This window comes from Uloborus diversus, chromosome 7, assembly GCF_026930045.1.
Source record: "Uloborus diversus isolate 005 chromosome 7, Udiv.v.3.1, whole genome shotgun sequence".
NCBI classification, from domain to species: Eukaryota; Metazoa; Arthropoda; class Arachnida; order Araneae; family Uloboridae; genus Uloborus; species Uloborus diversus.
The window spans coordinates 148,858,637-149,002,815 of record NC_072737.1 but is presented as its reverse complement, the minus strand read 5'-3'; the positions used below and the strand labels follow the sequence as shown (position 1 = coordinate 149,002,815).

General features: G+C 33.1%; 3 protein-coding genes and 1 long non-coding RNA gene across 4 annotated transcripts in view; 1 reads left to right on the top strand and 3 right to left on the bottom strand.

Annotated features, from left to right (window-relative positions):
* LOC129226496 (uncharacterized transmembrane protein DDB_G0289901-like) overlaps positions 1–1,122 on the top strand; it is a 19,448-nt gene extending 18,326 nt beyond the window's left edge. Inside the window, exon 2 of the mRNA XM_054861107.1 lies at positions 1–1,122. This exon is cut by the window's left edge and continues 1,285 nt beyond it. Within this exon, the coding sequence (XP_054717082.1) occupies positions 1–236 (236 nt within the window). The 3' untranslated portion in view covers positions 237–1,122.
* Positions 1,123–13,416: 12,294 nt separating this feature from the next.
* Positions 13,417–30,516, bottom strand: LOC129226143 (uncharacterized). Its single transcript, XM_054860743.1, has 3 exons — positions 30,369–30,516; positions 22,387–22,577; positions 13,417–14,233 (listed from the first exon to the last, which is right to left on the bottom strand). The coding sequence occupies exons 1-3, from the start codon at positions 30,474–30,476 to the stop codon at positions 13,492–13,494; spliced, it is 1,041 nt and encodes a 346-aa protein (XP_054716718.1). The 5' UTR covers positions 30,477–30,516; the 3' UTR covers positions 13,417–13,491.
* Positions 30,517–32,856: 2,340 nt separating this feature from the next.
* Positions 32,857–38,112, bottom strand: LOC129226304 (uncharacterized). Its single transcript, XR_008580778.1, has 3 exons — positions 38,094–38,112; positions 36,501–36,567; positions 32,857–32,983 (listed from the first exon to the last, which is right to left on the bottom strand). It is a non-coding gene; the product is annotated as an uncharacterized LOC129226304 (long non-coding RNA).
* A 23,505-nt stretch (positions 38,113–61,617) lies between these two features.
* On the bottom strand, positions 61,618–121,941 carry LOC129225967 (uncharacterized). Its single transcript, XM_054860536.1, has 16 exons — positions 121,922–121,941; positions 115,231–115,323; positions 106,331–106,594; positions 96,751–96,988; positions 92,012–92,172; positions 90,758–90,893; positions 86,930–88,237; positions 84,291–84,705; positions 82,810–82,932; positions 80,790–80,896; positions 78,638–78,704; positions 77,165–77,246; positions 76,256–76,445; positions 73,523–73,663; positions 66,030–66,142; positions 61,618–62,202 (listed from the first exon to the last, which is right to left on the bottom strand). The coding sequence occupies exons 1-16, from the start codon at positions 121,930–121,932 to the stop codon at positions 62,133–62,135; spliced, it is 3,519 nt and encodes a 1,172-aa protein (XP_054716511.1). The 5' UTR covers positions 121,933–121,941; the 3' UTR covers positions 61,618–62,132.
* Between the last annotated feature and the right edge of the window lie 22,238 nt (positions 121,942–144,179).

Here is a 144,179-nt window from a genome sequence, read left to right as displayed (position 1 = left end):
AAAGAAATACCGATTCCTATCAACAAAAATCAGCTTCAGAACCCATCAACAGTTTCAATGTTGATTCTACAAGAAACAGTCAAGCTGAACCCTCGTATTCCGTATCATTCCAACCAGCTCAAGGAAAATCTTTTGGCTCATCTTTCGAAAATTCGGGATTCCAGCCTGTTTCTTTCTCATCTGAAGATGGATTCAAAAGTGGAAACGTTCCTGGGTTCCAAGAAAAGAGCTCATAAATGCGACCAAATAGATATAGTTTGAAAGAATTGTCCTAAAAGCAAAGTTAATTGCTTTGTAATCTCAAAAACTTTGAAGATAGGCAAGGAAACTTGTCTGGATGGACAGAAATGGCAGGGATAAGTGCTGAACTTCTGAAAATGAAGAAGACGCACAAAAACTTAAACTAGTGTTACCTTGCATTTTTATAAGAACATCGTTTTGCTTAGTAATTTCTCATCTGTCAGCTGGACTGACAGTTTTATGTTTTGATCATTGAAACTACATGAGATTTTCTATGAAATCGAAATGTTATATTTCTCATTTAAAATCAACACTTAATATATTATCATCAACTAATTCATTTTCAGGGAACACTATTTTGAGTAGATTCACAAACCGAACAAACCCTAACCAGATAGCCATCAATTTGGTACAAATTTTTCAACATTTTGAAAAGAAATTTCGCTGTAAATAACAAACTAATCGAATAAAAACAAAATTGTTTAATAAAATGGTAATCATGAAGCCCCTGATAGTTTTTAGCAAAACAAATTTTAAAAATCAGAAAATTCTGCAGAATGTTACTAATGTTAAAGTTATATGTTTTCGTTTTCAACCTATTTCCAGAATAAAATTTACATAATGCCTAAGTTACCTAAAGAATATTTTCTTTTAAAATTTCTTATCGATTATTGTGATTTTGTTTATTCGCGCCGAACTTCAGGAAATAAGTAAAAAAAAAATTATTATTTCTGACAGTTCAGATTTCAGCCAAACTAAGTTGCTTTTTTATGAAAGCATGTCTTTAATCGTGCTGAAATAATGCTGTTTTTAGTTAATTTAATACTTAATTTTAAACATCTTAGTACTTTGTGAACAAAGATTTATTTATTTATTATTATGTGTCTATGAATTTCGTTGTTTGTGTACCTTTATTTAATGTTTAATAAAAGTATGTTGTAATTTTAAAGTGTTACTTTTGCTAAAAACGAGAATTTGCGCGTTTTTTTTTTTTTTTTTTTGATCTAATCAGACATCTGCCTTGCCCGTGCCAAATGGGGTTGTTTCCTTCAGTCAAAAGTACTACTTTTAGTCACTGATATTGATAGAATAAGCAATATATATATATATATATATATATATATATATATATATATATATATATGTATATATATATATATATATTTATATATAAGTAAATGATAATAACATGGGGGCAGGATTTTTTTTATTATTATTATTTTTTTAATAGTAATTTTTATTTTAATTTTTCTTTACGTCCGATTTTGGAAATAAGGCGTGGTCTTTACGACGTCAAAAGTGACGAACTTTAGCGCGCTACTCCATTGGCGCCCTGAATGTTTACGCATTGTTAAGAAAAAGATTGCGATATTAATAGCAATCATAATGAGAATTTTGAATGAAGGCTTTTCTGAAGCAAACATGAAATTCATTAGTACTATTGAGCTATAATATTTTTATCTTTCTTTATCTAATGCCAAAATATTGCGCTCTGCTCTGATGGCATCAGTGATTGGCATTTCATCACTTATAATGTCATGAGCAAAGCGTAAAAAATAAAATTGAATCTGCGCACCGATTGAAATATTTTTCTTTAACTACTAAACATTGCGAATTATTTAAAAAAAAAATGGTTAAAACCTATATTTTTAAGCATTCTCTTTTAGAAAAAAAATAGTTTTAAAATTTCGGAAACAACTTGATTTGCAATGTTTTACCTCTTTGGCTTAATTGTAAAATAAACTTTTCTGGGTCAAACGTTCAAAAAGGACAATTTAAGTCTTCCTGTAGGTTTTCGAAAATCCCAAGAAAATGACACCACAAACAAAGAAAAGTGGGGTTCAAGTCATGAAGAGAATTTTTTATCATTATCTAGCTTTCAATCATAACTTTGAGCGTTGAAACATGCATATTTTTTCTTATTGGGAAAGTTTGGTTTAAAATGAGTACAAGCGCACAGTATATGTATGTTTCAACATTCAAATTTATGATTGAAAGCTAGGTAATGATAAAACATTCTCTACATGATTGAGTCGCACATTTCTTCGTTTGTGGTGTCATTTTCTTGCAATTTCTGAAAACTACAGGAATACTTAAATTGTCCTTTCTGACCCAGAAAAGTTTTTTTGTCCTTTTGAGTGAACTCAGGGGCAGGGGTGTAATCTATGTTATGATGGTGCATCTTGTATGAGATGCCCGTATAGTGTGGAGACTGCGCAATTTTTACACGTAAAATCCATGTCATTTTACATAAATTTAATGCTCATGATTAATGTTTCTAGTAAGTGTTCATTAATTACCGGTACTGGAAATACATTTTAGCAACTCGATACATATGTATTATATGCTTTCATAGAAACGTTTTGTAAAGATATGCTATTTTTGAAAAACTTCCCACATCAAAAGTTACTTTCACATCAACAACAAATATATTTTGGGGCTCTTAACTTGACAATCTCAGTGTGACACAAATGGTATTCAAGAATTAAACCTATAAAAACTCCCTGGAAGAATTACTGGAAAGCGACCTTCTCAATGATAGAAAATATAATGTTATTTTAATATATGTGACTTTGTTTGAATTTTTGTTTATTTTATTTCCTGTGGAGCGTTTTCTGAACAATGCTACACTGAATCATAAAAATTTCAATCTCAATTATTGGATTGACAATTGACACTCTTAGTAATTTTTGCACTAATGCATACTTGAACCAAGTGTGGAACTTTGTGTGATAAAACTTTCTATAACAATTTTTACTGTATGACAATGTAGAAGAGGTGACAAAACCCACATGAAGTTGTAGTCAAAATATTGAATTAATATTTTGAATAAAATAATCAACTCAGTTTTTCAAGAAATTGAGGCAGGATTTGATGAGATACATTTCTTTTCGGTCTTATGTAGGTTAGTCTGTTGGTTATAGAAACCGAAGAAGAAAATATTACACTAGTACACTAGCGCAACCAGAAATTCCTTCAGGAGGGGGTTTTTTGATCAAAAATACCTTCTGGAGAGTTTTTTTTTTTTTTTTTTTTGATGAAAAATATCTTTTGAAGGGTATTTTTTGATGAAAATCACCTTCTGAAGCGGAGCTTTTGATCAAAACAGCCCCTTCATATGCGTAAACTACTACATTAGGATTTGCGTTTACGTTAAAACCAATGGCTCTAGGGGTGTTTCCACCCCCCCCCCCCTTCGCTGTGCCACTGCACTTATAAGAAAAATTCAGAGCATGAGGGAAGAGGAATTGTTTTGTGAATTACGACTATACTTTTCGATGACGCAAAATAAATACTAGCCCAATTTAGAAAGCTTTCTTGATTATTTTAAAAAGAGATATCTGAAGGAAGTGTGTTTTTTAACATAACTTTCTTGCTTCCATTGTTTTTTGTCTCTTTCAATCTGGTCAGTCATTTTAAAAATGACTTGTGTCTCAGGAGGTTACAGAAATACTTTCCGCAATGTGGCAAGCGAGACCTTCATCTTTAGCTATACTGGAAAAAAAGCAAAACACTGGATATTGAATAAATATAGTTACAAAATTTTCTGTTCTTCCTGACCCCAAGAATAGCAGACTAAAAACTACTATCGAGATATTTTGTGAGTACAAAATAAATTTAAAGCTCTAGTCGCAAAAAAATTTATAGTTCTTAACAAACCTAATTATTCTTAACATTAAAACCATTTTATTATTCCTTCCTGTTAACCAATATTTAATTTATACCATACTGAGAAAATTCATGTTCAAGAAGCTCGACCCCCCAAACGAAATGCTGAAATGCCGCCCTTGCTCAGGGGTGATTGTGAGTTCATGAAAAAATACCTGAAAGTTTCAAAGCGAGAACGGGGGGGGGGGGGGGGGGGGGTAATCTTTGGCCCCTATTACTTAAGTGCATCTTTGCCATAGTTTTAAATAGTTCTGAGTCAAAATATTGCTTGCACATTTAATTAAATTTTTAATGGATTACAAAGTTACTTTTGAACTGGTGTTATACAAATTATCTTGATATTTGACCATCTTAAGGGATAGTTGTCCATCTTAAGGCTCTTTCAGGTATATTTGATGAGTATTATATAATTTAAAATAAATTGCGGAGGTAGGGAGATAAAAGCATAACGAAAAAAGAACATAATTCCGGTATTTTCAGACATGAAAATACCGGAAATACGTCCGAAAATACCGGAAATTCGGTAAAATACCTGACCACAATCACCCCTGGCAGTGCGCTATTAAAAGTGCTTAGGTTTTTTTTTATTATTGATATTTTATTCTGTTCTTTTATTCTTTTTAGTGTAAATGTATTTCAGAAATAGAATTCTGTTACCATCATGAAACCTCCACTTTTCCTATAAATGCTTCGTACTAAAAGGAAAAAAAAAACCTATATACGTGTCTAAAACTTTAAGCAGTTGGCACTAAAAATTAATCCTTGTTCATCTCTAGGATTTATTTGTTGGGTAATTTAATTAAAACCATTTAAGTATTAAAGGTTTCCTAAACGACATTTTCTTCTTTTTTTCTGACGATGATTTTTAAATGTTCCACTGGATGTTTTTTTGAGCAATCATATTGCTTATTCCCCCCCCCCCCGCCTCCCCTGCAGTACCACCGTCGACCTGCCCCTCCCGATGCTACTCCTCTAGCGAAAACCGTCTCCAGGTTGCGTTCATATCCTACACACGCACACACACACACCAAGGGCGTATATAAGGGAGGAGCTGAAGGGTCCCGGGCCCCCTCCAAAATCTGGATTTTTTTTTTTTTTTTTGCGAAAGGTAGTTATTTTTGGTTTTAGTTGCTCACAAAGAATTTCCAAACTTTTAGCTACAAAAAAAAAAGAAAGAAAAAGAAAAGAATAAATAATTATGATATTGATAGTAAAAATTATAAAAAGTTAGATCAGAGATTTCCAAACTGGTTGCCGCAGGAGGAGGTGAAGGGTGCCGCGAAGGGACTATAGGATGCTGTGAGAAAATTCTAATTCTTCAAAGGGTGCCGCGCGAATCATTAAAATTTGGGAACCTTGCGTTAACTGGGCTCGTACTAATAATCCAAGAGCCCAGGGCCTCCATACCTAAGTTATTTTCTAAGTAACAAAATGTGTAGGACAGATTAGAGTTAGCATGTACTTTCAACGTACGCGAATTTCAGGTACGGAGTACTGAATGTACGCAAAAACATTGATAACTTTAGTTATTTTCGGAGTGCTGATTTTTCACGCGCTCGTACTCACAGCGACGTTTGTGTCACACGAACTGTGTCTGGCGGGATGTTTGGCCCATACGATTGGTTTGGCTGCTTAAAAAATGTTTTGGAATAGTTCCCTGAGTATCATAATATAAAAATTGAGACTTAGAAAATAACTTACTTTAGCACTGTTTTTGCGTACATTCAGTACCCAGTACCTGCAAATTGGCCCGCGGACCAAGTTAATGAACACGCGTATGTTGAAAGTACACGCTAACTCTATTCTGTCCTACACATTTTGTTACTTAGAAAATAACTTAGGTCTGGTCAGGTCTGGAGGCATTGGGCTCTCCGTCATCTATAAGCAATGGTGTTCAAAAGGGGTCAGGGGATCTGTACCCCTTACTCAAGAAAAGAACATGTCTTCGGAAAGCGAGGTTATTTCAAAAAAAAAAAAAAAAAAAAAGCAAATCATTTTGGGAAAAAGACCTAATTCCTTCCAAAAAGATATTTTTAAATTTTATTTTTTAAAACAGATGCAGCTTATTGCTTAGCAAATTAAGTTCCCTCCCCCCTCTTTTTTTTTTCCTTCCTAGTCTGAAAAGAAGGGTCTTCAAAATAATTCTCTCCTTAACTCGCGTCCCATGCAAGACATTTAAAATAATTTTCAGTTGTTCGGTTGGAGTAATGATAGAAATTGACGTCGTAAAGACGCATTTATTTAGGCGTTTTTCAGACATCAATTTCAAAACATTTCCGGGGGAGGGTCCCCGAATCAACACCCTTTCACTAAGGTTACTACAAAAAATGGTCTGAAATTGTGCCTTTAAGACTTCAATTTTGAAAAGCTTCGGAGAAAAATATCTGAAACCTCTCCTTTCGTCTAAACGTCTCCAAAGATGACCTGAAATTGCGTTTTACCTTTTAGAGGAGGATTCTTGAATTCTTCCTTAATAAAGATGCCTAATGTTAGGGGAAAAGTCTGAATTGCTTTTGAAAAGAACCTGAAAAAAAAAAAAAAAAAAATTTTAAAGTTACTATTTATCTGGTTATTTCGTCCAATACCTCATATTTCTTTCACCCCCCCCCCCTCGCCCCCATTTTTTTCTTTTTCCTAGTCGGTCTAAAAATAGGAAAGTCTTCAAAATGCTACACTTTGCAAGACCCCTCCATCTACTAAAACCATTAAAGAGCTTATCAAACCTCGTTTTCAGGGCTTCAGTGTCAAAAAATTTTCATGGGATAATACCAAACGCTTTGCCTTCTGAAAGCATCGAAAGTCGTTTAAGATTGCTTTCATGGAGCTTCAATTTTGAAAAATGGCCGAACCCCTACAACGTTACCAAATATGATCCACAGTCGCGGTTTTAAGACTTCTATTACGAAATAATTTCGGACGGAGTGTCCGACTGCTCCCGTATGATATCTGAAAGCGAAAAAAACTAGTTTCGAAAAATTTAAGGTGGAGAGCGTTTAAATCCCTCCATCCAGTATGACTGAATATCTCTTTAAAACTTCGTTTTTAAAACTTAAATTTCAAAATAGTTTTTGGGGAGAGTCCCAGAACCGCCCTGCCCGTAACATCAATGAAATTATTCCGAGACTGCGTTTTTAGAACTTCAATTTCGAAAAGTTGAGCGGATGGGTCGTGGATTTCGCTCTATTAAAAAAAAAAAAAAATCAATCGAAGGCAACTTCAAAAAGCCCCATTCCTTTCATTACACTAACGCCAAAAAATATAGCCTATAATAGCGTTTTAAAGATTTCAATTTCTAAACATTTTCGTAGTAGGCCGACACCCCGACTTTTTCCTCTCCGTACCATTACCAAAAACCGTCTAAAACTGCTTTCTTAGGACTATAATTCCACCACCCCCTCCCACCGCAAGCGAGAATTTTTCAAGAGTGCCCTCCTAACACTATTTTTTGATTGCGCCAATATGAAGTCCTTGCTCACCTCGATCAAGGCACTGTTGCTCCCTCACTTCAAAAAAAATTGAAATTACAAAACAAGTGCGGGGGGGGGGGGGGGAGCTAATCTTGGTTATATGGGTCCCCTCCAAAATAAAAACATATATACGCCACTGACACACACACACTCATGCCTGTACATACACACACATACTCGCGATTGCGAAAAACGTAATTTGAATTCCAGAAGTCAAAATTCAAATTAAATTTTAATTTTCTTAAAAATGTTTTATTTTATTTTATTTATTTTTTCTTTCTGTTAGACGGATGGATTATGATAGCGTGCTTGCTACACGAGTTTGGCAATAAACAATAGAGTTGCGGAACTATTTTTACATTTGAAAAATATTACTTGATGTCCTTTTTTTTTTTTTCTTTTGTTTATTTGGCGAAATATTTTAAATTGCAGTAAAAACGACTTCACTCGTTAAATAGAGTTTTAAAGCAACTGTAAATCTAATTTAATTAATGATTTTACGAAAAGAAACTTAACTAGGTTTTTTTTTCAAAAGTGTGTACGAATTTTATACAAAGAAAAATGATCATTTCACATCAGAGGGGGAGGGGGCGTTAATTTTTTTTATTCAACGGACTTCCATTAATTTTTTAGCACAGGCATCGCTGTGCGGGTACTGCTAGTATATAATAAGTAACTCTTTGCTTCCTGTATTATTACTATTTTAAATTATTGTTTGCATAAAAACCTTTTTTTTTTTCTACTTAAAACTCAAGTTTTTGTCTTTACCACAGTTGACATAGCCGGCTGTTTAAATTCTGTATAAGTTGTTCCTTTGTCAGCATCGTATCAGTACAGGGAAAACAACCTATGTTAGCTATGCGAGGGATTCTCAAACTTTTTCAATTCGGGCACTCTTTGAAGAATTAGAATTCTCTCACGGCGTCCTAACAAGGACGGATACAAGGGAGGGGCCGTGGGGGCGATCGCCTCCTCCTTGAGCCGAAGGAGAGGAAATTTCTTCTGGTATATTTAAGGTATTAAAGTTCCAACAACGCAATTTTACATAATCTTCGATGGCGGGAGGAGAAAGGGAGCTCTTTCCGGAAATTTAAGTCTCGAAAACGAAATCGTAGTCCATCTCTTATTACTCTAGTCTAGGGATAGGGACTGGAACTTTCTACAGGATTTTTTCAAAATTGAAGTTCACAACCTCAATTTTAGACGATCTTAGATGATATTAGAGGTAGGTTCGAGGGCTCTCAGTGAATATTTTTCGACAGAAACACAACTATGGGGCACCTTTGATTACGTAAGAGTAAACGATGGGATTTAGTACTTCTCCGAAAATTTTTAGAAAGTGAAACTTCAAAGAGTAAAAAGTAAACAATAATCGCCCCCACTTTGAAAATTTTCTGGATCCGTCCTTGCATCCTAGCCTATCTCTGTTATATTATAGGTGTTGATACTATGGGCATTTCGCGGCACCCTTAGCCTCTGCCTGCGGCACACACTTCGGGAATCCCTGAAATATACAATATACTAGGGTGATCACAAGCAAAAAAAAAAAAGTACAAAACTATGTTAAAGCTGGTTTTGAGAGCATATGATAATGGCAATTGATGTAACAGTGTATCTCTTAAAAATGAGCCCGAACGTGTATCTCTTAAAAATGAGCCCGAACTCATGTCTAGAAGAGATGCGGTCTAGGGACGTTCCATCGGTTAGTTTCCGACGCTGAAATTCTATAAACGCAATTTTAGACGATCTTCGATTGTTATATGATATAGAGGGAAAAGGGCTAGGAGGTACTTCAGGTTGAAATCCTAAAAACGAAATTGTAAGTCATTTTTAATGAATTTAGGAGAAAGAATGAAGTTTGGAACTTTCTACCGGGAAAGAGTTGGAGTTCTAAAATTTTAATTTTGGACGTTCTTTGATGATCTTATAGGGTCAAGGACCTTCCTTCAAAATGTTTTGGATATTTGAGTCTTTTAAACGTGATTGTTGATCTTTTTTGGTATCATTAACCATGCATAATATCCACATCCTAGAGCTTTTCCTTGATTGGCTACCATACTGGCGTGACGTCCACCGATTAACCGGAAATTTGCAACGCTGGGACGAAGAGAAGCATGAAGCAAGAAAAATAACTGTCGAGTTTTGTTAAGGGAAGGAGGTAAGTGAAAATATGTTCATATCTCTTAGCTACTCTTTAAGCTTAGAGGTAAAATAAAATGCGAGGTGAAATAAAATATTTTTTCAAATCAAGCAGTTTGAACAAACACTTTATACATGAAACAAGATATAAAAGGCCTTATAAGGATTTTTGGTTAAACTAATTTGCATGTAATCTATGCTCCGATGTTTTGTATTTATAGTTTTTTAAAGTTACAGTCAAGTGCTCGTATGACTAAGGTGACTAGATTTTCTCCCCCCCCCCCCCGGCGAAGCGGGACCCTTAAAAATTTATGCAACAACATGCTTACTGTTAAAAAAATAAAACATTTTTTTTCTTTTTTTGACAGTTAGTTGCAAAAATAAACTGTAGAACAGATTAAAAAGAATAATATCCTCAGATTTCAATAGTCTTACACATAATATAATTATCAAATCACTATCTATAGTTAAACCTAACCTGAGAACTTCGACTCTTTGTATTTTCTAATTCCGTCTCTCAGACCTGGGTTGTCCAATGAAAAGTTTTGAAAACTTTTCATTGGACAACCCCCCCCCCCCCCCTACGTTCCTTCTGTGGTGCCCACTTCCCTGCCAAATTTGGTCGAGATCCGACATAAACTGGATTTGTATCAGTAGCGGCGATTGGGGGGGGGGGACGGCCCCACATGTTTTATGGTTAATTTTTTATTTTATTTTCTAATTTAATAACCAAAACTAGAAATTTTATTAAAAAATCAGAAGTGGCAAAATTTTCAGATCATGCATCATAATTATTTATTTTACTTTGTATATCTGTTCACGAAACATTATTTAGCACAAGCAATAACTTTTAGTTCATGTATTCATTGTTTAGATATTAGTAAATCAATTGTTTTACTAAAGCAAGCCGTACTTGCTTAATGAAATTATTACAAAGTGTTTGTGAAATCTCAAAATACTTTGGGATACATAATATAAGTCTAATTCATGTATAAATGCTTCTTCGGGGAGAGTTATTGTATACATAATTCATCAAAATTTTAAGAAAAATGAGTTATGTTAGATTTGCATTAATTGCCACTGATATGCTCTCAAAACCAGCCTTAGCAAAATTTTGTACTTTTTTTCCCTGCCGCTAAAAACCCTTTGACTTTTTTTTCCTGCCCCACCCCCTTTTTTTTTCAGTCCTAATCGTCGCCTATGATTTGTATAGAGAACCAGGGCTGCGGAGTTGGAAGAAAAATTGCCGACTCCGACTCCTGGATTTTGAAACCCGTCCGACTCCGGCTTTTTAAATATTTATTTATTTATTTTCCCAAATCCCCCTTCCTCATGGGAAGGGGGGGGGAACCCCTAAACAGAGATTGAAATATTAATTCCTTTTTATGAAATTTTCGCGTTGTATTTTATTGTAAACCTAAAGAGGGAAAAGATTATTGAATAAAACTAATTTTGTAAACGTAAAATGAATTTGAAGGGTTCCACATACAGTAGGACCCCAATTTAACGAATTCATTGGGACCCCAACTTTTATGCATTAAATCGGGGTTATTTGTGATATCGGGGGGGTACTTAAAAAATTAATAAAATATTGCACTTACCTTACTGAAAGCCTTAATAAGCAACTGCACAAAAAAAAAAAAAAATCCGTAATTAGAGAGTGTACACTTTTTATTCAGCATTCCCCTCGACTTATTACACACTAGTTAATTTGAAATGTTAAAGTACTGAGTAATGTATGTCTGACAATTTCCTTGACACTTGACTCAAAATAGTGCTCTTTCGACTTTGTGGAGAGAAGAAAATACTGTGTCATTTACAGCCTGCTGCATGGGAGATGTTTTTACAGTTTCCAGGCCATGTAAAGCATTAAAAAAAAGAAATTTGAATGGGAGTTTAATTAGCGTTTTCTGCATAACATTCGCTATTCATTGACTGCCCCTTGCCTATTAAATATTGCTGATTCCAAGATAAGTCTTTTTTTTTTTTTTTTAGCTGCAGACAAGATTGATATATCATTTGGAAAACAATCCAATATTTTTAACTCAAATTACCGAAAAAAAAATCCGGCTGTTTAAATAATTTATTAATTCGGGATTTATTATTTGGTAAATAGGGGTTTTGGCCTTCATTTTACTTGGAGAAAAAGAAAAATTCCTTAAATCGCGAAATTCGTTAAATAGAGGTTTGTTAAATCAGGGTCCGACTGTATATTTATTTTACTAATGCCAAAGCTGCTGAATTTTCTCATTATACAAAACATTTAATTACAAAATTTCAGTTAACTAATGAAAAAATGTAGATTGGATAACCTCTAAAGAAGATTCAGATGTGACAGTGACAGAATAAAAGTTACTGATGATCAAGACATCATTAATGATGTCTTAAATGAATATGACATCATATCTAATGAAAAAAACTGAATTGGAGAATGAGAAGAGTATGACTGCAAGAAAAATACTACTTTCATTTTCTTCAAAGACAAAGCTGTCACAGCAAGAAATGACTGCACCAAACTTGTAAATATAAATTGATCAGTAGTAATGAATAAATGATATAGAAATAATAATTACACACACAATATAATTCAATAATTTTATGTACAAAAATGTAAATTCAGATAACAGTTTTTCATTAACTTTCTTCATTCTCATTTTCAATTTTAAAGTAATTTGAAATTTCTTAGAAAAATATTCCAAGTAAGAATACAAAAATGGGTCAATTCACATGCAAATCCCTTTGCTGTGCTTCACAAAATTCTGTTCTGTATGAGTAACCACTTCACAAAATTCATACCCTGAAATTAATCCTTTCACAGTTTCATAAAAAAAAGGGGGTTTTCATCTCTTTTAATCAATTTATCTGAAAGCAAAACATCAGTAAAATACCTCCAGCTTTCGAGTCATTCCCAGTGAAATACTGTAGGCCAAAGAGATTTCAGGTTAGATTTTTGATAGCCAAACAGCGATATGACAGGAATTTTTGTTTCACAAAAAATATTTAAAAGAAAAATGCCTCGAATATTAGTTTTTTCCACAAAAAGGAAAAAAATTCCACAAAAACAATTTTTCACAAAATGACCAAGAAAAAAAGAAAATCATGGTTGTTGTAATGTATATATTGTTTTTCTTTTAAATCCTTTTTTTTAAAGTAGCTAATAAGAAGAAAAATGAGTAAAGCAGCTGTTTGCTTAGGTAATTCAATAAACTAATTAATAAAGATTTGAAGTAAATTACTAATTCTAATATACATACAGTAAAACCTGTCTACAACAATACTGTTGAGACTTAAAAAAAATATTGATATAGATAGGTTATTGTTATAGACAGTTTAGTTTATTTATGCTGACATTTTGCTGGGACCAAGGAAAATATTGTTATAGACAAGCTTATTGTTATAGACAGTATTGTTATAGACAGGTTTCACTGTAAAAGCATAGTGTAATAATCAATAAACAATTATTCAAATATTACATATTGTTTTAAATAACTCTTATATTTTTTAAATTTTACATGATACTTTAAGTATATCATACTGTGATATTCTGTGGTTTTTCAGAGCACATACATATAATAGTCGAATATCCAATATAATAGTCAGTATCCATTTTTGGTTATGTTGTTTAGGCTTGCCAGACATCCTGGTTTGACTGGAACAGTCCTGGTTTTCAGACAAAATCCCAAAGTCCCGGCCGGTTTACTTCATCAGTTTAAATATTAAGCACACAAGTATTCAAATCTAGCGACTATTGATGGGGGACTAATGATGGGAGTTAAAAATCTTGTAAATTGTGGACTGCTTTTTCTTTTTGTTTAGGGAGGGACCCAAATGTTGTATAGCGGTGGTCTGAAGATTTTTTTTTTTGCTCCACGCACTCGACCTGGGCATAGTCTTCCTTTTGCCTGGTAGGGCCATAATTTTCTACGACCTATTGCCGTTGGTTGTACACTACTCATGGTTTTATGGCTCCTTCTAACTAAACTTTGTGCAGCTTTGATTGTGATTGCAGTCCAGAATATATTCCAAAAGTATGCATTGCAGATAGGAGCCCACTTTCAGTTTTTGCGAATGTCTTTGCATTTGAAATCATTTTTTTAACAGCTGGAACAAAGGCAAATAGGTTTTCACGGATCCCTGCCTTCATTCTATTCAATAAGTCATTGAAGTCGTCTTCCTCTGTTTCAGTTAAATGTGGGGTGGTAGCTATGTCGATACTTTGTATGGCTGAACTGTCAGATAGAAAAATATTTTCTTCGCTTATACTATCTTCGATGACAGGAACATCACAGGAATCCTCTACCTGATGAGAAGGGGCTTTTCCACTGGATTCTGCACTGTAAATGTTCAATTGATTTTCTAAAAACTTGAACGTTTTTTCATCAGTAAAATTCCCATACTCCTGATGAAATTCCCTTTCAAAGAGTCTGTGAACCGCTTTGTATGTTGGTACGTAGAAATTGTCAACTGCCTTTTCATAATATTCATCCCCATGTTCTAGAAGCAAATTTGTTTTCAGAACATGTAATGCTTCTGCTGGTTCATAGCCCATTCTAAATAATTCGCACAATTTGAATTTAGTTTCCTCTGATAAGTCTCTGTATTTAAGTTCTTCTGCACTTCCTACAGTGTGATTGTGGTCATCTCTAATTGTAATTAAGGTTGGCCACTCTTTAATTAGAGTATTATCCTTCTTGGCGCTAGTAGACTTTTCGACATATCTAAAATAAAAAAAAAAGATTGATGATGAATAATGTAAATATCAAATTTTGATAATATAGTGTAGGGAATTATGAATTCTCCCCATTGGTTATAAAAACCTGATACTTTTGATTTAAGACCAGGTATTTGAATTAACTAGAAGTAATGGAATCATAATTTCATTTTAACATTAGTAAATGAGTCATTCATCAAATAATGTCTTCTGTCACACGCCTTTTACATAAAAAACTTTAAGGAACAATTCATTTAACAATGTTTTTGGATTTCTACTTAAACCTGCCAACAATTTTTGGATAGTAATTTTTATTATTTTAATCTCCCCCCCCCTCCTCCTCCTCCTGTGCACATCCTTGAGTTCAAGAGCTTCCTCCTCATATCCTAGGTTGAACCTTAAGGTTAATCATTCATCCCAAAAAGTTTATAAATTTTTATTTATTTATTTTTTTTTTTTTAATTTCAAGTGTCAATGTTTCTAATTCTCCCAGATTCCAATTTAAAAAGAAAATAGCTTCGTAACAAATGTATTTCTGTCTTTAAAAAGTATGTCATTTTCTTAGATACGTATTTCCCTTCAAATAACTATAAATTCCATTTTGGAAAAGAAAGAAAATAATAAAAATTTAAAAAAGCTTTGAAAAAAGGTGCTGTAACTGAAAAATTATTATTATTAGCTTAAGAGAGTATGGCTTCAGTCAGTGCCGGATTTGGAAGTGTGGAGGCCCTTAATCAGGGTTCGAAAAGATCATCATATTTTCGAAAATATCCGATACTTTGATATATATCGGAATATTTTGATATATATGTATGTATCTGATATTTTTAACCCGTGAAAGTTAGGATATTTTGTAAAAATTTTATTGTGGGCAGAGCCGGATTTGGAAGTGTGGAGGCCCCGGGGGCAACGAAGGAGTGAAGGCCCCTAATCAAGGTTCGAAAAGATAATCGTATTTTCTAACATATCCAATAGCTTGATATATATCCGAATATTTTGATATATATGCATATATCGGATATTTTTAACCCGTGAAAGTTAAAATAATTTGTAAAAATTTTATTGTGGGGGCCCTTTTGTTGTGGAGGCCCTGGGGCAGTAGCCCCACGTGCCCTCCCCTAAATCCGGCCCTGATTGTGGGGGCCAAATCCGGCCCTGCCTCCAGTGGGGGCTCATTGCAAATTTTATCGGAGTCATGTCAGGTCCGTTCGAGGGAATTGCTTTTTTTCAACCGCCGAACCTCTTGAATAGACTATAAATCCACCCCTGTATCCTTAAACAATGACGGATGGGTGGGAAACGTTTACCTTATTCCTCAACAGAAGCCCTCATTATGATACTTCAGTCAAGTGAAAACATTCAAATATCTATTCATTTCAAGGACATGATAACCAGGGGTGCACCCCCTAAATGTTGTGAATCCCCCAAAAAGTGACCCCTCAAGGTGGGTACCCCTGTGATAAATTTTATCAACAACGTGAAGAATTGAATTTGTATTAAATCTGAATGTTTCTTAATTCAATAGCACTTTTCTTACAATTAATTTTAATCTTAACTGAGTTGTTTTTCGAATTTTTGGCAATTTATACATTCACTTGCATGAAAGTTACTTCCCTTTCCTTTATGTCTACTCCCCTTCATTATTACGTAATTTTATGATAAAGATTTTAACTGTGTTAAACTGTGTAACCCTCATTCATTCCTTTCTGCAGGGTGCATTGGAGAATACACAAATAAATTTTTTTTATTTAAAAATACAAACTATTCAACATGTTTTGTTTTTGCTTAAAATTGCAAGAAAAAAACAGGACCAAAGTTTGTAGTCAAAAAATCAACCTTTTTTTTTCCCTTTTTTGTCAAAGCTGAAAAGTATTTCTCAATTACTTTTTATTCCGATTCATCTCATTTCACCGTACTAGCAGGGCTGCCATCAAGTTATGGTCTTAAAAATAGTCGTTTTAGTAGCTTCTTAAATGAAAAATAGTCTGCAAAATAGTCATCAAACAAGGAAAATAGTATCTAAAATAGCCTCCTATTATTATTTAAAATAGTATTAATATTAAACTATGCCACATATACTTTAACGAATAAACATATCTCAGCAGCATGATATATGAGCGGGATCTCCTGGGCATGCGGAGATCTCTCCAGTTACACACAAAGTGTTTGCGACTTTCATACCAATCTTATTTCAATACCAAGAATGAAAGTTAGGCATATATTAGAGATATTCATGAAGTAATGAAAACATTACAGACGGTAATTACTTTTTTGAAATGTCTCAAAACATAATAATTTGAAAAACAAAACTTATTTTTGTTCTTTCAAGTACCAATTAGCCACCAGGGGCGGATCTAGAGGGGGGCCATGGGGGCCATGGCCCCTCCCAAAGCCTTGTGTTTGTATGAATTTTTTTAAGGAAAAAAAAGAAAAAAAATATTATGAGAATATATATAACAAAATTTAACACATGTATTTTACTGAAAAAGAAGTATAGATCTTAATTGGGAGATAAAATATATTCCTATCCTCAAATCAAAACTTTTATTTCCAAAATTTTTCTTCATCTTTTACATCCTTTCTTGATTCTAACTACAGATACTTGGACCATCTCTAAATGCTTCTGTTCTCAGAGTTTACCTATTGTTCACAAGACCAAAGAGAGCCTAAATTTTCGTTTTTATGGCTTTAATTTCGAAACTAGGAGGAGAACCCCTTTTCCCATGCCCTTTCACAAATGCCTTGATATGAAGCAAAAAATTGCATTTTAAGTCATTTATTTGGCAAAAATGTCAATGGAAACTATCTTATCCAGCCTTTATCAGTTAACTTGCTTAAAAGCAACTTCAGGGGTCGATCCAGGTTTTATTTTTTGGGTCCCCATTTTGTGAAAAGGCAAAATATTTTTGTGAAATTTCGTTATTTTTGTGAAAAAGCAAAATATATTTGTGAATTTTCTTTATGTTTGTAAAAGAGACCTTCTCGTGATTTTTTTCTTGGAAAAGATTATATTAAAGCATTTTTAGCTGTCGTATCGTTATAGAAAAGTTATAGAAAAGCCCTAGACAGGTTTCAGGGGTGATTGCAAGTTCTTGAAGAATACCTGAAAGCTCTCAAGAGAAAATGCGCTGGGGGGAGGGGGGAAAAGTAAGACCCTTAACATTTTATTCGTAATTTGACACATACATTACATTTATTGTTTTTTTACAAATATACATATGCAAGGCACACTTTCTTAAGGTGAAAGTCTCACAACAGATTTCCTGTTTGCCCCTGTCAAATACTTTAAGAGCAATAAAAATTGCACATGCTGCTGAACGTAATGATAACTCCTAATAAATACAATATGAACAGACTCAAAGATATCACATATTTCTTAACACAGAAGTGAAATACTCATTAACGATTCCATGTATGTGTTTGAAAAACTTAAAAGTAATTAAAACCCAAAATAATATTGCACCAACATTTAGCGTTTAATTTTTTGACTTTTGATGTTCTTGCAGAGTAGGTATTTCGTTTAAAATTTTGCAATTTAATGATGTTAATAAATATATAAGAAATTTTATTTGTTTGCCTCTTAACAAGGTACAGTAAACATCAAAAATGCGAAAAATTCGTTTACCATGGCGGATGTAAGGAAATCAAGATCTTAAAAAGAAATAAAAATATAAAAACAGCCTGAAAAATAATTTTATTTTAATTAAAGTTATTTTAGAATTGGATTTTGAAACTTAACACAAATTAATACTAAATATATATTGCGTAATCAAAGTAAAATTTAGGATTTTCCTGAAAACAAGCTACCAATCACAATCGTCCCTCTCCCGTCCCCCCTCTGACGCTCTCAAGCAAAAACACCTCATGCAGCAAGCAAAAAGATAAGATGGGGGAAGGTGGAAGAGGCTCCCGCGTAGATGCGTACACATTTGCGGTTAAAAAATATTGTGAAAAGGCTATAAATTTTTGTGAAGGGGTTGCTTTTACGACGCGGAATTTTGTGAATGGGGCCGCTTTTGCCATGCGGAATTTTGTGAAGGGGCCGCAAAGCGGCCCCAATTTGGCGCTGGATCGACCCCTGAACTTAAATGATTTTTTTTGGGACTTTAATTACAAACGAGTTTTGATAGGACCCCCTTTCTCCCTATTTTATATCGTGATGATAGTTTTAAAAGGAGGATATAGAAGAGCTCACGAATCTTCCATCCCTTTCTAAAATATGTATAAATATAGTTAAAAATCGAATTTTTGGAGCCTCAAAGGCAAAATATTTCCCGGAAGGAAGGATTCTAAGCACCTTCACACTTCCTTTAATGTAAGCAAACATTACCTAAAGGTGTATTTTTAGGCTGGACAGCTGAAGAGCTAGAAGAGATTCCCTCCTCTTCTAACTTCTCAATGTATAATAACAGAATATTTTGGTTTCTAAGCTTTATTTTCAAAAAGTATTTTGGGGCCAGCGCCCGAAATCTGACCTTTCTCCGTACATCATCAAAAACAGACAAAATGCGTTTTTAGTTTCCTAATTTTCAAAAATTGCTCGGAAATTTAAATTTTGAAACTTTTTTGAGGGAGATTCCTAAATCCACCTCCTCACCTAATGTTTCGATACCCCGAAAATTAAGTTTTTAAAACTTCATTTTAGTAAAATTTCTGGGGAGTTATCAGGGCCCAATTTTCCTAATAGACAGAGTAGGCAGTTGCCTAGGGCGGCAAAATTGCTATTAGAATACACATTTTTTGAATGTAAATTTCTTGAAAGTAAAATATTAGCATTCTTTCATTTTCCACAGAGACAATTTTTTCTTGTAATTTATTAATGATTACTTTCACACATCTTATGAAAGTCAAATGTTTTTCAATCATGGTATTTGCCGAATCGTCAGCAAAATTTGCCAACTAAAAATGTTTTTGGGAGATCACTGTGATCATTTCATCAGGGCGCCTCAGAATGTGAAACGCCATCATTTCTTCATAAGTTTGACAGTTTGAATCTGGGGAACACTTTTTTACGTTTTTTTGAAATAAGGATATTTTTCTTCTTTAGGGGGGGGGGGCGGCAGATTTCAAATTTGCCTAGAGGCGGCATGGAGCTAAATTCGGCCCTGGGGAGTTTGTTCAAAAATTTCGGATGGCCCCTCCCAAAACAATCGGCTGGATCCGCCACTGTTAGCCACTTTCTGTCTTATATAAAGTAACTTTTCATCCCTAATACTTTGTATACCCAAAAAACAAAGCAAAATTTTTGCTAATTTTCACTATTATGATATGATGGATAACCCAAAAGTCTGTTAAGAAACCATCAGCTGTCTGCCATATCGCACCATGGAAAGGAAAGTGACACAGCTCAAAAAAATTGCATTCGAGAAAATCGAGGTTTTGCGCATTAGTAGTTTTAAGCAATTGAGTCTCCAATATTACAATGAATGCAAAAGAATTAAAATTTGATGTTAACTGGTCATTTTTTGTTGTTTATACTTAGAGTTTAAAACCCAGTGGCATAAAGTTTTGTAGCTGTCTGAGACAGAACTTCATTATCTGTCTGCAAAATTTTGAGCATAGTTAAAATAAAAATAATATTAACGAGTCTTTTTTTAAATAATTATTTTTGAAATAAGGCAGGAGATGCCTCCCCCCCAAACTGAGACCAAAATCTTTCTCTAATTACCTCTCCCTAAAAGTTTCATCAATGGTGCGATCTGATGAATTTCCATCCAGTCTATCCAGGATTTTTCACAAGGTCCATTTCATTTGTGAAAAAACAAATAATTTTGCATTGGGGGGGGGGGGGGGATTGTAAAACGAAATTTCAAAGTGGGTGTTTTTATGACATTTTTTCATTTTTCCGTTAATAATGTTAGTTTCCGTTTCATAATTGAAACAAAAAAATAAAATTCAAGCAGTGGTTCAGCATTTAACTCTTGGAAACTCTTAAAAATCTCAGAATTTCGTTTGAAACTTCTAAATTTCGTGATTTCAATAAAAATAAAAGGAGAATTTATATGTTTACCTCTTAACAAAACGTACTAAACATCAAAAATTCGAAGCATTCGGCTTTCAAATTGGATGCAAAGACATCGCAATTCTCAAAACGAAGGCTCCAAAAGTATAACAAGAAGTTCCGTCTAGAACTATACGAGCCTACTTTCCCGTATACCCATACTACTTTCTAGTACCTGATCAATATTCCCAAAAATAGCTAAAATCGCAAATTGTTTCAAACATATTTTTGCTAATTTCTAGGCATAAAGTATTCCTCACACATCTAAAAAAAAAAGATGCATAAAAAAAAAGCAGCACCTTTTAAACAAAGCAGCTAATACACTTTTTTCCCTTTAAAAAAAATTCTTTAAGAGCTTTCAAAACAAAAAAATAATAATTAAAATTAATAAGCTTATTAAAAAATAAATACATCATATAAAAAAAAAATCGTTTCTTTTTCCCCTGTTGCCAAAAATAATTTTTTAAATGAATTAATGCATTTACCAAAATAAATAAAAACAATAAAATGTCAACTTAAAGAAATACTTTTCATTGTCAAAAAAAAAAAAATCGTCTGTGCACATTGTTATGTAGAAACAAAGAACTTCGAGTTTATTCGCCGAAAACTGAATACCTAAATTATAACTTTAGCGTGAAAATAAAAACAAATCATATCAACAATAATTATTTCACAGTGAAAACCATAGCTGCGGAGTCGGAGTCAATCTCATTTTGGGATAAAGGAGTCGGAGACGAATATCCGAGAATCGGAGTTGGTCATTTGTCCTCCGTGTATAAATTTTTCCCAAAGCTACGAAGTCGGGGAGTCGGAGTCCGATTAATTGTCGGACACAGGAGTCGGAGTCAGGTGCATCTAATTTTCAGAGTCGGAGTCGAGTTTGGCGTCAAGAGCTATTTCCAACAAAATTTGTTTGAAATAAATCCACCTTCAACTACGGTTACGGAATCTACATTGACTTTCATTTTCCCCCATAGGCGCTAATGTTAAGTTTTTTGGAACTGTTCAAAATTGAACAAAAAATAGTTCAAATCAAAAAGTGAAATATGGGAATGAGGTGTCCTTGCCGAGGTCTTTCGAACAAAACAAAGTTTGTTCAAATTGGACTATTCATTCAAAAGTTATTGGGGGGGGGGGGGACAGACAGACAGACATTTTTCCCCATCTCAATACCCTACTTTCCAATGTTTAATTTTTCGATATTTATTTAATTATTTTATTTATTTTTGATTTTTTTTTTTGTTTTTCGCGACATTTTTAAGATGCATTAAGCCTTCTTTCAAGCTATTTTCTTCTTTTTCTGACTTTTACTGGGAAAGTAGGCTAAAAAGGGCTCGTAAAAGAATGAATTTTTTAAAAATTATTTTAGAATTGCATTTTAGAAGCCAATGATAAATTGATCATTAATATCTATCGACACAATTGCAGCAAAACTAAAATTAAACCATCTATTCAGTATTTAAGTTTTTGACTCATAAACAAAAACAGAATTTCGTTTTAAAATTTTGAAATGATGGTTTTAATAGACTTTTCATTTATTTGTTTCCATATAAAGCGAAGTTAGGTTGAAAAAAAGAATAAAATTTCGATTCTCATATCGGATGCAATCAGATTGCATTTTTCAAAATGAAAGCACTAAAAATATAAAAACGGTAAATAAAAAAGTTTATTAAAACAAAATAATTTTAGAATTATCATTTGATAAGTCAGCATGATGAATTTTATTAATATCACTGACATATTCACCAAACATTCAGAATCGTGAAAAATAAGGTGGGTGGGGATGAGTAAAGGTTTAACACCTGACACTAAATAGCGATAATTTAAAAGCTGGTAACCCCATTTGAAGCGGATGACATTTTAATGCTGCGCTGAAAAATGTTTCTTTTTTTTTAAGCCATTAGCAGGAAGAAAAATTTGCAAAAACTGCATTTTTAGAGAACTTTATAACAACACCACTGCTAACGATATAATAAAACAAACAAGTAAAATTTTTCATTTGTGTGTCAATGTGTCATTTAACCTGATTAAAACTTATTTCACAACAAACTGTTATGCTGTTTTTGTAAAAAATTTCATAAATACATTCAGCCGTTAACCATGGAAAGTTTTTTGAATCAATTTTATTGTTGAAAAGTATTTCAATATTTGTTACCTACCTCTCTACCTTGATTTGCAATTTTATTGGGCAATTTGTGTTCTTCGACTTCCTTGTTCCTTTTGATCTTGTATCAGTGCAATGAACACATTTATAATCTTCTTTGAATAAATTGTTTTTCCCACTTTTGGGATAAGTCTTTGCTTTGCGCCACGTGGTTTTGCTCTGGTAACTGTAGGACTTAAGCCAAACCTGGAAGAAGTAAAAACAAACAATAAACACAATGACTTGAAATACCCAGTTCAAGTTCTACAATAAATTGTTGAATTGCCCCTAACCGTTCATCATCTCCTTCACCCTTCCTTCCCTACCTTTTTGACCCTAGGTGAAAAGATTGGCTGTCAATGGTCCACTATCAGCTTACTCAATAACTGTCACATGTTAGCATAGAAAATCCTTTGCTTTAAACTTCGTTGTCCATTAGATAGTGAAATGGTTAAAAGCTATTTTTAGGAATGCACCAACCTGAAATGTATGCATGGATCATTTTTTACAGTTATAATCATTGAAGAATAAGAATTTTTATATTTTCTCTTTCATTTGCATGGGGTCTCTCCTAAAATAAATTCCTGACCATGTAATTAATGGGCGAGAAGTTTTAGAAAATGCTAGTGATTGGCCAAAAACAAAAAAAAAAAAAAAAACACTGAAAGGTTTTTTTTTTTTTTTTTTTTTTTTTTTTGCAGGTTTTAAATGGAGGCATTCTGCTAATGAGCAGGCAATGCTTTTGTTTTATTAATTTTTCAACTTTTAAGAAGCAAACATGGTTTGAAAGAATATTAGTTTTTTTTATTGCCCGATTACTAACTAGGAAATGCTTCCTCCAGTTTGTATTTATTATTGCTTGTTTAAGTGACTTACTAGCTTTTTATGGGACACACATACGAAAACTTAGGCTAACCTTTTTTACAACTTCTCTGAAATTGAGTAGTAATTTCTAATACTTCTTATTTTCTTTTGTTTACTTTTCTTTCTTTCACTTATTATTTCGTTAACATTGAACAATATAAACGCTGCTGATTAAAAACCTTCTTTTTTTTTTTCTTTTTCTTTTTTTTTTTACTAGTGTAACTGTGGTCTTTGGTGGAATTCCATTATTTTTCTGCTTATAACTCGTGGAATTCCCCAATTAGAAGAAAAACCGACTCGTATGAAAAATCAATATTTATTAGAAAATACTACTAAATATTAAACATTGATCAGAAAAAAGAAAATGCACCGAATAATGCATATATTTTTTATTTCTGAGTCATGTAACTGTAAAAGTAGCTAACAGAAGGAAAATGAGTAAAACAGTTACTGCTAAATTAACCCCTTTAACCCATATAGCACAGTCACATCTCGGCAACGTAGCAAATACGTCGCACTGCGACGTCTGTAACGTCTCGGGCACGTCACGGCACATTCCAGAAACATCCCAGAGATGTTCTGGCAACGTGGAATTGTCCGACTTCAGTTACGTCGCAATGCGATGTGTATGGTTCGTCGCATTGCGACAGCCCAGAGACGTTCTGGAGACGTGGAATTGTCCAACTTCAGTTACGTCGCAATGCGACATGTATGGGTTGTCGCAATGTGACAGCCCAGAGACATTCTGGAGACGTGGAATTGTCCAACTTCAGTTACGTCACAATGCGACATGCATGGGTTGTCGCAGTGTGATGTTTTCATCCCAATGCGACAGCCCAGAGATGTTCTGGACACGTGGAATTGTCCAACTTCAGTTACATGCACATTCATTGGGCTTGTGATATTGCTGAGGAAATGTGACAGCTCGCAGCTAAAAATTTCTGAAATCTTTTCTTATTTATTGGGAAAAAACAAAAATTTTGTATTTTTCATCAAGTAACATTCACATTAATTCTAAATGTTTGCTAAAATTGCTAACCATTCAAACAAAATATTTAAATTCTCACATAACACAAACAATTTGTACAAGTTAGTACACACTAACTTAAGAAGTACAAAAGAAAAAAAAAACTCAGATTAGTTATTGCCAGGGGCGTGCAAAGGGGGGACACCTGTTGACAAAATATTTTTTAAACTAGGGATGAAAATAGGGATAAACAACATAAAGGGTAACGGGAAAGACATTTGTGATGGGGCCCCAAAATTTTTGTGCATGCCCCTGGTTGTTGAATACGAATAGTGATTGTTCAATTTAAAAAGTAGGAGCATTCCACGGTATTTTTGACATTTATGTAGAGTCCGTAACGTGACCTTTTTTGCCATAACTTTTTTATTTTCTGTTTGATTAGCATATTATTTTATTTTGATATTTTCCTACCAACACACCAGCTCAAATTAAAATAATTTGCAAATCAAACTGAAAATTAAAAAGTTATGGCAAAAAAAGGTCATGTTACAGACTCTACATAATGTCAAAAATACCTTGGAATGTCCCAGAAAATAATATAGCAAGAGAGTATTGTCGCCTCAGAGTAACAGTAAGAAATCTAATCCCAGGAATAATACTAAGATATCCTACTGTTGCTCTGAGGTGACGATATATATATTTTAGTAGCATTTAGACCCAATAATAAAATATTAATGCAAAAATATTGTTAAATTCCCAATATTCACGGTTGATACAAAATCTCGGTTAAAACGAATATTTTCTTAGTTAAGTTGGTTTGAAACAATCATGGAACCAAGCAAAAAATTTGGATTATGGACGTGTTCTTTATAGGAGAAAATTGGATAATGCACATGTATTCTGGGACTATCTTGTGTTCTGCCCTCCCAAAAATTTATGTTTCAGGCCAGTGCTCACTTTAGCGAGTGTTCAGATAGGGTCCACTATATATAATCAGTGGTGCCCCCCTAGGGTATACTCCATATAGTGCAACATATATCCTATACCCTCAAGCTTCAAAAATTTTCATAATATGCATATGATCGCATACACATATTGTGCATAATTGATTACTGGGAGTATACTCTCAGAAAAAATGATAGGACCATCACTGTACATAATTAAATTGAAAATCTTATGCACAATAGGTGCATTCAAATGAAAGTTTAGGCTAAAACAAACAAAAATTTTTGACCCCTCCTCTGAAAACTTTTGCTGATGAACGCCATTTTTTTCTCGAAATTATACATCATTTTGTACGACTAAAAAGTCAACCATACGTTAAATATTTTTGTATGGAGCATTAAGCCCTTATACCTGTTGTATGTGGACATTTCTCGGAACTTTCTATGTGTCAATGCGGATTATCACTTGTTCCTCCACTGTTTAGCATCCTTCTTTTCAAAAAATGGAAAATCTTAATAACTAACAGATACGTTCATACCGTAATAATGAATAGTAGTAATTCATTTTTTTAAGACAACACTCATTTGTTTTTTTCACTATTTCACTTATTTATGCAACTGTTATAAATAACAGCTAATCGAACAAATTGTGGAGTTTCTGGCATTTCACATTTACTAAGTTCAACTGTACAGTAAACTCCCGATTATATGAGGAGTTAAGAGGCACAAGTGTAGTGGATATCAAAAATTGCGGCCAAACCGCTAAAAGGCTATAGAGAGGGACTACCAAAGGTAAAAAATATTCTTGCTGACAAACATGGCTTTATTGATACATAGTATTTTGTTTTGTGAAAATATATGCAGCACAATAAAAATGTTTTTGTATTTTTGCACAACAGAACTGAACATCAATATATAACAAGGGCATGCAGGATGAAGAAAATATAAAAAATAACCAAATCAATAACTAATAAAACATAAACAACTATGAGTTTAAATCTGCAATTTTTCGAGAAGAAAACAGCCATTGGCTTAAGCTTCTTGCTGCGAAAATACATGTTCTTGATTGTTGAATGACTCGCGGATAATCAGGAGTTTACTGTATATAATTAGAAGGAAATATTACTATTAGTTCACAAAACTCATCTTCAATATCAAGGTAATTGGAAATAATTTCTACTTTTTTAGATTGCACAGGGTGGGTCAGTTTACAAGGTTTGTCAACATAGATAGATAATATAGATGCACGCTTGCATGGGTACATTTTGATGCTGTGCAGATACATTTGCTGCTGATATATACATCAGGGTTCATACTCATTTTTAAAAGTGAAAATTAAGGACTCTCAAAAAAATTTTAAGTTCTCATCGGAAATGATTATATAACTTAAGGTACACCATTTCAACGTTTTACAGGGTGTGTAGGGTGGGGGGAAGGTAGGAGTACTTGCTACATAAGCATATGATAAAAGCAAGCATATTACACTAAGTAATGCCTGTTAAATTTTGTACGTCAATCCTCTCTCCTAAGCACCCATTTGATTTTTCGTCCTTTGTTAGATTACAAGCATCTGCAATTGAAAAATTTAGTTTCCAAACTAAATCAAAGGCACTAACATAGGATTTTATTTTTTTTAAATGATCAAATAAAATTTATTTTATTTATTTTTTTGTTTACTCAAATGAATATCATTTAGCAATTACTTGAGTTATTGAAGACGCTTTTAAGTTTTTGCCGGTTTTTACCAGTTTCTGCCAATGGCATGGCAAAAACTGGTTTCTGCCAGCAGAAAGCCTACCCTGTGTGTAGTAGAGCATTTTTCTGTGCATTGTTTCAAAATCTTGAAAGTATATGCATATTTTATTTAAAATCACAACAAATAAGAAAGGTAGACTATGAATAAAATAAGTCTTATAAATGAGCAAAATGTTTATTAAGTACAGTAAATATTAAACATGAAATTAATTCAAAGCTACCTATTTTGAGCAATAATTTTACTATTTTGAATCTTTAATTTGAAAAGTTAATGCCGTTCACAATAGACAAATTGGGGAAACCTCAACTATGTTTTAAAAATATGGTTTAAATTCTTTATTTTTCTGAATGAAAATAACTTTTTGGATTACGTAATCTTGCGTGAGCCTGATTATTTTTAAAGTTATGTACAATTTTGTGCAATTATTAGGACTTCACACATCTTATATACTGTCAGTCATTACACTGAAATTATCTCGAGTAACTTGAAGATTTTTTAAAACTATATTTGACACAATCATATAAGCTTTTTTTAAACAGAGATACATGAAAATAAGAGAATTTTAAAGATATTGGGGTTTATTTTAAATTTAATATCTGCAAGTCAGCATGACTTGGTAGAGGATCTAGCAATAGATGGAATCACAGCACAATACAGAGGTATACATCAATACTATTCATACTTACTTAGTCTGCATTCAAGACATTTATAATGAATGCTTTATCATTCTAAGTTTATTGTACCAACTATAGTTAGTTAACTGCTGACAAAAGGAATGGGACTGCTTAAGAAGACAGAAAAAGATACAACGGCAGAGAGAGTAAGAAAATACACTACTACCCTCTTTCGCTATCCATTTCTGAATTGAATTGTATTGCGCAGAAAAGTTAATATTTAATGTGTGCTTAAATACTGAAGACTAAGCAAATACACATTGTAGAGTAATTGTTTTCATCCTACGTTATGCAAATAAAGTAATGAATATAAAATTTAACATAACTCATTCTATTCACACATAATTCTATTAGCTAACTTTTTTTATGGATCGAAGACGATCCATCACCTACTAAAACTCAAAATTTTAAAATCAAATGTTTGATGAGAAGCTTAACCGCTTAAGTTTAAAATAAACCAGCACACGTGTGACAACATTAAAACACAAGGCATAGAAAACAATAATATCCTTCCATAACAAAGCTATAAATTCGGATTTTTTAAGTATTATTAAAAAAAATTTTTTGCACTCAATAAGAGAATAGTACAATTAGTTTACGAACTTTCTCGTTTAATCAGTAATCATAGCGGAGAACCATAGAAAAACAAACACATTGGAATCAATCAGTTAAAAAATTTACAGTCACAGTTAATCAGCACTCGCTAGCAATGTTCTTCATTTTGCGCATGCGTGTACTAGTTCCGAGAGAGGGGGAAACGTCTCAAGCATGTCGCATCAAGATGTTGCAGTTACGTTTGCTTGTAACATCGCAGCGACGTACTGTTAATAGCGCAGTGTGATGTGACGTGAATGGGACATTGCGACGTCGCTGGAACATCGCTCAGACGAAGTGTGCTATATGGGAGAACGTCGCAAAACTCAGTCCCTTGAATCAAGGCAAAAACAAATGCAACATGTTAGAGATGAAAATCGAATTAATAGACTCTTTATTTTGGCGCTTATTGCACGGGTTTATTTTGATAAGGACTACAATCTGAGTGTCTTGCCTTCCTTACGCATAATAAATTTTTTATTACAGTACAGAATACATATAAAGAACACATGAAAGAATTCAAATCAGAAAGAGGGGAAAGTACATCCGGAGCGAGAGTGTCTATATTCACCGCCTCAAGTGGGAGAAGCAATCGCTCAGACCACTTGGCCATTGAAGTCCCAATTAGTAGACTTAGTAAACAAAAAAAGTTTAGGCAGTGAAAACTACCTGCATTTGTCACACGCAGATAGCGTGCGACACAGTGTGTAACACCCAACGTGCGCCGATCCCGAACTGACAAAATATGACAACTGGTTGTTGATATGGTGAATTTTGATTACTGTCACATTTTAAGTGACACTTCCAAGGTTAACACAAATCGATTGACTTAAGAATTACCAAAATTGGTCAAGGCGTTTAGCCCCTAGAACGCCACATAGGAAGACATACATACATACACATACATAAACACATTACCCTCCTTTGCGTCGCGCACACGCAGTCGGGTAAAAAGAGATTTAAAATTCTTACAATACAAATCTAAATAGAGTAAGAGAAGAAAAATGTGCCTTTTAGTTCTCCTTTGTTTTGTTTTGTTAATCAATCAGTGAAAAAATTTGGATGTAACCAAAGAAAAATTTGCAAATTCTTAATTTAATTCCATTAAACATACATATATTTTTCATACAATTTAAAATAAATACTGCATGTTCTCTCAACCTATGTTTTTTTCCATTCAAATTTTACTACATAGTAAGCTTAGAAACAATTGAGTCCCCTATGTTACTTTGTTGACTCCAGTGTTACCAAGATCATGGTAACACAGGGGACTAGTAACATAGGGGACAAAATTATATTAAAAATTCCCTTTATATTAATGTGCTCATAGAAACAATGCAAAAATATATGTTTTTTTTTTTTTTGTGAAACTCAACCCTAAAATTTTAACACAGATTAAAATAATTAAACATTTATAGAATTTAATAGTAACACAGGGGACACATCAAAAAGACACCTACGTCAAAAGTTCTGTTTTCTTAACCTAGAATTCTTCAAAATAGCACAGGTGAAAAAAATGGCTACTTTACATTAATAATAACTTGTAGAAGTGCATAGCTATTGTTGACAATATTTAAGCAACAAATTCTTCTAATAATAATTAAAGAATAAGGAGGCAGTAACACAGGACACAAATATAAGGGAACACAAGATTTTCTTCCATAAAATAAAAATAAAATTGAAATTTTATTTTAAAAACTTGTTAGTATAATATGATGTTTACAAAGAGTTGAAAAGAAAAATAAATATATTTTTTAAAAAATTACTTTTCATTGGACGCAATTTCAATAACCCCATTTAAAAAGTAAAAAATGTACTTTTTGTAAAATTTTAGTAATGTATCAAAGAAAATTAGGTCTGACCTATCACTTTTAATGTTTACTATTAACTTTGGAGAAAAAATTGGGAAAAGATTATAACTTAAAAGTCTCGGACACCAAATGTTGCATTAATTTTGGAATGACTATTATAACAAACGTGAGAAAACCCTAAAAGTCCATGATTTGAAAATTTTGGTTCCAAAAGTACATTTTTACTATAGCATTAAATATAAAAAGCCCACAACAAAATTATTTGTGTTTGAAGATTTCAAATTTTGTTATGAGTCTATGATTGCAAACAGTTCAGTTTTTTTTTTTTTTTTAAATATAATTATTCGTAAAAAGTAAGTTAGGAATTAATAAAAATACGCATACATACCTTTGCTGAAATCTCATCAACTATCTCTTTTACACGAAATTCTTGACAATTTCCTGAAGTTCCAACACTCAAATAATTATAATCAGGGGGAAAATTGCAAAAATCCATGACTGATGGAATAGAAACCGAGACTGAATTGAGATTCTTCTATTTGAAATAGAAAAGTAGTTCTTGCTTTCCTTTCGACGCCTAGGCGCAATACTCAGATGAGAGCCTGAATGACAGAGTCTCTACTCTCGAATACGCATATTTATTCCAGATATTGTTGGACCCATGTTTTCCACTCCAGAAAAGGGAGGAGTTAGTTTCTTCCATTGGATCCTGATTGTAAATAAGGAGGGGTCTTTCCCTTGATTCAATGATAGCCTGGTTTATTTTATCCTATTAATCCTGTTGATGACTTCAAGCAACAGAAAAGAGCTTTGGAATCAGGGTGTTGAAGTGCCATTTGTTAAAGAGTATACAAGAAAATCTACAGATTTTCTAGTATACTCTTTAACAAATGGCACTTCAACACCCTGATTCCAAAGCTCTTTTCTGTTGCTTGGGTTCATTCACCCCTAAATTGTCGCAGCCTGCACATTAATGACGTAAAAGGTGCTAGTTCCTGTGTACTATTAATTAGAAAGACTTGAAGCCATTTTAAAAGAAGAACAATCATCGGTGGGGTCCTTACCATAGCAAAGAACGGGGGGTGGGGACCCCACTCAGCATAATGTCGACGCCCAGGTGTCAATGGGACGTCATCTGCTGACGATAGAGTCGTCCCGGCAACGTCACTCCCCGGCGTCCTAAGTCTGCCCTCATGTCCGGGTTCAATAACGGTCTGTAGACGTCCCCAGAAGGGCACCGTCTGACGTCCGGGAGACGGACGGCGACTAAAGCATTGGTTTCCTAGAAGCGAACACGCTTAGCGTCGGCGTCGTTCCTCGACGAGGCGAAAACTTGATTCTTCTGCTCATGCGCGCCCGAGCCAATTCGGCGTTCTGAGTGGTCACGTCGGAATCCACTTGACTTTGATTTCAGCGTTACGTCGATGAGCGACGTCGAAGATCGGCGATTCGCTTCTAGGAAACCAAGGCTTAATAAGGGACGACGCAGAGACGTCCCAGGAACGCCTTTGGGCGGACTAACCCACATTAAAGCGACGGTCTCACGGCGTCCTAGGGGCGTCGGGTGACCGTTTATAGTGCTTTATATTGTGTAAAGTAAGCTTTATTTGACTATTTTATTTTTTAATTCAATTTATTATTTTTTTTAATTCAGTTTACTTCATTTTGTAGCTCATTTAGTTACGAAAATTTTTATTATTACAATTTTTTTTTTCTCTTAAAAATTCATCAGGTTTGCAGCCCCAATGTTATTTGACAAAATGAAGCAAACTAATTTAAAAAAATATAAATTAAATTAAAAAATAAAAAAGCCAATTAAAGCAATTTTAGTTCAGTATATTTATCATCACTATAAAATACATATATAGAAAAACTTTTTTTTTTTTTTTTTTTTTTTTTTTTTCAGATCAATTTTACCCTCAGATAATTAAAAAAGTTGTCATTCATTCTTTTGGTGAATTGTATTCTATTATTTTTTCCAAGCTCTTTGGAGAATGGAGAGTCCAACAATCTTTTCCTAAAGCAGCTTTAAAAAACATAAAAATACAGTTTAGGCATATTGCATTCCTCGAATGAAAATTATTATCATTTTATGTACCTTCTTACTTGTCTATTTATTTTTATGACTTTCCATTTTTAAAAAAAAAAAATTAATATAAGAATTTATTATAGCTATTATAAGAATTTAAAATGCAAAATTTTAGTTCGCTGTGATAAAACTTTAAAGAGGTAGCCCTTTTATTAAACATATAATTGGAGATTTTCAAGTTTTAAGCAACAGCTTTGAATTTTCTTATAGCAAGTGGCTTGAAGAAATCCTCTTAGTAATGCAATTTAAAACTACTTGAACTAGCTGTTAATAAAATATCTTGCCTACAATGTAGCAGCCCCTGCACTGCTTATACATTTTCACATGTATTTTATTTATTCCTTTTAATAACTGTCTAAAACCTGAATATACATAGTACAACTTATAGCCCAGTACATAATATTAAGATTGCAGGCAAATTTTGTTTCCAATTGAAAAACAATTCAAAATTCTTATTCGCGATATAAAAAGTTGTCTAAATGAACATGTACATTTAAACAAGTTATTCTCAATTTATTCCCTGCATGTAAGCAATCAATATTAAACTGAAATACAGTTCCCCCAAGTTGATAAAACTAGTACACAATTGGTTCTTATCAATGCACAACGAAATTCTAACTGAAAATAATTAAATACATTAAGCCAGGACTTAGTTTTGCAAAAGAAAAAAAGAAGTACAAAGTAGCACACCATTCTTATATAATTTACCTGAATTTCATTTAATGGATTCCATGAAGTTTGATACAAAGAGCAGTACTAAAATAATACAATGAAACACATTTATTGACAAATTTTATACAATAGATTTCTTTAATTATTGGCTATTTCTCTTATCAGCTAGTCTGTTGAATGCTTCAGCCAGGATTTCATTTTCCCTTGGTCATCTGCTACCTTCATGTTTTTTCCAATACCATCTGAAAAAGAATTAATGAAGAGAATAAATAAGAATATTTTCAAAAACCACAAAAAAGGACAGCACAATATTAATGGCTTGGGGGGGGGGAGGAAGAGAAAGAAAAACATTACTTGCTCAATGCAGGAAAAACTCATGTGATTTTATAAGCTATTGTACTAAGAAAATTCCTATTCCTGGTTTGTCAAAATATTGTCCTATTCCTTTAGTCCCCACTGTAAAATGAGTAATCAAAAGATTCATCCCCCTTCTCACAGGGGCGGATCCAGAAATTGTTGTAAAGGGAGTCATGTTTCAATGGCGAACGTTGTACCACCTACGTAAAAAAGTATCAGTTAAGTCCATCCCCCAAGGATGATGGCGTACCCCCTCACATGCTACAAGGTCCCCTCCCTAACCCAATGAGATCAAAATCATTTCAATTATGTCCTACCAACCCCCTATTCTTTTCAATGTCGCAACCTGCACCATAGATCATATTTTTTCAAATTTTCATCATATAAGTAATATTTCTTTTGGCAGATAGGCTGGTCACGCTACCACAAGCTTTGAATATATGGCATTAAATTTATAAAATATTGGAAAAGCATAGACACACATATGTGGTTTGAGGTGGAAGAGTGCTCTGAAAAAAAGTTGAACTCATTAGTCATGATTGTTATTTTGAAAATGAACAATTAGAAAACTCAAAATAGCAATAACCCCAGTAAACGAACCCAGTCACTCCTTTGAATTATGAGGCCCTGAGAAGAAATACCTTACAGAACGGGGACAAACACACATATGTTAATATTCATTCCATGTACTACTTTTCACATCGAAAAAAATGAAGCAATAATAATCACAACAAATTACTGTCACAGGGGACCCTCTCCTGAATCCGCCCTTGCTCCCCCCCCCCCCCCACGCCATTAACATTGCAAAAACCTAACAGGCACCATCATCAATGTTAAACTCAAAATCAAATCAAGAATGTCTTCCAGTTTAAAGCAAAGGCAATACTTACTACTACAGGGGGGGAGGGAGAACAACACTTAGAAATTTCTAGTTTAATAACCACTTCTTTAGAAATAAATCCGCACCAAAAATTTTCAAAACTACTTCTTCAAAAGATGTTTTTATACACTTTTCTTGTTGAAAACATTTCTATTACTATTTTATTTTTAATTTTTTTTATTTATTTTGCAATTTCATTTGAAAAATGAAATTATTATTATTGAATAAGAATGTAAATAAGGTGTTTTATTTGCAGTATTTATTTTTATTGCATTTATTGTAAACATTTCTACAGAACAATGCACCATTTTCCTTTGAATTTTGAATACCAAACAAAAATACCAAAATTCTTTAAATTTGAAAGTACCAAACTCACTTACACATTTTATAAATATCATAAAATAGAAATTTTAGAAGTATTACTCCATATGTGCTTCAGTGGTGTAGCGAAGGGGGAGAGGGGCTGAAAACAACCCTCAGAAGCATTGGTTTTAATGAAAATGCAAATTATAACACAGTAGTTTATGCATATGAAATGCTGTTTTGATGAAAAAAAAAACCCTTCAGAGGATATTTTTGATCAAAAATACCCTCCAGAAGGTATTTCTGGCTGCGCTAGTCATGTGCTTAGATGAGTAAAGAGTAAATACATCTATCCTTTTGAGTGATTAGAAAACTTAGATCAGATTTTTTTTTTCTTTCATTGAAAGAAATACATTGTATTTTTATTTTTCATGTTAATGTTCTTTAAGTATCTATTGTAACAAAAAGCAACATAACACAAAATATGAAATCAAACTTCATTGATCATATTGAATTTGCACAAGAAATATGTTTGGTAAAACCCTCCTCGAAACAAAAGTCTGGGTACAGCCCTGGCACATAGTGTACAACACGCAAATGATTTCTTATTTAAAAGATGATTTTTATGGTCACAAAAAAATATATATATATACATAAAAATAAGCAATCGAAGTCGGATGAAATGTCAATGTCTAAATAAAAAATAATCCATAAATGACCAATAATAAATAAATAACATTTACACAAATAAATGCAAAATTAAGTTACGAATATTGTAGTGGGGAAAAAAGAAAAAACAATCACTAGTTCAAAAAATTAGTTATTGGAGGGGGGAGGCGAGTGGGCGGTTAGGGGATTTGACGACTTTTTGCAGGGAAGTAACAATCTCAACACATGGCGATTGAAGAAATTGGTAAAAAAAAAAAAGAAGGCGAAAAAAGTAGTACAGAAAGCAAGTACAACTCAACAACACTCTGTTCAATCAAACATATACAACTTGAAAATAGTAATTGGTGTAAACTGTAGAAAAATTCTTTAATGCAGGGAAGGGAGTCCTGACGGAATGGGAATGGTATTATTGAAACTGAAACAAACTACATCTTTGAATGCTTTTTTTTGGGGGGGGGGGGGGCTAGCTTAGGAGGCGATGCACCATTTCCCTCAAGGGATGGTCACCCCTTGAACATTCACTCAGTTTTATATAATAACTGTTTTCTGAGTGTAAGCTATTCAGAGTGAATGATATGGAAAAGCCTATATAAAGGGACTGGGACTCGGAATAAACGTTCTTCAATATTTGAGAGTGTCGGCTAAAGGAGGTTTTAACACAGATTTTGTTTTGTCATGCATTCTTGTCAGTTTGTTCACCAAACCCCAGCCCTCTCATACTTTCCAACTAAGTCAACAGACTTTTGTCAGCCCTGCATTTAGGCCTGAGAACCCCCCTCCCCCAACAGTAAGATCTCTTGTAATTCCTTAGAATTTATTCATTGAAACCAAGCTTAACACAGACATGAGCATGCACTTGATTGACAACATAGTTGCTTTTGTGAGAGCATTAATTCAAAGTCATGGAAAAATAACAGTAGCAGATTTGCTACACTCACAATTATGTGCTATTAAATATTTTAAAAAAATACAGTATAACCCCGATTAAATAATCGTCAAAGAACTGGAGAAAGTTTTCGTTAAATAAGGATATCTTCAAATCAAGAAGCTTATACATTCAGTGCAGTTAAATTCGGACCAGTGAAATGTATCGCTAAATTCAGGAAATCGTTAAATCGGGTATCGTTAAAATCAAAGTTACACTGTATTTAAAATGATTTTTAAATATTCATTTTGGAACATTTTATACAGATACTTATGACTACAAAACAGCTCTAAACCGAACTATAGGAAACTTAAAAAATAATAAAACAATCAAAGGACTCAATTAAAAATTCAGTTGCATGAAAAAGGAGAGATATGGGGGAGGGGGGAGCAAAATTAGAACTGTAACTCCCTTAGTTAAAATTTCAGTATGCATACATTAAAACATTTGTCACGATTTGATCTTTAAGAAACCTAGCTCAACGCATAAGCAAAACATAAGTCAATCGATGGAAATAAAAGGTGAAAAGTGAGGTTAGATTTATATAATCTGACAAATAAAAACAAATATAATTTGCATTTGAAAGAAAGAAAAAGCATGAAAATTCAATACAAAAAGATATTACCTTCTAGACTTTAAAGTTAAAGTACAAGCATTTCCATTCTGCTCCTCGATCCCTTTAAGTTTTCTTCCTTAAAAAAGGAAGAAAATTATATGTAATGATAAAAAGTACATTAGTATGTTAATATGTATTTGATACTTCACTACAGTACCCCCTGAATCTTCTATATATGCTGCATTGATATCACAATGTAGACAATTTTACATAGTTTATGAAAACTGAAAACAGGCCATCACTAATGCAGTGCTACCTACTGCTTACACATGGGTTAGAAAAATAATTCATTGGTTCAAGGGACCAGTAGGCAGGGCTGTTCGATTTTAGCCGGGCCAAAAAAGGCCAGCCGGCTTTTTAAAGAAAAATAATTTTTATGGTATTTTATTGTAATTTAATCAAAATGAAAATTATCTTTGTACCTTTAATGCAGTTACGGCTGTATTATATCAAGTTCCATGAAACACTAATAAAAAATTTGGTAGTTGTTAAATAAAGTCGTTCACAAAAACAAAACCTCGCTCTAATATTAAAAATCTAGTCTAGTTCAATGGAATTTAAATGTTTATAAATAAATTTTAGTAAAATTCAAAAAATCACATGACACTGCTGCTGTCATACCAATAACTGGGTTCAGACTTTAAATAACAATGCATTACAATTTTGTAATAAAAAAAGAAGAAAAAGTCTAATTTCATACACTATATCATGCATGTGAGTGCAAGGGCCACCAAGACCCAAAGGCCTAGTTAGCTTGGGACAGACATCCCCATAAAATTCGTAACATGACTGATTCCGAACCATGCCCCAGTCAACCAGTTTTCGACTAGGGTGGCATGGAATCTTGTCAGCGCTGGTAAAGTCCCCAAGAACGATGGCATGCCTCCCTCTTCTCCTAAAAAGAGCAGACTAAGACTTTTAAAAATTTCAATGGCTCTTGGTGACCTGGCAGACAAACTTTATGTAAATACTACTGAAGAAATTCTCCAGAAAAAGAGAATGATCATTGCATTAGTAAATTAAAAACTATACATGATTTTTTTGCGAATGACAAAAATAAAAAAGGAAGTAAATCATCCTGAAAAATTTAAAACAGTTGAATGCAATAAAGTAATAAAACGATGCATAACAGCAAAATCACTTCAGGTTTATTTACTCTTAAAAATTTGGCGTGATACTTTAAGGGAGTAAAATTACAGAATCATGACATAAACATCTTTAAGGAGAAAACCAAGCTTTGAAAAACAATAAAATCATTATTTTTAAACATCATCTGCTTGCATTATAATACAGAGTATACGAATTTGCTTGCAATAAAACACATTATATTAATGTTAATCACAACTGTCTAATTTCATACCATAAAAAAAAATATATCGTTGTTAAATTTAGTATCAACAGAATCTGCACCAGTGGATGGAACACATCATATAGTTAACACTACATTTCAAGTAAAAACGCACACGAATATACATTAAAAGTTTGCTTTTTTCTTTCGGCGACGTTATGGATTACTCTTAAACAAACATCTTTAAGAAAAGATGCACACAACGTTCTTATTGCATTTCTGTACGTAATAAACAAAAAAATATTTTTACTTACCTTTCATGCTTGCAAAAACATGGCCGAACAGCGAGCGGGAGCTCAGAGAGACGACGCTGGTTTAGAATGCCGCGCTTGAATATCTCGAAATAGAATCAAAAATAAAATTACCGTTGGAAGCTTAACTTTTTTCTTTATTTTATCTATGTTTTTTCGTTACAGTGTGTTTCGAAACAAAAAGACGCGATTTTAAACCTTTCAATAATTTATTTATTTATTTCTTGCTAAGGAGTATATTTTTACGCGGAATATCTTGATGAAGTCTAAGTGTAAAAAGGTTCGGCGTCGCATAAACGGCATGAAGTCCGTCGCCAGGACGACCCAGGGACCAGGGTAGAGGGCTGGAACCCGGGTTGAGTAAAAGGGTCCTCAAATGGTCAGTGTTATGTCGTCCCAGGGACTAACTAAACTGACGTTATAAGACCAAACTGGAAAAAAAAGGTTTTAATTAGTAATTAAACTTTTGTGAAGTAAAATATACGTTTTTCATCTATTTTCAACAATTTTATCATCTTTTGACTCATTTTCTGCGCTAAATTTTACTAAAAATAAAAGTAGAGGCGCCCTCCAGACGTCAAACATACGACCATTATGGGACGTCTCGCCAACCAGTTCTGCTGAGTGGGTACATAGGTAAAAGAAAAATAACTCAGTGTAAAAGGCGCGGCATTTTACATTGCCGCTCATTTTGCAATCCCGCTTGTGATATTAATTTATTTGCATTCGCACTAAAATTAATTTTTGAAACGAAGATTGTTTTCCCCATTAATACGGTTCCTGATCTCATCTAGGAAAAATTAACGAATGAATGAATATTTGCAATAAATAAATTTATAAATTCGTTTTATTTTTAGAAAAATGTTCGTTATTGAAAATTGATGATTTCAAAAAAGGAAGGAAAAAAAGATAGCCTGCATGACCACACTGAATTTTAACGAAATGAACTCCAAATTCTAACCAAAAAATATTCTTTAAAAATGGATGATCCTACTTAATTATATTTGAAAAATCGAGTGCCGAATAAAAGTGGGGACTAACTAGTTATCGGTTGGCGAAATTTTTTCACTTCCTCTGCCTGTTTGCCACTCTCCCCAACCCCATCCGAGTTGGCAGAAAACATTCTTAAAAATGAAACTAGATCCTCTTTGCATAGTTAATACTTGATTGTACAATAAACATTAATGCCACTAATTAGTTACATTAACCTTTATTTGAACTGATAATATTTATATTTTAGTGCTAAATTAAATACTACTTTGTTGGTTAGTTACCTGTTTTACAAATGCAGTGGCGACTAGAAAAAAATGTGGCTACTATAAATGCCTTTTCTCACCACTGGTGACCAGAAAATTCCCCTAATCTTTATCTTTGAATCCTTTTCTTTTTGAAAAAATATTTATTTATTTATCTAATTACTATATGCAGATGAGAAGGCTACGATAGCATTTCTCAAGGGGTTGTTATGGTGAAAGTTCTTTCAAATTGAGCATAACAACGGCAAAGTCGCGGACGGCTACGGATAAGGATTTCCTGAATTTGAAAAATTAAAGATTTTTCTCTGATCTTTGTATGCAGGGGTGCTCACCCTGCTCCAAGCTCAAAGGCAAAAATCACTCCTTCCCCCACTCTCAATGTTTGTAAACTATCTTGCGTTGAAATTTTGGAATAAAACTAAACCTAGCACTTTTAGAGTCTCAGATTCCCAGTTACTAAATTCGGCAAAATACATGAGGTATTACATACACTATATGACCAAAAGTATTGGGACACTTTCAAAAATTCACAATTTTACGGATTTCTCAAAAAATAAAAGACCAATTGCTGTCTGCTCTGTAATTTTTTTCTCATGAAAAGTATACTCCAGACGTCAAATCCAACAACAATTAAGTCTGCTATTCATTTAGGGGACCAGAAACAAATAATCTGTTCTTATCATGAATCACTCTATAACGATGGCAGGAAAGTGTTGCCAGTTTGCTATCCCTTACCATTCGTCGCCTATCCTAGAATTATAGAAATTCGGCTCATTAGATCGGTGATAACTTTTTAAAATTTAAAGAAATTGCGGTGGAATTTTTTTCATGGATTGTAGGATGTATCTGAGCTTTGAATTATGAACGTTATAAATTGCTATCTTTCGTGCCTGCGCAGTGAAAAATTAATAGCTTTAACTGTTCATATTTCATCAAATTTTCAATATTTTAACTTCAAATATTATTATTATGTTTCTCTAAAATGCTGTCAAATATTTTAAAAGTTTAGAAAAGTTTGACGAAATACTCTGCGTAATATAAGGCGAAAACCTTCAAAAAAATTTTGCATTTTTGAAAGAAATGCTTATATTTCCATGGGTATAAGAGATACTTTCACAAAAATATAAAAATAAGTTTTTGATAGACTTTTAACTCATTTCTGAAAATTATAGCTTATTCCCAGCAATTTGCAATGAAAAATGATCAAAAAACTTTTTTCCTCAATTTGTTGTCGGTCCCCTAAATGAATAGCAGACTTAATTTTTATTGGAAAATGACAACTAGAGCATACATTTTATGCGAAACAAATTATAGAGCAATTGGTCTATTATTTCTCGAGAAATCCCTAAACATGTGAATTTTTGAAAGTGTCCCAATGCTTTTGGTCATATAGTGTATATAGTGCTTCTACTTCAACACATTGAGTTTTTATTAAAATTTTCTAATAAGTCTTGTGAGTATCTGATCCTCGTTAGTTGTCATAATAAATATTAAGGGTTGTCCTTTTTCTCAGGAGGCACGAAAATATTACCTACATGTATATTAGACCGGGATCTGAAGGGGGTTGAGCATACATGGAAAGGCTGACGCAATATTATTTCTTATTATTGTTACAGGCACGATGGTGATTATGAAACCACATGTCGTCGCCCCCCTGGGTGGTCGACAACCCTGGGGGAGGGGGGAAAGCAGTGGGGGAGCCGTTTGCTGAAACACTCATAACTCGCGAAATATTTGAGATAAAACACTGAAAAAAGAGGCAATCGACGCAACAAAACAAGGGCTTCATAAAAGCTAAATATGGTTATGGACCTATCTTTGTTGGTTTCTGAGTAAAATTCCATTTTTCGCAAACAAGCAAAATTTTTGAATAAAATGCGCAAAACAAACTTTTTTCGACCAAATAAATTCCAAATCAAAATTGTTTGATTTTTTTTTTCAAATAAAGTTCAAAATATCATTGTTCAGTTTGTTAAAATCATTTAAGTACTGTTAACGCGTTGAAAAACAAAATGACAGTAGCAAGCTCGAACACGATTTGCATTATAGTTCAGGATCTGAAGGGGTATTTTGAGCATGCATGGAAGACCTGAAGCAAAATTATTTCACAGGCACTGTAGTGATTATGAAACCACATGTCTTCGCCCCCCTGGATGGTCGCTAACCCCCGGGGAGGGGGGAAAGCAGTGGGGTGGAGCTGTTTGCTAAAACACTCATAACTTGCGAACTATTTGAAACAAAACACTGAAAAAAGTGGCAATCGACGCAACAAAACAGGGGCTTTATAAAAGCTAAATATGACTATGATCATGTCTTTGTTAATTTCTGAGTAAAATTCTATTTTTCGCAAACAAGCAAAAAATTTGAATAAAATACGCATTTTTTTTTTCAAATGATCAAAATTATTTAACTGTTTAAGGAACCAATAAAATCTGAAATATCATTATCCAGTTAGTTTAAAATTACTTAAATATTATCAAAGCGTTGAAAAGTGAAATAAAAGCAAGCTCAAAAAGCATTTGAGATATAATTCACAAAAGGAAAAAAAAAATAATTGCGGAATGTACCTTGAAGACTCGACGTAAACCAAAGTAAATCTTGTGACTCTCTTGTTTTGGCGGTTGTATTTCGTAATGTTATCAAAACAATGTCCTAGTTAAGTGATTACTTAACCTTTAACGCATTATAGCTGCTTAGTATGGGTCACAATGGCACTTTTTTAAAAATTAAAACATTCAAGTTTGCAAGTACGAAGTAATTACGGAAAGGATAAATGATCAGGATAACCTTTTTGCAGATTTTACACCTGAGTTATGAAACATAGTGAGCGAGGCTATTGCCACATAAGCAGCATCAAAATTTCAGTGGAACGTTAAAGAAAATGTGAATAGTCTCTTATCCAGAGAAGTCCTGCAATGGCAATGTCTTCAATAGCGACTGCAAAACAGCAAAAGAAAACCAAAAACACATTTAACCTGGGAAACGTTAGCTCAAAAGTGATGTTAGTACATCTAAATAATCATTCCCATATAATAAGCCCAATGCTAGGTTAGGTTCATCAGAATGGTTCACTGAAGCAAAGCGCGAGGTCCGATTTCGTGAATGTAATTGAAAATGATACTTCTTGCAGCAAAACTCTGGAAGAAGCACCCTATTTTAAGAACAAAGTTCAAGTTATCGATGGAATGACTCTGGTCCATAATGTCCTGAACACTACTTTCAAATGTAGCAAAGATTTTGCTGGTCTCCAAATAAAAAATAATAAAATTTTCTCTCCAATAGTCAAACTACAAGAGTGGACCTTAAACACGATCGGTACATCTCACTGTCGTTTTCATAACTTGAAAACCAGAAGTTCCGAAAAGTACATTACACACACACACACACACAATAATTTCTTGTCATTTCCATCAGAAATAAATATAATACCAGCTCTTTACCATGCTCCTGCAATTCTTCCCAACATGTGCTAAGAAGTATTGCTCAACTCTACTATTGAATCAATTCCCCTGTACCTTAGCAGTGCCTTTAGATGTAACCAAGTTTGGGTTTCACTTGAATAAAAATAAAACAATAAAACCCCACACCTTATGATGCAGCCAATGTTACCAGAGAGTTTAATTCCACCATGCGCAGGCAAGAACTGTAAATAATCTTGTAGTTTTTTTATTAATAATTCATCTTGCTGTAAATACTTTGCTTTTAAGACTAAAGCAAAAACCCATAAACTACAAAATACTCGGAAGAGAACGATTCAATAGAACAATTACAAGTCAACAAAAATGAGTATGATCCAGCTTTCAGAATTTCTGATATATTAATGCTTTATGTATGCATATTGATGTTCTACAATTATTTTTTAATGCGCATTATTTTACTAATTTTATTTAATTAGTTTTTTAAAAACTCTAGTGTATAATTTTATATTTATATTCGTTTTCATAAAAACTCAAGCTTCTCATTTTTTATATTTATTTAGTACATATTATTTCTTGTATCATTGTTCTTTATTGAGTAATAAAAAGCAATATCCGCAAAACAATACCCGCAATATTCTTTTGTGCAAATTAAAAACATAAATTAATAGAAATAAATTAAAATTATATTTGAATTAAAACTACTCTGGGCCTGGTTCCCTAGTTCCTCTCAAATTTAAAGCAGTATATAACAAAATTAAAGCCATAGTTGAATACTTTGCAATTAAAATAAGTTTGTAAACTGAAGAATGAATAGTTCGTCATAAGTATAATAAGGCTATTTTTTTCTCCTTAGCATACTGCCGTTTTATTCAATGCGCTAACTTAGGCAAGTGCTTGCATTTTCTATTTCGCTTTTTAACGCTCACGTTCGTAATAATTAAGTAGTTTTAAACAAACTGAGTAATGAAGTTTCAGGTTTTATTGATTCCCTAAACGGTTAAATAATTTAAAAAAAGAACTTATATTTCAAAAAAAAGCTTTTCGTATTTTATTCAAAATTTTTGCATGGCTGCTAAAAAAGGAATTTTAATTAAAAACCAACAAAGATAGCACCATAAACATGTTTAGGTTTTTCAAGCCCTTGTTCTGTTGCATCTTTTGCCACTTTTTTCAGTGTTTTATTTCAAATAGTTCGCGAGTTATGAGTGTTTTAGCAAACGGCTCCCCCACTGCTTTCCCCCCTCCCCCAGGGTTGTCGACCACCCAGGGGGGCGACGACATGTGGTTTCATAATCACTATAGTGCCTGTGACATTAATCAGAAATAATTTTGCGTCAGGTCTTCCATGCATGCTCAAAATACCCCTTCAGATCCTGAACTATAATGCAAATCGTGTTCGAGCTTGCTACTGTCATTTTGTTTTTCAACGCGTTAACAGGGGCGGATCTAGAGGGGGGCCATGGGGGCCATGGCCCCTCCCAAAGCCTTGTGATTGTAGGAATTTTTTTAAGGGAAAAAAGAAAAATATATTATGAGAAGATATCAAAATTTAACACATGTATTTTACTGAAAAGAAGTATAGGCCTTAATTGGGAGATAAATTATATCCCTATCCTCAAAACAAAACTTTTATTTCCAAAAATTTTCTCCATCTTTTACATCATTTCTTGATTCCAACTACAGACACTTGGACGATCTCTAAATGCTGCGGTTCTCAGAGTATACCTATTGTTCACAAGACCAAAGAGAGCCTAAATTTTCGTTTTTATGCCTTTAATTTCGAAACTAGGAGGAGAACCCCCTTTTCCCACGCCCTTTCACAAATGCCTTGATATATAACAAAAAACTGCATTTTAAGTCTTTTATTTGGAAAAAATGTCAACGGAAACTAGCTTATCCAGTCCTTATCACTCAACTTGCTTAAAAGCAACTCAAATGATTTTTTTTTTTTTTTTTTTTTTGATTTCAATTACAAATGATTTTTTATAGGACCTCCTCCCTCCCTAGTTTATATCGTGATGACAGCTTTAAAAGGAGGTTTTTTGGAGGAGCTCTCGAATCTTCCATCCTTTTCTAAAATATGTATAAATATAGTTAAAAATCGAATTTTTAGAGCCTCAAAGGCAAAATATTTCCAGGAAGGAAGGATTCTAAGCACACTTCCTTTAATGTAAGCAAACATTACCTAAAGGTGCATTTTTAGGCTGCACATCTGAAGAACTAGAAAAGCACCCCTCCTATTCTAACTTCTCAATGTATAATGACAGAATATTTTGGTTTCTAAGCTTTATTTTCAAAAAGTGTTTCGGGGGCAGCTCCCGAAACCTGACCTTTCTCCAGAGTTGGGCAAATTTTAATTGCATGGACAATTAAAGATTAACAATTGATCAATTGTAATTGTGAAAAATTACAATTAACAATTGATCAATTGTAATTGTGAAAAATTACAATTAACAATTAATTAATTGTTAATTGTAGTAAACTACAATTAACAATTAATTAATTGTTAATTGTAATTTTTCACAATTACAATTGATAAATTGTTAATTGTAGTTTACTACAGTTAACAATTAATTAATTGTTAATTGTAATTGTAGTTTACTACAATTTTCAATTGTTTTGTGAATTTTAATTAAAACTAACTTTTAAAAAAATTACTGGTTTTGTATCATATATATATATATATATATATATATATATATATATATATATATATATATATATATTGTACAGGCGACAGGATGTGGACGCTGGGCAGGTACCATATTACTATCTAACTATGTGACTACACATTTTAGCAACAAATAAAAGATCAATGCAAATAAATTATCAGTAACTTTAATGAAACTTATTGAAATCGCAATTACAACAGTAACTAACTTTAATGAAGCATATTAGATAGACAATGACAATTTATAATTTCTTGTAATAATTTAAGTTACATTTTAATGCTACTCTCTTCTCGAACATGCTGTCTGACAATCTGTGACTCTTTGGCAGATTTGTCATTGTAGCGAAAGAAAAAAGGTGTTCATCTGCAGCTGACGATGGTAAAGGTGTGTTGTATTTAATAAAAACACTTTTTATCTCAGGATATCTATTGAGCAGTTGCAAATCTTGGCTTTCCTCTGAAAAAAATGCAGCATCAAAAGTTCTGCTTTAGTCATTGGTGCATCAGAGGAGGGGTTTTTTTTTTTTTTTTGAGAACGAAATATCGGAGTCAGAGTCAGAATCAAAATTGGAAAATAAGTTGTCTTGATTACTTTTTATTGTTGCCACAGTTGCTACTACATTGTCACTCATTTGTTTGGAAATGCAGGTCTTGAAAACTTTTGGAACCTTAGTACGATTCGCGGGCTCGAGACAAGTCAACCATTTATTTTTGAATCTTGGGTAAGATAACGCTGCCATAGTCGCATTTTCCGCTTCAAGAGTGGTGACGTCAAACATTTTTTCAAATCTCTTACCCACACTTTCTCTGTATGCTTTGATCAACGGGCTGCAAAAGGAAAAGTTGTTTTTCTTTTCAATTTTTAGCAATTTTTTTCTCAGGGCAAGAAAACAAGGCAGAGTTATCCCATAATACGCGCTACTCTCACTCTGCATTATGTCGAGGGCTTCTGCCACTGGCGAAGTACACGTCAAATACTCTTTTATGTAATCGAATTCAATGTCTTTGATAGAATTTTTTATGTTTAATGATCTATGTAAAAGTAAGCTTTTTTCTTTTATGTTGAAAATTTGCTGGATGGCATCAAACAAACTATTCCATCTGGTCTCACCAGGTCGGCTTAACGTATGTCCCAACACATCCTGCATTATTTCAGCACTCTTGGGTCATCCTGCAGCCTTCCACAAAACATAGCATTTTTTCACAATTGCAGCATGCATTTGCGACAGTGGTGTGTCTTGCTCGCTTAAAAGTTAGTTGCGCAAAGGCTTAACGTATGTGCACAGCATCGTAAATGAGCAGGAAGAAAATAATTATGCTCAGAATCTTCTAAATTTGATGATTCTTCATCTTCAACATCTGATTCAGAAAAGGCTTTTGTCGACTGAGAGTCTAGCACAACTTCACCTGTAATATTTATATTGGTCAATTTGACACCGAATATTTTGAAAGCCTTTACAAAATTACTGCCATTATCAGTCACCGATGCAACAATTTTATTCGTATTGAGGCCGAAATCACCGTTAATTTCTTTAATTATATCTGATAGTCGATCGTAGCTGTGGACACCTTTGAATTGTTGACAAGCTAACGCCACAGAAACTCTGCGTAGATCATTTGTGATCCAGTGTGCTGTAACTCCGATGAAACTTCTTTTTTTACTGCACTGGACCAAATATCTATTGTTGTGCACACATAGGGAACTTCCTGTAGTTCCGACTTTATCTTAGCTACTTGCGTTTCGTAGTGTTTTCCTATACAACGTCCTAGTGTACGTCGACTCATTAAAGTTAGCCCCATTTCTGATATTTTCAAGTTCATAAACATTTTAGAAAAATATGGATCTTCCACTGCACGTAATAGAATCATAGAATGTATAAAATATTTCAAAATATTTTCATCGAATTGTTCTTGTGTAATCATATTCTCATTTGACTTATTAGTTTTTCCAGTTTTTATTTTAACAATAGTATCAATTTTTTCCCATACCTCATTTCTCTGTTTTTTGAATATGTTTTGTACTCTTTGATGCATTCTTGCCCCATGTTTTCGCTTCAGGTGACTCAAAAAGTTCGACGTGCAATTATGATAACCTTTAACTTTAGTTAATACATCTCTTGGACATTTCATACAAAGCGCTGCGATTTTATTACCAGTAGACTCTTCGTTCAAGAATTTAAAAAATGTTCCATCAAGTAGGAGAAGTCGCTCAGGCGAAGACGATGAAGACTCGGCGGTGTCGGTTGGTGGACTTGGTGGCACGGGCGAAGTTATTTCTAATGACTCATTATTGTCCAAAACCCGAAAAGTCACTGACATGTTACTGTCTTCGTCCATTTCGTTTATCGACGCCATTTTATTTTATAACTTTAACCCGCAACAGGGGAGAAGACACGTGCGGTCTCACACACCGCTGAAAAGCTTATCCTACCACCCCTATTTCATTTTCAGTCCGATTGAATGGTTTCTCCTAATAGCTATTTCTTTTGTGACTTTGAACACCTCCCTTGCTTATCAGCATCTTTTTGTAAGAGCTTCTAGTTTAAATTTCAATTGCATTCTTTAGGCTGTGAGACCTCACCTCCCCATTCCCTGCTGTGCTACAATTTCCGGCAGTGGTAAACATGGCTTTTAACGTTGGGATGCGGAATAGATGCGAAATTTTCTAGATGAGGTTGAGAGTTGTTCGAAAAGTTCGCACAAAAATTACGCAATGAATGTTCTAAGGACATTTAGGCGGAATGTTTTCCGGAAATACCACGCTATACACTACAAGTTAAGATGCTGTCAAAATTTTCCCTTAATGTGATATAATCAATTGTTGTTGCCGTGAGCCAGTTAAGGTGGCAATTTTGGATGCGCTGCTTCACTTTTTCAAAGTCCGACTACCACTTCCACAGTACACACATGCAGGGCCTAATTACGTAAAAGGAATTTTCAGAGGCCCTAACATGACTGAAAATATATGCTTAACAATACCAGCTTCCGTGTTTAACAGCAGTTTTAAAGAGATTGCTAACATAAGAGCTTGCCAAATAAAAATCTTTGGAAGAATTATATAATTAAAAAAGATATATATTTAATTTCATACATTTAAAGACACATTTAATAAAATGTGGGCAGTGCAACTAGGGGGGCCCGAAATGAGACCGAGCTCCCCCTAATTTCAAAGGTTAATCGGGCCCTGCATACATGCCATAAGGACCCGTTTATAGGGTAGGCAACCATTTACAGCACAGAAACACATTCACACAAATAAAGGACAAGAGAGAGAGAAAGTACATCCATGCCCAAGCCGAGATTCAAACCCGGGGCTTCCCAGTCGCAGTCAGACTCCTTTGACCACTAGACAGGACAGGCGACGATAATATCAGTTTTCTAGAATTAAAATGTTCTGTATACATTAAATACCTAAAATAAAATAGTTAATATACAATAGGTTCGGCTTTATTACGAGCAATAAATTATTTACTGCAGCATATGACTTTTCTGAAAAAATCTTATGGCTCCAGCAAAATTTCCTCAAAAAAGTTATAATTCAATTAAAAATTAATTTATTTTTTTCCGTACTACTAAAACTCCAAAGAACATCTGACAGAAGTTACAGAAATGTATTTTAATTACATGAGTTTAAAAAAAAATGTAAAACAGAGCGGTCTCTGTGACCTCACGTCCCATGATATGTCCTTCTTTCTCACCTCTTCTGTTACGGGTTAAACTAAAACAACGATTTTTACAAACTTAAAACACTTAATTAAAACCCAAACATTTACATGTGAAAAAAGCTTGCCAAGACGAGACTAGTTCACGCGGCGAGCGAGCAATCAGCACTGAACGAACATATGAAATTGAATAATACTTGGGACTCTGTTCGCTGCACTGTACCTATTGATACATAAAGTTAATTGTTAGTTTTAATTGTTTCATAAAACAATTAAAAAATTCAATTGCAATTATTTTAATTGTGAGAACCGATTAACGTACATTAATTCAATTAAATTAATTGCAAAGTGCAATTAATAGTTTAATTGCAATTAATTTAATTGCAATTAAATTAATTGCAATTAATTTAATTGCAATTACTTTTTTAATCAATTAACTAGGCAATTGAAAAAATAATTGATTAATGCCCAACACTGCCTTTCTCCGTATATCATCAAAAATAGATAAAATGCGTTTTTAGTTTCCTAATTTTCAAAAATTACTCGCAAATGTAAATTTTGAAACATTTTCGAGGGAGATTCCTAAATCCACCCCCTCACCTAATGTCTCGATACCCCGAAAATTGAGTTTTTAAAACTTCATTTTAATAAAATTTCTGGGGAGTTATCAGGGCTCAATTTCCCAATAGGCAGAGTAGGCAGCTGCCTAGGGCGGCAAATTTGCTATTATAAAACATATTTTTTGAATTAAATTGTTATTCTTGAAAGTAAAATATTAGCATTCTTTCATTTTCCACAGAGACAAGTTTTTCTTGTAATTTAATAATGATTACTTTCACACATCTTATGAAAGTCAAATGTTTTTCAATCATGGTATTTGCCAAATCGGCAGCAAAATTTGCCGAATAAAACTTTTTTTGGGACATCACTGTGATCGGCGGGCCTCAGAATGTGAAACGCCATCATTTCTTCATAAGTTTGACAGTTTGGGGAACACTTTTTTAGGTTTTTTTGAGTAAAGGATATTTTACTTCTTTTTTTGGGGGGGGGGGGGCGGCAGATTTCAAATTTGACTAGAGGCATGGAGCTAAATTCGGCCCTGGGGAGTTCGTTCAAAAATTTCGGATGGCCCCTCCCAAAACGATCGGCTGGATCCGCCACTGCGCGTTAACAGTACTTAAATGATTTTAACAAACTGAATAATGATATTTTGGACTTTGTTTGAAAAAAAAATCAAACAATTTTGATTTGGAATTTATTTTGGTCGAAAAAAGTTTGTTTTGCGCATTTTATTCAAAAATTTTGCTTGTTTGCGAAAAATGGAATTTTACTCAGAAACCAAACAAAGATAGTTCCATAATCATATTTAGCTTTTATGAAGCCCTTGTTTTGTTGCGTCGATTGCCACTTTTTTCAATGTTTTATCTCAAATAGTGCGCGAGTTATGAGTGTTTTAGAAAACGGCTCCCCCACTGCCTTTCCCCCCTACCCCGGGGTTGTCGACCACCCCAGGGGGGCGACGACATGTGGTTTCATAATCACCATCGTGCCTGTAACAATAATCAGAAATAATATTGCGTCAGCCTTTCCATGCATGCTCAACGCCCTTCAGATCCTGGACTATATCTGCCTGAAAAAAAAAAAAAAAACCTTGAAATACTTAGGTGAAAAAAAATCTCAACGCCTCGCTCTGCCAGATTTTAATGTTTTTATCGCTCTGCCTCATTTTCATGCATCTTGCATTTAATGAATCAATAATAAAAAATAAAAAAAAAGGGCAAGAAACAGATTTGCAGGAAATACATAAAGTTAAAACAAAAATGATAGAAAGCTTACAATTAGGAAAGCAATTATAAGTACAAGTAAGGGTTCACAATTTATAAAAAAAAAAAAAAAAAAAAAAAAAAAGACAACCTTTTTCTTTTTAAGTTCTGTGTTACGCACTTCTGTGCCGAAAAATTATCGTATCGTGTCTTCAGTCACAGAATAAAATGAATGTTCTAATCAAATGATTATCAAGTAATTTTCATTCGTATAGAACAAAAAGTTTTTTGAGATCCCACATTTTCTATTCTATTGACTCGTAGTAATACGTAAATACAGCGAGAGAAAGGATTTAGCTTCTTGTTTAGGAGAGGGAACCATTTCTATATTTAATTAACATGAACTTTATCGTAAGCATACTATTTACTCAGAAATACTCCCTATTTTCCCAAGCACTCTGTTTGGGGGCTATGCCTTTTAATTTTCCTCGAAAATAAAATTTTCAAAATGCACTTTTAGACGATCTCTGGTAGTATTTGGAAGTAAGTAAGAGGTCCTGTGATCTTCCAACCAGCAAATTTTTGAACTTGAAACGCCAAAAACACAATTTCAGGTTCTTCAATTCTGTTAGGAAACGGGGAGTTCGGAAGCTTTCCCTCGAAATTTTTCGAAATAGTCTAAAAACGGCAGTCTTAGTGTGATGGTGGGGGGAGGCAAAATTTTCAAAGTGTTATTAGGCCATCTTTAATAACGTTGGGGACATGCAGGGCTTTTGAAATCCAAAAAATGCAATTTTAGACGACTTTTCTTTTTTTATGGTCAAAGAAGGATTTTTCACAAACTCCCTTCCCGATTTTTTTTTGAAATTAAAGCCATAAAAACGAAATTTAAGACGATCTTCAATGATGTTTATTAAGGGAGGGGGGGGGGGGGGTGCTTATGTGACCTGAAAACCTTTATGCCTCTAATTAATTTTTTCTACATTGTTATTAAAATGCTGATCTAGCTTCTGAGAATGAAAATAGAAAATAGTGAAAACTTGTAACCCCCATTCTATATTTAGTCCAGTCAATAGATACATTTTACCTTGCAAAAAATGGGGTCAAAGATTTTATTTTTTAAATTTGTGCATATTGGTGCCGACATGGAAAAACCAAGTTATCCAACACGAAAGATCCCGGAAGAACTTTTGGGGGCCGAAAAACCACAAAAATTTATGACTTTTTTGTTTTTTCCAAAATATCTCCGAAATGGTTCAACTTAGAAAAAAGCTTTAAATGTAAAGTTTAAAGAACATAAAATTTCCTACAACTTTTGTATTTACAACTTTTTTGTAGCACAAATACCAAGCTTGCTATAGCTCTTTGAAAATAGGCAGTTTTTCTCCACTCCGAAAAAAAAAGCTTTCATACTGGAAAGCAAGGCGTCATAATTATTAGAACTTGAATAGAAACTGTAGTTTCAGAGAGTTTATCGACAGTTAGAGTAGTTTGAGTTTCTTGCTCCCCCCTCCCCCCCCCCGCTGGACACAGTAGCAGTTCTGGCTGACAGATTAGTTCCCACTAGACTCCAAAAACAAACGATGTATTATGAAACTGAAATACATATATACGCATTCATTTAAAGCACATACGACGATGCGATAATAATTTTTAAAAAAAAACCTTCCCCACTGCTCACAAACTAACTTTTCTGATCTGACAGAGGTAGTCTTCATCAGACTCCAATAATAGATGATATATTGTTATTTGTAACTGGATTACACAATATATACATTCATTTGAGGGATATAATTCGTACATTCTAGTCTAATTATTGCAGACAAAGATGGGATTTTTAAATATTAATGTGAAGGAATGAATATCAGGCAGCTAATAAGCAAACAATCAACACAGTCATGCAACCTATGCTCTGATACAATAATAATAATAAACCCTCCCCCACCGCTCACGAACTAATATTTCTAGTCTGACAGAGGTAATCTTCAGTCAGACTCCAATAACATATGATTTATATTGCAGTTTGTAATTGAATTACATATACTTCTCATTCATTTAAAGCACATAATTCGTACCATCTATTCTATTACAAGCGAAAATGCAACATTCGAATATAAATATGAATGAATAAATATTAGGGTGATAATAAGCAAACAATAGACATAATAATGAATAAATAAAGGTATAATAGTAATACGTAATGAACACTTTGAAAAAATTCTGCAGAAACTGACTTTTTGAGACATGAAAAACCCAAAAGAATTACCTTACAAAATGAAAATCCAACTGTAGAAGATTAATACATACATCTAAATTACAGAGAGATTCATTCGACCTTAAAGCAAATAGAGAAATGACAACAAAATGCGCTGTTTATCTTCTTCGAAGCCGTTTTGAAGGTCCAGGTTCTTCCGGTTCAGAATCTGTAGGGGGGTAGAAAGAAGCTATGGTCCTTTAATTGTTCATCTCCTTGTTGCGGTAATTCCAAAAGCTCCTGGAACAAATCATCTTCTTCGGCAGTCTCATCCAAAGATGAAATTTCTACAACATTTTCACAATTTGTGCCACTGCAGTGTTTGCACGTGCTGGAGCATTTTAAACCTGCCTTGTGACAAGAACAGGCTCCAGTACAATTTTTCTTGCAGGTACAAGGTACAATCTTCAAAAGATTCTGAGTAACTGAATCTCTTTTCGTGTTAACATGCATTAGACCTTGCGTCTTGCGTTCCCAACCCCATTTCTCTGGATCAATTATGTTTGCCCAACCAACTTTGAATTACGTCACCTGTGTATAATATTTGCAAAATGTTTTCTCCAGCTGCAGCTAAGGAAGGCATCATGATGACAGATTGGGTCCATAAATACTTCAACAGCTTCCTTAATTTCATGATTTTTTTATTTATTTATTTATTTATTTATTTATTTTTTTTTTGACTATTTTGTACAACTTAATTTTGCCCTGGCCAAAGATTGCCGAAGTCGTATCACATCCACTAAACGCATGGATGAAAAGAATATTGCTGGAGTCAAACTTAAAAGATTTAGTGGGGAAAAAAACAAATCACAAGCATTCCCTCTTCCAGGTTTTAAAAAGAACAAGTTGCTGGAAGGCTGTCCTAAAGCTGTCATCAATTTTCTCGCCTACTATAACAACCTTTTCAGTTTCTTTTGCCTTTGAAAGAGCAGAAAGTAAGTCAACATCATCTTGAGTCTGCCTGACTTCAATGCCACACTCTTCGAAATATGTCTCAAGAAGTAGACTAAGACAATTATTTTTGTTACAATTTGCCAGAAACCTTTCTTGTGGAATTTAGTTAACATGTTAGGTTCAACCATTACTTCAAGGGAAGAGATTGATTGCTCATTGATATAGCATTTGTGACAGGCAGTGTGAATTGTCACTTCTTTTAAGAACTTCAAAAAACGCTGATGTTTTTCATTTTGCCGTTTTGCGCTGCATCTTTGAAGATTTTCTGTTCCCTTCTCCTTCACAATCTTTATTTCGCATTCATGCAAACTGATTTCGCAAATAATAATGATAATAATAAAAAACACCTTGGTCAGGCGTAATCATGTCTAGGAAAAAAAATGTAATTCAGAACATACAAATTGATAAAACATACTCTCGCTCAAACCCTGAAGTGACCAACATGAGTAGCTATTGAGTCGATTCATCTCATTTGGAGAAAAAAAGGGAGGGGGGGGGGGGGTGGAATGGGGGTGTTTTGTTTAACTTAAAGGGAACGGAGGCATTTACCCCCAGCTGTGAAAGACAAATGATTTCCAAGGTCAGACTGCCGGCTTTTCTCCTTTTTTCCTCCGTTATCCGATGCGCTTTCACGCACTTCGCTGAAGGGGTTCAGAAAAAGTGTGACTTTCAAGAGGCTGTAACTCGCTTGCTTTTCATGCTACAAAAATGTTGTAATGACAAAAGTTGAAGGAAATTTAATCCTCTTTATCATTTGCATTGGAAGTTTTTTTGTAATTGTAACCATTTTTGAGATATTTTGAAAATACTACAAAAAGTCACAAATTTTTGGGGTTTTTTCGGCCCCCAAAAGTTCTCCCGAGGTCTTTCGTGTTGGATAACTTGGTTTTTTCATATTGGCACTAGTGTACACAAATTTAAAAAATAAAATCTTTGACCCCATTTTTTGTAAGGCAAGCCCGTTTTTTTCTACCTATTGACTGGACTAATTGTTCACATCTTAGTTAGCTTTGTCGGCAACATAAAGCTGAAAACGTCATTAAAACTAATACATACAATGCTTAGTAATTCTACCACGGTGTGTTTTTTATATTAACCGAATCATATTAAATTGCTAATATATTTTTCATGATTTTCTATGTATTGAATGAGTATATTGGTGTACAGAATGTTTTCCGCAATTGAATTTTCCGCCTCCCAAACCTTCTAAAGAAATTTGACGAGTCTGGCTCTTAAAGACACAAATAATTTTCAAAAATGCTTGTTGAGCTGTGGAAAGCACTTTATGTGTGTACCATTTGTAGTAACATAAAACACATGTAAAACGATGCAAAATACCTAGTATCTGGAATACGATTTAATCTATATATAAAAATATTTTTCTACTGGAAGGGGAAAATGTCAACTTTTCGCATTCGACAGCATTGTAACAATGTTCATTATATTGTAAATAAACAATTTGACTCAGAAATATTCCTTTCAAATCTATTTCTTTTCAAACCACAAATTTGAAAAAAAAAAAAGCAGATGTTGCTAATTTAACAGCTAATAGCACGCATCTACATGGATTCACTTTCAAAAGCACTTGATTCTTCACGAAAGCCTTAGGAAAAGAGGAAAGAAGAAAGGACGTCCAGCGAAGGTCATTGAGGGGAACTAATGAGAGGGTAATAAATCTCACACCCCATTAGCACTTACCCCTCAAAAAGGGGAGGTTACTAATATAGGGCGGGGCAAATGCAAAAAGTGAACGTATTTTGAAATTTTTTTCAATAGTTAGAACATGATATTTGTTTAAAAAATGGTCGCATTATTTCAAACAAGATCTCAAAAGAGAGCTGGAAATATTTTGCGTGTCAGGGCGTTCTTAAAATTTCGATAGCACGAGTTGCAGATGTTTTACAGAGCGAAATGTCCAACAGTACCTCGTTTTCGAAGAAATTCATTTTTTCTCGAATTTTAAAAAATCGGAGAATGGACACATCAAAAAAGTAAAAACTAAAAGAAACAGACATGGTCTTGAAAAATACTCAGAAAAAAAACCGGATCCGAAAACTTCACAGGAATTTGTAAAACAAGCTCCAACTTTCCCCGTAGGTTAACATTAGATCCGAATCTTTCAGACTCTCAGTGAAGAGCACCCATAAGGGTTGACATGCAATAAAAATCATCTTGCATTAATGCTCCCTCAATATTGTTATGTTACTCCATTTATGCTGTCAGCAGGCTGCCACAATATTGACTGACAAGGTGTATGCAGCATAATATCAGGAAAATATCAAGGTAGGCTGCTTTTGTAATATTGAATACGTATTGATATGACAGGATAATATCAAGATGTTGTCATGGCAGCATGAAATGAAGGTCTAGGCAAGATGATCTTGCTTTTGTAATCTTCATACGTATTGATATGACAAGATAATATCAAGATGTTGTCATGACAGCATGAAATCAAGGTCTAGGCAAGATGATCTTGCTTTTGTAATATTGCCTACGTATTGATATGACAGGAAAATGTCAGGGTACATTGACATGACAGTATGAAATCAGCACGTTTGCAAGGTGTTTTATCTATTTATTTATTTGTATTATGTTCACTTTAAACTCGAGAATTAAATTTCATTATTTAATTATTGTGTTATTCTTCAAGATAGTTTTCTAGCCTAAGAATATTTTCTTAAAGTTGACATCTGATCGGAAATTCATATAAAGGTATTAATAGTACTCGCAATTTAAATTAAAAAATGAAAGTTTCTTCGTTTTGCGTAATACTTGACTTATTTTTTAAATTCATGCTTCTTGTATTATAAAGACATAAAATGCCTAGTTATGAATAATTGCAGAAGTTTTCATAGCACATTTAAGAGTAAAGATAGCAAAATAATAAATAAATACAATAAAGTACATTTTCAAATGTATGTCAGCATTGAAAATATCCCATGGACAAAACATATGAATTTATCTTAAAGAATAACATAAATAACCATTGAATAAAATTAATCTTACTCGTGCGATTGAAGTGATAATACGAAATTCTGGGCTTCATGTCCTTTGTTTCAAAGTCTAGGTACGAAAAAAGTTATTTTCGGCCATTTCTAACATTGATCGCACATCGTCTACGATATGACTTGTTTAGTACTATATTAATAAACAAATGCAGTTATAAGTCATTCATAAGTATTCCTAAAACAATACTATTCCACACTAACAACTAAGCAACCAACTTAACGAAGCCTAAAGAATGTAACGACGTCATGTGCAGCTCCTCTGGACCGACTGAATCGAAGAAGGAAAATGTGCCAGCAATGCGAGGGACGCTGGGTAGAAAGAAATGTGCGCATGCGCAAGTATCAACAAAGGTCCACCTGTTCTATTGTGTACTAATTACCTTGACGGCGACAGTATGTATGCAATGTTGTTATTGTAAGGTAATATCAATATTGATATTTTAAGATGAATGCAATGTTGCATACGTGTTGTTATTGTAATATTGCTTTTTAATCTTTATGCAAGCTTTATGCAGTATGAAACACGTCAATATTGACGCCGTCAGTATAATATCAAGATCTGTCAAGGTTGATGCAAGAAATTTTACTAGTAGGGGGGGAAGCCTGGAAAACCTGCTCTCCTTAACACAATCGAAGATATATTCAGTAAATTACCGTCCATTAGCCAGGGCTAAAGCAGAAATTTTGAAAATTGCGTTTGTAAATCTTGAATTTTGAAAAATTTCTTAGGAGAGTCTCTGAATCTCACCTCTTCTCCTAACATCAGAGGAAAGACGGCTTGCATTTACGTAGTTATGATTTCAACTTTGAAAAGTTTCTGCAAGACCGATTTTGGATTCTGTCATTAAAGATCAACTTCTGTTTCAAGGACTTCGATTTCTAAAAATTAAGGGGGAAAATCTCTCAACTCTCTTTATCTTAACATCATTGACGATCACCAACAATTGCATTTTTGGAATTTTAAAATTTCGAAGAATTTCTATTGAAGAGTTCCCAAAAATTACACCCTTTCTTCTAGCGTACGTTAACAAAGTGGCCTGTAATTGCGTTTCATTTAGTCAAGTTTGTTTGGGGGGGGGGGTGATTTTTCCAGCTAGACTCATTTTTTTTCTTCTTCATTCAATATTTCGTTTTCAGGACTAAAATTTCGTTTTCAGCCATCAATTTCCAAAAAGTTCTGAAGAAATATAACAACACCTGCTTTCATGCGGCTTAAAAACTCTCTTTTTTCTATTTAAAAAAGATCTTTTGGAAGTTTTTAACCCGCGACAAAGCGCGCTTCTCGGACGAACACGAGAACGTGCAAGGGGTGTCCTACACCCCTGTAGAGAATTTCCATAACTTACTAAGCGAAAGTTTCTTTTTCACTGAGTTTTTTGACTTTCTTACGCCAAACATAATTGTTACTTTAAACTTTGCAAAGCATCCTATTTAATTAGTGATTTTCACCAATTTCAGATCAAAATTATTTCATATAAATACTCACTTACATTACTTGATGCATATTCGGTACACATGGCATTAGAATGTTTTTTGCATAAAATGTTAAGCATTTCAAACAACAATAAGATATTGTTGGTACTTCTTACTACCACAGAGATAACAGCAATTGTATGACACCTTTTTTTTTAATTGGCTCCATTGAAAAATTACTTCTAATTTTTAGTTTTGTTTGATGCTTGACACCGCACGCATGTTATTGATAAGTTGAACTGTCTAGTTTGAAATGAATGGTCTACTTTTTTAAATACTTATTTGAGAATCTTTGATTAAGAGCAGAAAACCTCTGCAGTTGATTGTAGCTAAATTTAGAAGAGACAAAAATACCACAATTGGCCTTTTTTTTTTGTAATACCTGCTGTAGAATAAGCAGCTAACCAATAAATGCCTTCAGTTCATTTTTTGTTGATATCATTGGCATTTCTTTACCAAGGGAAATTATATCTAATATTTTCAATAGGAATTAGTGGACTTCATTGTAATATACAGAATGCTTTCACCAAATAAAATTGACAATGATTCTGAAAGTGTTGAAATATTACTTGTATGCTTCATATTTCCCAGACGTTTCTAAATAATGCTCTTTTCTGGTGTTCTTACTTTGTAATGATATTGTTCTGTCAATCCTATTATTTGACCATCTTTTCCAATGGAAAAAAGTTCCATTTGTGCAATCAATTATTTCGTCATCTTCACATAAATCCTCAGTTTCACTATCAGTATTATGGTGACTATAATTTAACTCTATTATCAGGCTCGTCATCACATTCATTTAACGATTGATCGTCAGAGGAAACTTCATCCAACAGATTTTGCAAATGTCTCATATCCTCATCATACGTCATGTAGCGCAACATTTTCATCGAAAATCAGAGTATCACAAGGACGTGCAAGGGGTATTTTACACCTCATATAAGGAATTCTAGGAAACCACTGAAGGAATGCACACAATAAACATACCCTCCATTAGCAAGTGACCTTCAAACCAGCTACACTTTCAAATAAGCGAACTTATAAAGTTCCAATAATAAAGTTCTGTGGGGTGTCAAACACCCCCTTGAGCATCCTCGAGAGTTAACTAAGAAACGTTGTAAAAGAATGATGAACAATGCATTTAATATACAAAATACTCTCTTTATAATCGTATTTTTATGGTTTTAAGCCTCTATGGTTTCTCATCAGAAACATGGAAAAAACTGAAATTCTTTTTTTACTTTTCCCTTTTCTCTGCATTTTTTCATGCAGTCTGAAGGGATTATTGCCAAACCCTGAATAGGGTTCATTGATTAAAACAATCTGATCGAAACATTTATAGAAAAAAATCAGTCGAACCGAATTCTGTTAAACGTTTTACAAAATGAAGTATTTTAAATGGAAAAGCATTGGGAATACTTACTTTAATTACCGAATTACCTCAACATATTTGTGCTATTGCTAAAACATGTAAAAGAGCATTTATATTTTATTTGGAGGAGGCGGTAGTGGTCTTTATATATTTCAAAAGGGGCACAACTTTTGACTTTAATACGAAACGTTATGAAAGCTAAATCCGGCCATGCTGAGGCTGGATTCTGTTAAGCTACATGCTAAATTTTTAACTCTGTCAAAAATATGTAGAGATCTGGAAATTAAAAATATTTAACTCATAGTAGACATTAATTGTAAATATAGATGAACCAAATGACCTTTTAATTTTCTTCTAAAGGCAAAGTTGCGCATATACCGTTAATTTTTTATAACGAACTAGCCGCCTGCAGTGTCACTTCCTTTGGCTTTGCTTAGCGATAGAAATTTAAATGAGGTTTTTGGTGAGTAAATTATTCTTTCAAAGGATAACATTAAAAAAAATATAGTATAAAAAACACATCCCAAGCGTCCGTACATAAATTAATAAACAGTATATTAATTTTCCTCGCGGTCCAGCTCTAGAATGATTCGATTCTGAACTATTCAATAACTTCCACTTTAAGCAGAAAAAAAGAGCAAAAGAAAAACTTTCAATCAGTAAGTGACTGTGTTCCGACAGAAGGCAAAATTGTTCTGAAGAAGAATCAACAGGATAAAGAGTTAAGGTTTTAATCGTTTTTATCCGCTAATCAAAGTTGCACAGCTGTGCCACGTAACTAAACATGCAGTCAAGAAAAATATGAATACATCGATACCTGGTTCGATGCTCAGTTTTATGTCATATACCAGGAGTAGCGATGCCATAGATAGATAGATAGTCACAAACAACTTTTTTAAATAAAGATAATTGTTTCATAAATTAGTTTAGTTTAGTTTATGTACTAAGAAAGACAATATTGTCCTTTCAAGAATTGACAATGTTTCTGACTGTGAGTTCTTTAGATTATCTTACTATTATTTTAAAGTAACGTTAATTTTTTAGATAAATTCACTGAAGCAAAATAACAAACAGAAGTCTCTATATACCTAGGGGCATCGCTAAAAGGTGGGGGCGATATGGAGAAAAGTCTACAATCTACAAAATGTTTGGTCCCAAGAAAAGCAGATTTGAGTTTGTTGACTGAACTTAATAAAGCAGGGAAAATCTTGAAGTAAATGAACAAAGGAAAAATAAATAAATAAAAAATTATGGTGGGTGTAAAAGAGTAACAATTTGATACTAATAGGAACTTTGAAAATTAAATTAAAAAAAATGTAAATAAATAAATGAAAAAAAAATACACAAAAAAATAAATAACAAAACAATAATGGTTAAGAATTAAACCTAATGAAAAGATAAGTTGAATGAAAACAGCAAAAAATTAAAAACACCAAAAACTAAAAATTATTCTACTATAAAAAAATCAAAAAATTCATTTTTATCAGTTTATAGCTGAAAAATTGATTCAGAATTGTGATGAAAATGTAACAAAAAAATACTGACCAGAGCAAAACAACAAATCAAGTTTTTAGTCGCTTTTAATTTCTGAAATAAATTAAATTTTGTAATGCTGAAATATTAATTCTGTATTGTGTTGAAAATATAGCCAAAAATACTGGACATAACAAAACAACAAATCAAGTTTTTGGTCACTTTTAATTTCGTAATAAAAAAACATAGATTCGTATATAATGAAATAATTGAAAATAATTTATGATCAACATATTTTTCAATGAACAGTCACAGAAGGTAAAAAAATGGCTGTTTCTAATGACTAGAGCATCAACATATTCCATCCACATTGAAAGCAGAGGTGGCTCCAAATGTCCCAGACATTTGTCCCACATCAGTTTTACATATGTACAACTATTACTTCCATAATAAATATTTTCTTAGAAATTTCATTCACACGTAATGAAAAACTGTACAAGCCACAAAAATAGTATTAGGACTACAGTCACATTGCACAATGATGATAACATGAAAGTATGTCAGCGAGTCTTCAAATGCAGCGTCTGTGTGATGTGGAGCGATAGAGAAACTGCCAGATGTGAAATGATTTTCCTGAGAGTGAAGATATAGAAAACCAGTAACACTTCAATTTTTACTGGACGCTTTTATTTTTTTTGTGGATTCAGTAATTCACTGAGAAGAACCAAGTGCACTTTTTATTTGTTGGATTCAACACAGTTTCTCAGCATCTCGTAAACCTCTGTGAATGATGGTCGGTCTTCACTTCTAAGCAGAAAGAGAAATAAATTGATCAAAACGGGACACAACTAAAGATAATGAGTCATTTAGGGTAACTTTGAATCACATTTTTAAATATACAGGGTTGCTACAAATAATTTATTTGTTTTCGAAACCTCACATATCCAAAATTATTGCCTGTACTTCCATGATGAGTAGATGAAAATAATCAAACTTATCAAGATTTGGAATTGTGTTAACCTGGTGATAATATGAGTGCAGCATTTTAAAAATGGTGACAAAACAAGAAAAGTATGATTATGCAGAACTGCGATTCTCACCAGGTAGTGCAGAGGATCAGCACCAGTCCGTAGAAAAATTTGACCGGTCCTTAGAGATTTTTTCTCGTTCACGTTAAAAAAATTAAAAAAAAACAAAAAGAAAAGAAAGAAAGAAAGAAAAAGATGAAGAATCCAACCATTTTATGATTAATTTTCATAACTTTCTATGATTTTCCCAAATATTTATTTACTCATGTATAATTGTAACAATAATTACTAATCTTTGCATTTTAAAGATTTTTTTTTCTTTTTGGGATTGTTTTTTGATACTATAAAAAAATTTCATTTATTTTTTGAAGCAAAAAAATAACCTTGTTGAGGGGGGGGGGACTTCATAATTTTGTGATGGTCCCTTAGTCTAAATAAAAATAAACAAATAAATTTAAAAAAAAAAGGTATGGACGGGCCGAAAATTTTTTTCAAAAGGCTTCGCGGTTCAAAAAAGGTTGAGAAACACTGTTGTAGAGTAACTTGTACCACATATATTTGTAGTGCTGTTCTGGTAAAGTCATTACTGCCATAGAGATGCTATCCTTGAGTTCTTCCACGCTTTTGGTAGTGTAGGTACAGAAACAAGGTCATTAATGGGCCCCCAAAAGTACTGCAAGAACATATGAACAAAAGAAAAAAAAAAACCTTTTCATATCTTGTTACCATTTCAAAAATACTGCACTGGTATTACCACCTGGCTCACACAATTCCAAATCTATAATAATGAGTTTGTGGTGATTTTTATATATTCCTCTTTGCTATATATGCAATACTTTTGGTTTTCGTTTCGAAAAAGAATGGATCATTTGTAGTAACCCTGGATTAAACATATAGGAACAAATTATACAAGGCCTAATGCTGAACTCTGCTGGCAAGATAATAATATCAGTTTTGTGTTTTTTGTTTTATGAAATTGGTAGGTCACAATGCACACACAGCTAATTATCTAATCCAATTATAGAAAACTTAAATATGAAATGAAAATGATGAGTTTTAAAAAGATGAGGGCATTAAAAATTTAATATATCTTTTTCAAAGTTTAACTACAGTTAAACTAATTTATTTCACACCGCATTTGACATGGCTCAAAGTACTCAAGTGGCAGAAAAATGTTTGGGAGTTAATAATTCATTTTAAATGGTTTTCGTAAATATTGTCTATCTATTTTGCATTATAACATACTACAAAGTTTTTCCTCAGTTTCATGCCAGTAAATGCAATAACACTCTTTAAAAACCAGTGGGACAGTCAAAATTAGAAAAATTGAATCTTAAGTAAATTAAAATACTAACTATTCGCAACTCCAAAGCTCGAATACGCTACCTTGCGGTGATTAACAATACTAAAGAAAAAGGTAAAACATTCCATTCCACGTGTTTTCTTTGGGGTAAAATACAGGCTTCAGACAGTTTATGATGTAATGTAATTTCAGAAGAATAGAAAAGAAAGCTTCCCACAAACATGATGAAAAATTACTGTCATTCAATAAGTGTCAAAGCAAGTTATAAGTTACGGCATTTGTTTGTTTTACCTTTTTCATCCGCCATTAGACAGTGGCTGCAGCGCCCCCTATAGTTTATTGGAGTAGCGAATATTAAGAACAAATTTTTGGTAGTTCCTGATTCAACAATATTTGCTGACAAATGAATAAATAATAATAACTAGACACATACCGAGTACTCAGTAACTACTCGGTACTCGGCCTACTCAGCCAAATTTTGATCAGATACTTGGCCAATACCGAGTAGTTGCAAAAAATTGAATCTTGTCCGAGACAGATATTAAAATTTATAAAAAAGCTCAAGCATGTATAATGTTCATAATGTTCTGCAATCATTTACAATTCAAATTTACTCAAATTAGAATAGTGAAGTTTGTAATGCTTCAATGGAATAAATCTTTATTTTAATGTCCCCAAAGTTAATAAAACTTATTTATTAAAAATTGTGCAAAAAAGGTAAGTATAGGAATATAAAAATATGGAATTTTTATATTAAAAATGGATTTTTGCTACATACAAAAATTAGTTATAAGAAATATAAAAATACCTTTGTTTAAAAAATAAAAGGAAATAAAACAACGCTAAAAGCACAGTGCAGACACGTGTTTTAGCATTACAAGGAATTCCTTTTTCAATGCACAAAATGTGAGCTCGTGGAGTTAAAGGCATCCGATAAAAGTCGGATTTTTTTGTCGAACGTCTTTACGTTCTTTAGCTCACATTTTATGCACTGAAAAAGACGTTCCTTGTAAAGCAGAAACACGTGTCTGCAGCAGCATTGTAGTGTTGGCTGGACAAAACCTATTTTGGCCATGCCATTAGCAAAAACCTGCCAAAACTGGATATAACCGCCATAGAGCTGGCCAAAACTGTATTGTATGAAAGCACACTAATATGTATAATGTTGCACATTAAATAATGCGTAGTTACATTTCAGCAGGAATTTAGTTTTAAAAACTATTATATGGACAAGGAGGTCTATACTACTATTCCAATAAGTTCAAAATTCATCACATGTGTGTCGGTGTTTCTTCTTAAAACATAATGGGTACTTGGTAACTCGGCCGAGTAATGAAAGGTTGAGTACTCGGTAACTCTGTACTTGGCCGAGTAATGAAAGGCCGAGTACTCGGTACTTGGCTACTCGGCCAAAGTGCTACTCCGTACGTCTCTAATAATAACTTTAGATTAAACTGTCATGAATCACCTTTAAGCTTATCAGAAGTTGATGAAGAACTAAAAGCTCAGGCAAATTCATAACAACAATAACATGTACCACAATTTTTGAGGGCATGCTTCCTAAGAATATGGGAAAGGGGGAAAAATAAGGTAGATGCATGACATGACACAAGACATAATGCATGTGATATTAAAATGCAAAATTTTTGTTAGAAAGTTTTTAACTGCTGTCCTTGACAACTATTAGGATGGGAACTTTTCATTGGGGGAAAAAACCTGTACATTATGTGAAAATTAAATTAAATCTACTATATAAAAATGAAATTTGAACAGAAAAAATTCATACTGAAAGAAGGGAAGTGTTCTGTAAAAGGTAACCCTTATCACTATCACTCGTTAGAAGTCATCTTTCCTTGTGCCATTAACAACATTTTAAACAATATTTTAGAACATTACTAAGCCAGTGGGGGAAAAAAAGTGATTAATATAAATGCTATGATTTTAAATAGAAAATTTAGTGGAAAGGATGTAATATTACCATGCTACTTGAAGATTTCACCAGATATGCGATTTGAATCCAAACCTTAAGTTTTCTGTGCAACTTGCATTTGCAATGACCAACATAAAAGGATAATTGCTACAAATATGTGAATTACATTTAGAATATCCATACTTCGAACCTGAACTGCTGTATGTCTGTTCATACCTTGGAAAAACCCTTAAAATTTATTCATTATGCACCACACATAAAAACAAAAAATACTGTGCATTCAACAGCAGTTCAATAAAGAGAATCAAAACTAAAACGGTATGGCTAGTGTTAAGGTAAAAAAGAGAACATTGACATAGAAAAATCAGCTTACTTATATTGCCAGCATTTCCTCATCAAATTGTACACAGAATCAGGACAGAGTTCTGGTTTTCCTAATCGTTCATTATGTTCAAACATTCTCAGTATATCTCGACCAATCATTCCCTGAAAGAAATTAAGAGGTTGATTAGAAGTGGTAAAATCAATAGTCATCTAACGGAATCTAAGGATTTCGGGGTACATTTATGGAAGCTTTGAGAGTACAAAAAAAAAAAAAACTAGGTCATTTCTATGCGCAGTATCTCACTAAGGAACTTCAAAAAATAAAATCAAATATGGTAAAAAAAAAACCCAAAACGTTTTGTTGGATGTCCTTTCTCTTTCATAGGTTCTAGTATCATTATTTCCACTGAATTAGCTCTTGCCTGATAATTTCATTTGCTATTTTGTATTTTAAGTGCTGTTTTTTATTTGGTGCATTTTTATAGGATAAAAAATTGATACACATGTGATTTTCTAATCTTTATAATGAAAATGCTATCTCATTTGCTCTTTTTTTCAAAAACAAATAATGCTCAACTTGAACCAATAACATAGAGAAAGAACTGCTGTATTGGAAAATGAGAGCTGTAGTGTAAATCACCTTAATGGCTGTTTTGCAGAGTTGTTAAAATGTACATTTTAACTATTTTTTCAGCTTAATGCAAAATCTGATCATTCAAGAGCTAAAATAGCATTTGAAAATATTTTTAATCATGTAAAAAAATGAAGAAAGTCACTTATATGCACATACTAAAAAATTAACTTCCTTTTCAAAGTAGTGTGAGTCACTCTTGTGTTTTAGAACACATTCATGGGAGAACATTATTCAGTTTTAATCTTACAAGTGAGAAATAATTACTTACATACCAAAATACAGTATACGCCCAAAATGTTGCCAGCCCAAAATGTCGCCAGCCCGAAATGTCGGCAGTCCAAAATGTCACCGGTCCAAAATGTCGTCGGTCCAAAATGTCGTCAGTCCAAAATGTCACTGCCTCAAAATTCGCTTGTTCAATTGAAACAAAATGTACATCGATGCTTTTCAGCATAACAGTTGCAGAAGAATATTAATTTGCTTTCAAAGTAAGTTCCTTGACAAATTCCAAACATTTTCTTTTGTCTATATTCGTAAACGTAACACAGTTTCCAGAAAATTAATAGTTTTCAGAAAAAAAAAAAAACATTTTTCTGTATATCATTACAAACCTAAACATACGAAAGACGGTATTCTTTTTTTCGTTTGATATGACTGCTATGTCTCAAAGCGTAATGAAGTATTCAGACAAAAAGTTGGTATGGAAGTTAAACTAAACGGAAACTATTTCTGTTTTGAAATGATTTTTTTATTTCCTACACCAAAAAGGAAGTATTGTATTCGTGAAAAAAATTTCACTGAAAAATCGACCTTAATTTCTATTTTACTCGCCCCTGGATGAATACAGAGTTTTTTATCAACCCAACCACACGTGGATATGTGCCTACGAACGTATAGACACCCAAAATATCCATTTTGACAATACCCGAGTTAATTACAACGAGTTTTCTCGTGACGTCTGTATGTACGTATGTATGTGCCTATGTATGTATCTCGCATAACTCAAGAGCAATATGTCCTAGAAAGTTGAAATTTGGTACGTAGACTCCTAGTAAGGTCTAGTTGTGCACCTCCCTTTTTCGTTGCATTCGGATGCTCCAAAGGGGTTTTTTCACACCTTTTTGGGGTAAATCATTGTTACTTTCAATGCAAACTCAAGTGGTGTTATGATTTGGCAAACATTTGGCAATATATTGCCAAGCTTTTGGCCTCCAACTTGGCGACAAATTTGCCGTTTTTTTTTCTAAATTTTTTTTTTGCTTTGGTTTGCAACAAACTTGGGGTGAAAATATTTGAAGTGTTTCTTTGCCTACTCCAGTCCAAGGCACTATTATCATAGGGTCTAAGGACCTCTAAACTTCAAAATTTTCGACTTTCTGGAAAAATATATGCTATGCACATATTAGTTCGGAACAATTTGATACCTTATTTATCACCATGTGCAAAAAACTTTTGAAGTTATCATAAAAATGCGTAACCTTTTCCCCAGAAGATTTATGTTAACAGCAGCTGTTTAAGTCTATTTTTCTCAGGTGCCAGTTTCTCGTTTTGCGTGCGTGATGTCTCAGAAAGTTTCTTATATATTTCCATAAAACTTTCAATGCATGTTTGTCTGGTTTATTTTTATGATCTAAACCTAAATTTACGAATTTTTTTAAATTTATTTATTTATTTCTTTGAATATTAATAAGTTAATATCAAAATTTTCCAAAATTTTTGGGCAATTTTTTTTTTTTAATATTAATTTTCATTTTCAGTTAAAGTTTAGGTTCAGATCATAAAAATAAACCAGAAAAACATGCATGAAAAGTTTTACCAAAATTTATCAGAAACTTTCTGAGATATCACATACGCAAAACAAGAAAGTTGCACTTGAGAAAAAGAGGCTTAAACAGCTGCTGTGAACATAAATCTATGTGGGGAACGTTTACACATTTTTATGATACTTTGAAAAGTTTTTTGCGTAAGGTAATAAATAAGGTATCAAATTGTTCAGGATTAAATTATGTATAGCATATATTTTTTCCAGAAATTCAAAAATTTTGAAGGTTTAGGGTCTTTAGGCCCCTTAAACTAGCGTAAAAGAAAGTCATGTGATGCAAACATCAGCTCGTTTATTATTTGTGCGAGTAAGATTTAGTGTAATTAAGTAAACAATGAAATGTACATTAAACTTAAAAGATTAAATCCTTCAAGATTCCCTTAGATTTTCTGAAGATCAGCCAAAAGAGAAAGAGGGCGATTAAGCAAGAGATATTAAAAAAAAGTAAATTAATTTGGATTCTGAAATTTTGAAATCAAATTATGTTTCTCAATCACGAGTTGCGACAAGACCTTACTCATTGGAGTTATTGTTTCTAGAAACGGTTCCTGTCTCCCCAAGCCTGCCCCTCCTCCTGGGTGGTTATGTGTGTATAGTTATCTGTGTGTGTAAACCTGTGTGTACGCACGTAGGTGAGTGTGTATGTGTATGAGCGTGCGTGTGTGCAGGACATGGATGCCACCGACCAGAAAAAGCAGATTCCGGAGGACAGTGCTCAGGACCAGAGGAGCCACGCCTGCAGAGGACGGTGGGCGGGAGTGCTGCAGAGGGAGGCGGGGGGAATAAAATCAGCGTAAAATCAAGGACAGTCAAATGAGAACAATAAGCAATCGTGAGTGCTCAAAAATCTAAATTAGTCAAATATTCCTTTTTTTCTATAGAACTTAATTACTGGGGATTTTAAAGAAAAGATGAATTAGCATTCTTTGACAAATTTTGTTATAAAAATTTGCAACTCAAAAGATTGATTCCTTCCAAGAACAGTTTATTCATTTTTTAAAATTATTATCATTATTAATAATATTTATATTTTTTTGAACTACCAAACCGTATATAGAACTGGAAAAATCACTACAAATTCAAATTTGTATCTCTTGCCATTTTTGACTCGTATCCTCATATAAATAATAGCTGATGATTGAGTAACCCAGGTGTTTTAACAATGAAATAAACTCCCACCATGGCAAGATAATTTGGTTTAAATGGGATTAATTTGGATAAATGTTTTCGTAATGTTTAACATGCAGGGAAAGGCTTTATTTTGACAAGGCTGAACTTGATCTGGAAACTTAACAGTTTTACTGGCAATGGTGCCATTTTAGAATAATGAAGAAACTAAAAAATGGTCAACAATGAACGCTACCTAATGGAGATTAGGGTTAATCCACTGGATTTAAGGTTAAAATGTCAATTATCAAAATATCACCAAACGGGCAATGGCTTCGTTCAAACGTAGAAACAATTTTCACCTGTCATACCATGACGGGCGATTTTCTAGTTTTTAAATAAATAAAGTGTTTGTAATTGATTTCAGCGCATAAGCAAAACTTTTAAAGGAATTTTCAATTGGAGGGTAAAAGCACTGAATGTTGGGTGCCCTTTGTTTTCTTCAATTACAACAAACGTGATAAAGAAAAAACAATAATAATGCGTGTGAAATGAAAAAATGGAAATCTGAGATTAGGATCATTTCAGTTTAAAATCTTAAAGTTTTAGCAGTGAGTTTTTTTTTCTTCCAAAGTTCGGAATTCTGACTTCTTTTTAAAACACCTAGCAGAACAAGAACAGCTTTATAGAAAAAGGCTGCGGGCTCGAAGTCGGACTGAGTTTGAATAAAAGCATCGGAGTCAGAGTCGGGAGTGTCAAAGGTGTGAAATTACAAGAGTTGTAGTTGGTCATTTTCCCTCAAAGTTCGCAACTCTGCCATTGATAACGGAGCTCACTGTAACAAAATTCCGAAGTGTAACTACTCACTGTTGTGAAAAAACTTAAAGCTACCAGTATAAAGGCTAACTGAGCGTATTTAATAAATGTATCGGCTTTAGCTCGATTACGGTCCGTCGAGATTGACAAAGCTCCCAATAAGAGAGAATAAGCTTGTGGATTCCGTAGCTTTACAAGAACTGCAGGCGAGTTAGATTCATGGTAATTGCCTGCAATTATGTCTTAGCTTTGGTCGTGGTTCCAAGAATACTACAGGAGTTTTCTTGGAAAAGTTATTGGCCCTGACATCTGTCCCGCTGCTGCTTCCTAATATTTTATTTGATTCGGTTCATCATTCCTTCAGAAATGTCAGTCACACATATTGACTAAAACGTTCAGTTGCTCCTCTATCATGAACGAATTGCTGCAAAAAAACCACTCAGCCCTATATCATGTATGGGTACTTGCGGGTATCGTTTGAATTCTTACTACAGATTTTGAGGTAGAATGGCCACAAAAAATTGGTCACATACAAACGCACACACACTATTCTTGAAGAAAAGTCCAAAACAATTCAGCTAACGTCAGAACTGAACGCCGTCAGGACGTTTCACAGTGGGTAGATAGCGAGTCACCAGAAGTAAGATAACGTAAACTAGTATGTTGTGGCCATCACGAAACTTTCATCTATATTTTTCTTATAATTCTGCTCCCTCCCCATGCTTGACAAGGAAGCAATATTTCCAACAAAAATAAAATTACACACGCCAAAACTTGATGACCATCCCAATTCCCGATCAAAATTGCAAAAGCAAAGAATGAAAATTGAAGATTATTTTAAAAGCCTTGCTTAAAATAATTACAAACATTTATGTGTTAACAAACACAAGATAGCAAAAGTTAAAAATTTTAAATCGTTGAGATAATATTTCCGATCATTTCCATGCAATTAAAATCACGAGATATACACATACGACAGCCTATTATGATTTATCTTTCTTATTGTTGCAATTATAAAGCTATTTTTATTCGAAAAAAAAAATCAGCCCCCCCCCTCCCCCTGGAGAGATTGGTGCCAAAATTTAACCAACGCCTGTTTGCATATAAATTCACATTTATTCTAAATTTCATCCAGAATGTAGCATTGCTTAATGAGATATGGCACTCACAATGGAAAAAAAAAAGAACGTTTGATTGTGCCACCCCCTTTTCAGCTGTTGACGCCAAAATAGAATCAGCTCTCATACCCTCTAAGAGTTACTCATCCATAAATTTTTGTTTTATTCGGTTTATTATTTCTTGAGATACAGCAGTCACAATTGATGACAAAAAACTTTCTACAGCTCAACCCCCGTTTGAGCTATTAACACCAAAATTTAACAGCACCTGTACTTGTTAAGGGCAACATATGGACCAAATTTTGTTTGATTCCACCAGTTATTTCCTTTGGAATAACAAGCACGCATAACTCAAGAAACATCCCATTGCTCCACCCCCTTGGAGGAATTCCCGCCAAAAACCAATGGGCACAAGTTCACATAGGGTCACATATGTGTACCAAATTTCGTTTGATTTCATGAGGTAGTTTTTGCTGTAGAGCGGCCACAAAAAACTGGTCACATACATACAGACAGACGTTAAAAAAAATGGTAGAAATGGACTCAGCACACCTCAAAACGTTTGAATCCGTCAAAATTCGAAATTCAAAAATTTGAACGAATCCAATACTTTCTTTTATATATTAGACATAGAAGAAAGTTAAAAGGAAAAGTGGGTTTGCTCCAGGTCGGTATGCAAGGGGTGGTTTATAGGGTTCAAACCCCCTCCGAAATTTTTCATCCAAAGAAATGCTTTCTATTATTTATTTATTTTATTTATTTATTCATATTTTGGTGAAAAAAATAATATTGTTGTTATTACTATTATTTCAATTTTATTTTGGAAATGAAATTAGTATGACTGGAAAATTGTACAGACTCATTGTGTGTTTATGGCAGTTATTGAGAAATATTTATTATGTAAAAACATGGCGTTTTGTAAGAACATCCCCTCCCTCGAATTAGATAATCTATTGTAACAAAAATCAACAGAATATACATGAACCAAATTTGATAGACCATATAAATGTTTAAAAAAATGTGTTTCGTAAAACCCCCTCCGAAACAAAAGTCTGGTTACGACCCTGGTTTGCTCGTATTCTATTTGTTAACTGAAAAACAGCCGAGAGTTACGAGTTAAAATGGGAGAAATTTTTTAGAATTCATCAAGAAACTCATTTAGTCCAGTCCCATTTTTAACGGAGACATTCATTAAAAGCAGTCACCATTAATTCGCAAATTTGATGTTAAACAGCATTTTTGTACATTTGCATTTTTCTCACCAACTGAATGAGCGAATTTTGGACCGGCAAGCTCCTGAACTGTCGACATTTTGAACCAGTGACAATTTTGGACCGGCAACATTTTGGCTAGGTGCCATTTTGGACCGGCGACATTTTGGGCAGGAGACATTTTGACCCCTAACCCCAAAATATAATGGAAAAGCAAAACATTTCAGTTTTTGATTAGTTATACAATTTCAGCTTTAAAAAAAATGGTAATAATTCGTATTAAAAAAAACTAAGATTTATACATAATTCTTTTTTTAATTGGAACTTCATCTCATCAATATTTTCCTCCTGTTGGTAATATTAACAAAGGCATATAGGTGGTACTAATATGGAAAACTGAAAATAGTTTCTGTGAACGAAAAAATTTCCATAGGTGCCAACAAGGGAAGGGGGGGGGGGGGGGTTGAGAGTCAACCCATGCGAACCTTTGGTAGTCAATTCTAGTACGATAGTTTTTTTCCACATTAAGACTTATGATGAATCTTCAACCCCTAGCCCTCAGAAGGTGAATTCTAGCTTCAGTCGTGCCTGGTGCAAAGTTGATAATCGTCTAAATTTTCTTGAAACTACAAAAGGTGCTCACATAGAAGTGTATTAAGATTATAAGAAAAACCTTTTGAGATAAAGATCAAAATAAAAAAAGGATTATCTCTAAGTCTGAAGTAGTTTTTTCAAATAAATTTTCTTTAAAACTTTATAAACACTCTGTATTTAAATCTTGGTATGTTATTAGAAGATTTTATTTAATTACAATAATACATGTCAATTACAAACCTTATATGGTTTTTCCCCATACGAGAGTGCTTCCCACAATGTGATGCCATAACTCCAAACATCAGATTTGTTACTAAATTTGAAGTAATAAATGCATTCTGGGGCATACCATTTCAATGGCCACTTCCCAGCAGTTTCAGCCTGTTGGAGGGGAAAAAAATCATCAAATGCATGCATTACATTCATATATTCCTCTTTTGAAATAGACAAATACCGAATTTTTCAATAAATCAAAACTAAAACATAGAATTTATACTATGGGGTCAGGTTGAATTAAGTGGTCAATGTGGTAAAGTGGTTATACATCAAATAAAATGCTATACCTTTGAAATAAATGGAGGAATTAGTGTAAAACTTTAATTTTGGATTTTAGCAATTAGGATTTAAGTTTTAAATTCAAAAATTTAAAAAACTTAGCTCATTTTTAGTGAAGAAAATTGCTTTGTTTGCTCATGAAACATTTTAATGTATGTTTCTTCATTAAACTTCTCTCTGAAATTTTGTTCATTATAATTTTTACCAAATTGACAGTACAGGAAGCTTCTCATGGGTCTCAAGAATACTTTTTTTTTTATTAACATGTATGTTCATTTTACATACTATTTTGAAATAACGTAAATAAGCTCGGATAAATGGTTATAAGCTAAGTTAAACACACACCCCTCTTCTGAAATCTGTTAATCTTAACTTATAAGGGAGATATTAGTTAAATCTTAATCAACCTGTGTTGTTTTTAAGGTAAATGGGATTTATTTAGAATGAAATTAGAGCAAGATTGTATTCCTATAATGTGTGATAAATTCTTAGCACCTTTTCCACAACCACAACTTTAAATTCCTTCGAGTAGGATAACTTATGTCCTTAAAAGACTTCTATTAAGTATCACAAAAATTGAAGCTTCAAACTAGAAGTATCTCTTTATATACATTAAAGAATTAGATAAATATTGACCAAAGAATGTTTTTCCTTTTGTTTTTAATAAAGTAACATTTTTTTTTTTGGATTAGACAAGTAAAAATGACTTGATATGTTTTTTATTTTTCTTTGTACAATAACAATGAAAAGAAGATATGTGGAAAAAAATTTACAAAAGTATTCATATACATGACAAGCATATGTTAGAAAGCACTCGTATATATATATATATATATATAAAGTTCAGAGTTAGAATTCAACCTCTAAAGAATTTGAAACTTGGCATTCTGACAACTTGTTTTGCCACTTGTTTCAGCTGGGTGTACATTTATCAAAATGAAAGGTGTTAATGAGTTAATTTTTTGCACAGAAAACAGGGCAGAGGGTCATTGTTTTAAGCAATTTAAATCTCAGGCTAAGCTGTAAATTAGGAAAACATACTAGTTAGGTAGAGTCGTGGTCACTTGGACAGCTTACCAAAAGAGGTTGTTAAGAGCAAGGGGGTAGCTAGCTTTGAGAGGGCCATTGATCTTCAATGGGGACTAATAAACTGACTAGGACCAGCCTAGCAGAGCCCAGAGCCTGTTGCTAGTCGTCATATTTGTATTTTCACACAGTTTTAGCTGTGCAGAATTCAAGACAAAATAGTACACAAGTTCAATTAAGGAATGTAGAAGTTTTGATTTAAAAACCGCTAATTAAGCAAACAGTAATTTTATTTTTCATAATAAAAAGCAGAAAATATTTTTAATTCAAACAAATGAATCTACAACTGCAAATAATCAAGATATAATCATTTACCACTTAGCGTTTCTATGGATTGTTGAGTGTCGGTTAAATGCAACGGGAAAACTAAGAATTTATTGCAAAGATTATCGGAACAGGTTACCTAGCAATAAGATATCTAACAACACATTGATGACCCATTTTCAAAGCTGTGTTGTAAGGTCTTTTTTTATCAGGAAAATAAATTTTAGCATCCAAAATAATAATAGTAAACAAACTCGCCACAAAGTTATGCCTGAGAAAAGGTTACCTATTTTGTTTTGAAATTAAATAAATTGTTGCTATCCAGCAAAAGAGAGAGCCACCACAAACTAAGCACTTTATGCATATAGATATTGCTCAATGCATTTGCACAGATGTTATTATGATATATATGTATTTTATTCCTGGAATTTTAAACTTCTGCCTTTATTTTTTTCATATTTGAATACAAGGAACCACTATGTATCATAATACCTCTCTAAAAAATTTTAGTACTTGCAAAATAATAAATTTTAGGTGTTGTGGGTATGACTGTATGATCACACCTGTAATATGTACAAATCATCATTTTTTAAGTACCAAAAGAAAAAAAAAATCCTCAGAAAGTTGATACTATATATTATGTTACACAATGGTTTCTTACTTTCAAATACATCAAAATTAATAGTTTGAAATTCGTGGAATAAAGGTAAAATATATACATTAAAGTATCATATCCATGTTGATGGATAGAACAATAGACAAAACCGTCTCTATTCCGTCTTCCATATACAAGACACTGAGCAGCATTTTCCCTTTTTAACAGAACAATCAAAGAAAGAACTACAGACCTTTCTTTGACTATTACCTAACATGACCTTCAAAGTTTTCATAATAGCCATTTAGATTTAATTAGCATGAAGTGAAGAAGAAAGCACTCGGGTAGTTTGGTAATGTATTCGCAAAATCCTTTTTTGAGTACAACTGGTTTTACCCACTTGTGTCCAGTCCAGTCTATAACTTGAAGAAGTCAATAAATGATACACAAGCCTAACATCAAGCTGAACTTACCCGATAATATTCTTTTCCCAGGCCTAAAGCTCTTGACATTCCAAAGTCACTGATTTTAACAAAATTTTCATTAACTAAAAGAACATTTCTAGCTGCTAAATCTCTATGAACAAATTGCTTGCTTTCTAAGTATTCCATTGCAGAAGCTACTTGAAGCATTAATATAAGAATCTCAGACACATTAATGTTCCTGAAAGAAAAAAATACTGCATTATTTTTCAAATATGGCTACATACTTATTGAAAATATGTTGCAAATCACACATATTATTGCACATACATATTATTAATTAAATATATAATGAATATCAAGAAAACCTAACAGTATGAAGTTTGGAATGAAATAAAAGATCAATATTATTCAAAAAACAGATAATCAAAACAATCCTATTTGGATAGTTATGTTCTTGTTGTAACTTTTGATTTAATTCTTAATTCGGGGGGGGGGGGGGGGGGGCATGAGTTTTTGTGCAAATATTTTTAAAGAAGTGGAATTTTCTTGAATAAAGAAAAGAAAAAAACATTTGGAATGTAAGATAAATAATACTCATAAACAAATACACCGAGATTTACTTTAATTAAAATACAACAGTACACTTATTCATAACCCTGTAGCAATACTCGGATCTGCTGTTAAAAATAGCACCCAATTCTTGACGAAATGCTACTGAGAAAATTAAAAAAAAACTTATAAGTATTCCTCTACGCCTATAACAGTAATTAAGTAATACTAACACTTGGTGCCATTTTTAAAATTCTACTTTTACATTGTCAAACACTCTTGCAACTTAAAGAATATATGAAAGTTTTCAAATGTTTCTGACCCAAAAGAGAAAGAAGTATAGCAATCCATTAACTAAATAATTTCAAGTATTTACTAAATGATCATGCAAAAGAATGTTACACAAACCTGTGAGATCTTAAATAGTTGCTAAGAGCACCTAAAGGGGCTAATTCTGTTACTAACATGAATGAACTGCTTTCTGAAACACCTGAAAGTACAAAAGAATGTTTTATACTGATATTAAACATATTATATCAGTGGTTTCCAATCTGAAGGCCATGTTTTCCTAGAGATACATAGAATACTTCTAAGGGGGACACGCAGCTGTTACAATCATATCATTTTCAATGCACTAAAAACTAAAATAAAATTATTATTCTTATAATATTTTTTAAAAAGAAAAATTAGTTTCACAAAAAAAAAAAAAAAGGAATCACTATGGAATCTATGTTTGAGCGCCCAGATTGAAAATGTCAATACCTTTTCAAAAACACAAAAGTTTGAGAAAATTTTCAAATTTGCGCCTAAACGCAAACCTAGCTATTGTTCTAATATAGTATTAAGATATATATATATATATATATATATATAAACATTACTATATTTATACAATACAATATAATATAATATTGTATTAAATTGTTTCACTAGTGTAGTACTTTTCTGTCTTTTTGCTTCAATTGTTAAAGTAGTAGAATTATCAATATTCATATCAAAATATAATAAGAAATATGTTTTGGTGCATTTTTTTTTTTGTATTAAGTATGGACCTGTTTTTCGAATCCATTAAACAAATTGTAACTTCAGGATAAAATTTATGAAATTGGATGAAAACAAAAATTGAAGGGGGTATAGCACTTTCTTTATGAAAAAAAAAGAGGATGAGAGAATGAAAAGTTTGGAAACCACTGGCTTATATTTTAATGATTCTTAACAAAGGTAGTTATTGTAGCTAAATTCACAAGTCAGTGAAACAGACATTCAAAGGAAAAAAAAAAAAAACCCTTTAACACAACAAATATATAAAATTATCCAATAAGTAGAATATTCATGGAATACTGCTATCAGTATTCAACTTGAGAATTATAACTTTAAAAGGTAAAAACCTAAGCACACAGTGGCATACATTAAGTGGTGTATGCACATGTGAAAATTATGAGCAGAGTTTGAAAATATGGGATATTTTGATATATATCTGAGATTTTCAATCAGTGCAAACTTATGTGTTAAAATAGCAACTGCACCCTCAAATCAGTTATTTATTTTTTCTTATATTATAATTCATCAACTTTAAAATAATTGTTTCATTGATTACACCATGCTTTCTTGATTAATGTTAACATAAAATGCATTCCGGATTTTCCAGTTGATAAATTTTAAAACAGCTTTTTTTTCTTTTTATTTTGGATAAACTAAACAATTACAATTGAGTACTACCTTTTAACGACTAACTAAATGATTAGATTTATAGTACCATATTGTAAGTTATTATATTTTTTCAGAGGAAACACCACAAATTATCATATGACATGACACCACTGTGCATTAACTTCTTTCACACAGAAAGGAGGAAGAAATAATAATTTAAAAAAGACTTACCAATTAATCTCACTATGTGTGGATGATCAAGAGCAATCATAGTTTGAGCTTCTTTCAAAATTTCATTCTTAAAAATAAATAAAATCATTTATTAGAAGTAGTCACACATACACATATGTAATTAAAAGAGAGTGCATCCGTATGATTGTTACACAAATCTACAGTTTACGATAAATCTGCACAAAATGTAGAGAGGGCTGTAGTTTTTTTTAAATTAAAAAACTTCCAAATGGTTCAAATTTTCATTTTAAAGCCATAAAGTTCTTCCTTGTATCCAAAGGAATTATCGTATCTGTAACAAACATAGTTTGTCACACCAGCTTCTGCCTAAAGAATTAACTTCATGCTATGCTGATTTCCACATTGCCAAATCACTCAATCCTATTTATAGAGATTTGAAAGTCTTTTTACTGTTACTCTTCACTTAGCTTATTAATACAGCAATTTGGTATTTGTCTTTTCTTTTGGCAGTAGTACGAGAAATCATGACACTAATGTGGACTTCGGAATTTTTCATGTGACTCCCGGATCTTTTTATGTTTTCTGGCAGGATTGTGTTTTTGTTGCAATAGCAAGAAAAATTTGTATGAAGTGCAAATGGATACTTATATGAAGCGTTAAGAACTTTATTATTTCATACTCATATACCGCAGTTGTGCATTTCTTCGAAACAGTATTCAGCCTGAATGATTTTCATCATGAAAAAGAGCAGAAATTAAGTGAGAACAATTTAAATCTTTTCAAATCACCTCGTTTTCAAGTTATGAAGCTCTGGCTACACATGGTAAATATCGTCAATGCTTTCTACAGCAATGTTGTGTGATCGCTCTTCAGCAGTGCTTTTGGATCAGTGACGATTATTGCATAAAGTTAAATTTCATTTAAGAAAACAAGAACATATTTTCTCCACACAATACCAATAGTAATGAAAATTCGAATGGCACTCCCACCAAGGATGTTAATGCATGAGTGTAAAATTCATGTGTGGTGCAATTTTTGACAAAATATACAGTATAACTTTGATTTAACGATACCGGATTTAACAATTACCTCAATTTAACATTGCATTTCACTGGTTTCTACTGCATTGAATGGCTATGCTCCTTGATTTATCGATAACTTTTTCCAGTGCCTTGACAACTGTTAAATCAAGGATATACTGTATGAAAAAGTGCATTTTATGAGAAATCTTATAAAAGTTACCAACATGTGCTATGTGTGATCAGAATAAGATCGCACACATTTTTTCTTTCTTTCCTTTTGCAAACCATTTGTTTCACGTGATTATAATTGGTAAAAGTATGGCAACAGAATTGTTTGTCTTTAAAAGAAATGAATTTGTAACATTGTACTTTATGTAAGTGCTTAAACAAGAGATTTTCACAGTTGATCAGTATGCATATACTAAGTGTAAAATTACATTTAAATATAACCATAAGATTTTGTTATTCAAAATTAACACACTAAACCATTAGAGTATGGTCAAATTTTGAATAATTTTATAACGTATTTAGTTGTAGTATAATAAATTAGCATTTTTGTATTTCAAGTTTCCAGGCATTAACTTAGTGATATCAATCTTTGTGCAAACTTCTAGCATTCCATCATTATACCAGTTTTAGCAACATCATTTCAAATTTAGAGCCATCAGATGGTCCATAAGAAACAGCCTCAGATAAGCATTACTATCATCCATTTGGAAGTTCAAAGCTTTTGAGTAAATTAGAACAAACATTATATGTTTTTTCCAGTTAGCAGCACTTAAATTTTAAAGGCAATCTCTATAATTTCAAGATGGTTAACATAAAAATATTTTTAGTCAAATAAAAGTTGTCTGCCTTTGTTTCCTCCATTTTTATAAATTGTAAGTACACTAAACAATGAAAAATATAGGGTAACAGTTAAAAAAAATAATTCACAATATATATATATATATATGTAAAACTGAACAGAATAATAAACGTACAAACACTGTTCAGGGTAGAAGAGATAGGAAGCAAAGGATTTGACTTTTCAAAAGATATGTAATTTTTCAAAACATGCACACCTTAACGGTTTATTAAAACAAAAAAAAAAAGTAAATTAATTTTTGGACAATTTTAGCATTAAAAATCCAACAACTGAGTAGAATATTACTTTAGATAATACATACTTTTGGGTTAGGCACGCTGTTGTTTTTAAGCATTTTTATTGCAAATTGCACTTCCAATGGTCCAGAAGAAAACACTCCTCTAAAAACATCACAAAAGATACCGGAACCTAAAGAATAAAATAATCCTTTATTGATTATTGTAATAAGTAATGTTTGAATGTATTTTAGAATTAGTATGCTACTTTAAAATGTTATTCATCTCAATCATGGAGTTACTTTAGTATTGACTGTTATATTAATTTTTTTTTTTTGTTAGCCACTTTTATAAAATTATTTAATTCAATCTATATAAAATAAAACAACGAATATGTGTGTATGTATATATGCGTGTACGTTTCCTATACAAATCCACAGGTTGCGTCGGATCTCGACGCAATTTGGCAGGGAGATTCTTGGGCACCCGAGAAGGAACGTAGGGGGGTTTTTAAACACCAAAAAAGTACTGAACAGTTTGAATTTTAATTTTAGGACCCAAAAATGGCATTAAATGGCTTTTTCTACCCGAGATTATTATCCAATTTCTTTGATTCAGGTTCCATTTGAAAGACTGCGAAAAACACCCATAGCGTATATTCACTTTCTCCGAATTAAAAAAAAGGGCTGTAAAATCGCCAGGAAAAAATTTAAAAGCGTTAATAAGCCTGATGGAGCAAAAATTTCATATGGGGAAAATTATCCTTTGCGTAATCTCATTTTAAATTAGTGTGAATAAAGTTTCAGAAGATTGCCACTTTTCTTTTCCGGACAGCGAGGAATTAAAATTTTGTTTTTGTTTTGAGGTAAAAATTTCTCCTTTTGATTATTATTTGATGATTTATCTTCTTCCTTTTTTTTTGTACCGCCAGCAGAAGATAATCAGGAAAGTTTGCCGTTAATTTTTTCGGGAATTTCTGATTTGACGTTCTCTTTTTTAAGAATGATTGTTTGGACGACAAACTTCACAGTATTTTTTTCTCTAATTGAAGCCTGATTGTTAAACATGTGTCACTTGACACAACTTTTATTATAGAGGTAGACCGTGCAAAGCCGGGCAATGCAGCTAGTTCAGAAATAAAAAGCATTAGTCAGTGCACAGTCATAAGACATGACTTTTTTTTCTCTCACCTACTTTCATTTTTTAACTAGCCATTTTTTAATCAATATAAAAATTGCTACATTGCTACTAATTTTATGAATATAAAACAAAAAAGGAATAAATGCATTACATTTAAGGATCTTAATAGATTATATATAGTATACTACTTTTTGGCCATTTTTAATAATGAATGAATTAGGAAAATTAACACTTATAACTTTCATATTTCAAACATTGTAGTTGAAAAAATAAGTATTGAAAACATCAAAATATGATGATATTTTCGAAGTAAATACCAGATACACATCTCACTATATCATGATGTGTAATTTTGAACCTTGCACTTCTGTGTTTACTCTCTAGTCTATCTAACTTAGTCTTCAGCTACAGCAGCACAAAAATGACATTCCCCTTTCTTATTGTAAAGAGTAAAATTAAGTCTAGCTATAAATATTTTAAAATATTTCTGGGGAAAAAAAAGTAATACTAAAAAGAAAAACTAAAATTACTTTGATGATAATTACTGTAATATTTTAAAGAAAATTCAATAATAAAAACCAGTTTATTTTAGAACCTAGGCAACATACAGTTGAGCCCATTTATTAGAATAGCCAATTTGTCATGAAAAACTATTCTAAAAAGTAGGATATTCTATTATCTGGTATGCGTAAAAGCACATAACAATGGCTTGGTACATTGAAAATTTATATATTAAACAGGTTATTTTTTTAACCAATATTCCGATAAGTAGGCTCGAATTAATACTACATAATTGTTAGAAACATTACAGCATTTAACACAAAGTTGTAGATACGTGTTTTGGAGTTACAAATGCAAAGAAATGAATTTATAGATATCTACAAAAGTCTTTTGTCGCATGTATTTTTACCTTTATTTTAGCAATACAGTACAAGTATAAAAGACTTAAATTGTATCATAACTCACCAATTTTCTCCTTTAAATCAATAGATTTCTGATCCAAATTTAAAGGACCTCTCCGACACTGTCTTAATGTAAGATAAGCCAAATCAGATTCCTCTCTGGACAATGTATTTTTATCATAATTATCTGGAAAATAGAAATAAAATGTATTTTTCACTTATATGCAATTACATTGTTGCTTAAAATCTACATTGTTGCCTCTAGTAAAGCAAAAAATATTATTAAATTATTTCAGAAGCAATGAAAGTAAGTATTATTCAAATATTTATTGAAATAAGTAATAAATAAATTAAATTTTTTTTTTCTAATTACCATAAAAATCATATTGAAATTTTCAACTCTCAATCAATCACAAACTTCCTTTTTCTCAGTACAACATAACATATTCATTTTGAACCATTTTTACTTTCTGATTTATTAGTTCTTTTCCTTTAGTAATATTTTGCGTAACTTATTTAGGCTACTAACAAAATGTTTGGACTTTCCACTTCCTATCTCATGCACCTGTTCAAAGACTTTTGGGCGTGGTGGCATGATCGGTAAGGCATCGGGCTTGTGACCCGAGGGTCCTTGGTTTGATCCTCGCTGCTCGAAGATCCACCGTTTTCATTAATGGTGACTGGGGGACGTTAAATATGCTGGTGGTCAAAGTCCTCCAAGTGAAACAATACCTCTGGGGGTGCTGGACCAGGGATTGCTTAGCTTCTGGTCTGGATCAAAAAATCAGAGCTGTCTTCAGGGTCCCATCTAACTGTTTAAACCACAAATAGTGGTAGGTACGGGAGTGAATAGCACCTGTTCAAATTCTTCTTACACATTCTGTTGCCAAAACTAGTTCAAAAAATTCCTTTTATCTCTTTTCTGTTGATCATTTTGTCTTCCATCTATAACATCCCTATTAACTACCATCTATACTAATTAGGCTTTCTCATTAACTAGCTTGGAGATTTCTAACTCTCAATTTCCTATGCCGGGCTGATGAGTGCTAACTGCAGTCCTAAGCACGAAACTGCAGTCCTCGGCTGGAAATGACTGAGCTGGCGGTGTATTTCATGTATTTCTGCCTTAGCCCTGGCTATTGTGCGGTAATTTACTGAATATACCATGTCTTGCTTTCAATCTTCGAGTTGAACCGAACCATTGCTTCGGTCACTTGTCTGGTCTGGGCTAATTCTACATTAGCTACCAGTTTGTTTGGCACTCTTGGCTTCCTTAAGTGGTTTTCCATCTCCAGCTCAGTCACTTTCCTATGCCGGGCTGATGAGTGCAAATAAGCATGAAACTGTAGTCCTCGGCTGGAAATGACTGAGCTGACGGTGTATTTCAAATATTGTTGATGGTTTAGGGGGCAGGTAATGACCCCCCATGACCCTCACTTTGTATCCATCCCTGCCCAAGGTGTCTGGCTGAAAGGTAAGGAGTTAAGAAGAAAAGTAAAAATAAATTCACATAAGAAATTTAAATTAATAAAAAAACATTCTTACCAATATCAATTAAAATGCCTTCAGGACAGTGATTCGCATTTGCAGGTGTGGAAGACGGCGGTGATGGAACATCATTGCTAAGCAGACATATTACATCACTACTGCCACTGAGGCTGACATACACAGAATTATCACTTGGCAGCACTGCCTCATTCACAACCTGCATAAAAGTATTTCCACCCTCCTGGGAAGGAAGGTGGTTATTTTCCGGTTCACAATGAGAAAGGATATCAGTGACACTATTTTCACAATCGACGAACGGGGCAGTTGTAGACACTTCTTGAGATGCACTCGAAGAAATGGCGTTGGCGGTGTTCATCTCCTCGGTCGCCGTAGAAATATCTTGCGACATATCTTTCTCATCGACGGCAATATCACTTGGAAAAATATCTTCACTAAAAGATTCCTGACCAAACTTTACAGAAAAAGAGAAAAGAATAGAATTAACAAGGAATACAACACACAAATTGAGAACAATTACATAGCTACTAACATTTAAAGCTAAAAATTAGGGAGACTTTTGTGTCAAAGCACGGATATTTTACATGAATAAATGTAACGACTAAAATTTGAGCGTTAAAGGGATATTTTAAATAAAGCAGCAAGTTCTTAAATTAAGCTTGTATAGGATGCAAGATTCGGCTTTCAGAAGTCCAGTAGGATCCAATTTTCAGAAATTGAGACTACTACTACATTTGAGCCTGTTTATTGGAACACTACTAGTCAAAAGAATAGTAGAAGAGTTTGCTCAATGAAATAAATGTTCAGGGTACCAAACAATTTTAATTTGTCATTTTGATTCTGGAAATTGGAATATCTCTCTCATTAGAATAAATTTTTATGGAAAGTTTGCTAAATTCAATGAAGTAGAGATGACTTTATTACTTTTTTGAAGTTAAAAAAACTAAAACTTCTAGGTTTAAAAAAAAAGGTTTGTTTTTTAACTAAGCAAAGGGTTTTTTTTTTTTTTTCACATAAATGATGATAAATATTCTTGGTAGCAGGTAAAAAGTTTAGACAAAAATTGGAAACCTTTTACCGCATTTTTAAAGAAATTTGTTTAGGAGATCGTGATTGTTTACAGTAGGGTTTTCCCCAAATTCTAATCACTGAAAATCCCTTTTCAGTGAATTTCATTGTTTTGATGAAAACTTGGGAGACATTTATTTCATCAGGGAGAATTTGTAAAAATGTGATGTCTCCCAAATAAACAGAGAGTTAGCAGCTATGTAATTACATAGTTAATAAAATACAGTTAAATGATTTTATTTGTTTCCTAAACTAAACGGTTGAAATTGGTGCATACATGGCTCAAAGGAAAAAAATCTAGTAGGAGCTAAAAATAAAACAACAAAATTATTTAAAATATATATATATATATATATATATATATATATATATATATATATATATATATATATATATATAACATATATTGTTTACTGTAATTTTACACATTATTATAAATGAAGCTAAATAGCAGAGGTACTCGACCTTCCAGCCCCCCCCCTTGAGGGCATAACTTTAACCCTAATGTAAGGTCCCCCCCCCCAAACATACTTGATCAAAACAAATATGTATAATCAGAGTTTGAAAGAAACTGAAACTGGGACTACAAATAAAAATTTCATGCTCAAAACTTAGTATGAGGTATCATACAAATCTTTATTTTGAAAGTATTATTATTGGAACACATTAACTCAGGGAGTAAAAAAAACTAAACACAAATTTATTTGTGATATGTTAGTGAGGCTGGCATGTAATACCCAAATCACTTTAACATCATCCATGACCACTTTGTGCAGTTTGATGATTTGACTAAAGGTATGCTAATGCTGAAAATCCAGATTGACAGAGATATGTAGCTGAAAACTACGCTATGGAATCTCAAATATGTGGTAATGTCGAAAATATTTACATGTGAATATAAAACTGAGTAAATTATAATCAGCTTGACTTTTTTCTCTAATGTTTTATACATTCAGGCCCCCCTTGAAATTCCTCTATCCTCCCTCTCTCCGCCCAGGTTCAGAACTGCTGCTCAACAGCTAGAAAATTATATTTTTTGCACAAATTTAGCAATCAAGATTTTCAACGGAGCAAAAATTATGCTCTAAAAATTAAGGTCTTTTATGGATGTTATTAACACTTGCTTAATTACATTCAGAATGAAACTAAATACTTATCCTAAAATACAAAATATTTCTACTCAACAAAAAGTCTTTTTTGTTGGTTTTGTGATTGGTAGATAGTGATTGGTAGATAGAGGCACATCTGATCACCGAAAACAATAGTGCATATAAAGTTTGCTTTACCAGTATTGCCTGAAATATTCTATGAAAATTATTATTAGGTTGTATTACAATAGTGGTTAAAAGTGAAAATTTTTTTTGGAGCAAGTAAATTTTTTGAGATTTGGATGGTTGATTACAACATTTTTTTAAGTAAGTGTATCTTTTTCAAGATAATTTAACCAAATAGTAAACAAAAAACTTTCTGTAGAATACGCTTACATTTGAACAGCAGTTAATAAGCAAAAACAGATATAATGGAAGATTTTCACTCATGGCCATAATATTGTATTACTGCTTTAATTAATTAAGAAGCTTCCAATTAGGGGTGAAAAAAAGAATGCATACCTCTGAGATTTCTGTCAAAGTAGGAGAAGTGCTACTGTCTACTGAGGCACAAGATTCACAACTGGTTTCAGTCCTGTTTTCTTGGAAGGGGAACTTCTTCCGAGGTTTTGGCACTGGCTGAAATTGGACTTGCAAATTCAACTGACCATTCAGCGAAGAAGCCCTACACTTTTCGTCAATGACAGTTATACAAGAAATAATAGGTTCACAACTACTACCTTCTGAGGTTGACAGTCGAGTGGGTAAAGACGGAGCTTGTGGCTTGACCTTGGAATGAGAAACAACGGATGGAGAAGAGGCACTTCGGATGAATGGCTGAGGAATAGGCAAACCATTTTGAACTGTTTTGTTGCCATCGATCCTTTCAATCAAAGGACTCGAAGCATTTTCACCGAGGCTGATGGATCGGCCAGTGGTTGCCAATGCTTCCCGATTTGCATAGACTGGTCCACTTCTTCTACACATTTTTTTCGCCAGAGATAAACGAGGCGCAGGTATGGGAGCAGACTTATGCACTTTCGTACCATCCTCTGCAAAAGTTCGAGAAGAGCTGTGAACTGTTGCTCCGTTACAGTTCGTGAGATTTTCATTAGTCTTTTCCTTCTCGACTTTGGATTTCCTACTAGTGACTTCCATACCATCCTTTTTAGATTTCTTATCAGCACCGACGCTACCATCTCCGTATATAAATAGGGATAAAAAAGCAGGTAAAAAGTCGAAACTCGAGGCTTTTTGAATGTTTCCTTTCTTCCCCTCCTTAAAAGAAACGTTATTCACAACGGAAGTTAAGGAACTTTTTCTGGAGCAGTTGGGAGGAGTGCAAGGAGTGCTTATTAAGTCAGGAGATACTCTGGCATGAATGGCACGTGAGAGATCACCTCCTTCTAAGTTGTCATCACTGAGTGACGGATACAAGCACGATCGCACACGAGACGTGGATGGATTCTGGTTACCTGCATTTTGCGGAAGAGTCTGAGAAGAAAACTGGGGAGCAACAGTGGAAAAAAACTTAGAGAACAATTTGCGCTGGTTCAAGCTGTTTAAAAAACGACTAGCTTTTGAGGGTGGCGACCCTGTTTCTGATGTCCCTTGACTTTGCCTAGATGGTTTACTTCTTTCAAGAGTTCCACCACTAGAACTGTTATGATGAGTTGCACTACTCCTACTTTCTCCTGGTTGAGATCCTTCTGTAGTCCTTGTCCTATTTTGAGAGTTGTTCCCATCGTTTGCTCTGCGAGGAGGAACCACACAAGGATCTTGCAAAGAACACCATAAACCATCACTAAACAATGTGTAGTGGCTAACCAGCTAGAATTAAAATATCAGATTAGAAATCCTCATCTCAATTTAAGTGTACAATGCATAAAGTCATTCTGGCTCTGATTAAATACTTTTTAAATTGGTTTTGAAAATAAATGACATAATTTATTTCTACTTTCTTTCTTTTTTTTTTTCAAAAGTTTTTTCAGAGCTGAACACAGCTGTGAACTGCTGACAAAGCTGTGGAAGAACTACTATTGTAATGCTTAATTAAGAAAAGTCTTCTGCAACTTTATTTCTTAACAAACAGGGTTGGCAAAAAAAAAAAAAAAATAATTACAAAAAAAAAAAAAATCTCTTCATAATATCATAATGTCTTCCAAGAGGATTTCACACTGATGACTTCATAAAAAGGACAAAACTACTGTCTCTGGATGTCAAAACTGGATTGTTGGTATATTGCATGTAGCTCTAGCTTAAGGACGGTAACTCACTGCTTACTTCCCACTATGTTTCCATCTATACAGCTGATAAAATATCAGTTGTTCCATTATCAGAATCTAGAGAGACCATGCTATTCATGAAAAACACTTTTATTACCAAAGTTTCTAAATGTTTACTCATAAAAAATGTGGTAAAAGCATTTTCCTTTTTCCTCTAAAAGTGGGGGGGTTGAACGGACAAATGTGCGGAGTGACTTACACCAGATTATACGCAGCAAACATACTACGCGTGGCATAATAATGTCAAATATGCGACTGATATGCGAGAAATAATGAAAGAAAATATAACCAAATCGACTGTCAGCGTCTGCACTAGAAATTCCAAATAGTAAACAAATCAGCCAAAATTTATAAGTGTTAGCCAATTTTCAAAAATAAATAAATAAATAAAAAAATAAATAAACAAAAATAATGGTGAATTTGTTTTAGAAAACTTCAAACAGAAAACTAAGTAATAATTTCATAAAATGTAAAATACAAGTGCTTGTGTTTTAAATATGCATCATACCACTTAAATTAAGTAAACACTTAATAGCAATGCATAAGACAATGAGTTCCCAATTTGGCATTTTTTTTTTCTTGCAGAATTTCTAATAACTTTGAGGATGGAAGGGAAAACTTTTTCCATTTTCTTTTCCTTTTTTGAATTTTTTGGGAATTTTCTGTTTGCCAATATGTCAAATCAGAGATTATTTGGCCAAAGTTAAGATTTTATCCCATTTGGCACAGTGACCAATGCTTAGAGCAGGCTCTAAATTGTTGAATAGTGCAAAATATTAACAAGCAACAAAAGTTTTTAATAAAGTTGAAAAATTTTTGGTGAGTTTTAAATGTGAAAGAATTATTGTCAGCTCCGCCTAATTGGGTAACGGACAAACAAATACCACGCTTATACGAATAAAAACTCCCAGAACCCAATATTTCTGCATAGGTGTAATGTTAGAGATCCCTGCTTAATCGAATAATTTCCCCGAATAATCGAATAATAGTAATCAGCTTTCGCATATATTTTTGCCGAGAAATTTTTTGAATATGTTAAAAATAAATTAAATAAGAGCAATTATTAACGTAAAAATTTCAAATAGTATTTTTTGGCAAACAACAGGCGGGAAAAACAACATTCATATAATAGTAATCAGCTTTCGCATATATTTTTGCCGAGAAAAATTTTGAATATGTTAAAAATAAATTAAATAAGAGCAATTATTAACGTAAAAATTTCAAATAGTATTTTTCGGCAAACAGGCGGGAAAAACAACATTCATATTCCATTAAAGCATTTCCACTATTCTATATACAGTAAAACCCCTCCTAACGGACACCCCTCTTATTCGGACAATTTTTAATTCCTCGATTCCAATGCAAATAACATTATTAAACCACTGTCCAGCGGGCAAAAAAATGAGTCCCATTAGTGTCTGCATTAGAGGGATTTCACTGTAGTTTCTTTTATAGTTGCTATTCCCAACAGACAGTCGATAATTAAATTAAAAAACACAACGGAATATAAACATCGCAGACGATAAGAAATTCATAAATATTAATTACGTAAAACACAGTAATTGAAGTTCAGAAAAGTGTTCTAAAAATACGTTGAGTAAAGAATCCTCTATTATGGAATTTCTCCAAACAATATGAACTGAAAAAAATGTGTCGAAACAAAGTTTTAATACCTCAAGCAGTAAGTTAGATATTTATAATTTTCATACGTACTTGTATTATATGTACTTAATTATTATACTATTTTGTTGATTGCTTTAGTTTATTTAAAACGCTTTTTAATCAAAAATATTTCTTCCTTCTATTACTTAGATATTGATTTATTATTACGTTATAAGAAAAAGTTGTCAACCAGGAAAGGTGAATAAAATTTCCCTGCATCTTATACTCCGCTTAATCAAATAATATTTCTTGGAACTGACGGTTTTTGTTTAAGTGGGGCTGACAATATATGTAAGAAAGACTTTTAAATAATGTGCTGAAATGTATCATAAAAATATGCAAACATACATATTTATATGAATATATATAAATAACAAGTTTAGAAAAAAAGGACAAAACTTACAGCCATAATACTTGGAAACCTTTGTCCATCCTGTATTGCAAATTCACCTGAAGGTAGGACATCAATTTTATAATGTTTAATACGACCAGAATGACTTAAACATAAGGCATAACTGCTGTCATCACGCTCCCTTACTCTGCAAGTAAAGAAAGAGGGAAAAATGCATACATACTTTTCAGCTTTATTTTCCACAAAAGCATTCAACAAATATGTAAAAAAAATAGGCCGGGGGGATGCAAAACTATTTCATACAAAGCAAAACTAGATTCATTTTCCAAAAAAGAATCAAGTATAAGAATAACCATTTTAAGCGAAAACTGTCTCACAACAATATGAAAATGTACTAACTAAAATAATACAGTCGACATTCGTTACAACGGCCCATGTCGTCCTAACAAAATCGGTTGCTGTAAAGAGGGGCCTTTATAACACAAGAGTACAAGCTATTCCTTGTTTTTAGCCATATTTAAAAATACTGGAAAATCTTTTACAAGTTACACTTTATTTTAAAAGAAAATCAAGAAAGTAACAAAACAATAAATAATTGTGGATACAAAATAATAGATACTATCATAAATTAGAGACATCTTTAAAACAATACCTTAAGCAAGAAAATGCACTGAAAATACAAATGTGATAGCCAGCAGCAGGCTCTGGACCTAATCTGTTTTAGTCCCCGATGAAGATGGACTGAGAGAAATAAGTTATTTTTTAACAAGAGATCATGACTTTGTTCCTTCCTTGCGATTTTTTTTCAAAATTTAGCATTTCACCTCTTAATTAGATACTACTGTAGGAACTTTGCTTTTTCTTTAAACAATATTTTTTAATGACTAGTGTTTGTGCACAATTCTCGTCAACTTTTTGACCCTTAATCATCAAATAACTACTTTCAGTGGAAATATTTTACCTTAAGAAATGTGAAACTGTTAAGTATTAGTTTTTGAATAGATATTTCTGAAAATTACAAATAAGTTGAAATTTCTTAATTTTGGATATTATTTTGGAAGGAATAGTTCAGTTTGAACGTTTTAAAGAATGTTAAAATAGCATTGTATCTGTGGAACATCAAATAGGACTTCATTAATTGGTCGTTATTATGGACGGGTCACAGCAATAGGAGGTCTTTTAAAAAGCGTCGACTATATTAGAAAATATCAAAAAAATTTAAAAAATGTTTTAAATGATACAGAAATTAGTTCTCATTGAAAAAAATCATAGTTCAGTTAAAAAAAAAAAAAAAAAAAATCTTACAGAAACTTTCCATCTTTATGACCACTTTCTTCAATGCTTCGCTCAGCTTCAATACGAGAAAGAGGACCATGAAACCATGGCTGGATTTCATGTAAAGTCTTGGTAATGAGAAGTTTAATATCACTATAATTTTCTGTTAGACTAGTGTCCAATTTGTCTTCCTACAAATAGATAAATATTACAAATAAATCAACAAAACACAAAACATTTGCAATGGCATGGTTTCTTACGACACATTTGAAACATACAATAATAAACCCTTGTGTGAACGATAAAATTAAACATTTTAAAAAGCCCCGACTGAGTCGCAACTGCAGAATCAAGAGGTAAAATTGAAAATCATTTTAAAAGACTTACATTATCAGAAATCAATGTCAAGTATTTTATTTGCAAATAAAGAGAAATTGGCAACAGATAAAAGTTTTAAATCATCGCGTTTAATTTCCTTGTCGGCCAACAATGAATTTGGTTATTAATCGCGTGAATAATTAATATCTTCGTTAATTAATGTCATCCAAAGATGCAACTTAGTTAAGAACACTCTCGATCAACTCTCCTTTTAAACAAATTTTTCTTTTTCAAAATCAATCCATCCGTTTAGGTGCTAGGGTGCCACAGACAAACACACAGATATACAGACACATCAAACTTATAACCCCCTTCCTTTGTGTGTCGGGGGCTAAAAATGACTGCTTACTTACTATTATTTTATCTGGATCAATGTAATTAATTTATACAGATCCAGATAATCAAATACTCAGAAGAACCAAAAAATCAAATTTGGTTAGTATTTTATTTTGTTCCTTTTCTTGTGATAATAGCCCAGGTCCCAGCTGACAAATAAACTGTTCACAACTTTGCCACAAAAAGGGTAGAAGGGAGAGGAGCAAATATATTTTTACATATTAAAGCAATGTCACTGTGCATTAATACACAAAATTAAAAGATTCTCCTGAGTTTTTGGAATACCAACTTGATAATCATCTAGAAAGATTTCTCTTTTCTGAATCTTTAGTTTTAATTTTTAAAATCAGACTCATTTAGATTAGCTAGAATTCTATGAGGCATGACTTCTGTAATTTGATATCTAACACTTTTTAAGATTTCAGTTTTTACTGTACAAGAATTTAAACTTATTATTAACACTCATGTGTAAATACATATATTGATAACACTGATTTATTAATATGAATAATATCTCTCTACTTTGCGCAAAATAGAGGTTCAACATCAATGGAAAAATATTAGTGTTTCAAAACATTGATGTTCAAAATTAAAACATCAACGAAATTGATACATCATCCCAAAAACCTCAATGTTTTTCATTTTTAGATACAATATATTTTGTATTATGAACTCTTATAGATGCTTTGAGGGGGGAAAGGGGGTCTGTATTCATCGATTTATAAACAAGATTTTTGAGCTGTACTAGCAAAGTCAATGACAATAAGAGTAGTATTAATAATGAAAAATATCTTACTTTGTAATCAAATAAAGCAAAAAAACATAAGGAGCAACTGACGCTTTTTTTAAAATGCAATACATTGAAACATCAATTCAAATCAAATTAAAAGAATAATTTTGGAGTAATTTTTAATTTTTCCAACAGAGTAGTACAAGAATCAAATGATTAATTGGTGAAATTAGTAAAACTTTCCAAGCTTGATAATACAGGAGGAAAATGACTCATGATAATAAATATTGTGTCGAAATAGATTTACTTCCACCAGAATTGAGAAGAAGAGTGTACAAATTATGTTCAAAACACAAAAGGTATAGCGATTTGAGACATGCACTACTAACAGCATGGTGCATATTTAAAGTAAAATCATAATTAATTACATAAATCAACAACTCTTTGTGGAAAACTACAATGCTCAACATTCTATTAAACTGTGTACTGAAAAAAAAAAAAAAAAAAAAAAAAAAAAAAAAAAAAAAAAAAAAAAAAAAAAAACGTTAAATTTCTTCAATTCAAGAGTATTTTTTCAGACTATTAACAATGGAAAACTTTTTTGCTGATTATGTCAAGATTACTGATTTAATAATGTTGCTTTTACCATAAATGTATTTTTGTGAACATAACAATCGGTTCTTATTCTTTTCTTAAAGGTTATTTTTTGCTCTTATATAGTGATGTAAAATACCCGGGTATTTATTTTTAGGGGTAAATACCCAGGGTATATACCCGGGTAAATACTCAAAATGGGTAAATACCCGGGTATTTATTTCAAAAATTTATATTCAACTAAAATACTTTTCTGTATACAACCAACAATATACAAAACAATAAATTTTTGCCCAAAAATTGTACTTTGATCACATATTTAAAGAATTATTGTGCGAAACAGCTTAACAATCTAATATGATATTCACATTAAATGTGTTGGATATGCCTGATCAATGTCGATAGCCAAATTTCAGATATAAAAAGCCATTCTACAAAAAGTAAAAAGATTAACTGGTTACAAAAAAAGCAAACATCAATTTTTTAAGGTCCTAGTCTTTTATAACCCAGTAATATGTCCCTGCATGACATCAAAATGTAACGAAATGTCGCTCAATTTATTATTACTATTTATTTACCTATATCTTATGCAGAAATTTCCTCCAAACTTAGTTCAATTGTTCAGGTGTATTCTGTATCACATACACACATATATATACACACACACACATAATATACATAAACATTTAAAATTTTTAACCTTTTATTTTAGGATTTATGTTTAAAAAAGAAAATAGTCACCTTTTAATACCACCTAAAATTTTTTTTGCAAAATGCGCAATTATTAGGGGATTTACCCTGCCTTCGGAAAAATACCCAAAAAAATATTTACCTTCCCCCCCTACAGGGGAGCAAATGCAAATGAGCAAGGCAACAGAAAAGAATATTTTGCTTTTTTTTTTTTTTGCTTAATAATGTGAAAACTGTTTCTATATTTTTCATGTTATCACTTAAATATCAATAAAATAAATAACACGATAGTCTTAATAACTTCTCAGTTTATTTTTCCAAACATCCCTCATGCTTCCTTTTTTTTCATTTTGGATATGACTAACCTAGATTGTGATTTTGAAATCCTGAAGTTCATAATGAATTGCTTATACTTCTCCAATTATGACATTGAAAAGAAAGATTCTTTGGTTCACCATATGTTTCTTTCATGATTTCATCAAGTCTTTCAATAAAAAAATATTATAAACTGTGTATCTATCAGTTTTACCAATTATTTCACATTCAGATTTTTAAAAAAAATCCCATTCACTTTTTTGCAATTTTTGTAAAATACCCAGTTTTTGGGTATTTACCCAGGCCTTGGGTAAATACCCAGGTAAATACCCAAAAAATATTTACCTACCCGCTGGGTATTTACCCGATCCACATCACTACTCTTACATAAAACATCAATGTTTTGAAAACATCAACATCGATGTTGTACCTGTAGTACGCAATAACTACGCCATACCTGCCAACCTCCGAGAAAAAAAATCCGGAAGATTTTTTTATTTTTATCCACAAGATTTTAACGCAAAATAAAATCAAACAGGACCCCTTATCCTCTTTTCATTTAACAATATATTAGTTATGAATTTCAAATCAATTGAACTTACTTTCGTTTAGTAAATATTACTTTTATTGCTTTCTATAAAAGTTTAGGAATAACATTTGGTACTCATTTTAAAAAAAGAACAAAGCAAAAACAGCTCGAACTGAGAGAACGAGAAGATAATCGGCGCCGAAATTGTGCCCCTAGTCCCCTAGTTGCCAGGCGCGACGCTTGCTTTGATTGGATCCCGATGAAGTCATGCGCTGTATCGCTCCGTGACGTCATAATCTTGCCTCACTTCTTCTCGTGCCATTCTCCTACAGCAACCTTTCCTTGGATACTTGGCCTAAAACGCGGTGCCGCATTCCACAAAAGAATCGTTAGCGCCAAAATTGGCGAGATACTATTTTTTTCCTACAAAACATGAAAAATACGGAAGATTTTGCTCATAACCGGAAAAAACGGAAAAGGACATAAAAATCCGTAAAACTTCCGGGAAATCCGGAAGGCTTGGCAGGTATGCTACGCTATTTGTTCTTGTATTATTCACATAAGTCAAACGTTAATATAGCATATGTAACATTCAGCTGTGAAATCATATCAAAGGGCATATATACTGTTTGACCACAGATTGTATGGCCAGATAAGGAGACTCCATCTGAATGAGGGGAAAAATAAAAATTTGAATGAGACTCTGCTTAATTTAGAGGCTAACATACATCTACAAAATCTGACATCCCTGAAAACTAATAGATGCTTCCATTTCGGCGCGTAAACCGGATGTTTGCCTTTCCATACAATCCGTGGTTAGACAGTACACAAACACTTTTTTATGCATCATACATTATGTGTCCAAAAATACAATGCTTAATTTTTAATTACATGTAGTTTAAATTATCAAAAGATGTGACTTCAGGTGTGATTAGGAATTATGTTTTTCTAAATTAATTCTCTTTAAAAACTGAAAAGCATCTTGCTAATTTTTAGCATGCTAGAAAATATCTCTGCAGGTGTGAAATATTTCTAAGAAATAACAACATTATATCTTTTTTCATTCTATTAGTTTTCCATACAACCTGAAGATTTGTTTAAAATATAAACTTTTTGATTAATGACAAATGATGAAGCATGGGATCAGATTTAAAAAAATAAATAAATGAACTAATAAAATAAATAAATAAAACTTACATCAATTCCCCATTCTTTTGCTTTCTTTAAAATTGCTTTCCTCACAGTTTCTTCAGTAACGCCCCAGTGTGTAAGTGGCAAAACCGAATCTAAGGACTTGTTGCAAGGTAATGTTGGTTTGCAAGCTAGACCTTCAACACCTTGAACTAACTCTACAGGACCAGCAAATTTTTGTCTTGGCACACCACAAAGGCCCACTTCTCCACTGCTAAGCTTCTTAATACGGTAATGAAGAACACTGGAAAAAAAGTAGTTTTTTTTTCTAAATTAAGCAAAATTACATATTTCAGGCATTACCACACCAAAAAACTAAATAAATAATGTGATGTCAAATACCTTTTAACAAAAAATCAATGTAATTGAAATAAAATTTAAATTAGATGGCATAATAGTACTCTACAAAAATTGTAAAATAGGGAAGTACAAACAAACTGGCTAGTGCTTAATCAGATAAATAAAATGATTACTCAGAACTACACTACATTGCTAAGTGCAAAAGTTGTTCTGGAGCTGTGTCCAAAATGAGAAATTGCCGTTAAGTTTTGCTCCTCCATGTATGTAATTCAGATACAGCTTTTTCAACATTTTTCAAAAAAAAAAAAAAAAAAATCCAGTGACCATAAAACATTGCATTTAGGTGAAAACAGGTGACAAAGAACCACCTGGTGACCGTAACTGAATTTTGATAAAAAGTGCAGATAAAACTCTTGTACTTAGCACAGCAGTATAACATTATTTTACTGTAAAAATAATTAAATGTAAATAAATGTAACAAAATGAATTAACAGTTAAACTTGATTACAATAACATATTTTATATTAATAGAAAAGGGTGGGGTTATTTTCTCACAGTATGATTATTGTAAAAAATGGAAATAATTATAATAACAAATAATACATAATAATAATAACAACAACAAAATTATAACAGAACCTCCTGCAGGCTTGGGCGGGAGGGCCCCGCCCCCAACTTGCCCTTTGATTCTTAGAACATGCCCAACTGTTGTATCGGCACCCGGATTGCCTTTTTGTTCATGAACTGGCACCCTTTTGATTTAAGATTCTTATAAGGAAAAGGAAGGGAGCAAGTGTTCCCTCTCCTTGTTTTCCTACAATGTCTTTCTTCTAAGTAAAAATAGCGAATATTCGCCCCTCCCCCTATCCTTCCAACTTGTATCTGCTGTAAATTTATTTTTTACTTTAACTTAATTCCAGTCTATAATAATCTAAATCGCGATTATTTGCTGAAATAGTTATTTTTGCGCATAATTTGTGGACAGCTCGTTCTGATTTATCATTATGCATTATACGCACGGCCAGCAGTTTTTGGTCCGAAAAATAGGTTTGTATTTTTGCTCAATATACTTCATATTGTGTACAACTGAAAAAATAACATACTAAGAAATATCGAAAACTGAAAGCAGATGTTAAAAGATTGCTGCTGATTTACAGCAAAACGCTAATATTTCGCGTGACACGTGGCATCAAAGAAATGCAAAAATATGACAAAAAAAAAAAAGCATTCAGTGTATAAAAGTCAAATGGGGATTATTTTGGACATTTCAATTGAAAACAAATGACTTAACTATTGAAAATAAATACCAAGTGCTTTCAAACTGGCGCTGTTTATTGGTTCTTGTTTCCTTATGGTAGTGGTTAGTCCAAGAGCAATTATTATTTTTTTTGGATTCAAAAGTTACAGCTAGTAACAGCTGAAAGAAACAGCTATCATAATTTATTTAAAATGATTATAAACTATTCAATTATCCTAGAAAGTAATTCATGAATGTTTTGAAGTTTTTATTGTTGCAATAGTAAGATATTTGAACCCAGGAATAACAATATATATACTATGACTATATCCATAAATACTTTAAAGCGATAACATGCCTTTTAGTTTCGAAAAAATTAGGGATGCATCAGTTAGTGTTTTTGCCAGATACCGGACATCCTGCACCTCTTCATTTGTCGGATTCGGATATTCGGCTTTATAGTTGCTTTTAGTTAAACGGTGTGTTTACATATTCTTATATGCTTTCACACATCATTTCTTAAAAAACATATTATGATTGATTAGTTTTAATATTCACATTTATCTTAACAATAATTATTAAGTCATAATTAAATTGTAATTCGACTTGCATGACATAGAAAAATAGTAGAAACAAAATAACTTCATTATAAAGTAAAATATATTTTCTTGTTTCCAGTTTTGTAATGTAACAAAATTTTGCTTTTTAATTATTTTTATTAAGAACAATACACATGTAAAAATACACATGTTTCTAACATACAAGTAGAAAAAGAAAATATTAAAACAAGGCTATGTTCACTTTTTTTAAAAAAAATTAATGAACTCATACTTAAACAATTAACTTAAAATTTTATTTCAATCCCAGAAATCAATTTAATATTTTTTACTTTAGCTCCAAAAAATACAGGTTCGTATTCTTAAAAGATGTGAAATAGCATCCTAAATATCCTCTAATACATAATAGCCAATGATTGAGTAACACTCAGTGGCGTAGCTAGAGAGGGACAGAGGGGGTGGTCCGCTCTGGGCAGCACTTTTTTGGGGGCGGTAATTTCACACTTTTGATGCGAAAAAATTTAACACGTTTTTCCAATACGGAAATCATGCTTTTGATCTATAACTGGAGGTGGAGGCAAAAAAAAAAATGTCTTCGAACTGTAAGGTTTTTGTACGACTATGATAGTTAAATTACTCCAATACAAAACATGTGTTTTTCTTGCGGACATCTCAGCACTATTGTTTGTTTTTTTCTCTTCCTTCGTCTGAAGCTACAGACTGAGGGAGGTGGTAGTCTTAAGTCAAGGGATCATGTTTTGTCCTTTTTACTGTTAAGGTTCACTATTGCGAAAGAAACAATACGTTTCATAACGTTTCGATGTATGATGTATTTACCACTTGATTTTAAGAAAGTTCCTTGGAAACCATATTATTTAAAATTAAAAAAAATAACATTTTTTCTAGAGAAAAGTGACAAGAGTAAAAGGAGAGAGGTCTCAAATGGTGGCCGATTTCTTCTTGCTCATTTTTAAGATAGTATTATCTATTTCGACAATTGCTTTGATTAATCATTGATTACAAAATTTTCACTAAGAATGAATTTTATAAAAACGCTTATTCACAACTCGAATAATAATTGCTTGTGTTTCTGTTTTATATCAGCAAAATCCTATAAACAAATGAGTTAAATGAGTTTCAATGAGAAACTCATTTAGTCATTAATTTTAAAGAAAGGTTTTTAATCAGTAAAATTTTCTCTAGGCAAGCCTTTCACATTTACATCAAAAGTAATGATTTTTGATGCACTACGTTTTCCTCTCATGAATCACAGTGTGGTGAATCGAATGTAAAGGGTCTCTTTGTCTTATCGTTATCTATCAGTTAAAAATAAAATCATCCAAATTTGGTAATATAGCAGTACCGGATCTAGGGAAGGGAAAGGGGGTGAGTCGTGCTCGTACCCTGGTTAGGAACTTCTGAGTTCTTCAATATTAAGTGATTCGCTCAAGCACGAATCCAAAAGGGAGTTATAACTCCCTCTGAGAAACCAAACTGACCCTGAATTAGAGTTTCTAAAACTTTAAATTAGGAAACTTTCCCCGACCTTTAAGCTTCTTCCTACTGTCACAAAGCTTGAAATGTATTTTCAGGACTTTAATTTTGAAAAATTTCCAGAGGAGAGCCAGTTACCATCCCTTTCTCCCTTAACTTGGCTAAACATATCCCAAAACAGCGTCCTGAAGGACTACAATTTCAATCCTCCCCCTTTTTCGCTATCTAACGTTGCCAAAGAAAGCTTTAAAATGTGTTTTAAGGCCAGCGAGTTTCGACTCACCGAAAACAGCTTAAAATTGCGTTCTTAAACCCTCAAAAAATGTCACATTTTTCGGGTAGAGCAACTAACCTTCCTATCCCTTAACGTCACCTAACAGCCCAAAAGTGCAGTTTTAGGCCTTGAGTCTCAAAACATTTCCAATGGATAACACCAATTCAATCCCTTTACATCTCATCCTTTTAGCCTAATATTGAGTTTTTAAAACTTAAATACCAACAAATTCCTGAAGGGGGTCAAGCTCTGACACTTCCTGTAACGTGATTAACTATAGTCTAATACGTTTATTTAGGACATCAATCTTGAATTTCAAAATCCCCATCTCATCTAATGTCTCCATAGCATAAAGCAGTTGAAAGTTACATTTCAGAAAAATTCTAAGGTAGGGACCCCAAATGTGCACGAAATCATCTAACGTCATCACACAGTTGGCTCCAAATTTCGTTTTTATACATTTCTGAGGAAAGACCACAAACCTTTTTTTCGGTGATGAAGAGTTTAAAATGAGCAAGTTTCGAAAAAAGATTTTGGGTGGAAAACCCCCTTCGAACTCTCTTTTACAGCTTTGTTTGCCAAACAACAGCTAAAATCGCGTTTTGGGACATGATTTTCAAAAAGTTTCAAGGGGAGACGGGGAAACCATTTTACTTCACAACATTTTTGGAAACATTTGGGAACTGATGCCGTCAAATATAGCCTACAATTGCGTTTTTGAAACTTCAGAGAGCTTCCGAACGTTCCCTATTCTTTTTAACGCCATCAAAGATAGACTAGAATTGATTTCAAGTTTCAAAATATTTCGGGAGGCTTTGTTATTTCCCAGACTTTGTTGGAGTTAGGGGAGGCCCTTACACCACTAGATACAGCCTACAGTTCGTATTTTTCAGTTTAGTTGAAAAACTTTCCCTACAGTGCCCCCGAACCTTCCCCAGTACCTTCATGTATCCAAAAAAAGCCTAAAATTGCTTTTTTAACACTTCAATTTCGAAAAATTTGCTTGAAAAGTCCCGATCCTCTAATGTTACAAAAAAAAAAAAAAAAAAGTATAAAACTTATTTTTTTAATTTTGAAAAAAAAAAAAAAAATGGAGGGAGCTCCAAGTTTTTTTTCTATAAGTGTCACTCAAAATTACTTTAAATTCCAAATTTTGATTTAAGTTTTCGAATATTTTGGTGGGAATCTGAATTCCTTTTTTTTCTTCTGCAGGAAAAATACGAAGAAGAAAAGATAAGTGTATTTTCTTCTTTATTAAAATCTTATTAAATTACTTCTGGCTCTTTAATGTATTAACTATTTTCCACCAAAAGGGCAGCAAATTGAGGAATCACCCCGGGTGGCAGAAAGTGTAGCTACGCCACTGGTAACACTCCTGATGTTATCAACAATGAAATTCGCGCCATGGCATGATAATTTGATAATAGGTTTTGGTAACGTTTAACATGCAAGGAAAGGCTTTATTGTGACAAGGCTGAACTGTACCCTGTAATTTTACTGTTTTACTGGTAAGACTGTGACATTGTCACAGGGGTCAACAATGAATGCTATCTACTAGAGTTTAGGGTTACTCCACAGGAGTTAGGGTTAAAATGTCAACTATCAAAATATCACCAAACAGGCAATTGCTTTGTTCAAATGTAGATGCAAATTTCACCCGCCATACCTTGACGGACGATTTTTTAATATTACTAAGAGATATGCTAAACACTTCTCCTTTTTTTTTAAAACAAATTAGTAAACTCATACCTAAATAACCAATTTACAAATTTTCTTCAATTAAAAAAAGATACACAGTCTTAAAAGGACCAAATTAATACCTAAATATATCATTTAGAGTTATGATAAACAAGTTCACTTTTTAAAATACAGATTACTGAACTTATACCTTGATAATCACTTTGAAACTTCACTTTAAATCCAAAAAAAAAAGATAAAATTCTAAATAAATTAGCCTTAAATATAAATTCCAAAAAATACAGGTACATAGTTTTAAAAAGATGATAATTAACATCTTAAATGTAATATCAGGAGTTATGCCAAACAGATTACTTTTTTAAAATAAATTAGCTTAAACAGTTAACTTAAAATTTTATTTTATGATTCCCTAAAACAAAGTTACACATTCTATAAGGCAGTAAATTAACATCATAAATACATTATTAAGACTTTAGTTAAGCACATTCACTTTATAAAAAGAAAATTAACAAATTGAAATTTATACTTAAATAATCAACTTAAAATATTACTTTTAAGTCCAAAAAATAAGAGTCACACATTTTTAAGAGAAGCAAATTAACAACTTAAATACATCATTAAAAGTTATGCTAAACAAGTCCTCTTTTTTAAAAATAATTTGATAAACTTATAACTTAATAACCATCTTAAAATTTTACTATAATTCCATAAAATAAAGATATACATTCTTAAAAGAAGCAAATAAACACCTTAAACATAAATTCCAAAAAATGTACGTACATAGTCTTAAAAGATGCAAAATAACATCTCAAATATAGTGATCAGAGTTATGCTAAACACGTTCATTTTTTAAAAACATATTAATAAACCTACATTAAAAACCAATTTAAATTTTTACTTTAATTGCAAAACATTTAGGTACAGTGTTTAAATATGCAAATTAACATGTGAACTATTTTAAGAGTTATTTTAACCATGTTCACTTTTTTAAACAAATTAATAAACTTACATTGAAATAATCAACTTAAAATTTTACTTTCTTTCCAATAAGTACAGGTACACATTCTTAAAGGATACAAATTACAAACTTAAAATATATTATTAAGCATTATGCTGAACTACAGATAGAAATAGGTTGTAGAAAACTAGAAATTTTGGGGCAAGGAGGGGGAACGTTCTTCTTTTCATTTTTCTCCCTCCCCCCCCTCCGAAAGGGGTTTGTTTTCACCCAGAAAATGTCAAAATTGGAAATTTTCTTGCATAAAATGTTGTGGTTGTTTTGGTTCCCTTGCACACATAAATACTTACGGATATTGAGACAAAGTGAAGTCAAAATTTGTTTAAACGCAATTAAAAGGAAACTTATTTTGAAATTTGAGTGATTTATTTTTTTGCGAAAACAATTGTTCCTTCTCTTTATACAAAGAAGTAAAAAGTGATCCTTTTTATGTCTTCCGAGTAGTGTAAATTTTAAATCTGGAAGAATTTTCTGGATAGTGCAAGTTTTTAGTAATCCAAGGTCAGGTGAGCCCCAGTTACCTCTGATTTTCGAGACTCCACTGTAGAGCATTAATACTTACATACAAGCTTTACTTGATATTATAAAGAACTGTCCCAAAACATTTAAATATAAAGATAGTAGCGAATCATTGCAATAGTAACTATGCATAAGAAAATAAGTATTTGAGAAAAATCATGGACAACTTTGAAAAGTTTTCACAAAATTCATGCAAAAAAAAAGTCAGTATTATTATTTTATGGATATTTTTATGCTTTTTTTTTTGAGTAAGTCGGCGAGCAAAACTCTCTGGACACCGAAATTTTTCTGCTGGCCGGTACCAGTCTAACAGACAATCGGTTAAGAATCAATGTTTTCTGTATCAAGAAGCAAATCTAACCTGGCAGCGAACGCTACGCAGATCCTAATCACAGCACTACAATACAGGTGGGTTAGGTTTGCCCCCAGTATAGAAGAACAGTTTAGTCAAGATTGGATAGTTTATTAATTTTATGTTACTTATTATTAAGGCAACAAATGTTGAAAAGTAAAAATACTGCATTTATTCTTGTCAGAGAAGTACAAAAACGAAAAATAAAAGAACTCAATAAATAAAATAATTTGAAAATTGCATTTTAATAATTAGGTGATGGTCAATTTACATAGCTACCGAATAGTTATGATCATCATAACAACTTAAAGTAAATAATAATAAATTCAAAAAAAAAAAAAAAAAATCATTTGAATTTTGAGCTCTTGAATTCAAATTATGATTTTCGTAAACACAAATTGCGATATAGGACCTGACTAGTTTTGTTGTTTAAATTCATCTATATTGGTGATTTTCCTGAAAAAATGCAATTTTACATTTAAAAAAAAAACTTTTTTAATGCAAAGTTTGCTTGAGTTAAGTCCTGGAAAAAGTATGAATAAAATCAAACAGCAGACGACTTGAAACTATGACAGCAAAAATTTCGCTCTCTAAATATTGAAAACAATTGTTGTCATGGCAATATCAACTTTGGTTAAGCGAGGGCAATAAGCAATTTGTCATTACTCCATTAAAAAAAAAATGCTGTAATCTTTACAAGTTCTTCTTAATCTTTTTTGCCACATGTGATCCATGAGAATTTGTAGCTCTATTTTTATGCAATATTTTAACTTTTTTTTTTTTTTTTGAAGCTGAAGAAAATCATACTTAATTTGGAAATTGTGAGAAAGTCAAAATGTGTGGAATAAGCTTCCATGTCCAGTACGAAGTTGAAGGCAGACTAATTTCGTTTTAGAAGCAGAATTAAAGAAGGAGACATGAAAAGTTATTACATCATCTCAAATATTTAACAAAAATTTAAAATTTTCAATTAAACTCCCTCATATACACCGGATATCCCCCACATCCAACACCGAATAACCACTAAAACAGTACCGGATAACCAGCCGCAAATCCTGTCTGGAGGGAAGCGGCCAGACCGGATTGCCGGATACCGGATAGTAAAAAAAGCAGCCAGAAATGCCGGATACCCGATAGCTACCAGATATTCGGTGCATCCCAAGAAAAAATGCCCTTTTCTCAAAAGAGTGCCCTTTTTCAAAAAACAGCACCCTGCCCTTTTTTAATCCTGGGGGAAGCTCTGATAAAAAAAATATATTTTAAAATATCATATAAGATTTTTTCTTAGCATATTGTTACCTCAGAGCAACAGTAGGATATCTTAGTGTTTTTAATGGGATTAGATGTCTTACTGTTGCTCTGAGGCGACGATAATGTACTTTCATATTTCATGCGAAAATCATAAACATTTGTCAAAATTTAGACAGTATTTAAAAAATTATCAAAATGTTTCAATGAATTATATGCTTACAAACTTTATTTAGAATTTAAAAATGCATACATTTTTAAAATGTATTTATTTGAAAACATATGATACTGCAAGAAGTTTTGGTTAAGTATAAATTAAATATTAAACCAAAACTGAAACCAAATATTAAATTAAAGCTCAAACTAAAGCAGACGCTATTTTCAATGCAATGTTTTGTTGTTTTATTGTAAGACTTAATATTTGAGATAGAAAAAATTTACAGCTTTTTATTTTTATTGAAAATTTAAAATATTCATAAATGCTGTTCTATGCATTACAACATTATATCTATTATTTTGTACCTATAAAAAAAACCTCCTAAATGAACTAATTTATTATTATTTTCTTAATTATTTTCATTTAAAATTTTCCTCATAGTGTTGGGAGTATAAACATGCATTTGTGGTATTTTGTTTAAAAAATGTTTTTTAAATGAGAAAAATCAATTAATCATTTATTATTGTTGTTCTGCATTTTTAATTTAGAACTTCCAACTAGCTGAAGAAAGGTGGATGAAATGATATTTTGTCCGGGACGGATTTTCCCAGAGTGAAAAAAACCAGGGAACTCTTTATAATAGCTTTTTATGTTTGGTATTTATCTGTAAAGGTATTTTTCAGGAAAAAAAAAAAAACGATTCCGAAGTAAGCAAAAGGGCAAAAAAATTACCTTTTCTGGAAACAGAGGGACAACACGTAATCTGAGTTACTCTCTCTAAGTAAGTACATGCCATCTCGACAACCGCGATCCCAGAGTATCCATTCAGCTGTCTCTCGAGATATACTGCCGTAATAGTACAGCATGGATTCCACCGGTACAGGCAAAACTGTGACTTCTATGGGAGCACTACTATCAGACATGTTGGTCACATCTTTGCAACAAAAACCAAGCAAGGAAGCCAAGCGAGAAACTGCATTATATCCCGTTTTAACCCTGAAGGAGAAAGAAAAAAAAAAGATTATTATTATTATTATTATTATTATTTTATTTATTTATTTATTTATTTTTTTTGCAGTAACTATTCACAGAAATAATAGACTAGATATAAACAAAGAAATACACCATTTGGCTTTGCCAATCATGTGTTTGATTTGGACATTAAATCCACACCAGCAGGTGCCAAATATTGGCTTTCTTTTTTTAATTGCAGAGAAAAACTGTTCTGGCAACCCTATTAGCATTGAAGAACAGTGGTTCCAAAACTAATGATCATTTCCATAAAAACACTAAGGTATTGATTTATTTCAGATGTTTGAAGAAGCACACTCCTTAGAAGAAAGAATAACCATTGGTTCCTGGAAACTGGATGGTAAAACATATGAAGAGGTGTATCATCCACATCAGTGAAATGTGGGGGAAAAAAAAAAAAAAAAACAGCAAAGGCAAATATCAGGCAACTTGTGAACAAATTCAGACAAATCAGTATTCTAGATATTGATGGTCATCCAGGATGTTTTGCATCCCCCACGCTACATGTTTGTCTGAAGTTATTCACAAGTATCCTGATTTTTGGCCTTGTTGGGTCCATTTTTAATTTTTCTAGCAATAGCCAACGCACCCAGTCTCAAGGAAACGGTGGTTATTCTTTCTTCTAAAGAGAGCATTTCTTCAAACATTTGCGAAAGAAGTCAATACCTTAATGTTTTCATGGAAATGTATTATAATTTTTGGAACACCTTGTATTAAAAACACAAAATAAAAGTGCTACATAACTGCTCAACATAGCAATTTTTTATGTAATATGCCAAAAAATACAAACAGAAATAGTTCTTAATCAATCATTTTTGCCATGTTTCATGAAATTTTTCGAAGCTAAACAGCTAAATTACTCAACATTTTCAAGATCTTTCAATTTGACAACAAAAACATCTATTGGAAATTTATGGATTACTATTTATATTAAAGCTTTAAAATTTTAAGTAGAATGCTAGTTTGTTGATAAATTACACCGAAAAACTATTTAGATTTTTTTTCTTTGATATTATTGCAAATAATATCTATTTTTAAATCTAGTTACAACCATTATTATTTTACTTAAAATATGTCTTATTCTTCTTAATTCTTCTAAATTCTTATAATTTTAGTTAATGAGGTGTCAGTTTGAAAACACATAATTAATTGCATTCAAAAACCTTAATGAAATTTAATAAACACACCAAAACTGAAATTTCTAAAACACATTTTTCAAGAAAAAAAAATTAAAATTAACAATAAGAAAATTATTTTACAGTAAGTATTGAAATAATAGAGGATAGATAGAGGATTAAAAAAAGAAGAAAAGTACTTGGAAATGATCCCCCTCCCTCCTTAAGACTGTATGAGCATAAATAAAACGACAAAACTGTCGACACTCAAAGGAGGAAAGCATAGATTAAAAAGCAAGGGTTAATACAGAAGATTTGAAAGTATTTATTAGTAAATTTCGATGTCCTATAAACTAAAGGTGTCACATATCATCACCTCAGAACAACACTAAGATATTTAATTCCAGGAATAATAGTAAGATATCCTACTGTTGCTCTGAGGCGATAATATGAGGCAGTGGATGAATGAAACAAACGGATGTAAGTGACAAAATAAAAAATTTGGAGATAACCAGTATAAACAGTAGATGAACCTCTTCCCTGTCTTAGGGCAAGAGATAGTACTAGAAGTCCTGGTAGTTGCTGCTATACAGCATGATTTAGAAAAACTTTTGAATGAAAGCCTACCAAGGATCTAATCTTTGAATAAGTTTTACTCAAAACTTGATTCAATTAATCATTACTTGATTCAAATTGGCACCAACAATTGCTTGCCATGGTGAGAGGGCCAATGATCTTTATTGGGGACTTATAAACTGACTAGGACCAGCCTATCTGGGCCCAGAGCCTGTTGCTGGTCGTTACATTTGTATTTGTAAATTGGTCAGTTCTGGTCAATTTTCTTATGCTTTTGTTTCAAAACTACCATTTTGGAAATTAATTTTTACATATCCATGTTCGATTTGGTAGTAAGAACTCATAATAAAATATTTCTTTGTGGTTGTAGTCTTGGAAAAAATAATAGGGGGACGCTGACAGATACAAACAGAAGTTAATGACAACAAAAAGAGGGGTAGTGTGAAAGCTACTGCAAAGTGGGGGGAGCTCCGTTCCCCCTCAACTACGGCAATGAATTCAACACAGGGCTGTAGTATTTAAACAAAAAACATGTAGCCAGCAAATAATTCTTGCATAGGTTTCTAGAGACAAAATTCTTTTAAGAGTTCTTCCTTTACAGATGAGAGGTGTAACGAGCAAGCAACATCTTTGAAACTCAAATTTCCGCACTATAAACTTCTCAAACTACCTTTAAATTGAAGTAACACTTTGTCCAAATGCAACACAAATTTTACAAGCAGTCTGACGCATTTATATTTTTCCTGAGGTAAAAAAATCTATTATGATGAAAATTCACCTCCTGGATTTATTACCGCACTGCATTTCCTTTCAAAGGTATTGGGTCTTTCAATATCTAGCACTGTATTAGAAAAATAATAGTGTAAGTTTTGCAACACAAAAACAGAAGCGAAAATTGTGCAACAAGCAGAAAAGACTGGATGTACAGATATGCAAAGTTGCTGATTTTATTAGCAGTAGATAAACTTTTAAAAACTAGATAACTTTTTAAAAACTGCAAAACTTTCCTTATGACTCAATAAAAACATTATATTAAAATCATACAGTCAACGCTCAACAACTCAAAGCCTTATAACATGAATATTCTTTTATTTTGAAGTTTTCATAGGGTCCCAAACTCTTGAGAAGGTTTTAGGAACTTCTCATAACTCCAACTACCAATAGCTTGAAGATTTTAGTCAGTCTCTTGGGAGTTCTAGTTATTGAGAGTTGATTTAATTGAGATGCTTTTTATAATTGTTTAATGTACCTCATCAATTATCTTGTCTAAAGTTGCAATTACTTGAACATATGTATGACATGCTAGAAAGACTAAAGAAAGTAAAGCAATCTTTAGAAAGCAAATGCTGAAAGTAAAGCGTTGAGACATTTAAGAAAAACTGCAGGAAGCTAGGCAGTTAGAATGTTTAAAAGCATATTTTAATAAACAATGTTAATTCCTAATAGTTACTTTTACTAGCATTTTTTTACTATTAATTTTAACATTAATCGGATAATTAAAAATGTTTACAATGGAATGTTTCCATATTTTATACAGTAACTATGTTTATAAATATAGAACATATAAACTCATTGCAGAAAAAATAGAAAGTAAAGCAATAATGCAGGAATAAATGCAGTATAATTTACGTAAACAGATTTCAGTGCTTCTCCATAAAACTTACATCTTTGTGTTTTGGTTTATACTAGTCTTGACACAATCCTTAGCTTGTCCGTTATGAACCGTTTTCTAAAGGACATTTCATATAAATAAGTGGTGAGAAAAATAAACCATAAAAAAGAAAACAAATAAAATCATACAAAACTTTAAAATAATAAACTACAAGATAAAAAAGCAAGAATTTAAATCTGTTTGTATGGTCTTAAAATAAAATTTTAACCACAGAGATAAAGTAAAAGTATATTTTTGAGAATTCATTGACCCAAAGAAAAATAGTTGTCTGAAGAGAAGTTGTATATTCATTTGATAAAGAACACAAGGCCCAGCACAGACCTACGCCCCATTAATTTAAAAATATAAATCTGAAGCGTGCAACAACTTTTCAATTTCAATGACTTTTTCATTTCAGCACATTTTACAAGGATTCAAGTTAAGTTGGCAGTGCAACTTGTAAAGTAGCAAAGCAAACAGAATTTTTGATTTATCTATAGAATAGCCTAGAAAAACTATAAGGAAGTTCTTTCACTGCACACATGTTTCGTAAGACTCAATTGGTGTACGCTGTTCAGATTTGGCCATTGATTGAAAGAAAAATTTTAACATTGCAGAAAGAGTTTAAAGGAGGGCTTCAAGGATAATATAAGTGTGTTTTCTGATTTATTGGGATGTTAAATAAGTTCTTGCTGTTTTTTACAAGAAAATCAATGCTATCTTCTATCAAAAACATGATACTGAAAGAATTGTCTATCCCTAGTTTCCACCTTTCTGGCAGCATTTGAATCCCACATCAGGAAAGCGACACATCTTTTGAGGCTATCCAAAAGTCAATGCAATTTTTGTCATCTTCATAACAATGGAAATGCTGCTCAGCCAGGTCACAAGTCATCGACCAGAACAAGTGGTAGTTGGAAGGGGCAATATCCAGTGAATACAGCAGGTGGGGTAGGACTTCCCATTTTAAATGTTTACAAGTAGGTTTTTACCGATATTGCAAAATGTGGCAGAGCATTGACAGACTACAAAATAACTTTGTTGTGTCTCTGCTAGCATAGCAGCCATTTTTCCTTCAATGCTCGGCTATTGATAGTCTGTAGCTATCTCCTTTGATGGTTTCAGTTGGTTTAAGCAGCACAAACGTTTTCAGTGCGCCAGAGTGTTTTTTGTCTTCAAGATCAAAATCATTACTTTTTAAGCATCTAAATCAATCTCTGCAAGCAGTTTCAGACAGAGCATGAACGTCATAATTCTCAATAAGAATTCTGTAAGCTTCAACTGCAGATTTTATTATTATTATTATTATTTTTTTTTTTTTAATGAAATAATGTAGTAAAATTTTCCACTCTTTTTTTGGCACAAAATTTGACACATTTAAGCTGTGAAAATTAAAGTTGTTTGTACTTCCACAAAATAACAATGAATCTCAAGCTTGCTTATAGAACTTGTATATAGATGCATCACTATCACAAATTAATGTAATTAGTTTCGGAAATATCTATTCGGAAACAGCGAAAGCTTATTCCACTGCCCAAAAGAATATAATTTTGGACATTAAGGGATAATTTTTGGAATTCCCCAGCAGGATTGCTAGGGATGGCCTGCATCTGAGCTCTACGGGGGTCAAAATGGCTAGTGGTTTGGTTTTAGAGGATTCAGAATCAAAAAACTAAGTTGGAATGGGGGGCATGCTTTAAGGAGCAGAATTCAAATGGGTACTATTGGGATTTTAGTAGAAACGAAAATAGGGTGGCTAATAAGAGAAAAGATTTTAACAGTTGGGATTCAAATAATCGCGCAGCATTAAATAAAGGTAAGATGGGCTTACTTAAGGTTTTTTATACAAATGCTCGTAGTATTAGGAACAAGATGGAAGAATTGAAAAGCATAACAATAGACGAGAGGTTGGATATTATTGGAGTTACCGAGACATGGGCTACAGAAAGTGATGATGATTTATTATCTATTGCTGGGTATAATTTGTTTAGACAAGATGGAGTAGGTAAAAAAGGTGGTGGGGTTTTATTTTATGTCAGAGACACTTTAACTTGTAATGAATTGGTAATTAATTATAAACCTAATGAGATTGATATGATTTGGCTGGAGTTGATAAGCAATAAGGGCAATAAACTACGTTTAGGGAACATTTATAGGCCACCCAACTTAAGCCAGGGTCAAGATGAACAGATGTTTAGTATTAATAGTGACATTTCAAGCAAGGGGTCAGTCATTATAATGGGAGATTTTAATTTTCCAGAAATTGATTGGAATAATTTTTACCATAGTAATAGCAGAGAAGAGGAATTTTTGAAAGTAATTGGCGACTGTTTCTTAGAACAAATTGTAACTCAGGGTACTCGACAGGACGCGATTTTGGATCTAGTTTTTTGTGATATGGAAGGTTCTGTTCAGGGGTTATGTGTAAGGGAACACATTGGAGATAGTGACCGCAACAGTATTAGGTTTGGGATTAAATTTGATACGAACAAAGTAGAGAATTTTAGGTTTGTGCCCAATTTCAGAAATACTGATTTTGTGGCATTTAGGCAGAGTTTGAAAGCAGTTTTTTTCTTCTGGATTGGACAATAGCGATGTGAATCTTCAGTGGGCAAAGTTCAAGGAAAAGCTAGCGAAAACGGTTGGGGATCATGTTTCCTTTAGGAGAAAGGGTGTCAACACTAAAATTTGGCCAATGTGGTTCTCCAGGGAAACTAAAAAGACTCTAAATTAAAAGCAAGCTGCTTTTCATAAGTTTAGAGAAACTGGTCACAGTGCAGATAGGCTCCAATATTGTAAGGCAAGGCGTAAATTTAAGTATTTGGTACGGATTCAGAAAAGAGAGTTGGAGCAAAGACTGGCAGATAACATAAACAGAAATCCCAAGAGGTTTTTTGCATACACTAATTCGGGGAAAGTTCGAAATAGTCATATTGGGCCACTGGTTGATAAGCACGGAATTTTAATTCAGGACGATAGTGATATTGCTAATGTTCTTAATAACTTTTTTCGAGTGTTTTTAACGATAACTGTATCTCAACAGTTGACACCAACAAGACACAAGCTATAGTACAGCTTGAGGACTTTGTATTTTCCAGGGATGACATTTTACTTCATTTAAAAAAAATTAAGAGACTAAGGCTCCGGGTCCTGATAATATTTATCCAAAACTTTTAGTTGAATGTGCGTACGAATTAGCAGATGTAATCGTAAATATTTTCAATGCTTCTTATAACTCGGGGACAGTGCCAGAGGACTGGAAGCTGGCTAACATTACACCGCTCTTCAGAAAAGGGTCTAAATTAAGTGGGGGAAATTATAGACCTGTGAGTCTAACTTCGGTGGTTTGCAAAATTTTTGAAACATTGATAAAAATTAAGATAGTAAATTTTCTAGAGACTAATAATCTATTGACTAGTTTTCAGTACGGTTTCAGGAAAGGTAAATCTTGTTCAACTAATTTATTACATTTCTATGACAAAGTTACCATGGCCAAAGTTACCTGTAGATGTTGTTTACATTGATTTTCAAAAAGCTTTCGATAAGGTACCGCATGTTGCTCTACTTAGCAAATTAGCTGATATAGGAATAGGAGGGAAAACTTTCATTTGGGTAAAAAACTGGCTGACCGGAAGGAAACAAAGGGTAGTTGTAAGGGAAAATTATTCTAATTGGAGTGAGGTTTTAAGCGGGGTTCCTCAAGGATCAGTGTTAGGGCCTGTTTTGTTCATTATTTTTATGAACGATATTCACAAAAATATTTCTGGGAACATGAATTGATTTGCTGATGATGTCAAAGTTATGGGGACTGTAAAATGAAGAACAGGCAAAACAGCTGCAAGAGGATCTAGATCATATTATGGAGTGGGCTGATAAATGGGGTATGGCTGTTAAGGTTGGGAAATGTCAAGTGCTACATTTAGGGCATGGAAATAAGTGTACAAGTTATTATTTGCAAGGTTCAGTCATTAGTCAGGCAGACAAAGTTACTGATCTGGGGTCCTAATAAGTCAGGATTTCAAGTTTAGCCAACAGTGCAGCATTGTTAGTAACATTTGGAGTATGCTGTTCAGTTTTGGTCTCCTTATCTTAAGAAAGACATTAATGTATTGGAAAGGGTTCAAAGGAGGGCTACAAGGCTAATAAATGGACTTTCTCATTTAGACTATGATTCCAGGCTTAGAAGGCTAAAAATGTACAGTCTTGAGCAAAGAAGAGACCGAGGGGACATGATTCAGTTGTTTAAATTTATTAAAATGAAAGACGTTACAGGGCTGAAGTTTAGCACTGAAAACAGGACAAGGGGTCATTGTTTTAAGCTATTTAAATCTCAGGCTAACATGGATATTAGGAAAAATTATTTTTATAGCAGGGTAGTGGAACCTTGGAACAGTTTACCGGAAGAGGTGGTAATGAACAAGGGAGTAGATAGTTTTAAGAGGGCCATTGATCTTCACTGCGGATTGTAAATTGACTAGGACCAGTCTAGCTGGGCCCAGAGCCTGTTGCTGGTCATCACTTTTGTATTTGTATTTGTATTTAAGTCTCACTATACAAAGTCTCTTAATATACAAGTTTCTGCACAGAAGACAGAACTAGATGCCGTTGTTTCAACAGCTGTTAAAGTCTAAATCTTAAAGTTAGGGTAAAGGAAGGCTTTAACTGGGTTGGATAGTTTTAAGCAGGCATTTGATCGTCAACAGGGATTGATAAACTGACCAGGACCTAGTTGGGTCCCATGCCCATTGTATATGTATGTAAATAAGTTCTTCTAGTTTTAAAGAAGAAGCTTTTATGCTTATTAAATCCATTATGATGACAGCATTTGTTAAAATAATCAATAAGCATTACAACTTGATAGTCCATATTTGTAGACTTTATTTAAAATTTCAACTTACTACTTTACAATTACAAAATCAAATTTTTGGAAAATATTCAACTTTCCTTTGGATGTGTGCACCTCACAGGTGCATCTCTATTCTACTAGGCTTAACTCTTCTGTGACGTTATCGGCGGCAAAGCTTTATAAATTTTACTAATTCATTAATTATAAAGTAGCTGTTCTTAAAAATTAATTAATCAACTATTTGAAATGAAATAAATTTTAGTTAGCTTTCAAAAACCGAGAAAAAGCTCATAGGTGCAATGCGAATATGTTTCAAAAAAGCGTGCGACTGACAGAAGATAACCAAACAAACATATATATACAAACAATAAATAAATGTTTTATTTTAAAACAAAATAAAAAGAGTACTTACTTAGGCTTTTTCCATCCAACTATTTTTCTTTTAGAAGCATTCTTGGGCTTAATTTGAGTATCAAACATTAAGTAGGTATAGAAATGCATTACCCTAAAAGAATACAGAAAATTGTAATCCAATTATCGTCAAGAGAAATCATAAGTAAAAAACAAAGAGGATTTCAAAGCTAAGTCTGGAAAGGCAAAGAGGGGCACTTGAAGATGTTGCTCTCTTGGCACAGAATTGATTTATATGATGCTCCCCCCCCTCCCCACTACCAAATGCTGTATTTTTATGAAATAAATACAATGAACTTTTTTTTACAAATATACAAGAAAGAGCTGCATATAGCTCCACTAGGCAGATTTCAGATCTGCTGCCTTCCTCCCCGACTTTAAAGAGAGAAAATTACCTTCATGTAAAAAATCTAACTAAAGCCACTAAAAATGGCATACCTGCCAACATCTACTGGGAAAAAATCCGGTAGGTGTTTAAAAGATCCAGTGGATGATTATGAAGGATTTTCAATTATCATTCAGGGAAGAATAGGCATTTCTTACTATCCTTCTTGTGCAACGAAATGTTCCCTGCACCATATACACAATCCAGAGAAATGATAAAAATCCAGGAAACTCCCGGAAAAACCAGTACAGTTGGCAGGTATGAAATGGTGTTTTGAAAATTAAATGTCAAGAATGAAGAAATGAAAAGGTGGAAGATGAAGTAGAAGCAGAAACACTTCATGATGTGCTAGGAAGGATCAGGGAGAATGTGCGAGCAGTAAAAACTTAATTACCTGTTCTTGTTATTTCTACCTACTGCAAAATTAACGGTTCTGTTTCTGCTTCCAGTTCATCCACCATCTCTTCCTGGCACACATATACCGCCATGCCAAGTGTAAAAGTGTCTGCAGCAGAGCTCAAAAAGAGGTATTGCTTTTTAAAGCTTTAAGCTTCCAATCACTGGATCCAGAGGTCACTGCTTCAGAATGTTTTAAAATTATTTCTCATTCACAAATGACCATAAAACATTGTATTTAGATAGAGTATGTTACAGAGAACGAATAAATACCTTTGTGCGTGAAAATTAAATGAATGAATTACCAGCCTTTTAATGCACAAAAATTGGAAATTACTGCAGGCACGTGTTTTGGTGTTACAAGAAAGACCATTTTGAATGCAAAGAAGTGTGAGTTTTTGTATGAAAAGTAATCCAAAAAAAAAAAAAAGCTTTCCACGGATGAATTTTAAATCCAAAAGCTCACACTTCTTTGCATTGAAAAAGGTCTTCCTAGTAACACCGAAACATGTGTTCGCAGTAATTTGCAATTTTTGGGCATTAAAACGACGGTAATTCGTTCATTTAATGTTACAGAGAACCACCAGATGACAATAATTCAATTTGGAAAAAGTTGGCAGATAGGACATCAGTACTTAGCTTGGCAGTACCACCTCATGGTAGTCGGGGTTTTTTTTACAAATAAATCTGCCACAAACAGCTTCACGAGGAATTAGATCATTACTACTAAGTGGGCGGATAAGTGGTGCAAAGCAGTTAATGTAAGGAAATATCAAGTGCTACACTTAGGTCATGGAAATATGCGTACACTTTATTATTTATAGGGTTTGGTCATTAGTCAGGCAGAAAAGGTTCTTGATCTAGATGTCTTGATAAATTAGGATTTCAAGGTTAGTCAACAATACAGCATTGCAAGTAACAAAGCCGACAGAATGCTTGGGTTTCTCATTAGATCTATTTCAAACAAATCTAGGAAGGTTCTTCTGTCTTTATAAAGAAGTTTGGTAAGACTACATTTGGAGTATGCTGTTCAGTTTCGGTCTCCTTATCTCAGGAAAGATATTTCTGTATTAGAAAGGGTTCAAAGAAGGGCTAGTAGACTAGTAAGGGACTTTCAGATATAGAATATCATACTACACTTAAAAAGCATAATATGTATAACCTGGAGCAAAGGAGAGTCAGAGGGGACATGATTCAGTTGTTTAAATTTATCAAAATGAAAGATGTTAATGGGTTAAATTTTTGCAAGGAAAGCTGGGCAAGGTGTCATTGTTTTAAGCTATTCAAATCCCAGGCTAACCTGGAAATAAGGGAAAAATTTTAGTAGGGTCGTGGACACTTGGAACAGCTTACCAGAAGAGACGGTAATGAGCAAGGGGGTAGATAGCTTTAAGAGATTGAGCTTGAAGAGATTAAGGCTTGATCATCATTGGGGACTAATAAACTGACTTGCTGTTCATCACATTTGTATTTACAAATAAAACTTACAGAAATAAGGAATTACAAAAATAGAGCATTAAAGAAACAAGTTTTCTTTGTGAAACCTTGTGGATTGTTTACAGCATTGCAAGCAATAAAATAATTGGTTTAGTATACCACCACACTAACAATGGTGAGGTGAACTTTTCTTTCCTTTCGGGCAAAGGAAACAAAAGGTGGACTTTTTTTTCTCAGTACTATATGACTATTATGCTAAGAAAAACAAATACGTACAGTTAACATGGTTCAAGGAAGGAAACTTTGATTAGTACAATAGTTGTAGTTATGCCATTTGGAAAAGGTTTAAAAACAGAGGTTTCACTAGAATCACATATTTAGTCAGCCAGTAGCAAATATTTTTCCAGCAATCTGTGATGCAGATTTTAAAACCTTAAATATCGATGCGACAAAACGATTAAAACCAATTCATTTCTTTTGCCTGGAATACATTTTATTTCTTTTTTTATACACCCAAGGCCAAAATCCAGAAATTTTTTTCAGGAGGAGCCCGGATTTGCACACACACATATATATACGTAATGAGACACATACACGCATAAAAATATTTAACATAGAAGATGTTTTTAGTTTTGATTTGTAATGATTCCAATATTGTTATTTTTATTTCTTGTTATTTTTTATTCACCTTATAGTGGTAAAGATAACAGGAGAGTGGCCTTTAGGGTGGGATGTAGAGCATCCATAATTTCAAGGGGTCCGGGGAGGGGGGTTCTCCCCTCGGAAATATTTTGAAAACTAGATACAAAAAACGAGAGATGAGGAAAAAGAAGCACATTGTCATTTGCTCATATCGGCTTTTAGTTTAGTTTCTTTTTGATCATCCTCCCCCCCCCCCCCCACCATTTCATTAAATGCCCTACAGTAAAAATTGTACAAAACGGTTTAAAAGAAATGGTGCAGAGATTCAGAGAATAAGAACGAAAGAGTAATATTCTGGCATTTGTTCAATTCATACTTTACTTGATAAGAGACAAAATTGAAGAACTTTTCAAGGAATTTCAAAATTTTAAATAATTTTCAAAGACTCTAAAACAGTTCAAATTATTTAAAGCACTTTATTTGCACTTTCCAGAAGCTGATTGCACAGTCTTACAAAATGATTATAACTTTGTAAGACACACCCGTTTTAAGTTAAAAATAAATTTAATGAAATATTTCTCAAAACAATTTTTTTTCAATCACAAGTAGTGCAGAAAATGAAATAGAGTAGAGTAAGTGTTATATTTTTTCTCATGCTTAAGATATTAACAGTATGCAGTAAAAGAAAGATAAAAACAAGCAATAACAAAAGAAATTCCAAAATACTGAATTCGGTGTTAAATAAATGGCAAGACATGAAACATATGAGTCACAAAAATTTATCTTGAGAAACATGTTACGAAATTGCGAGAATCATGATTTGCATTTTTTACGCACAGGATTCAAGAGCTGAATTTGGTACATCTTGATAACCAGATACTAGCCTAATCGGAAACTAGGGGCCTGGCCCTTGGGGAGTCTCTGGATCAAAATTGGTACAGTGTAAGTTTTATAAGAGTTTTGAGGGGAAGAAGGCAAGTCTAAAAACTGGTAAGGGGCCTGCCTTGGCCCTGAATTGAATTGGGAAAGGAAGCAGGAAGTCCTAATTACGGGTCTAAATTTCAAGTATGCTTTCCAGCTGTGAGAACTAGAATTCCTTTTCTCTATTTCTTCAAATTTTCACTCGCTTAATAGTTACAAAACTAAGAATAAAAGAACTTTGTTATTTCTCTTTTCTGACATTAGAAGAAAAAAAAACTTGTTTTATGGTACAAAACATTTTGGGTTTCAGGGGGGGGGGGGGCTTTGGATACGGCCCTGTATACACCAGATGGCAGTACCAGTCAATTTTAATCATAATTGCAGATAGTTATATTTTTTTCGCCAGATGTAGCTTTAATCGAATAATGTGTTCTTGTGATATGTACTTTGCAACTTCGTTTTCATCGCTCTTGGCGTTTGATTGAAAGGCATTTTATTAGAGAGGTACCACCAAACCAAAAGAAACGGCTATCAAGAGAATACAAAGTTTGTTGTTCCAGGAGAGACAAAAACAATAAGAGATGCGATAAGGAAACATGGTACTACTGTCTAGATTGAGACGTTGGCCTCTGTATCTCATGCTTTGAAATTTACCACACAAGAAAAATTTACTAATCTTTACTTATATTACACAAAAGATCAATAAAATTCTCTTTTAGTGTTTAAAAGAGGTATTTCTTAAATTTTCGCTATTTGCTGGAAAACCATCTTTCAGTCAAAATAAGCCTGAAAGTTGGCTTTTCATAAAATTAAAATTTTTTAAAATTTCAATCTAAAAAATATCAAAAATTAAAAATTGAATGCACATGTTGTTCGTACACTTTTATGACTGTTTTCTTGAAAATTATTTGACCGTTAAGGGGTCAAATATAAAAGTTGTCTGTAAACTATGAAATATTTGTGAGAACGGCTTTCGTGTGTCCATTTATATTATCTGAGTGTGACAATAGGTAAAAAGTTGAACAGAAAATAACTACAGTAAAAAGAGTACACAGAATAATAGAAATGAAAATTCAAATTTTTAGTTGGTCCCCAAAGCTGGTAAATGCTTTTAGTCTAGTAGCCCCCCTTTTTTTATCATAGCCAATTTTTTCAGGATGTTTTTCTAATGAAAACTTTTGCATGTAAGGCCTAACTGCAACATTACACAAATGAATATGAATAATAAAAAATGGAATAATGATAATTCAAAAAATAATATTGCTTCAAACATCAATTTTTGTATAAAAAAATATAAGTGTACTATATTTTGAAACTATTCATATTTTGATGATGTGTACATTCATGTTCGTGAGAATTTCTTATCCATTAATGATATAGAATATCCTGTGAGCAATCGATCATTTTTTTTTGTCCGAATTAAGTGCAACGAAACAGATATGACTTGTTAAAAATGTCTATGGAGTCATAGTTATCTCTTGCCGATAGGATTTTAAAAAAGTGGTCAGTTGATTATCTTATTTGTCTCAAACATAAGGAGATTAGTTCCCAGATGAGGATTGGCAAACTTCTGATTAAGTCCACAGAACAAACGCAATGTGGGGGGCCCACCAGCAAAAGAAATTGAAAATAAAAACTACCACTAAGACTTATTAACAGAGCAAATATACACTGCTGGCCTCCGGGGAGGGGCCCAATAGATTTATTGTAGGGGGCTCAAAATTTATAGATCCAGGCATGGTAGCCATAGTTTCATGAAATTTTACAATACTATTTGAAAATAAAATGGAATTTGCTTGACTTTGACTGTACATGATAGGAATGAATTTAAAATTGTTTGAGAAGTACATCGTACAAAAATGCTCTACAATAACACCTAAAAGTTAAATCAAGTTTTTTTTTTTAATTATATATTTTTTTAATTAAGTAGTGTGTAGCACATATTTAAACTTTTACAATTACTAACAATAACTAAGTAGTATTTTTGTTAGTACATATTAGGTATATATATCACTCATATTAGATTGCTTATTATAAACTACATCACACAGAAAAGTATTTTTAGTACTCTGAGCTACCAGAAAATCAACATGTCTCAGAATTAATACAGTTATGAGGAACATGAAAATACATTTCCATGCAAAATACTATTTGCATAAAAAGTAACGTATTTTTTAAATTTTACAAAAGAACATTCTCTTTTCTGAAATTTTAATATTTTGTTGAGGAAAAAAAACCTAGCATTTTTCTTCAATAAATTTTACATTTATTACTTTACATGAATGTTGAAAAATTTCAACATTCATTTTTAAAGTTATGATCTTGCAAACAACATTTTTGTACCTCAAAAATTGAAGAAAAGATTGGAAAAAAAATCTACTATTTTTTTTTTTTTTTTTTTGAATTTGGATAGTAAATAAAACGTTAATACACATTTTAAATTGCATGAAGAAGCAATAAATATTACAAACTTCAACAAAATATGTAACTTCTTTTCACATAAAAACAATTATTGCAGCGTTTAATGCGCGAAATTTTGTTTAAAGGAAAGCAGAATTGTTTACAACAGAAGCAACCACTTGTTTCGAGTACTTACCATACATTTCATAAACCCAACGTTTAAAAATCCAAATTTGTATTACACGGACTGCTACGGTGTATAATCGAATAAACTTCGCCAACACCACGGATCACAAAATTATTTAATCCTGAAAAACTTAGACATGTCTACAGCACACCGAATCGTGGAGAGCTCCGATTTTTTTTCTCACTCGAATCACAACCGAACGCAACGAATCGCAGAACATACTGTGTGTGATTTTCTACGACATAAAAAACATCTGACGGCATGATTTCGAACAGTTAAAGAAACGAATAAACCGAAAACAGAAGTAAAGAGTAGCATGTTTACCTAATAACCATTGTGTTCACCTCATGTCTGCCATGATTGTAAATATGATCACATGGGCCATGGCGCATGATGTCACAGACACGGATAGACGCAGCGCCTTTCACAGATCGATATCGTTAACTCCTTTATTGACCGCGTTTTCTGCGAAGGCGACGCTTGTTGCGATGACACCTACTTCCGCTAAAAACCGGAAGTACAATTTAAATCTTTTTAAGAACTCGTTCTTGTTGCGAGGGGGATGTTAAACTTCGTTGAAAATATTTCGAAAACTATCGGAAATTCAATGCTGATTAATTATGGAGGTGTTTTCAAGAGTATGACAGCAAAAAAATGTATGAATTTTCGACATTTCAGATTAAATGAATTTTTCGTTTCTGTTTCTGAGGGCAAATTCGAGCGACAATTTTAAACTCAACAGGGATTGATATTATTCCGTTGTATCTTCAAAACGTCAGTGTTCCCTCCCCCTTTTTTTTTTAAATAATGTGCAACCCCCTCCCCCCTAAAAAAAAAAAGCTTTTCTGTTTTTGCAAGCGCTATTTTTAACTTTGAGAGAAAATGTGAGAGATTCCTTTTTTTATAAAAATGCATTAACAGGGGTGCACATCCCCCTACCCCCAAGTTCAATGCCACAATTCCTCCCTCCCCTCATTTTTCCCAACGCTCTTCCCTTTTTATTCATTTTTGTTTTCAACCCTCTTTTTTTCTTTTATTTTCTTTCTTAAAAATATTTTTCTTATTTTATTTACTTTTTTAAAAACATTTTTATTTATTTATTTATTTATTTTTAATTATCATTATTATATTTTATTAGAAAAGTTCTGTGCTACGCTGATGACAGTCACACACAAAGTAAATAAATAAATGAAATAAAATATAACTTAATAAAATAAAATAAAATGAATAATTTAAAATAACAATAAATCAATAAATAAATTTAAAAAAGTAAATTAAAAAAAAAAAAAAAAAAACCTCCCAAAACCTGTGGGCACCCCTGTGCATTAAGATGAATTTCATTCCTTTAGAACAGTACTTTATTTAAAGTACAGAAATGTTCTATTAATAATGGCAGTAGCCGTCCGAAAGGAGGGGGGAAGGAGCGGTCACCCCGGGCGCTCAGACATGAGAGGGAACCTCGTGGTGAATTTAAATTGCATAACTGTTTTGCTTTTTATGTTATTTGTTGTTAAAAAGTGTTTAGTAGATGTTAACGCATTAAAAATATGAACAGCAGAATCCTTGCCTAGTCTTTCAAGTTATCAGAGCTGAATTTAGTTCCAAGTGGACCCCCTTGACTGACTTGAAATTTTCACTCCACTTTCCTCAAAATGATGAAGCAAACCTACTTTGAAAATCAAACTTACTCCTCAAATGCAGTGCTCCCAAAATTTAAAAATCAACTTTTATTGCATGTTGGGGGGGGGGGGGGGGGAACAACATGTTTTTGAATAGCCCTGAATCAGGGGAGGGTCATCAGGGAAGAAACATAAAATAATGGGAGAATATGAACATGGGCGAGCCCCTCCCCGAGTGAAGGCGCTATCCTCCAAGAAGGATAAGAGAAATAGAGAACCTTAAAGAAACCCCTTCCTATAAAAATTTCAAAGGGGCAATAAGCGCTCTGCACCATGGCGTTCTTCTTTGTAGGCACCCCTGACATAGGTAAATAATTTGTGTACGTTTTCAGTTTTCAGAGTTGATTTTGAATAAAATGTGTCCAAGCAAAAAAATGTGATATAAACGTTGTTTAATTTAATGCTCTTGTTCACAAGAGCGCGTCTAATATTCATTTATTTATTCTAATTTTTTAATTTCATCCTTTCATTTTTTATATATATATTTCTTTCTTCTTTCGTTTTTTTCTTTTCTTTTTCTTTTCTTTTCTTTTCTTTTTTTTTTCTTTTTTCTTTTTTTTTTTTGCGAGCAAAGAGGATTACGGAGTATAAGAACCACATCTACTGGTGGTCAAACCTTCCCCGCTCCGACTTCAAAAAAACTACGTTTTTTCAAATAATGGACTCGGTTTCTTTTTTTTTTTTGACAGCTATACTATCAAGTGTTAAAATGTCAGAGCCCGGAAAGTGCAAATGAAGTTCTTGAAACAATTTTAATTATTCTAGAGTCCTTGAAAATAATTAAATATGCCTTTGCAACCCCTTGAGAACTGCTTCGATTTATCAATTTTATTTCTCAGCAAGTATACTATAAACCATTAATTGTCCGAATAGCTAGAATGTTACTCTCTCTCTCTCTCATTACGTATTTTCTCAACCATTCTTTTACCATTTCTTTTAAAATATTTTATACATTTTTTTAAATTTTTGATATTTTACATTTAATTCATTGCTGTGTTAGTCGGTGGGTTGAGGGGGGGGGGGGATAATCAAGCATCAAAATCTAACTATACCAAAATCCAATGCGAACAAATGGGATGTGTTTTCTTTTCTCCTCCTTCGCCCTTCTTAGAAGATCTATTTCTATTAGTTTGCCGAACCACAAGCAATTTTCATTTCGATTGATCGTAATTTGCAAAATAATGCGTAACTTTTAAAAAAGGTTGGTAAACTTTTTTTTCCAACCTTTTCTTTCTGATATTTTTGTAGTCCCTATAACCCCTTATAAGTAGGCTTGCCAGATTTCCGAAATGTTCAACCGGGACACCAGAAAGCCGCCCCCCCCCCCACCCCGCATCGCTAGTATTCAAAAAGGTTACACAACTGTGACTGATTTTTGAGTGTCATAGGGTAGTTTATTCTCAATGCTATGAATAAATGGTTACAAATTATGAACCTAAAACAGGAGTGATAAAAAATGACATAAGCAGATAAAATTTGAACATTTCACTTCTTAGCTGTAAATAATTACGATTTATTTTAGTTAGTAAAAACACTTTAAATGAGGAATAAAAAATTGAACAATATTTAGATATACTTTTCATTTTATAGGACTTTTTTTATATAGTCTCTTTTGGTTTTAACCTTGTTGTAAAAACAATCACAAGCTAATCCGGAATTAATTTTACAAGTAAATGCTACGCATGATGAAGTAATTATCCTGAATAATCCTTCACAGTTAATTATTTTTAGAAATTTTTCGTCATTTGTAACCAAATTTATCTTTTTCCGGGACGTGAAGTAAACCGGCTGGGACACCGGGATTTTATCTGAAAACCGGGACTATCTCGGTCAAACCGGGACGTCTGGCAAGCCTACTTATAAGGTCTCAAAATGAAAAATTTTATATCTATTTTTCAAATTTTTTTCCTGGGAAGAAACCCCCGGAGCTCCTGAAACCTCACTTAAAGGGGGGAGGGGTCGCTGCATCTTCCTTCTAACCCATCCATCTCCGAGGTCAACCGAAAAAGAAAAAAGTAAAGAAAAAAAAAAGAGTGGGTTGCAAAATATAGGAAAGAAACGTAGGGTTTCTCTCACTGCATCAGCGAAAAAGACCAACATATTTTTAAAATGGTCTGTTTTGCCACCAATAAAGTGCCCGGACTTCACAAGGGGACCCCATAAATGAAATTGCTTGGGATCCCGTTCGGTCTAAATCCGCCCCTGGACGTTCTTATTACAGAAAAGCAACAATTTTAATAATTTATTTTAATATCTGTACCATGTTTTCTGATAGTACCGATACTGACAATTGCATCCAACTTGATAGGCCAAATTAAGAGTAATTTATATTCAGTAAGTTACCGCCCTATAGCCAGGGCTAAGGCAGAAATACATGAAATACACCGCCAGCTCAGTCAATTCCAGCCGAGGAATGAGTTTCGTGCTTATTAGCATTCATCAGCCCGGCATAGGAGTGACTGAGCTGGAGGTGAAAAATCTCTTAAGGGAGCCTAGTGCCAAACAAACTGTTAGCTAATACAGAATTAGCACTGACCAGACGAGTGACCGAAACAATGGTTCGGTTCAACTCGAATTTTGAAGGCCTTACTGAATATACCTGCCTTGCCTTCAAAATTCGAGTTGAACCGAACCATTGTTTCGGTCACTCGTCTGGTCAGTGCTAATTCTGTATTAGCTACCAGTTTGTTTGGCACTCTAGGCTCCCTTAAGAGGTTTTTCACCTCCAGCTCAGTCACTCCTATGCCGGGCTGATGAGTGCTAATAAGCGCGAAACTGCAGTCTTCGGCTGCAATTGACTGAGCTGGCGATGTACTTCATTTAAGAGTAATTTATGCTTTAGAAATATATTTACCACGTATAAATATGTTGGATTTTTTTTCCTATTTAAATTGCACAAACTTTTTAACAATTACAGTTGTAAATTAGATATTTTTAATATGCCTTTTTATAAATTTAAGTTAAGATGTTTCAACCTGTTGAAAGATATGATTTGTTTTAATTGTTTCGCTTATGTTTCTGTTTTCATTTTAATTGCCACTGTAATTGGATTTCTTTTGTAGTGAGATACGCATTTTAAAATAATAAATAAAATTATTAATATTCTAACAGAGAGTCTCAGGGTGTGTGATCGTGTGATACAGGTTTATGTTAACAAAAAATGTGAAAAGAGTTAGAATTCTTTCTTGAAACTGCTTCTATATCTTCAAAAACCAGAGAGAAATATTTCAGACAAAGCGCATCTAGAAAAGTCAAGGGGCATTTTAAGGGTCTTACCCAATAAATTTGTCATCTCTTGAGAGGGGAAAGAAAAATGTGTTTTATGATAAGATTTGTTACCACTTGCTAAGAAACAGCTTGAATTTTTCGGCACGTTTCAGCATTAGTTCTATTGCTCCGGTTGTTTTTTTGCTCTTTTATTGAATGGCAGCTTTTATTCCACAGTAAACTGAGGCCAGGGGCATTTTTTAGGGTTGGCTTCTCAGTGAATACTTTGAAAACTTGAAAGATTTAACTTATTCATATTCATATTAAAGTTGATTTTAGTCTCTTATAATTGATTTTTGAAGTGTCCCACTAGTGAAAACTTTACATTTACTGAAAGCATTGTAAAAAAAAAAAAAAAATCCGAGAAATAATCGGCAGATAATGTGCCTAAATTTTACCAGAACTTATCTGGCAAAAAACAGGCAAGTTTCCCGCTAAAAGTCAGTAGCCCTCCTGAAATTAACTTAGAATCTCCCAGAAGAATTCAGAAACCTTTCTAATAAAAGTCCATAGGCGACCGATGCACAAAAAAAAAAAAAAAAAAAAAGTGAGGGGTCAAAAGAAGTGTGGGGGTCAGGGGCGTGGCCGTTGGAGCTGATTTTTTTTTTTTTTTTTGTAAAATGTGGCTACATTACTGGCGTAAAATTTGACTGATTAAATAACTTCTAAAAATATGAAATGCGTCAAAAATTGGGAAGGATAACCACCGCCGACGTTGCCCTTCCATTTAAAAGTCTCAGTTTTATGAAATACCAGTGGTACCCGCACGGCTTTGCCCGTAGTTGAAAATTAAAAGGTCATTTGGTTCACCTGTATATTTACAAATAATGGATGATGAATTTCTCGCCAATCTGCTATTTTAATTTGCTTACCGTTCCACGTTATGATAATTTGGTAATTTACTCGTCCACGTTGTGACAATTTACTCCGAAAAATGTTCTTAAAATTTTAATAGAAAAATAACAAAATCGAATTTTCAAAAAATCGCTTCGATGTGCACATCTCCATGCTACAAACTAATTCTGTGCCAAATTTCATGAAAATCGATCGAACGGTCTAGGCGCTATGCGCGTCACAGAGATCCAGACATCCCGACAGAGAGACTTTCAGCTTTGTTATTAGTAACTAGTGGCACCCGCACGGCTTCGCCCGTAATAGAAAAATTAAAGGCCTTTTGATTCGCTTGTATATTTACAAATAATGTATGGTGAATTTTCTCGCCAATTGGCTTGTACCGACGTTACAGTTCCACGTTATGTTAATTTCGTATCTCGCCAATTGGCTTGTGCCCATGTTACGGTTCCACGTTATGATAATTTCGTAATTTCTGATAGTTTTTTCCTTAAAATTGGAATAAAAAAAGAACCACATCGAATTTTCGAAAAATCGCTTCGAGGTGCACACCCCCATGCTACATACTAACTTTGTGCCAAATTTCATGAAAATCGGCCTAACGGTTTAGGCGCTATGCGCGTCACAGACATCCAGACATCCTACAGACATCCAGACATCCTCCGGACAGAAAGACTTTCTGCTTTATTATTAGTAAAGAAGAAGATGAGAAAGGCTGATTCTCTCTCTCTCATTTGAAATTTTAGTTTTTATGTTCTTGAAATAAATCAATCCACCCGATCAAAAATAAATCTTTTTTTCAATCAATCATTAATTTTTAACTCTGGAAAGTGAGGGGGCAAGGCCCATTTACTTCTGAAAGTGAGGTAGCAGTTGCCCGCTTTACCGCCCCATATGAGCCGCCTTATGTAAAAGTCAGTCTAGTTTTAGAAATAAATCAGGAGCATTCTAAGAAAACTTTCACATGTTTATGTAGTATTAGCTTGACACCAATCTGATTCGACAGGAGAACTCTAAAGCTTTTCATCAAATAATGGCCAAAGCTAATTCAGAATTGCGAGCAAATATCTGGAATACAGAAATGCAAGTACATTATTTGCTTAAGCTACAATATCCAGAGACTGCATTTCTCCTTCACTTGAGGCTTGATCAATATAGACGAGACGTAATTGAGCTGAAGACGGTGAAAAACGCAATAAAAACGCTGAGAATTATTTGACGCTGGTAGCTAAAAATATTTTTCACAACAGTGAGAAGGCGGCATTCATGCAACTTGCAGCAGATTCAGGAAACATTTTCATAAAAAATACTTGATTTTCACAGGAAACTGGTGGAAACTCGTAAAATCCTGGAACGTTGCTCGGAAATAATCTGCAACTGTTTGGAATTTTCTTACCTGGGTTCTTATGATGCGAAGATTACGTTAGGAATTAAATTTTGCCATGAGTATTCAATGTGAAATCGATACTGAAACCATCTTTTACATGCCACATAATCATACGACATCGATGCTGTTGATTTTCTGGATACTGAAAATCCAACGACTGGACCCAGGTTTGAACCTGGGCCTCTGGGAGTAAGAAGTCGACGCCAAACCACTACACCATTCTGCCAACGTACAAACGATATGATATCGCAACTATGCTTTGTGCAAGGGCGCAAAGCAACGCAAATTAGCAAAACAATTTTGCGCACTATACCAGTAAACTTTCTCTTCTAATATGGCAGCGAAACAATGTTTTCTAGAAAAAACATTCTTCGATTTACTGAATCATTTTTACATTTGCGTTGAAATGAAGTTTGACTTCATTTCCATTATTTTTTGATAAAGCACATATGTTTTATGTAACTTTCAGCAACTCAATTTGAAACGATGCCAAAAATGATGAACTATTGTAAATATTCGAATGTTTTATCCGTATCTATCACGATGATTGAAATAAAAATTGATATTATTTCTACCATCTGACATGAACAGAAGAACAGAAAAAGTGCATTTTTTCATCTTCCGAAAAAGTGAAATCTCTTGATGGAAAAATTAAATTAGTTTTGCCATTATTCTACTTTGATGTGTAGCATTTTATGTGTGGGAGGGGTTTTTTTTTATTTTTTAATACCCCGAATCAAGCAGATAAAAGTATATCTTAAGTAGCACTTAATGCATATGCAACAATTTACAGCAAAATAAGTTTAAAGTCTTGTACTCAAAAAGAGAATTTGTTAAAAAATATAAAAAAAGGACTACAGATTTAAAAGTAACTCTTTTTTTTTTATTTCGATCCTCATCTCAAAAAGCTTTTTTTTTCTTTTTTTTCAAATTTTTTTTACTACGTTACTACACTTCTATGTGTGCACCTTCCCCAGTTCTGATAAGATTTAAACTATTTCCAACTTCACTTTAGGCACTCTGCGCAGCCAGAATTTAAATTGGGAGGAGGGGGGGGGGGGCGACAATTCGATCATAGCAGTCTTTGAATGGATATTAACTGTCAAATTAGAATTCGTAATGTGTTTTAAACCTAAGGTTTTGGAGGGTTGGCCCTCGAAACTCCCCTCGCGGAGCCTCTGGGAGTGTTTTCTTTTACAGACGTAGACGTTTCTTTCATTTTCAGTTTCCGAGATTAGCGCCACTTGCACGCCTTTAGCTAATAGTTTTGTGCCAATAGGGAAACAACTTGATGAGATAAGGATCAAAAAATTTAAAGTAATAACAATAATGTTTTAATGAGAAGTTCTTTTTTAAATCTAAATTTTCCTTATGAGTGCAAGACTGTAAACACCCTGCAGTTGTGATGAAAGTTCACCATGAAATTCACAGATTCTGTTTCGTTTCATTGCGAACCAGTGTTCTATTTCTTCCTCTGCGCTAATGGGTATGTATGAAGAAAAACGAGCTGATGTGTGCCTCACATGACTTCATTTTGCTCCAATTTAATGCCATTTTCCCATTATTGGAAATTTTAATGTGATTCAATAGTTTACTCTCTAAATATCACCAATGGTGGCCAAATTAAAATCAGATTTAAAGAAAAAAATCGCCAAATTTGTCACCAAGTTGGCGACAAAACTTGGCGACCAAAAGACTGGCGATATATTGCCAAGTGTCCACCAAATTGTAACACCACTTGAGTTTACATGGTGCACAACTAGACCCCACTAGGAGTCTACGTACAAAATTTCAACTTTCTAGGACATACCGTTCTTGAGTTATGCGACATACACACGCACATCCGCACATACGCACATACAGTCGTCACGAGAAAACTCGTTGTAACTAAATCGGGAATCGTCAAAATGGATATTTCGCGTGTCTATACGTTCTTAGGCATTTATCCACGTGTGGTCGAGTCGAAAAAAAAAAAAAAAAAAACTCAACATTCATTCGGGGAGAGCAAAATGGAAATTAAGGTCGATTTTTGAGTGAAATTTTTTCGCGAATACAATACTTCCTTTTTTGTAAAAGGAAGTAAAAATACAGTCACTTGAAACAGAGGTCTCCAACCTGGGTTCCGCGGTGTACTAGTTGCAGAGATCCCTCGTACTTTGACAGGGGTGCTGCAAGTAATCACTGTTTGCCTAACTAAAGCACCAAACGTTTGGTAAAATTAAGTTTGCATGTAAATTTAAGTACGGTAAATAAATATTTTGTGGTTAAGGTAAAATTATTTCAAGTGTAAAAATAAATATTTTGCAATAAAATCAACCGCAGCTAAGTGATTAAATTTTTTAAAAGTTAATTTGTTACACAGTAAATCCTCATTAATCCGAACCCTATTAAACCGAACTTCGCTTTGTCCGGTCAGCCATTTAGATGTATATACTGTATAAATAAAAGGAGAGTTAGCGGAATAAAATTTTAATGTATAACCTATTAATAACCAGTCTACTGTAATTTAAAATATTTCTATCTTGTTTTTCTTTTTTCCCCAATAAACTATATTTTAGAAAACCAAAACCAAAAAAAAAAGGGAAAAAAAATTAATTTGAATTTTGACATCTTGAATTCAAATTATGTTTTTCGCAATCACGAGTGTGTGTATGTAGGCGTGTGTGTTTGTGTGTGGAGGTATGAGTGTTTGTGTGTAGGGGTATGTGTATGTGTGTGTACGCATGTGTGTTTGTGTCTGTGTGCTGGCATAAATGTGTCGGTAGTTGTATGTATGAATGTGTGTGTGGGGGGGGGGGGGTATTTGTATGTGTGAGTAGGCATATTTGTTTGTGTCTGCGTGCAGGCATGAATGTGTGGGTAGTTGTGTGTGTATGTTTTTGTGTGTGTATGTGTGGGTGTCTGTATGTATGCGTGTGTGTATGTTTGTGTAGGTGTATGTGTGTGCATGTGTTTGTGTGTGTGTATGTGTGCGTGTGTGTGTAGTTGTGTATGTGTGTGCATGTGTTTTGTGTGTGTATGTGTGCGTGTGTGTGTAGTTGTGTATGTGTGTGCATGTGTTTGTGTGTGTGTATGCGTGCGTGTGTGTGTGTAGTTGTGTATGTATGCGCGTGTGTGTAGGACATGGATGCAACCTGGAGATGGCTTTCGCTATAGGAGCAGCAGCGTGAGGAGCCGGTTGACGGCGATGGTGCGGAGGATGGCGGTGGGAAAAATAAAATGATAGGACGCCAAAAACAGTCAAATAAAAGCAATAAGCAATCGTGATTGCTCAAAAAAAAAAAAAAAAAAAGTTACGCTACCATTCTTAATCTTACTCAAATGCTTGTATAGTGAACGCGGTACACAGCTCCATTGTATTATCCAGAAATTCTAAAGTTACAGGCTCGAAGCATGTCTGAAGTTGCTGAAATCTAACGTCCTACACAATAATATTCTACGCAACATAATAAATGATGAAAATCTAGTGATGCTATGAAATAATATCTGCACATTTTCAAACATTTACAAAAAAAAAAAAAAAACATTCTGGTTTGAAACTGCACTACTTTACTAAAATTATTCATTTAACATGACACTCCTCACATGGGAGAAAGCAGGGGCGCCCCAAACAAATTTTTGGCTGAGGAAAAATTCTCCATTTTAGAATGTATCTCCAAATTTTACCGAGTGATAAAATCAGGTCTCTTACTGCGGCTATCGGGAGGTGGAGGGGGGGGGGGTCTATTGACTCCTGGTCTTTTCAAAACATAATGTGCTTATATATTTTGATGTTTTCCCCCATAAAACGCATTTAGTATATACCCTTTGCCCTCTCCCCCCTGGAAAGCTTTTACGGACATGGATAAAATACGAGTATACACACATAAGTACCTGAAATAAAAAGGGACATTCGGACAATGAAAAATTGCAATATTTAAATTTGCTGAATCGTCAGACAAAATTTGCAGAATAAGGAAAGCTTTGAGAGTTCTCAATGACCTCTCATCGGCATGCCCATTGTTTAAAGCTACCCTAAATGGCAGAATATTCTTTGAACTAGGTTAATAGTTACATTTTAAATGATTTTATATTCCTTATTTCTTAATTTTAGATCACTATGCAATACCTTTGGAGTTTTTCATCAGGTTTACACCAACAGATGTAAATATACTATTAAAATCTGAGGGGGGGGGGAGCAGTTAAAAATGGAGGAATTGTGGATCAAATAAACCCAGAATGAGTGATTAAAGATCAGGAATAGTGGTCGCCAGGGGCCATATGCCGACTACATAAAAAAGTGGCAACTAAAAATTTTAGTATCATTCACTACCTAGTCACCATTTCCCACAACGCCATCTGTGTCATCGATTGACATTTATTCCATTAATTGGTTACATAAACCTAAATTTAATTATGATAATTTTCATGTTTTAGTTGTAATTTAAAAGCTTAAATTGTTGTTCGGCTACTTTTGGTGGTTTGCTTAAAAAAGGTGGTTAGAAAAAAAGGAGTGACGACTAAAAAATTCGTTTCTACTCGCCACTGGCTACCAGAAAAATTTACGAAACTTGATCCTGCGCACAATTTCTTTTTTTTTTTTTTGGTCTTTTTCGAAGTAATGTGCATTGATAAAGAACTTGAAATCGATTAATTTAAAGTAATAAATTAAACCAATATTTGAATCGGATGATTAAAAATGATCTAAAGAATTTTCTACCAAATGTTGTCAAATCGCCAGCATGGTGACGACAATTTTGTGGTCAAATTCCGTGTATGTGTAATTGTAGAGAAAAATGAATGAATTCTGTAAAAGTTGTTTCTTTGCCAGAGTATCATCAATGCAGAGAAAGCAACATGTTAATACAGTGTCTTGCCTCTTTATTGAGTATCACCCTTGGCAGTAAAAACAGCGTGACGCACAGTAGGGCGTAAACGGCAAAAACGCTTTAAAATGTTTTAAACCTCTCACGTTTTTTTTACACAGGCATGTAGTCAACAAGTTTTTTTTTCGATTTGTTTTGGCTCAAGGTCCAAAGTTCGCAGGTTTACACAGCTAGTTCCGTTTCAGGGTCTTTCTACGGACCATTTATGACTAATTAATATTAATTTCTAAGAGAACATAAGAGGACATTTTTTTTTTTTTTTGTAGAGTGTTTTGAAAAAAATAATTTTGAATTCTCCAGTTTTCGGGGCTGATAAAAACCGATTTTGGGGTTGAATATTCGATTATTCATTTTTTTTTCATCCCATTTCTCTCGTTGGACACGAGAGAAGTAAAATATACCCGCCTTTAATAATAAAAAAAATATATATATAGACTGCTTAAAAAAATTTTGTGAATTTCCGCACTCCTGGTTCTTTACCGTCTAAAGCTCAACTTTGTAGTGGACGAAGGGCTTTAAAATTCCAGTTTTGACTGCCTAAGAGGTAGGCCTGTGCAAATTTATTAATTCTCAATTGGTTGAATATAGGAAAAAAAAAATTAACCGCTTTTTGGCGTTTTCGCCCAATTGTGCGACGCTGCGATGTACGTCAAAGATTTTTGAAACAATCAGCAGATTATTTGTTGGGGGAAGAATTGGGGAGAAAAATCTAGAATTTTTAAAGGGGAAAATCTTAAATTTCAACGACGATGATTTGTATTGTAATTCCTCGAATACTAATCCGCAGGTAGCTTGTACTCAAAACGTTACCAAGAAAGTATTTTCAGGAGATTCCGTCTTGAAAGTACGTCAGTACAAGTACATAAGGGTGTTGATAAAGCCCTCTGAAGTACCGTTTTTCACAATTTGAGAAGGGGTCTTACTTCGATTCCCTACTCCTTTACCCCAAAATCAGTCCAACTCCGACGTCATGTGACTCCGATTCCGCAACTCTGGAAAAGCTTTTCTTTAAAAAAATATTATTAAACAATCAAAAAAAAAAAAAAATTCCTTCTTATTTAAAATTTTATATTCAAGTATAGTCAAACACATTTGCGGATTGAATACAAGTATCCGAAAAAAATCGTTTCTAAAAAAAACATGCAACTTATTCCCAGCCAGTTTGACTAGGAATAAGTCGGTTTTCATCGCAAATTCTTTCCCAAAAATTGCAAATCCGATGCTCTTCTTCTTCTTCGGGGCGCAGCCTGATTTCGGAAGCACTGGCAAAATTCAGCCGTGAAAAATGAAAACGGAATAAATTGGAATGCAGGCCAATTCTTTAAGTGTTTTCTTCTTTCTATCTCCCTTAAGCTTTAGAAACATTCCAGATACATCTAAAAAGCACAAAAAATATGATATTTTTTCCTTTTTCTCATTCAGAAGATGTCTTTTAAATTCTTGGCATCGTTCCTACTAAGATGCTTTAGCTAGAAGAAACGCCGTGGTCTTGGCACAGATTTTTGTTTGTTGACATAGTTACAGTTACAGTGCAAACACTGACCAACGGATAGAAGCGGAGCTGGATTTATGGGACACAATTTCCATAGTAAAATCATTGAGACCAAATTCCACAATCTTATGTTATTCTAATTTTTGAATGGCCCCATGAAATACTCGCATTTTTAGCTATCATTATGGGTGCAGAGCAGATGGAAGTTTTCGTTTTTCTCAACTAAAAAGTTCTTCTGAAGAATATTAGCATATTTATCATTTGGCTATACGAAATGCATGTTACAGTAAACATTTCTTTTATTGTTTCATGTTTTTAGTGTTGCATTTCTGACTCAAGCTCGTTCTTGAAAACAGTCACATTTAAAACTAAGAGAAAAATCTTTTTAACTATAAAAAAAAATCTTTGGAAATAATGTGTAAAAAGGCTTAGGAACTAAGAGAAAAAAATCTGATGACTAAGAGAAATCATAATAATTAAAAAAACTCATGTAAAAAAGCTTAAAACTAAAAAAAAAAAATCGCAACGACTAAGGAACCTAAGAACTTAGAGGAAAATCCTATCAACTATAGAAGAAATCTTATTGGCTAAAGATAAATTTGTAAAGACTTCAGAAAAAGTTGGCATGACTAAAGAAAATAATACTCCTTAAACTAAATGAAAGAATGCTAATGACTAAAAAAAAGTCGAACTGTAGAACGGAAATTTCAAACTGAAATTAATTACTCACAATGGCTAAGGGAAAATGTCCGAAGAACTGCAAGGAATTTTTTAAAACTGAAGAAAATTTTTAAACTACTAACGAAAAAATCCAATGACTAAAGAATAAGTTATATCGATCAATAAAATTCTAAATGACTAAGGAAAAAAATCTTAAAAACCAAGAGAAAACACATAAAATTAAAAGAAAGAATTCTAATGACTTCAAACAAAAAGTTGAAACGACTAAAAGTAAAATGCTACGAGCTACAAGAACAATGTGCAGTGACTAAAGAAAATGTCTTGAGAATCTATAAAAGAAAAAAAAAATTAATTTGAATTCTGAAATTTTGAATTCAAATTATGTTTTTCGCAATCACGAACTGAGACAGGACCCTTCTCATTGGAGTTATTGTTTCTAGAAACGGCTCCTGTCCCCCCCCCCAAGCCTGCCTCTCCTCCTGGGCGGTTACGTATGCATAGTTGTGTGTGTGTGCGTAGACCTGTGTGTATGCACGTAGGCGTGTGTGAGGGTATGTGTGTGAAGTCGTGTGTGTGTGTATGTGTGTGAACGTGCGTGTGTGTAGGACATGGACGCCTCCGACCAGGAGAAGCGGATAGCTCAAAACCGGAGCAGCCGCGCCGCGCCGCCAGCAGAGGACGGTGGGCGGTGGTGCTGCATAGGCTTCTGGTCCAAGTTGAAAAAGGCACGGACACCAAAAACGGTCAAATGAGAACAATAAGCAATCGTGATTGCTCAAAAACGAAGAAAACATTATAATCACTAAAGAAAAAGACGCAATGAGAGAATTCTAACTACATGTAGTGCAATGGTGTCGTTTCCGGAATTTTAGAAGCATTTTTTTCTGAAAGAATCATCTGACGATTTTTTAAATAATTTGACTAAGTTTAATATCTTTTAAAAAATTACTTTAATCGGTGCGCTTTCATTGTTTACGCTTCTGCCGATGACATCACAAATGACGAAATGTCATTCACTGATGCAATTCACAGAGTACAATATTTGATTCGCTTCTTTACTCACGTGTGTTGGCAACGATATGGTTAATAGCAAGCGTTGAGCGCGCAATATTTAATTCGCTTCTTGACAGAATGTTCATTCATAACGTGGAAACGCCGTAGACAGATGCAAAGTACATCATTCGTGACGTCATAAAGACCACGTTTTTTTAAAAAATCGGACGTTTTAAAAAATGAATTGAAAATTAAACGTTGGAAAAATTAAAGTTTTTCCTCGCTCCATGTTATTTTTTTGTGCTTATTCTATCAACTTCAGTGACTAACAGTAGTACTTTTGACTGAAGGAAACAACCCCATTGTAGAAATCTTTTAAATTCTGTTCATTCGAGAGAGTACAGTATTGCATGCTTTTTGGCTCATAAAACATTGTCCTTGTCTGACCATTCTCGAGCTATTTATTTGAAAGTTTCGAGTAAAAATGCTTTTTGGCACAAGAAACAGCATCCTAGTCTGACCGTTCTCGCGCTAATCATATAAGTTTCGAATAAAAATGAAAGGATATAAAAGGTAGGATATGGACGCGCTATTAAGTTTTGTTAAAACACGTTAAATTTGCAATCTTACACTGTATTTAAAAAATCTCCTGTATTCTATACCAAAAACTGCTGACATATCGGCTGCCATCAATTTTCTGCTAATGGGATTGTTTCTTTCAGTCGAAAGTATACTACTGTTAGTCAATAAAATTGATAGAAAAAGCAAAAAAAGAAAAAATAATTAATTTGAATTTTGACATCTTGAATTCAAATTATGTTTTTCGCAATCACGAGAGTGTGTATGTAGGCGTGTGTGTTTGTGTTGGGGGGGTATGTGTTTGTGTGTAGGGATTATGTGTATGTGTGTGTAGGCATGTGTGTTTGTGTCTGTGTGCTGGCATAAGTGTGTGGGTAGTTGTGTGTATGAATGTGTGTGTGGGGGGGGGGGTATGTGTATGTGTGTGTAGGCATATGTGTTTGTGTCTGTGTTCAGGGATGAATGTGTGGGTAGTTGTGTGTATGTGTGTTTTTGTGTGTGTATGTGTGGGTGTCTGTATGTATGCCTGTGTATATGTGTTTGTATGTGTGTATGTGTTTGTGTATGTGTTTGTGTGTGTGTAGTTGTGTATATATGTGAGTGTGTGTAGGACATGGATGCAACCTGGAGACGGCTTTCACTATAGGAGCAGCATCGTGAGGAGCCCGTCGACGGTGATGGTGCGGAGGGTGGCGGTGGGAAAAATCAAAAGACGCCAAAAACAGTCAAATGAGAACAATAAGCAATCGTGATTGCTCAAAAAAAAAAAAAAAAAAAACATGAAGCCGGATAAAAACTTTTATTTCCCCAAAAGTTTATTTTTAAGCAATCACATTGCTTATTGTTCTCATTTGACTGTTTTGAATTCCTAAGATTTTATTTTCCCCCCGTCACACTGTGCAACGGCCCCTACCGATGCTGCTGCTCTAGCGAAAACCCTCTCCAGGTTGCGTCCATATCCTACACACACACACGCATACATACACACATATGCCTACACACACATGCACATGCACATACGTGCACACACATACACACGCGCGCGCACACACGCACACGCATACATACATATGCCTGCACACACGCATACATACACACACCTACTCACACTCATACGCACGCACACACGCACACACGCACACACACATACACGCGCACACACACACACGCACTCGCGCACACACACATACACACACCCACACGCATACACAGACACTCATGCCTTCACACAGACGCAAACACACACGCCTACACACACACACACACTCGTGATTGCGAAAAACATAATTTGAATACAAGATGTCAAAAATCAAATTCATTAATTTTTTATTTATTTTATTTTTTAACGGGGACTTAAAATCGAGACCTAACTGTAGTGCAATTGGAAAATTGTTGATCAAGGAGCAGATCGAAGTATTTCTCTTACTCTGAGGAGTTTTGCAACTACCAACATAAAAATAAACTTTTTCACAGTTCATCACCGAATTACCGTTGAACAGGTTCCAAGAATGTCAGAAATGTCTTTGTATTTCACTCCTTCGCTGAAAGATGTCAAATGTGCATCACAAACCTGTCTTCAGAAATTTTACATTCATCTTGTTCTGCTGACACACTTAAAGTTATTATCCAGCACATTTTATGAAGAAGAAATATTACGGTTCATAAATTAAAAGATTTGCTTGTATGTACATCAGACAGGGCCCGAATTAACTTCTGAAGTTTGAAGAAATTCAGTCTCATTTCGGGGCCCTACACTTTTTTGTTCAGGGAAATGTTTCCAAAAATTCCGCGCAAATTGAAACAAAGCTCGTTAATGCGGCAAGTACTTTTGTCTAAAAGTGGCACAGAAGAATTTAGATTAAAGTCTATTCCCCCTCCTTCTCCGACATATAGAAATTTTGCACATTGCATATGTTTAAACTACAATGGGGTTGTTTAATTCAGTCAAAAGTACTGCTTTTAGTAACTAAAATTGATAGAATAAGCAAAAAAAAAAAAAAAAAAAAACCATGAACCCAGACAATGCTTTTATTTTTCCAACAGTTATTTTTTAATTAATTATTTTTGAATGTCCGATTTTTCAAACAAGGTGTGGTCTTTATGACGTCACAAATGATGTACTTTGGTAGAGCCGCTATACAGGGTGTTCCGTTTTAACCTGCAAGACCTTTATTTTCGCAATCGTTAGTCCTAGATGCATACTTCCAATTGCAAAAATGTTCAAAATCAGATGCAGGGTTAAGGTATGGAAAGTTTGAAGTAAAAATTAAAATGAATCAAAAAATACAAAATTCAACTTTTTATACTGGCCCCAGGTCCAACAACTTATATTAAGGGAAATAATCTCCATTGAAAAGTAATTCAAACACAAAAAGTTTGAAATTATTACGACCAATATTCACCGTGATATGAAACGCAGCGTTTCGTGACTTACACCACTTTTCACTCGCCGTCAATAACACTTTTTGGGGGAAAATCTAGCTGTTAACAAGTGTTTAAAATTATATGTGGGCATAGAGTGTGGTTTTTCAAATTGTTCGAGGTTTTGTAGTGTATTTTTGCGTATCACGGATAACATTTGCATTTATTTTTGAATAGCTCTTTCAGAAAAAAATACTTTTAAAATTTTGGAAGCGACCCCATTGTTTTACTTCTGAAAATTTTAAGTATTTTTTTTCTGAAAGAGCATGATTAAAAACATAGGATTTAGTCATTTTTTAAATAATTTGACAAAGTTTAATTTTTTAACCATTATTTTAATCGGTGCGCAGATTCAATTTCTTTTACTTTTCTGCACCTGACAGCAAAAATGATGAAATACCATTCACTGATGCCATTAGCGCAGAGCGCAATATTTTATTCGCTTCTATCTTCACATGTACTGGCAATGATATGGTTGATAGCAAGCGTAAAGATCAATATTTAAGTCACTTCTTAATTATCATAATCTGGAAACGCGGTAGACAGCAAGCGTAAGCATTCAGTTCACCAGTGGAGTAGCGCGCCAAAGTCATAAAGACCACGCCTTATTTGAAAAATCGGAGATTTAAAGAAATTATTTAAAAAATAACTGTTGGGAAAATAAAAGTATTTTCTAGGTCCATAATATTTTTTTTTTTTACTCATTCTATCAAATTCAGTGACTAAAAGTAGTACTTTTGACTGAAGGAAATTTCATTAACATTGCATTAACAGTCGTTCGAAGGGACGCCAATAAATCTTAGGAGTTTATTTCATAGTGAGTTTTGTTTAAATAATAAGTTACTCAGTGTAAATAACTTTCCTATACGTTCGGTTTTTTACTATGGATCGATAGTTAAAAACAGGTTATTTAGTCGAGTCGGTCAAGCACTTGATTTGAAAACAACACATGGTGATTTTATTGAAAGTTGTAGTGAATTATCATCTCACCTGAATAAAAACAAGAGAAAGAATTTGTGAACTTGGTTGGAAAAAGCGAAGATATCACACTGGTTGTTTACAAATAAGTTTTCCTTTTACTGGGAAAGCGTGACAAAAAAAAAAAAAAAAAAAAAAAAAAAAACACTTTGAGTAATGGGGTTGTTTTCTTTAGTCAAAAGTAGTACTTTTTGTCAATGAAATTGATAGAATAAGCAAAAAAATAAAAAATAAATAACATGGAATCAGAAAATGCTTTCATTTTCCCAACAGTTATTTTTAATTAATTTTTACTTTCTTCTATATCTAATATATAGAAGAAAGTATTGGATTCGTGCAAATTTTCGACTTTCGAATTTTGACGGATTCGAACGTTTTGAGGTGTGCTGAGTCCATTTCAACCATTTTTGGAAAATGTCTGTCTGTCTGTGTGTGTGTGTGTATGTATGTATGTGTGTGTGTGTGTGTGTGTATGTATGTGTGTCACGTCTGTGTGTGACCAGTTTTTTGTGGCCGCTCTACAACAAAAACTACCGCATGAAATCGAACGAAATTTAGTACACATATGTGCCCCTATGTGAACTTGTGCCCATTAGTTTTTGGCGCGAATTCCTCCAAGGGGGGGGGGGAAATGGGACGTTTTTCGAGTTACGCGTGTTTGCTATTCCTCAGGAAGTTACTGGCGGAATCACACAAAATTTGGTCCATATGTTGGTATTAACAGGAACAGGTGCTGATTCAATTTTGGTGTCAATAACTCAAACGGGGGTTGAGCTGTAGAACGTTTTTTGTCGTCAATTGTGACTGCTGTATCTCAAGAAATAATGAACGGAATGAAAGAAAAATTTATCGGCAAGTAGACCTTAGTGGGTATAAGAACTGATTTTATTTTTGTGTCAACAGCTAAAAGGGGGGTAGCGCAATCACCCGTTCTTTTTTTCCATTTTGAGTGCCCTATCTCAAGAAGTAATGCTACGTTCTGGTTGAAATTTGGAATATATGTGAATCCATATGTAAACAGGCTTTGGTTCTATTTTGACGCCGATCGCTCCAAGAGGTGTTGATTTTTTTTTTTTTTTTTTTTTTTTTTTTGCGAATAAAAATATTTTTATTAATGCAACAATAAGAAAGATAAATCGTAATAGATTGTCGTCTGCGTATTTCTCGTGATTTTAATTGCATGGAAATGATAGGAAATATTATCTCAATGATTTAAAATTTTGAACTGTTGCCATCTTACGTTTGTTAACAAATAAAATATTTGTAATTCATTCAAGCAAGGCTTTTAAAATAACTTTCAATTTTCGCTCTTTGCTTTGCTTTTGCAATAATTCAGACATTGGGATAGTCGTCAAGTTTTTGCATGTGTCATTTTGTTTTTGTTGGGAATATTGCTTCCTCGTCAAGCATGGGGAGGGATCAGAAAAAAAAAAGAAAAATATAGAAGAAAGTTTCGTGATGGCCACAACATACTAGTTTAATTAATTTCAGTTTTTAAAAATGTGCGATTCTTCAAACAAGGCGTGGTTTTTATGACGTCACAAATGATGCACTATGGCGCATCTTCTACCGCGTTTACACGTTATGATAATCAAGAAGCGAATTACAATGGCGCTCTACCACAGACTAATAATAAGAGTAGACCGAGCTATGGCAACCCTTTTGCTGCTCATAAACCAAACCATGTGACTGGTGGATATCCTAGCAACAGCGGGCGTTAATCGTAGCAGACGATCAATGCCAGCGCGAAATAAAATAAATAGAATTGATGGAACACGGAAGAATGATCTTTTATGGAGTCCGATTTGTAAATTTGTTATTCTAAGTTGTAAATATTTTGTTAATATAGTGAGTTTTTCGTTTAGATAGTATTGTGCATTTTCTTTAATCAATTTCAATAACTCTCTAAGCAATAAAAGATGCAAGCGACCAAGAAGAATCAGCAAACGGTAAGATTTTTACCTACAGTTTCAATTTACGATACCGATTAGTACATTTTTGCGTTAACGCAAAACGTTTACGCCATTTCGTTCACGCCAACGCTGACAGCTCCAAATGAAATAAAAGTTGCCGAAAACTGATCAAAAACTGTTACTAATGTCAAAATAATGCATAACTAAAAGAAAAACAGTTCAATCTTTGCACCTGGAAGTTTTTTTTAATGAAAACACATTGTCTTAAAATACATGTCGAGTTCCAAACTATAGATAATGCTGCCATCTAGCAACCATGCTGCCAAAGTCTTCGCCAAGCCCTTCCACTAGTCACATGATACATCTATGAACCAATTTTCTTTATCAGCAAGAATGAGAAAGCTCGGTCTACTCTTATTATTAGTCTATGCGCTCTACCCTTGCTACCAACCATATCGTTGCCAATACACGTGAGTAAAGATGCGAATTAAATATTTTGAACCGTGAATGGCAACACTGAATGGCATTTCATCATTTGTGATGTCATCGGCAGAAGCGTTAAACGATAAAAGAGCACCGATTTAAGTAATTTTTTAAAAATATTAAACTTAAAGAAATTATTGAAAAAATGGTCAGTTTCTATGTTTTAAAGCATGCTCTTTCAGAAAAATACTTTTAAAATTTTGGAAACGACCCCATTGCAATAAAGCTCTAATCAACAGCAGTTTAAAGCCCTCACTTCTTCGTAGACTCATTGGAACAAAACATTCGCCGAAGAAGGATAAATTTGTCGAATACTTTAATTTAAAAAAAAAAGAAAAGAAAGAAACAAACATTTAGCATAATGGAATGGTATGAAATGGAGAAGAAATTGCTCTCTTCAATTTTCTAGATCAGGTAATACGAGACATATCCCTTAAAAATAAAAAAGTTCCGTCCAGAACTAAACAAGCCTACTTTTCCGTAAACCAACATTAGCTTTCTAGTATCTAATCAATATTCTCTTAATTAGACTGCAAATAAGTGAAACCTGTGTAAGTTGACCACTCGCGGTGCAGTACTTTGGCGGTCAACTTAGACAGGTGGTCAACTTATAAAGGGGGTAATGTTTTTCTTTCTTTCTTTTTTTTTTGTTGTCATTTCTTGCATCATGTATTCATTTTTTGAGGAATTCAGCCTTACTCTTTCTGTTCAACTCACTTTCATTGTTTAACATTATTGAAAGTGAAACAATAATTAAAAATACTATTCATATAATTTTGTTATTTTTTCCTTGTTTTTAACTATATTAGATACTGTAGTTTTAGAAATTCCATATATGCCAGCTTATTTTCTCTGACTTTCTCCATTTTCAATTACCTTTAATATTTCTTCAACTAACTTTCTTTTTGAAGCCTTTTTATGTAAAACTTATAGCACAAAAAGCAACAAGCTCGACTCTCCCAGTTCATAAAGGCAAAATTAAAATGTCCTAT

Coding starts and splice junctions, on each gene's coding strand:
- LOC129225967 (XM_054860536.1), bottom strand. Junction 106,595..115,230: donor GTTGGATGGAAAAAGCCTAA/GTAAGTACTCTT, acceptor TTTCTCCTTCAG/GGTTAAAACGGGATATAATG. Junction 66,143..73,522: donor ATGGGGAAAAACCATATAAG/GTTTGTAATTGA, acceptor AATTTCTTTCAG/GGAATGATTGGTCGAGATAT.
- LOC129226143 (XM_054860743.1), bottom strand. CDS start 30,476: ATGGATTTTTGCAATTTTCCCCCTGATTATAATTATTTGAGTGTTGGA. Junction 22,578..30,368: donor TTGATGAGATTTCAGCAAAG/GTATGTATGCGT, acceptor TACTTCTTCCAG/GTTTGGCTTAAGTCCTACAG. Junction 14,234..22,386: donor TTGCAAATCAAGGTAGAGAG/GTAGGTAACAAA, acceptor TTTTTATTTTAG/ATATGTCGAAAAGTCTACTA.